Source organism: Metopolophium dirhodum, chromosome 6 (assembly GCF_019925205.1).
Source record: "Metopolophium dirhodum isolate CAU chromosome 6, ASM1992520v1, whole genome shotgun sequence".
Classification (NCBI taxonomy): Eukaryota; Metazoa; Arthropoda; class Insecta; order Hemiptera; family Aphididae; genus Metopolophium; species Metopolophium dirhodum.
This window is the reverse complement of record NC_083565.1, coordinates 19,764,090-19,908,268: the sequence shown is the minus strand read 5'-3', so window position 1 is coordinate 19,908,268 and position 144,179 is coordinate 19,764,090. Positions and strand designations below refer to the sequence as shown.

At 29.4% G+C, this 144,179-nt stretch overlaps 6 protein-coding genes across 7 annotated transcripts in view; 3 read left to right on the top strand and 3 right to left on the bottom strand.

Annotated features, from left to right (window-relative positions):
• Window positions 1–2,409: 2,409 nt before the first annotated feature.
• On the bottom strand, window positions 2,410–7,413 carry LOC132947534 (beta-galactosidase-like). Its single transcript, XM_061017841.1, has 7 exons — window positions 7,366–7,413; window positions 4,287–4,476; window positions 3,789–4,126; window positions 3,448–3,723; window positions 3,253–3,390; window positions 2,742–2,957; window positions 2,410–2,659 (listed from the first exon to the last, which is right to left on the bottom strand). Exons 1-7 carry the CDS (start codon window positions 7,411–7,413, stop codon window positions 2,456–2,458), a joined length of 1,410 nt encoding a protein of 469 aa, XP_060873824.1. The 3' UTR covers window positions 2,410–2,455.
• A 6,718-nt stretch (window positions 7,414–14,131) lies between these two features.
• Window positions 14,132–14,611, top strand: LOC132946937 (trimethylguanosine synthase-like; the record flags this gene model as incomplete). The annotated part of the gene is made up of 2 exons (XM_061017059.1): window positions 14,132–14,425; window positions 14,504–14,611. Coding segments are annotated over exons 1-2 (360 nt in total), but the record flags the coding sequence as incomplete, so codon positions are not given.
• A 9,410-nt stretch (window positions 14,612–24,021) lies between these two features.
• Window positions 24,022–24,522, top strand: LOC132946349 (trimethylguanosine synthase-like). Its single transcript, XM_061016319.1, has 2 exons — window positions 24,022–24,312; window positions 24,391–24,522. Exons 1-2 carry the CDS (start codon window positions 24,061–24,063, stop codon window positions 24,520–24,522), a joined length of 384 nt encoding a protein of 127 aa, XP_060872302.1. The 5' UTR covers window positions 24,022–24,060.
• A 2,170-nt stretch (window positions 24,523–26,692) lies between these two features.
• LOC132947236 (trafficking protein particle complex subunit 11) lies at window positions 26,693–34,792 on the bottom strand. Its single transcript, XM_061017477.1, has 21 exons — window positions 33,843–34,792; window positions 33,544–33,707; window positions 33,145–33,324; window positions 32,909–33,082; window positions 32,612–32,842; window positions 32,404–32,545; window positions 31,942–32,115; window positions 31,779–31,857; window positions 31,662–31,716; window positions 31,392–31,590; window positions 31,125–31,321; window positions 30,866–31,046; window positions 29,788–29,900; window positions 29,216–29,448; window positions 29,004–29,146; window positions 28,174–28,398; window positions 27,963–28,114; window positions 27,762–27,843; window positions 27,544–27,687; window positions 27,300–27,479; window positions 26,693–27,193 (listed from the first exon to the last, which is right to left on the bottom strand). The coding sequence occupies exons 1-21, from the start codon at window positions 34,050–34,052 to the stop codon at window positions 27,161–27,163; spliced, it is 3,291 nt and encodes a 1,096-aa protein (XP_060873460.1). The 5' UTR covers window positions 34,053–34,792; the 3' UTR covers window positions 26,693–27,160.
• A 6,402-nt stretch (window positions 34,793–41,194) lies between these two features.
• LOC132946887 (pyrokinin-1 receptor-like) lies at window positions 41,195–117,680 on the bottom strand. Of its 2 annotated transcripts, none has more exons than XM_061016996.1 (7): window positions 117,538–117,680; window positions 84,731–85,010; window positions 75,513–75,854; window positions 72,235–72,451; window positions 67,720–68,023; window positions 59,860–60,095; window positions 41,195–43,065 (listed from the first exon to the last, which is right to left on the bottom strand). In XM_061016996.1, exons 3-7 carry the CDS (start codon window positions 75,833–75,835, stop codon window positions 42,439–42,441), a joined length of 1,707 nt encoding a protein of 568 aa, XP_060872979.1. In that variant the 5' UTR covers window positions 75,836–75,854; window positions 84,731–85,010; window positions 117,538–117,680; the 3' UTR covers window positions 41,195–42,438. The 2 variants fall into 2 exon arrangements, with proteins under 2 accessions (XP_060872979.1, XP_060872980.1); XM_061016997.1 differs by having other exon boundaries at window positions 42,620–43,088.
• Window positions 117,681–142,237: 24,557 nt separating this feature from the next.
• LOC132946605 (neutral ceramidase) overlaps window positions 142,238–144,179 on the top strand; it is a 16,225-nt gene continuing 14,283 nt past the window's right edge. The window contains exon 1 of the mRNA XM_061016653.1: window positions 142,238–142,464. Within this exon, the coding sequence (XP_060872636.1) occupies window positions 142,461–142,464 (4 nt within the window). The 5' untranslated portion in view covers window positions 142,238–142,460. The remainder of the gene's footprint in view (window positions 142,465–144,179) is intronic.

Here is a 144,179-nt window from a genome sequence, read left to right as displayed (position 1 = left end):
ATTTTTCGAAAAAATTATTTGTGTATGGTTATATTATATTATAATGAAATTAATAATTATAGTAAAATATATAATTGCAAGATATTTAATACCTATATCTATAGCCATCTATAGGTTATAAACTACACTAAAAAAGCTGTAAGTATGCTAATAAAATATATGGGGTGTATAATGCATTTATGTATATAAAAATATAAAATATAAAGATTAATAATATTATATTGTTTTAAATATATCACGCAAACCTAAAGTGATACCCGGCGTATAGTATAACATGCAAAAAGTTGCGTATTAAACTTAACTAACCTATAACGAAGACGGTCTCGCGTATTTTATACATTGCGCTTTTGGGATTAAACTTATAAATGCTTCTACGTAACCCAGTTAACAGATTGTCCGTGGAAATAAATATTTAATTTAAGCCTAAAAAGTAAATGTAAAATAGTAATAATATGAAAACAAACTTACGCGTAAGCATCTACTCTTCCGGTGAAACCTGGCTAGAGTGCCGCCGTCACCGAAGAAACTATCTTTATCCATCTTCATCTCGCTCTGAACTGAAACTTGAAAGTATCAAAATATTTTATGAAAATAACCTGAATACCTGATCATAACGAAATGTGTGAGTTTGTGTTAGAACTTACATTATAATGTATACGGCTCATAACTGTCGGTCTATATCGATGGCTTATTACTTATTTGTTCACTGAAATTATTAAAATTGTTTATCGTCGCCGACGAATGTCGACAATTGACGATTGCCATAGATATTATAAAATATATTATTTACTATGATAAATCCATAGAACTTTATATTATACTATACTTTATCTATACAGTCTATTGATAAATATTAAATCGAATGTACTTTTACAGAAAGTACTTTGTGATCAGCAATGTACCTATTCTGGTTATCTATTTCAGTTATAGTTTGCATGCCAAATGACTACCGGGATTTAAATAAAAAAATGTGATTTATAGGTAATCTATTGGCTATTGATCTATTATAAAATAGAAATTTAACCTATACCAATAATATCACGTTTTAACAAAATCAATTTTAGTTTTTGGTGTAACTTTAAGTCAAATGATCGTAGATAGCTAAGGTACATGCAATTTCCCCTGATTGTTTATAATAGCATTTTCTATACACCACCAAAATATTTTGACTTGTTTTGGCTGTTTGCGGGCATTTTCAGTTTCAATTTTTTTTAGTTTTATTTTCTATAAATGTCAATAAAGTTTTAGTAGTGGGGTCAAAAAACATGAACATTTAATAAAAGGCTCCTGATATATTGTTACAATAACAGGTGAAATTTTTTAAAATAAATAGGCACAATTTATGAACTTTAAAATTGAAAAATGATATTTCAACTTTTGTAGCTAAGGTTTGAAATTTGAAAACAAAGTTCCACGTAAATAGATTATTCTGTAACCAAAAAATCTAAAAAATTTTTTTAGAAAAAACACAGTTTTTCTTATACCTAGTTATTTTATATTTTTATAATCAAATTGGACGAAATCAGATATTTAAACAAAGAAGAACGATTGTAGTTCGTGCTATACCTATTTTAAAAATATTATTCGTGGGTAATTGAAACGACTAAAATATATTATTATATACAAATATGACAATAAACAAATAATAATAATTCAACTTAACCGTATCTATTCATACGTTGCAGATCACAAAGATTTCTGTAAAAGAACACACAATTTATCAATTGACCATATAGGTACTGAGTATTATATAAGTTTAATGGATTTATCATAATATACCTAATATATTTTGTATCATCTATGATAATCGCCAATAATTATCGACATTAGTCGGAAACGATTAACAATTCTTTGATAATTTCGGTGAACAAAAAAAATAAAATGAGCCAACAATAGACGGACAGTTTGTTAAGCAGTAGGAATATATAATATTAAAATATAAGTTTATACCACGAACTCGCACATTTGAGTGCGTTCAGGTTATTTTCATAAAATAGATACTTTCAAATTTCAGTTCAGAGTACTTTTTAAACTTGAATTATATATTTATTGCCACGGACAATCTTTTTACTGGATGACGTATCGTCATCTGGTATGTGGTGATGGAATCACTAGAAAAAATTATGTAAATAAAAATTTAAAAAACAACAAAATACCTAGGTACTCAATTTGAAGCTTCTAACGCAAAGACCATACTGTGGCATCCACTCACTTCCGTCGCAAGATACCTAGATTGCATTGCTATACACAATATATGAATTATGTAGGTATCCTAGCTGGGCCCTATCTAGTTGATGTTATGAACTGTGAATTATTGCTTGTCAATGAATGGTTTTATAGAATGACACACAGAGTTTAAAATCACGATAATTATTATATGATAAAAATAAAATAAATCAAACATTTAATAATTTTAATATATTTTTCTTAATCAATTATATAACATACATTTTATCTATGTCATTATAGGACCATCAAGAACAGGTTTATCCACAAATTTCACGGACAAATCTTGAGATGTACCTTCAAGTTCTAATATCACTAGTGTATTGGCATAAGGTGATGGTTTTAAAAAAGGAGCTGGCACATAAAGTGTAACTTGAGGTCCACCAAGTGGCCAATACCGACCAAGGTTTACATTGTTTAAAAACACTACACCCTGTAAATATCGAATATTATTTTTTAAATTGTAAATATGTGGATAAAAGTCGACTTAACAGTATTAACTTGTAACAACACACCTTTGTCCAGCCTGAAGTGTCCAAATAAGTGTCTAAACATTTTGTATAGTTAACTGTTAATGTAAACTGTGTTTTATAAAATGCTGGTAATTTAACACTGTTGACGTTTTCAACTGATTTGATTGAAGAAATCCATGATGTACCATTCAAAGGATATGCAGTCATTTTCCAAGGGCTTAATATTTTATTTCCGAGAATCACTTGATCAAAAATTCCCTAGAAAATATAATTAGTATTATTTTACATACAATATTTTAATTCAGTAATTATACTCAGTTGGTAGTTAAAATAAATATAATACAATCTAATTAAGTGATTGTAAATATTACCACTTTTGTTTCTAAAAAGGTAATGTAACCACTCGCCAGTCTGTACACAATTTATCAAATATTAACTTCTATGGTAACTGGTAAGCATTATATTATACTATAATACTATAGTATACTATTATAAATTATACTATTTCAGTCTCAGACCATGAATAAAATAATTTATTGTCAGCTATTATTACCTTCCTATCTTCAATTAAGTCTCCAAAATTCATCCTTCCCTGATTCTCAATTAAAATGCTTAGGTTTTGAACAGTACGGTTAATGTTTAAGCTTATTGTAGTATTAGCTTTCAACCGATTCATAGTACCCACTTGTACCTAAAAAAAAATTTGAACACTCATGTTTCTAAAACTATAACTGCAATGTAACTCTACTTGATCCAGGTAAATGATTGCTCGATCTCTAACCGTGTTCACAGTTAGGTTTACTGGATTTTCAACATTTTTTTGATCATATGTTAATGTTGTTTCATACATTACAAAACCAGTGTTAATATCTAAGTCCTCAAACGGTAAAGGAACATCACTGATCACTGGTTTAATACGTTGAGCAACCTTTTCAAATATGCTAACCAAAGGTCTTAAATAGAATTTTCCATAGGCACCTTTGGGTGCGGGATTTGGTGATATCTCGTTTATCACAGCATATTTCTTAAAAATAATTAATTAATAAACTGTATATGTATATTGGATAGTTAACTGTTATTAAAACTCACGGCTTCTTCAAGTGTCTGTTTAATTTTGAAATACTTTTCTGTAGGGTCTACAGCTTCATCCAATGGAGCATTATAATCGTATGAGGTCAACTGTGGTAAGTATCCAATACTTTCTTTGGTGTCATTTGTATTCGCTCCCGATGTGAATCCGAAATTTGTACCGAAAATTTTAAACGAAGCATTAATTGCCAACATTACTTTCATTTGTTTTACAACATCGATGGGGTTGACTATAGATACTGATTCTTGCCAATGAGTTAACCAACCGGGATAGAACTCTGAGTTCACTAGTGGACCTCCTTTTTGAACCTTTCTCATGAAGTCAAAACATTGAGAAGCTAAAACAAACATATAAAAATATACTATAATTCAAATCTGCAATAAATTTAATATTTATTAATTCAATTTTATAAATTGGCACGACTTTCAGTGTTTTGATGATATTTTTAAATTTTTTCACACACCAAATAATCTACTTTGACTTTTTGTAATACTAACCGTTTGATGAAATTCCAAAATCTACAGTTGCGTATACTTCTGGAATAACGCCACAGTCAAAGTATGACTGACCACATCCATCAATTGTAAAAAGCGCAGCCTTATTTTCTATATAAATCCTAAATAAATCACGTATCCATAATTTATACCCAGAATCGAAGGCATAAAAACTTCCATACTCATTTTCTACCTAATGAAATTTATATATATTTTTTTCATCTTTGATTGACAATAGAAACTTAAAGATATCTACCAGGCAATCAGAAAAAAATTCCCAAAATATTAAAAAAATAATTTCTGAAAAAATTTCTAACGCTGTATAAGAACAAATAAATGTGGAATTGTGAAAATACAAAAACAAAAATGATTATATATACTTACTCGTTATGAGTTATTACTTGTTAAATTCCTGTTCGGTTTTTAATGTAGTATTAAAATATAATTTTGATCTGCAACATCATATTATGATTCAAGTTATTAACTTTGCTTATTAAAACTGCTTAGTACTGCTTACTTTCAACTTTTATCACTATTTTGTCACTAAGTCAATAACGTTCCAAAAAGTGCAAAAACTAGGATTTACCACATTGTGACTAAAGTGATGAGTACTGACTGTTTTAAAACACTAATACCTTAAATATATCTTTAACATTAATTTAAATATCACAGTTGGATTAATTTAATTATACCTTAACGGAACCAGTACCGGTTTTTCAAATTTTCCTCAATTCTATAAAATTTGAAAATTATTACGAAGTTCAAACTAAAATGTCCCGAAACTTAAACAGAAAAAACTATTCAAAATATTTAGTTCATTAAAGAATGATTATTCATGGGGCACCAAATTATCAATTTTCAAGTCAATACAAAATATTCAACTAAAGTTACAGTACTAAAAATGTTTAAAAAATTCGGCTAGAGTTAAAATTATAAAAAAAAATTGAAGGAAGGTGTTGGCGCCCGCCGGCAAATGCATTTTAGAATACAAAAAAAAATTTATATAAATTATATTGTTGGATTACACATTACAAACATCAAACTAAAATCTCCAAAATCTTAAACAGAAAAAACTATTCAAAATATTTAGTTCATTAAAGAATTATTCAAAGGGTACCAGATTGTTAATGTTTAAAAAATTTGGCTAGAGTTAAAATCATAAAAAAAAAATTGAAGGGAGGTGTTGGCGCCCGCAGGCAAATTGATTTTAGAAAACAAAAATAAAAGTTTGGAAAAAATTTAACAGTAGAAACACACATTACGAAGTTCAAACTAAAATGCCCCGAAACTTAAACAGAAAAAACTATTCAAAATATTTAGTTCATTAAAGAATGATTATTCATGGGGCACCAAATTATCAATTTTCAAGTCAATACAAATTATTCAACTAGAGTTACAGTACTAAAAAAAAAAATTGAAGAGAGGTGTTGGCGCTGTAGTAAACCCAAAAGCCATTATACTATTTTAAATAAAATAAGTAAAATAATAAATTATACATAGTATAATTTATGAGTAGAAACGTAGGTATTAATATAATCCTAAATAACATAATCCTAAAGGGCTAAGTAGATTGCGCACATCTGTTGGTCACTATGTAGCGTACTGTAAAAGAGGGCCTAACAATTGGGAATTATTTGATGACACTATCAAAAAGTCAAAAGCAGTCAATCAAAATACAGTTGTATTGTGTGAGCTTCTGATTTATACAGTATAATAAAATAAATTATCAAAGCATTTGTATACCATAAAATGTACAAATAAAACATTTTGATTAACTGAATTCAAATTGTATAGGTACTACATTAAAATAACTTGACAATAAATTGTTATCTATTTAAAAAAATTCCAACCTCCAAGTGTAACCAATTTTAAAAAATAAAATTTAATAAGATTGTTTACGAAATTTCTATTAAACGTTTGAAAAACTCTGTGTAAAGTTCTAATAAATACTTAAATATAATACTGCAGAAGTGTAATGAGTGGGGAATAAAATACTTCATACCTGTACTTATACAATAGGTGCCTATACCAATGGAGGTAGGAGGTATTTTATGATTCAACCAGCTTCAGCTGCCTGAGAAGAGGCCGAAAACTTATTAAATTGGGATAATAAAGCAAAATTATATGTTGATTTTGATTCAACGTGGATGCGTCTGAGTAAAACTAAAGTTAAATTAATTAAAATATCAAATGGGGAACTTTATTTCAAAATTTTCTTAACCAGAAATTACGTTTCGAAAACCTTTAATTTAAAAATATAAACTTGGTGCAACTCGAATTTAACTTTGTACACAGTTTTGTATTATTACCAAAATTAAAATCTTAGATTTAAAAAGAAAAATTTTTACGAATTCTCAACTCAAAATAATTTGCTAACTTTCGTGATTTTTGAACTTTAAATGCTTATAAAAAAAACGCGCGAAATAGTCGAACGTGGTTTGTTCGCGAACCAGACACGTGCGAATTTCCGGGTATATCGTGCAAATTCGTGCTAATCACGTGCTACATTTTGGTATATCGAGTTTGTTATTATTTTTAATTTTTCACGTTGGGTGGTGCTGGTGAGACGTCTCTCCAGCACCGCACATCATTTTTTGTCATAGAGTTGTATACTTTGTCATGCAAATTTTGGCGATAGTCATGCAAATTCATGCTAATTACATGCTAATTTCCTGTAAAAAAAAATTGTAAAATTTTTGAATAGGTGGTGCTGGAGAGACGTTCGTCTTAAAAATTCTGGGGGGCTACAGCACACCTAACAAAACTATTAATTTAAAATAACCTATAAACGCCTTATATCTAAATAAATAAGGAATATTTTTTGGAGGGGTCTGAATCGTAGTTGGGGGGGTGGGGGCTATAGCCCCCCTCTCCCCTCCCCTGTAGTTTTGCCTCTATACATGGGCCCTATATATTTGGTCGCACACCCACCAATATGTACCAAGTTGCGGCACTGGTGATGTTATAGTCACATCGCCGCCATGGGGAGGTCCAGAATACAACAAACTGGATGTTATCGGGCCGTTAGCTTTGTGCATGGATAAGATTCTGGAAGTGGGGAAAACGATTGCCCCAAAAATACTGTTACACCTTCCCAAAAACCTTGATAAAAATGAGGTTTGTATATCATTTTGCTTAAATATAATTATATTATTGTTTATGTGGAACTATAATTTATATTTGAAATGTCTATAGTGTTGGAAAATGTGCAACGGAGTTGGGGCCAGCCTTAGAAAAATTGAAATAGTTTTTATAGACCTCAACTCAACGTTGCTGTATGTCCGGTCCAATAATGTAAGTTATAAGTCATTGTGTATACAATAAAAGCATAGTAAAAAAAAATTAATGGACTATATTATTAATATAGTACCTACTTGATGAATTTAATATACCTAACCGTATATACATATACACAACAATATTATAATAATGTATTATTTATGTTTGAATTCATTAGAACAATTCCGTACCAGACGTCGCTCCCAAACCGATCGACATCCACTTGTATAACTGTAAGTTGAAAACGTCTATATTTAAAAACTGTTATAATATAATATTTATCTTATAAATTAATTTTCTTTATAGCATTCCGCAAGAATGAGCGGTATTGTTTAAAAACGTACCAGAGTTATCTTGTGGATGTTGATACGTTGGTGAGCAGCCGTCGTGCATCGGTCTGATGTACATACGGAAAAATTATTATTGGACCAGCCGTAATATTACGTTGAGAAGCTATCTGTCTATCAACGCATTTTCAGATTTGTAGGCCAATTCCGTTGTCATTTTCTAATCATTCTTTATTTATATTAAGGTTGAGGTGTAACCGAATTTTAGGGGCTATTGTAATTCCCACTTCCTGGAACTTTATCATACATACAGCTGACAGCCCGATGACCTACATTTTTGTGTATTTTGGTCCACCCCATGATGGCGAAGTAACGAACACGTCACCGTTTATCTGATTTACCAATTTGAAAGAGTCTTCAACAATTTCGTCGGATAGGTACGCCATAAATCGTGGCATTTTGCTTAGCCATAACTATCTTTTCGGCGTCAATATCTACAAAAATTACATCCCAATTGTTAGGTAACTAATAATATAATTACTTAATATTTATTATAATATAATATAATTACGATTAAGTAGAAATAATATTTTCAAATAATATTACAGTCGGCAGTCGAACAGTCAGCTGTAAGAAGTTTCCGCTGGGCCACAAAACGGGTCGACGCGCGCCGGTCGCTGAACATGGTCCACCCGACGCCGGTCGCAAGTCCTCAAGTCCCACCCACCATCATCGTATTGATGAATCATCTATCATCTTTCATCTACCATCTATCATATATCATCTATCATCTACCATCTATCATCTATCATTGCAATATTATAATTATTCACCTAAATGCATGTAATCCAACATTTACAATTAATACATTGTTTATACCTTGATAATATTACCTACTATTAAAATTTATAATTAATTGTTACCCATCTACAAAGTCAACACTGTATTAATAAAAGTATTTGTTGTTAAAATAAAATCGAGTTCTACATTATTTGTACTTAATAATTATTTGGGTATAAAGGTACTTCAATAAAATAAAATGAAATACATAATATTTCATTGTTAGGTCACAGACCTTTTTTACTGTTATAGACCAGCCCATAATCCTATAAGTACATTGATTGTTGACAGTGGTGCTGCGCTTTTAGTATAAATATTATATATTATGAATATATTATAATATATATTTATATTTTACTCTATCAGAGTAACTCGGTAGGTAACCGAAATTCGTCAAATTTATCTTGACACGGTGTATAGGGTATTAGTAAAAGTGCTATGATTATATAGTCATATATACATAAACATTTAATTGCGAGCTTAATTTTTCTAGACCTATAAGCCACGAAATCTTCAATGATTTTTTCATAATTTAAATGTTTGCGGTCTCTCCTTATAAAGCCAAACCAGAAAGACGCTCTTGCTGCGTGCTACTTCTCAAATAAGTTTCTATGAGTTCTAACTTTTAGCATCTGCGTTCTGCGCTAGCTGAAGTTATTTTGGAATAGCTAACATTATTCTAAGAGCCACGGCTGAGTTTGGAAAAGCTCCATTGCTTTTTTTTTTAATAGCAGTTACCGATTTATCGAATAATTTTTTGCTATAGCAATGCATAAAATATCACCTAAAAGAAAAATCGATGATTATTTAGCGAGGAAAAAGCTTGTAAATTATAATTTATAAATAAAGTGATACATTATTCATTATTTATTGCTATGTACCTAATACCTATATATATTTATTATAACAGGTACCTAATAACAATTTATATTATATTATAATATAAAATATCCTCACTGACAAACCGTCTCCGCTCAGAATCGCTTTTCGTATATACAATGATTATTATATCATTGAATTCAAATTTAACACCATCCATTGCAGTGACTCACTTGTAACTTACTGTACAGCAGAGCGACATCCACTTACCCACTTTTTTTAATATTGATTATAACAACAGTGTAAACTGTTTGTACATCTTAAAATAGTATTTAATGCATAAGAAGAAAATTAAATGTGTACAATTATTGTTTATATTATTGTTAATATCAAATAAACCAAAATATATAATATTTAATGAGAATGATGATCCATTTCATTTTTTTTTTTTATAAAGGGAGAATATGTTCTTATCAATAGGTATACCTGAAAGACTTGTCGACTTTTTATCGTCCTGAAACAAAATCTTGGATGAAGGCGCTTCAAGGACTAGCTATACTAATCCAATGTTTCAGTGGCGAAGTCTCCCCATTCTTTCTATCGGTTAAGGCCATTTGGATCGATCCAAGCCCGGATTAAAGAAATTGAGCTCTGGAACACCATACTCACTTGGTGGGTCTCCTTTTCAATTTTAACTTCTAAAACATTCACTAAATTTGTAATGTATTTTTATGGAGAAATTTACATTGAAGTTTTTACACTAAGTTAAATTACTTTTTTTTAAAAGTTAACTTTCAACTTAATGAGTTAACGAAAAAAATTGCGAGTAACTTTTGACTTAACTTAACTTAATTATATTAAAATAACTTAAACTAACGAGTTAAAAAAAATTGTTAACTTGCCCAGCCTTGATAATACGGCGTATTTTGCTAATGCGTGCAGCGTGACTACTACAAAAGTACAATTATAATTAGTCTATAAACTCGAGCCACAGCATTTGTGAAATCTGTGATTACTGATCAGTGTCTAATAATTTTTCTTTCACTACCCTACACTGTTGATTATTTAGTATTTATTATATGTGTTTTATATTATTTTAATTATGACCAGCAAAAAAAAGTTAGATGGATATCAAACTCGTAAACAAACCTTGTCAAAAGACAAAAAAACAACTCAGGACCGTTCTTACAATGTCCGGTAAAGTGTCGGTTAACGGTAACCGACTGATAACAGATTTTATAAGCGGCAGAATTCGGTCGGTTAAGTGTCGGTTAACTTTAACTGCACATTGTAAGAACGGCCCTGAATGTTATTAAAAAACGCAGAAGAATTCAAGACATTTTTCAAAAAATATAATATTAGTTTGCATAGTTTACCTTTATAGTTATATTAAATTTATTTTATTTTGTTAATTTGAATAAATAATAATATATCAATATGATCCACGAATTAAGTACCTAAATATGTAACAAAATAAAAAAAAAATGTATTTGATGAATTAAAAACAGGGCTCAAGTGTATTAGAGTGTGCTAGTAGGAATATATTATGTACATGGTGTCTTCTTTCCATAACCGCATTAGCGTCGGATACGTTTGTTAATCTTTTTCTCAAGCCACATCCGTTTCTTTCTCTGCCGCCGACTTTCGACCAGGTCCGTCATTACATATCCCGTCAGGGTTGATGAAGTGGTTGGTTTCGTTGTTGGTCCGCTGTCGTCCGTCTCATATATTTCTCCTTCTTCAGAACTGATTGCTACGAATGTCCGACATCCACATCCAGTCCAAGAGTGAAACAATGGAACAGGTTTTCAACGACCTCTGAAACAATCCACCAAAACCTTTGGCTGGAAGCTGCTATTTGAAGAGATTACGGGTGCATGAAAGATATGTCTTTACGTCGAACTTGGCCCTGGTCGATACTGAGTCCTCAGCCAAAGTGACAGTGATTGAGTATAGATCAATGCCGAATCTAAAGTTTCAGCAGGTCAGCAACGATGTTCGAAGACTGGATTCTTCAGAACACGGAGAATCCAAAAGTTTGACGGACGGCAGGCAAAGTCCATCCACGCCGAATATCCCTGTGTGTCAACATTTGGATGATGGCGAGACACTTGCAGAGATCGGCTGCAGCCGATCAACGCCAAATGTAGAGTGTATGCAGGTCACCAGTGATAATACGAAACATCATGATTCCGAGATTTCGCTAGAGGGCATGCCGTGTGAATCCACGCCGAATATCCCCGTGCGTTCAAATCCAGATGGCGATGCTCCAGAGTTGTCCCAGAGTCCACATGGTTCGCCGGAGGGCAGCAGGTCATGCACTGTATCAATACACTGAAACATACACTTGCCTAAATCAGCATGACGTGGTTTTAAGTGCGAGCTGTTATTAATTATTATTCTTCTACTGTCTAACTAAAATAAGACGTGGCTTATTATAATATATGAGTACACATTTCCAAAGATTTATCTGCTTGAATTAACGACAGCAATAATATTATATTATATTCAACCCCACAGCTTTTAAAATATCTAAAACCACTTTTACTATTCCATCGTTATCTGAATTTATTTCATTGAAGCATTCAATCTTCAAATCTTGTATGTATACCTAATAACAAATCTTAGATTATGGTATGCTAAAGAAATTCTTTATCTTTTATTTCAAAACAGGTACCTATCCAAATATTATTCAACTCTGCAAAAGAGCATTGTCACAACAATTTATTATGAGAATAATAATATGGTATGATAATATAGTCATAGTTGTTTGGTATATTATATAGTTTTTAATTATATTTAATAATAATAAGACAGTTGTTTCTGATTTTTTTTTGATAATAAATATTGAAACGGGACAAATTAATCACGTGGGTGCCAAAATTGTAAATACGGTCCTGGACCTGCACAGTGACAAAATAATATAGGGTATAGGTTTCATAAAATGTACTCGCGTATTTTTCGTCGTAAGATCATAGTAAATTTGTTGGCCAATATAAAATAATGCTTTTTTACTCGTAAAAAATTCCCATGCTGCATATAAACAGTCACGTTTGTTACCAATGGTGTGTGCGGCCAAAATTTTTCCTATAAAAGGCGTAAACACACGATAAAATATGACATTTATTTCTTAGACGCCAAGCCGCTTATATATCTCATATCATAACGCCGAGCTTGCTCTTTGAAAACCCCCATCGCGCTTTCTCTCTCTTGTGCAAAAGTATTCTGTTTTTTTTTTTTGTTGTAATTTGTTGTAATTTTTTGTGTTAATTTAAGATAAATTAGATTTGTTTTTTTTTATTTAGTTCATATTACTTAGATTTTTTCTGTTTTTTCTTGTTTGTTTATTTTCCTTAAGTCTTTAATAGTCATGACGTATAGACTAGAAAACTTTAAGGTACGGTACATGCGGGTACAGACTATGTTGGCCGCGTGGTACATCGAAGAAAACGTAAGTATAATTTGATATTATATAGAAAAGCGCTGCTGCAAGCCTCCCGTGCGTGTGTCACGAATTAACTATGAATAATTATTGACTTTAATGTTTTTTTTATTGCAGGACGACAATCTCACAGCAGGTGTTCTAAGAGTGGCGTCAATGCTGGTCGTTACCGTGGTTGGCACTTTGTCTATGAGTATCTTGGCGTTGCTGCTCTGCCTGTTGTACGCAGGACTCGCGATGACTGCGTTCATCGCCAACATCGTTAGGAGTCCTGCAGTGCAACGGGCATGGAGAAGACGTGTGCCAGGGGCCGCCGTTTTGGCAGACGGGGAAATAGCGTCGCGTTGCGTGTCCATCGCAATGGATAGCGCGAGACTGGCGACTGCGTCGCTAGCCTTTGTCATTTGGCTCATCGCTGACTCTATCGGCACCGTTATGTTTGTGGCAGTGGAGTTGATCGGACCCTCCAGCCGACCCGAAGAGCAGACGCCGCTTAAGTCTGCCGCTGGAGGTCCGATCTTTATAGACGCCACGGTTGCGGACGTCACTCTGATACCGGGCAGTTCCGTCTCCACAGAAAACGGTCCTCACGTTGGCACCGTGAAAAAGGCGTCAGCAGCGCGGGTCGATACGTGCATTTACTTATAGGTATAATCAGAAATTAAATAATGTATTTTTATATTGCACACAGACCAATTACTTATAAATATTGGAAGAAAAGACATGCTTTGTTTTCTAAGTTCGACCAAGGCATTCTGTTGGACGAGGGTATGTAAAAAAAAACCTTTATATATTATATACGTATCATACCATGTTAAAAATAAAAATGATATATATTATAATCGTATGTTTGGTTTTATAGAGAGCTTTTACTCGGTCTGACCCGAGTCACTGAGCTTGTATATGGCGTGAAAGTGACTGTGGACCCGTTTTGCGGCGCCGGCGGAAACATAATTCAGCTGGCCCGACTGTTCGACAAAGGTACTGTAATATTTTTTGCATTAAAAATAAATGAAACCGTTTTCGTGGAAATAAAATGTGAACATATTATTTCTACTTAATTGGTAATTACCGAAATGTAATAATTGTCTTTAATGTACCTACTTATATATTATAATAATATATTAAGCTAGTAGGTACCTATTATCTGCGGATTCTAATAATTGTAATATTTTCTGTTTGTAATAGTCATTGCAGTAGATATTGACGCCGACAAAATAGTAATGGCCAAGGAAAATGCCGCTATTTATGGCGTACTGGATAAGATCGAATTCGTTGTCGGAGACTTCTTCAAATTGGCTAATCAGATAAAGGGTGATGTTATAGTCACATCGCCGCCATGGGGAGGTCCAGAATACAACAAACTGGATGTTATCGGGCCGTTAGCTTTGTGCATGGATAAGATTCTGGAAGTGGGGAAAACGATTGCCCCAAAAATACTGTTACACCTTCCCAAAAACCTTGATAAAAATGAGGTTTGTATATCATTTTGCTTAAATATAATTATATTTTTATTTATGTGGAACTTCAATTTATATTTTAAATGTCTATAGTGTTGGAAAATGTGCAACGGAGTTGGGGCCAGCCTTCGAAAAATTGAAAATGTTTTTATAGACAGATACCTCAACTCAACGTTGCTGTATGTCCGGTCCAATAATGTAAGTTATAACTTATAAGTCATTGTGTATACAATAAAAGCATAGTAAAAAAATAATTAATGGACTATATTATTAATATAGTACCTACTTAATGAATTTAATATACCTAACCGTAAATACATATACATAACAATATTATAATAATGTATTATTTATGTTTGAATTCATTAGAACAATTCCGTACCAGACGTCGCTCCCAAACCGATCGACATCCACTTGTATAACTGTAAGTTGAAAACGTCTATATTTAAAAATGTTATAGTATAATATTTATCTAATAAATTAATTTTCTTTATAGCATTCCGCAAGAATGAGCGGTATTGTTTAAAAACATACCAGTGTTATCTTGTGGATGTTGATACGTTGCTGAGCAGCCGTCGTGCATCGGTCTGATGTACATACGGAAAAATTATTATGGGACCAGCCATAATAATACGTTGAGAAGCTATCTGTCTATCAACGCATTTTCAGATTTGCAGGCCAATTCCGTTGTCATTTTCTAATCATTCTTTATTTTTTATTAAGGTTTAGGTGTAACAGAATTTTAGGGGCTATTGTAATTCCCACTTCCTGGAACTTTATCATACATACAACTGACAGCCCGATGACCTACATTTTTGTGTATTTTGGTCCACCCCATGATGGCATAGTAACGAACACGTTTTGATCCCAATTGTTAGGTAGCTAATAATATAAATACTTAATATTTGTTATAATATAATATAATTACGATTAAGTAAAAATAATATTTTCAAATAATATTACAGTCGGCAGTCGAACAGTCAGCTGTAAGAAGTTTCCGCTGGGCCACAAAACGGGTCGACGCGCGCCGGTCGCTGAACATGGTCCACCCGACGCCGGTCGCAAGTCCTCAAGTCCCACCCACCATCATCGTATTGATGAATCATCTATCATCTATCATCTACCATCTATCATATATCATCTATCATCTACCATCTATCATCTATCATTGCAATATTATAATTATTCACCTAAATGCATGTAATCCAACATTTACAATTAATACATTGTTTATACGTTGATAATATTACCTACTTAATAAAATTTATAATTAATTGTTACCCATCTACAAAGTCAACACTGTATTAATAAAAGTTTTTGTTGTTAAAATGAAATCGTGTTCTACATTATTTGTACTTAATAATTATTTGGGTATAAAGGTACTTCAATAAAATAAAATGAAATACTGAATATTTCATTGTTAGGTCACAGACCTTTTTTACTGTTATAGACCAGCCCATAATCCTATAAGTACATTGATTGTTGACAGTGGTGCTGCGCTTTTAGTATAAATATTATATATTTTGAATATATTATAATATATATTTATATTTTACTCTATCAGAGTAACTTGGTAGGTAACCGAAATTCGTCACATTTATCTTAACACGGTGTAGATGGTATTAGTAAAAGTGCTATGATTATATAGTCATATTATATACATAAACATTTAATTGCGAGCTTAATTTTTCTAGACCTATAAGCCGCGAAATCTTCATTTTTTCATAATTTAAAAGTTTGCGGTCTCTCCTTATAAAGCCAAACCAGAAAGACGCTCTTGGTACGTGATACTTCTCAAATAAGTTTCTATGAGTTCTAACTTTTAGCATCTGCGCTCTGCGCTAGCTGAAGTTATTTTAGAATAGCTAACATTATTCTAAGAGCCACGGCTGAGTTTGGAAAAGCTCTATTGCTTTTTTTTTAATAGCAGTTACCGATTTATCGAATAAGTTTTGGCCAAATCAAAAGTTCATTTTTTGTAAGTTGTATGCGTTTTATCTATATTGCGTGTGCGTCGCTGAGAGAAAACACTAATTGCGTCGTCTTATAGTTGGTCTTTCGAGAATTTCTAGCTATAAGTATTTATTAAGGGGACTCAGATTTGTCCATTACTTTTTTCATTATAGCACTGCATAAAATATCTAACAGTCAGCTGTAAGAAGTTTTCGCTGCGCCACAAAACGGGTCGACGCCGGTCGCTGAACACGGTCCACCCGACGCCGGTCGCAAGTCCTCAAGTAGTCAAGTCCACCCATCATCATCGTATTGATGAATCATCTATCATTGCAATATTATAATTACTCACCTAAATGCATGTAATCCTAAATGTACAATTAATACATTGTTTATACCTTGATAATATTACCTACTTAATTTACAATTTATTGTTACCCATCTAACACTGTATTAATAAAAGTATTTGTTCTTAAAATTAAATCGAGTTCTACATTATTTGTACTTAATAATTATTCGGGTACAAAGGAAACATATTTTAATCATACAAAATTAGATGAACCGAAAGTCAAAAATAACAAGTCAATACGTCGTGTTAAAAATAGTTTTTAATTAATAGGTAAATTAATAGGTAGGTACTTAGTCACAGACCTTTTTTACTGTTATAGACCAGCCCGTCCTTTGCCAAATAAGTACATTAATTGCTGATATATTGGTGCCGCACTTTTAGTATAAATATTATATATTATAATATAGTAGCTGATCCCGTGCACTTCGTTGCCTGTTTAATGTATCAACTCAATATGACTCAAACTTTGTTCAATTCGTTATTTAATATTCGGTGTATGGTGTCTGTAGTCTGTTATTATCGTTTATGAAGTTAACCCCACCGACTCGTCTGATTGACTCAAAACCAGTGTTAATATTTTGCAAATTAATTGCAAATAATTGCAATTTGGATTTAGATAAAATTTACATTGTTTTAACTTAATTTAATGTAATTAAAACGATAATTTAATGTAGTTAAATTAAAGAAATTATTCAATAAAAGTACGAAAATTATTTACTTCATATTATGCACGTATACAATCAGTTTATTAATTGAATTTGCTTCTAAGTTTATGTATAACATAATTGAAACAGATAATTGTTCTCTGCTGTATAACGGAACTCAATGTATCATTAAATTGTCCGTTATATAGGCAAGTGTTTAGAGTCCGTTTATAGTGTTTTAGAATTTAGAGTAATACGATTACATAATACCTACATTGCAATGAAAATGTATTAAACTGTATTATAAAAATATTTAATTTAACCTAACCGATAAGGCTGCAAGCAGTATAATAAGCGTTAAACTATTATAATTTATTACAAGGCGCCCATACGGCTATATAATATACGTACGTTGTAAACGCCGGTACCGATCCTACAAATTGTGCGGTTGTCGGCAACGACTTGCGTTAAGTGTTGAAGGCTAGAGCGGGTTACTCAATTTGTACCATATAGTCAAAAGTTTAGGGTCGGAAAGACGTATATTTGCAATAAATAAATAATTCAATTAACGGGCGCCCAATGTAGTAATATCAACTTAACACTAAATACCACGGCTGGTGAACAATAATTATAATATATATACAGCCCACTGACACGTGGGACCAAAACAAATGATAGACCTGACTATGACTATACGGCGGCTACGTGGCTCGGCGACTGCGGCGATCCGTGGTGCCGACCAATATCGGTCCCTCGCCGGACAAATCTTCGGCTCGTCGATCGACGATGATGGCCCGCGGTTCCACGCGAGTACCGCGAAATTAGTACAATATTCACGTACTTTTCCGTGGCGAACACTCGCGATCACGCGGAGGGTAACAAAACACGCGCACGGCGTAAATAGACGCGAGTGGAAGGCTCGACGTCGGACGTCAATCACGACGGACCCGACGGACAAACAGGCGTGGGCACACGCGAATTTTTATTTTACTCGATGTAAATAGAATACGTATTGTGACAACGATAATAACGCGAAAACGTACTTCAGTAATAGGTATCGATCGTGGCCGCTGATCACAGCTCGGGCCCACTTGCAACTCGCGTTCACACGGGAACGATAGCACGGACGTTGCGCTACGTTCAGCCGTTGGAAAAATACAAACGCCGCAAAGTTCGCGACGGCCGATGGCCAGCTCGCCGGCCGTTGACGGTGGCGCGGTAACTTCGGAGGGGGAACGCGTCGCGCGGAGCTTCGACATCTCGCGCGACTTGGAGCGTCCATGATTTTGGCGGCGACCCCGTTCCGCGTTCGAACATATGTAATAAATCTTAATATCTAATATCTATATCAGGAATTATAATAATACCTGCCGGCACATTAACACAAAACACCTTATTGGCTGCAACTCTATCCTAAGCTGACCAGATTTTAATTTATTTGAAAAAACCTAATAAGTATATCACTGTAGATACGAATCCAGATCGGTTATACAATAACGAAAGTTCACCACATTATATTGTTCATTTAACAATAATAATTACATATAACTGTTGTAGTGAATGAAAACAGTAGTAAACAATGATTAGGTGTAATTACAGGGATTTTATTTATTATTAATTATTTCGTGCCATAAATTGTACGCAAATCATGTAAAGTTTTCAATATTATTCGATAAAATTATCTGTTTATTAATTGAGTACATTATAACTACCGAATATACCTATATATAATTTTAAATCTATATAAGTCTCATCTTATTTTAACAATCAACAAGAACTAAAATAAATTAACTGCCAACTTTAACTATTTAGTATATCAAAAAGTTAACATAGTATATTTACCTATTTATATAGTATAATTATTTAATAAATAATAATATATATGAAGTAAAAGTTTGATCTATTTTTTACAATTTTACCTAGATATTTCTACCACAGGGCTGAGGTGTATAATAATAGATATATACAGCCGTGATTCCTACCAACAACTTTAATATTATTATATATTTAACAAGGATGTATTGTGATTATATTATATATAAACAAATACATTTATTTAAATAATGAATATTTGATATTTCTAGTATATTTGACATTAGTTATTTGTACAACTTATGTACGTAAAAACTAAAAGGCTAATATTTTTTTAGGTAATTTATTTTAGTTTTAATTAATGCAATTTATAATAATTATGTGCACAAAATGTATTGATATTTTATATTTCTTCTGTGTTTTATTTAAATGGTTTAATGAATTAATTATCTATAAATTAGTAATTGACAATAAAGACAACCTGCAAATAAATAAGATAAATAATATAAATCATATTGTCACAAAGTATCAGCCATGCAGATTGCAGATGGTCAATAAGCAGAGAGTAAGTATATATATTGTGAATTATCGTAATTTGATATTTTATAATGGCAATTTAACTATACATACTGTGCGAGGCGCACCATCGGATGGCTTGCGAATCCAAATATTAGGTATTATAATAATCACGAATTCGGAATTTCTGTTGGATATCGATTAAACAATTTGCTCTGCACCACGCGTTGTAGTTTCATCCGGATCAAAGTTCCAAAAATGTCACAACCAGAATCTGCTTAGATATTTTTATTACAATTAATATTGTACGGATAATACATCAATAGGTACATAATATGTGTTTGGCAAACGCCGTAAGCCTCTGGTCCAGGATGACACTCTGCAACTGTTTACTCGCACCGATAACATGACCTCCCACCCGCAGTCGAAAAGCGGTGCATTATGCCCGCCTTCTGAAATAAATTAATACCTAAGTAGACCGCTACCAAATAGTTGGCGGAGTGTTGGTAACATCCGCGGTGCCGGTGATGAGGATACGCGAATAACTGTGGACCTTTATAGCTGTCAGCTGCATGTGGGTGTAAATCTAACGACGAATTATTGTCGAATTCGGTGGGTGTCCGAGCGTGAAGGGCATTGTCACAGCAGCTACACGTCATCTCTAGTCATCTCCAAAGTTCAGTACGTGCCACGTATATGCGCAGAGTATGTAATTCATCATAATATCTCCTGTAAATGCAAACACAAAAAGGTGTTTGGTAAACAATTATATTATTTACAGTCGCTATTGCGATAAGGGTAAACGACACGCGAAGACGAACCGGTATATTTCATTCTAATATTTCAAATTCAACGCACCTCTTAAGGGTGTAATTTGCTTCTCCACGAGTCTCTGTAGTATCACGTGAATAGTGCAACAAGCTACATTGATAAGGATTTATTCTGTATTTTTAAAATACGATCGAAAAATAATTCACAAAAATTCGAATATGTCCCCAAGTGGCTGTATGTAGTACTTGGGAGTTCCGAGTCAATTTTTACAGGGAGATGGATGAGGTATAGAAATTCATTTTTAACGACAAAAACATAGAACAGCCACGGCGACCGACGCATTGTCGACGGGCAGGGGTGAGAATACTCAAGCGAAGGTTGGCAAACGGTGTAATGCCAGAATACTCCAACTATTGCTCCATGGAATGCGACGCAAAAGCCGATCGATACAATGTCGGAATTCTCCAATTATAACTATTGTACCATTGACCGGCTTATAACCGTTCGCTCGAGTTCGTGTGGGATGTCTCAAAACCTGTGTCGCGTAAGTCTGCCCGGGTGGGTCTTACTACGGCACAGATGAGTGAGTGACAGCCTATAGCCGTCGATCGCAATGTCATTTATACGCGAGTATTAGAACATTAACGTCCGGTCTGTGCTTAACTATTACGTGAGTCTGACCAGGTGGTTCTCACAATAAGTTGATAAGCACGACCAACGCAAAAGTGCAACAGGCTACATTGATAAGGATTTATTCTGTATTTTTAAAATACGATCGAAAAATAATTCGCGAAAATTCGAATACGATTTGTTTGTTATTTTCCAAACATGGAAACATAGTAACGCGTTTTCATTTCCAAAGATTTATCTGTTTGATTTAACGACGACAATAATATTATATTATTTACAACCCCACAGTTTTTAAAATATTTAAAACCACTTTTACTATCCCATCGTTATCTGAATTTCATTGAAGCATTCAATAAATCTTGTATGTATACCTAATAACAAATGTTAGATTATGGTATGCTATAGAAATTCTTTATCTTTTATTTCAAAACAGGTACCTATCCAAATATTATTCAACTCTGCAAAAGAGCATTGTCACAACAATTTATTATGAGAATAATAATATGGTATGATAATATAGTCATAGTTGTTTGGTATATTATATAGTTTTTAATTATATTTAGTAATAATAAGACAGTTGTTTCTGATTTTTTTTGGATAATAAATATTGAAACGGGGCAAATTAATCACGTGGGTGCCAAAATTGTAAATACGGTCCTGGACCTGCACAGTGACAAAATAATATAGGGTATAGGTTTCATATAATGTACTCGCGTATTTTTCGTCGTAAGATTATAGTAAATTTGTTGGCCAATATAAAATAATGCTTTTTTTCTCGTAAAAAATTCCCATGCTGAATATAAACAGTCACGTTTGTTACCAATGGTGTGTGCGGCCAAAATTTTTCCTATAAAAGGCGTAAACACACGATAAAATATGACATTTATTTCTTAGACGCCAAGCCGCTTATATATCTCATATCATAACGCCGAGCTTGCTCTTTGAAAACCCCCATCGCGCTTTCTCTCTCTTGTGCAAAAGTATTCTGTTTTTTTTTTTGTTGTAATTTCTTGTAATTTTTTGTGTTAATTTAAGATAAATTAGATTTGTTTTTTTTTATTTAGTTCATATTACTTAGTTTTTTTCTGTTTTTTCTTGTTTGTTTATTTTCCTTAAGTCTTTAATAGTCATGACTAAAGACCGGATTTATATGTTTTTACATATCGTTACTGAGTCTATGCAGTCTTATGAGAGTAAAAAATGTAGATGATTTGTTCAATTCTGAATGCATAGAAAAAAGTTTTTTTTTGCATATTTGAGAATATTTTATGGGTTAGAGAATATTTAACTCATTTAGCATATTTTGGAATATTTCGTAAATTGTGAGAAAAAATTTGTATTTATTTTTAATTTTAATATTACGGTACCCAGAAAAAATTTTTTTGAACATTTACAATTTTTTATTTTATCATTTCCAACTCTTACTAAAGTGCAATAATATTCCATTAGAATACGAAACTTTAAATACCTAATAATTAACTTACTATTAATATAAAATTGAAAAAAAAATTTTTTAATGCATATTAAAGTAAATATAATGATGTTTATTGATTATTTTTGCATATTTTTGCTTTTTTTTTTGTATATTTTGCATATTTTAGCATATTTTTTAAATTTTTAAGAGAATATAATGAGAATATTTTAAGGTTTTTTCGAGAATATTAGCATCATATTTAAGGTATTTTAAGAGAATATAAATCCGGTCTTTAGTCATGACGTATAGACTAGAAAACTTTAAGGTACGGTACATGCGGGTACAGACTATGTTAGCCGCGTGGTACATCGAAGAAAACGTAAGTATAATTTGATATAATATAGAAAAACGCTGCTGTAAGCCTTCTTTGCGTGTGTCACGAATTAACTATGAATAATTATTGACTTTAATGTTTATTTTATTGCAGGACGACAATCTCACAGCAGGTGTTCTAAGAGTGGCGTCAATGCTGGTCGTTACCGTGGTTGGCACTTTGTCTATGAGTATCTTGGCGTTGCTGCTCTGCCTGTTGTACGCAGGACTCGCGATGACTGCGTTCATCGCCAACATCGTTAGGAGTCCTGCAGTGCAACGGGCATGGAGAAGACGTGTGCCAGGGGCCGCCGTTTTGGCAGACGGGGAAATAGCGTCGCGTTGCGTGTCCATCGCAATGGATAGCGCGAGACTGGCGACTGCGTCGCTAGCCTTTGTCATTTGGCTCATCGCTGACTCTATCGGCACCGTTATGTTTGTGGCAGTGGAGTTGATCGGACCCTCCAGCCGACCCAAAGAGCAGACGCCGCTTAAGTCTGCCGCTGGAGGTCCGATCGTCATAGACACCACGGTTGCGGACATCGCTCTGATACAGGACAGTTCCGTCTCCACAGAAAACGATACTCACGTTGGCACGGCGTCAGCAGCGCGGGTCGATACCACGTACGTGCATTTACTTATAGGTATAATCAGAAATTGAATAATGTATTTTTATATTGCCCACAGACCAATAACTTATAAATATTGGAAGAAGAGACATGCGTTGTTTTCTAAGTTCGACCAAGGCATTTTGTTGGACGAGGGTATGTAAAAAAAACCTTTATGTATTATATACGTATCATACCATGTTAAAAATAAAAATGATATATATTATAATCGTATGTTTGGTTTTATAGAGAGCTTTAACTCGGTAAAAGTGTGGTCGGGTGAAAGTGGCTGTGGACCCGTTTTGCGGCGCCGGCGGAAACGTAATTCAGCTTGCCCGACTGTTCGACAAAGGTACTGTAATATTTTTTGCATTAAAAATAAATGAAACCGTTTTCGTGGAAATAAAATGTGAACATATTATTTCTACTTAATTGGTAATTACTGAAATGTAATAATTGTCTTTAATGTACCTACTTATATATTATAATAATAAGGATATATAATCTGCGGATTCTAATAATTGTAATATTTTCCGTTTGTAATAGTCATTGCAGTAGATATTGACGCCGACAAAATAGTAATGGCCAAGGAAAATGCCGCTATTTATGGCGTACTGGATAAGATCGAATTCGTTGTCGGAGACTTCTTCAAATTGGCTAATCAGATAAAGGGTGATGTTATAGTCACATCGCCACCATGGGGAGGTCCAGAATACAACAAACTGGATGTTATCGGGCTGTTAGCTTTGTGCATGGATAAGATTCTGGAAGTGGGGAAAACGATTACCCCAAAAATACTGTTACACCTTCCCAAAAACCTTGATAAAAATGAGGTTTGTACATCATTTAGCTTAAATATAATTATATTATTATTTATGTGGAACTTCAATTTATATTTTAAATGTCTATAGTGTTGGAAAATGTGCAACGGAGTTGGGGCCAGTCTTAGAAAAATTGAAAATGTTTTTATAGACAGATACCTCAATTCAACGTTGCTGTATGTCCGGTCCAATAATGTAAGTTATAAGTCATTGTGTATTTAATACAATAAAAGCATAGTAAAAAAATAATTAATAGACTATAATATTAATATAGTACCTACTTAATGAATTTAATATACCTAACTGTAAATACATATACATAACAATATTATAATAATATTATTTATGTTTGAAGTCATTAGAACAATTCCGTACCAGACGTCACTCCCAAACCGGTCGACATCCACTTGTATAACTGTAAGTTGAAAACGTCTATATTTAAAAACTGTTATAGTATAATATTTATCTAATAAATTAATTTTCTTTATAGCATTCCGCAAGAATGAGCGGTATTGTTTAAAAACGTACCAGAGTTATCTTGTGGATGTTGATACGTTGCTGAGCAGCCGTCGTGCATCGGTTTGATGTACATACGGAAAAATTATTATTGGACCAGCCATAATATTACGTTGAGAAGCTACATGTCTATCAACGCATTTTCAGATTTGCAGGTCAATTCCGTTGTCATTTTCTAATCATTCTTTATTTTTATTAAGGTTTAGGTGTAACCGAATTTTAGGGGCTATTGTAATTCCCACTTCCTGGAACTTTATCATACATACAGCTGACAGCCCGATGACCTACATTTTTGTGTATTTCGGTCCACCCCATGATGGCAAAGTAACGAACACGTCACCGTTTATCTGATTTACCAGTTTGAAAGAGTCTCCAACAATTTCGTCGGATAGGTACGCCATAAATCGTGGCATTTTGCTTAGCCATAACGCCCATAACTATCTTTTCTGCGTCAATATCTACAAAAATTACATCCCAATTGTTAGGTAACTTAATATTTATTATAATATAATATAATTAAGATTAAGTAGAAATAATATTTTCAAATAATATTACAGTCGGCAGTCGAACAGTCAGCTGTAAGAAGTTTCCGCTGGGCCACAAAACGGGTCGACGCGCGCCGGTCGCTGAACATGGTCCACCCGACGCCGGTCGCAAGTCCTCAAGTCCCACCCACCATCATCGTATTGATGAATCATCTATCATCTACCATCTATCATTTATCATCTATCATCTATCATCTATCATCTACCATCTATCATTGCAATATTATAATTATTCACCTAAATGCATGTAATCCAACATTTACAATTAATACATTGTTTATACGTTGATAATATTACCTAGGTACTTAATAAAATTTATAGTTAATTGTTATTATATGTATTATATTATTTATTATAAAATTTTATATTCGACTCACGATGACGTTGCCTGTGGTTTGTCAAGTGCTGACTCTCTGACACGACTCGCATTGTAATGGTTACGACGAATGTGACAGCCTGCATGTTCATAACTAAAACCACTTTTAATAATTGAATCGATTAATTCGAATATGAACATTTTTCAATTCCCCCTCACATAATAGTAAGCCCAATTCACTTTAACACCAAACAATAATCCCAGTAAACAATACAAACATGTACCACATAAGACATTGATATTTGTTGTCAAATAAAAGTGATTTACGCGATCATTTTTGGTTCAAAAAATGTATTCCAATCCGATAATAAATTATTAGTAGGTAAAACAGAATTAACGATTGATTCCAATTTTTCAATGTTCCTACATTTTACCAACTATATAGGTACTGTGATTTGTGTTAAAAAAACGAACAAACATTTTGAATTGCAATTGAAGGAATTATTTATTTTGTGTAGGATAAAAAAAATCATGGTTTATCAAGTGGGGCTCCTGTCCATAAATTATCTTATCTCACCAGAAATTAAGTATGCGCCGTCACTACATCTGGGTCTTAAGTACTTCGATTATCTGTTATTGATCGACAATTTTATTTGTAATTTACAAATAATTCTGTTACATGAGACTAATACAATTACTAAAATAATAATTGTTATTACAAAATTATATTTAAGTGAAGCTAATAAGAACAATTCATATCTGTTACCTAGTTAATTTGTATCTACTTAATACCTACATTTTAAATTTGTAAAATCTACATACCACTCTATTTTAAAATAAATTGCATATTTGAAAGTAGCCAAAACCTGGATCAGATTCTACCAACCAGATATAACATTTGTTTGTTAACCATACCTATAGTTAAATAATAAATATCTACTTTGCATTGGTTATTCAAACAATGTACATTTGTTTACAATTTTTTTAGGTTTTGCGTACTTATGTATAATTTATATTATATTTTATATATTGTCTTCATTATCATTTTTATTATGTGTAATAGAATAGCTCAAAAAGGTATACAATCGTATTTTTACAGTAAACAGAATATATTATAAAGATATTGACAGGTTTTCCTTTACCATAATGATTTATTTAATAAATATAGACTAGAATATAATAGAATACAATAAAGTTATATATTTTTTGGTATTCAATATTAGTTTCCTAATACAATTTTTAAAAATGTTTACATCATTTTAGTTATTACATTATAAACAATCATCATGACTTAAAATAAATAAATAAATACATATTGAAAAGTGCTATAACTTACAAGTAGGTAACACATTTTAATTAATAACACAATACTAACATAAACATTAAAAAATAAATAAATATACAATTGAATGTTTGTATGGATAATAAAATTGGCTATCAACCAAAATTAACTATAAAAGTATCTTTTATTTTATCTCAAAACTTAATTTGTATGGTGTATTGGTAAGTGTTTGGGCTGAAAATTATAAATCCAAATGATTAACATTTAATAAAGAAAAGTATAACAAATTATTTGTATTGAATGATTTATTAAAATTTTAAAAAGTAATAATATTACTTACCATAATATAAATTTGTGTTTGTAAAGATCTAACTAGTACATCATTTAAAATGTGTTTGAAATCATTAGGTTCAGAAGTGCAGCCAATATGCATTTTTGGTAATGTTGACACTCCCACAACAAGAGGATAGAGATTATAGTGCAACTTGTAAGTACTTTCAGGCAAAACTGTGACGTTCAACTAAAATTATATACAATTATGTATGATAATGACATTATGTTTTATTTTTTTTTTATACACATACGTCTTTGTGCCCAGCCATCATAAATGCTTCGTTGGCTTCCATCGATACATCTAGCGTGAGTAGAGATTCAGAGTTATTATGTAGAAAGTATACAACGCTCATTGGCGTATGTAACCATCCATGAGCTGGCAATTTCATGTCCACCTAAAACAAATTTAATCCATCAATATTTCCTTTTAGAATCAAAATAATATAATATATAATAAGTATTAACTGACCAGAAATGTTGATTTTTCAACAATAATTTTAGGTAACTCTAAACTTGAATACCCATTCTTACATTCACTTTCCACATCAGTTCTGAAACATAAAAATGAATTAAATTAGTATTCATATTACATAACTTGTAAGTTGTAAGTTGTAAAAGGTTACAAATGAGTTGCTTTTCAAATTTTTAATTATTTAATATTTATGATTACCTTTTCCAATTTATAGTGAAACAACCTAAAATATTTTCACTTAACTCCGAGGGTGTTACACATATTACTTCTGAAGCACATTCATCAGATTCTAAAGGTACTCCATTTAGCACTGATTGGTAACCACCAGCCGAAATAGTAACATGTTTAGCCTGAAATATCAAATCAAAATGTTCTAAATTGTATTTAAATTTTCTTCGACAACATTTACCAATTGAAAAGATGTATTCTCTATAAGTATTGGCCATGGGGAAAGACACTTTATGTTTGGAACCACTATTAATGGTTCACCTACGTACACCTTGGATACAGGTTCAAATCTGGAAGACATGAAAGAAACTGATATGTCAAATACAATGCTCACGTCTATAACAATTTCAACATCTTTTACGCAAGCAATCTTAGTTCTGTTATTATCTTCTATCGAATAGCTTATCTGAAATGAAAATCACCATAACATAATAAATATTAGCAAAACAATGTTGTTGAATTTATTGCTAATAGTTGGTATATTGAATAACAGTGAGTTCAATTAATATTGTATGAGTTATGATGTTAAGTACATGTAATTTTAAATTTATTCAGCAATTAATTTCATAAAACAATATCATAGCGGGTGTAGTGTTCTCTTAAAAAAATTATAATACTTTATCATATTGATTAAAAACGATACAGTAAAATACAAAAATAAAACTTGTTAGAAGGCTAGAAAAATAAAACTCAAAAATACCAAAATTACTCTTATTCTATTTTATTATACATATTGAACCTAACATAATCTTTTAATTATTTACTGTTGGTATTTTACATAAACTGAAAGTATTCATAAATAAAATTGAGTAATAAATACATGTACTATACCTATATATACACAATATTGCATATTTATAAAAATTTACTAATTTTCTAATAACTCAAACTTTTTTCATATTTCTTCAATTTTAAAATTTTTATAATTAATTTTTGTAATTTTTATCATATAGATTTGCTTTGAAAATGGTCTTTTATACAATAACAAAATAAAAAAAAATGTATACTGACCATAAGCTGAAATGTACGAGTGTCCAAACTTGAAAACCGAACGTAGAAAGATTGAGTTTTCTGGTCTCCAACAACCATGCTGTCTAATTTAAAATCTACTGGCAATGATAATACATTTTTATCTGGATCTTCACATACTTCAACTGTAAATTGTTGATAAATGATTATGTGTGAAAATAAAAATTATTCCATTTTTATTATTGTATACTTACTTGAGTGTTCAACCTTTTCATTATTATTGCGATTGAGTGACAAATTTAAACACACATCACTAACAGGTCGATCTTCTAAATTTGTCAAACACACTGAAACTTTATACCATTCCAACAACAGTGCCGGATTTTTGTGTTTAATTTCCATGCCAAGTCTTGAACTTCTTGGTTTTAGAGTTGTTGATGTAATCTGTTTCATTCGTTCAAATTCATCATCAGATGTCTTAGACAGACTTTAACCAAGACGAAAAAGGTTAAAATATTTCAAATGAATAGTAGTAACTAATATATTAACTTATTAATAACTGATAATAATTAATTATTATTACTTATTAGTGATGTTACAAAGTATAAGTTTACACTCTGAGCATGATTCAGCATGAAAAACAAACTGAATATTGCAAAATATTTAAACAGAATCAAATGCTCAATAGTTTGGCTGAAAAATCTAAATTTATTTGAATGTTAGGGAGAATATAACATTATTCATCCATCATGTTAACTTTATAATTATATTAAAACCACAGTTTGTAACATCACTAATACTATTATTATTAATAATAATATAATACCTGAAGTTATTAATTTCTCTTTCAAAACTTTTAGTTTTCTTTATCGAACTATAGAATTTCAAAACTATTGGAAAATCAGGTTCATTTCCCAATTGTAGTTTAATAGAATTAACCTACAAACAAACAAAAAGAAGGGTTTATTATTTCCGGTAACATTTATATTTAGTAACAGTTTATATTTAAATGGCTTAATATGTATAATTCAATTATTATATTCATAGTCTTATATAGACATTTTTCTTATGTGGTAATAGAATCAACTTCCTTAATAATTAATGTGTTCAAATAGTATATTGTGTTGCAGGAGTGGGAAGTGAGATATTTCAGTTGTGGGCAGCATTTTGTATAAGGCTGAAATTGCTGATCAGTACTTTCAAGTTTAAACTCTTTGATAACTAGTTGAAATCAAACATATTGGCCGTCTTCCAGGGGCGTAGCGTACATTTAAGCTCTGATCACATTTAAAAAAAGAAAGTTTTTTTGAATAAAATCTAGTCAAATATGTAATAATTAATTTAATAAAAGTTATTAGTTATTTTTAAGACGCCTAACATATTTTATGGTTTCTTACATGGTAGAGCATATAGCCCACATCGTTAATGTCAACAATAATCATCAGCGATTTATTTTCGTAATACTTTATTTAATGGACTCTTCAGGTAATAACAATTGTAATTTAATTTTTGAAAAATTATTATTACAACTGTCTGGATCAAATAGCAATAATAGCATGATGATGTAATTGACTATTTATCTTGAAAAACAAGAAAAATCAATTTGTTGTTTAGGTAGATAAAATGTTTTTATTAATTATGTGTTTTTATAAAAAATAAAATTGTAAAATTCATAACTAATTTAACTTGTGTGTATTGATTTGGCGTTGTTGGACAGTAAGAGGGGGGGGGAAGTAAGTATGTAGTACTGTGTACCACTATTTACACTCACTCTCAACACATGCCACGCCACTAGAGTCCTCGCCCAAAAAATAAAAATAAAACTAATTTTAATATTGTGTTTTTTGCTTGAGTCACAAAATACACAACATTATTTTCTACTATTAGTGAATAATGATACTTACAGTGATTTCTTTTCCAACGTCATTTGGCGAGGGAACAAATTTGCAACTATAAGTATGAGTTTTTGATTCTCCATAAATAAGTTTACTGCTATCTGTGCAGACCTCAACATCATATGTATTGTCAATGCAGGTAACACAAGCTATAAGTTTTGAAAATTGCACTAGTATAGGAAACTTAGCCCTGAAACAGTTTAAAATATATTTAAATTAGTCTTACAGATTCAAAACTATTTTTATAAAGTACTTACTATATACTTACTTTATAAAGATATCAATTTCAATGCCATCACAAGAAACATCTTTCAAAATAACTTTGGTATCGATCGTAGAATTTGTAACTGACATATCAATTTCTAACACAGATCTTGATCGCAAAGAGTCACATTTTTTCCACTCTTCCATCGATACATTTTTTTCATATTCATTAAGTGTTTTTTCGGGTTCTGGAATTTGTCTCTAAAAATGATAACATTTAAATTACTATTTTAAGTTTATAAAATTATTTATATTGTAATATTATATTCACTTGTATGATTGAACCAATATTATTTAGAGCTTTTTGAAGATCAATATTTTTGTAATATTTCAGGGCTTCTAGATTTAATTCTACATAATTCTGAACACTTGCTGTTAAATATGCACATTTTAGACATTTGTTTACTAGTTCATGAGCAATTGCTTCCCAGCCTTCGTCCCGGTAATCCCATAACATGTGACTCCATAAACTGATTTCATATTTGTATGAAACTGCAATTAGTTTATTCAGCTAAAAGATTGGATTGATTAGAGTACTTACGTAAGAGCTTTGCTATAATCCTTTGCATTGTAATATTCATCAGCCATTTGTACAGCTTAAATCAAACGGAAGCAAAAAATTAAAAATTAAAAAAAAATTAACATCAAATAAAAATACCTAATAAATTTCTCATCCTAGGACATTTGTAGTGTTTGAACTGTTTCATTGCGTTTCCTAAAAAGCTGATGATTGCTTTCTAAAAAGAAAAAAAAATGTATAGTTCCAAATAATATGTTGAAGATAAATGGTAATTTGTTATTTAGCTAATTTAACTACATACTGAATGATCAACTTTGGTGTTTTCATAAAATTTTAAAGCTTGGATACCATCTGCCTCAATAGTGTTAAAATCTAAGTTATTGAGGGTTTTAATCGATCGCCATGGCCTTTGACCATAAAATTCTATATTATTCCATTCTTTTAATGGATCACTGGATGGATAAACATTTGCATCCTAGATAACATAGTAACCATTTTGTTTAAAACTAAGTATTGGGTATGAAATGTTTCTTTTGAAATAAATAATATATTATTCAAATTAAACTTTTAATAGCACATCAGACATATTATAAAAACTAAGTCTATATTAAATATTTTAATAGTGATCATGAATTATTATTATTAATTAATGATTAAAAACAATACTGTTGATAAATTTTACATATCTATGAAAAAGTGATATTTGATTCAATTATGAAATGAATATAGGTACATAATACACTTTAGTCGTTAGTCGTAATACCTGACAAATATCATAGGCACTAGTTTTTCTCTTTTTTGCATAGTCTGCAGCTTCTTTAAAGAAAAATCCTGGATTTAATGCCTGAGTAGCTGTGGAATTTTCAGTTGTTGTTTCATCAAATAATGATGCAAACATTGAAAATCTATAAATTAAAAAAAAAAAAAATGATTTACCAAATCGTGCCTGAATAGTATGTGTGAAAACTCACTGTTTTGACAACCAAGAATAGTGTTCAAACATCAATTCTGGAGGTCCAATCATCGATTTAAATACATTTACATGAGAATTAAACTGAGTCAATGCATCTCGAGCCCTCTTCATTGCAAACAACAGTCTGCTTATTTTGTATACAATGTACGCGGCAACAACTTTTACTTCATAGATGTTCGTGTCAAAAGTGCGTATTTCTAATAAAGACATATAACACTGATGATAGTGCCTAAATGCGAACATTTGACATAACAAATTAAAATGTTAGAAATTCAAAGTATAATAGTACACTCACTTATGAGCATTATGATGGTCTTGTCTAAGCTCATTATAAAATCCAATTTTGAATGAATACCGAACAATTAAATATTGGTGACTGGTTTTGCTTAAATTTTCTAGTTTTGACTTCACAGCTCTGATCTGTTGTTGGTAATAATTCTGTGCCAGATCGTAGAATGCATTTTCCAGCCTATGTTTTTAAAAATTAATAAATAATAATATATTTACACAAGAATATTAAAGCTATGTTACCTTATAGCATAGCCATGGATATTGTCTACTACTGGAAGTATAAATAAAGCTTTTGGATTCAAAGTACAAGCGTCACACAGTGATGCAGCTCTCTCAGTAGTAATATTATCATCGACTGCTGGCATTAATTTTTGTATTAAAACTACAACAATTCTTGATTTCCTTCCTTCTAGAGACAACCTATGAATTTTATGTAAATATATTACATACACAACAAGGATAATAGGTATAAAACAGCTTCTTAAAATAATTGACAATTTAAGTTCCTATCTGTTAAATTACTTTCTTTTAGTTGATAAGTTGTTAATTGTAATATGAAAAACATCACCACGAGTTGACCGAAAATCATGTTTTCGATTACAAAACTAAAAATCTAATAATAAAATATTAGACAATAACCTAATTGATTGAACTCTGGATGAACATTCGCTAATTTTTTCATTCCACGATTCATCGTCCCAATCACAGTCGTAAAAAATTACAACAACAGCAGGATCGTAACGAATATGTTTTTCGAGCCAATTCCTTTTTAGTATACCTTTTGGGATATACGGCATTACGCGCTAAAAAAAAAAAAAACACAAATGATGTGGTACTTAAGTAGGAGAGAAGCTGATGTAAAGTAAAACGGGTGGTCAGGTTAGTTTGATTTGGACAGGGCAGAGCGGTGACTTACTAATTAATATTATATTGTGTACCTTTTCGGTCAAAGTGGGAAACTTGTACTCGGACGTGAGGTGAAAAAAATTCAAAACGGCTCGACTGTCACGGCCAACGGGGCTGTGGAAAGCATCCCAAATGGTCTTGTGGATGGCGTTATTGACCGTATCCAGGCCGGCGATGGCGATCAGCGGACTGGGCGAACAGCACAGTTCGGCTGGGAAGTCGAACTCTCTGTAATCGACCATGTTGCGACAATCGTTCAAAACTTGCGATGGAATAATAAAAAACCGTCCGAGAGATTGAAATTAAAACCGTTTGAAATTAGAGATCACGAACAATTTGCTAGGTAGCTACAAATTACAATATTACAATAATAAAATTAAAAGTAGTATCACACTTTCACAGTATCACAGCTCGTGGTTGTCGTCAACGGAATATAAATGATAGGCCTTATCAGTTACCACAAATATTTACGATTTACTTGGTTTATTTCATATGCTTGTCTTCTTGTTGTTATTAGTTCATATTCCAGTCAAAAGGACTCCGAAAAAGGCGTTGCCTTGGCGCCATGCAAAAAATTCTAAAGTTTTGAAACTTGGTGAAAAGTTTGGTAAACGGTCACTTTGTACGGTCCATTGTTTAAAATGGGTAAAACTTTAGATTGGAGAACGCGGGTCGCGGACACTTTGTACTATTATGTACATAAAGTATATATTTAATATAAACAAGTCTGAAGTCATGACCAGACCATGTTATTAAGTTTAATGATGGTAAATCTATATGTATATTATATCCTATTATAATTGTTCTGTAATTATTAGGGCTGTGAATTTGTAGGAAAGTGCAGCATCATTTTTTTTTTGGTGATTGTGAAACGTAGTTTTGTAATTTACATAATTTGAATTATGTAACTACAAATTCATTTATGAAACTTTTATTTAGCATTTTTTGACGTTTTTTTAGTTCACTTTCGGTATTTTTAACCAAATTCCGTCAATTGAACATGTTTGAAAAACATTTTTTTGTTTATTTTTGTCCAATGCAATAGTAAAGACTAAAAATGAATAAGGTACCCATAATTAAATATATTTAAGTTGTTTTATTACTTTAACAAAATAAATACATAAAAAAAAAATTTAAAAATTTAAAAAATGTTTCAAGTGAATAGCATTATACAAAATTCAAGTTCAATCAATATTTTTATAAACACATTTTTATGCATGTAAAATGTAATGTACTAATGTATAATATCCTATAATATCAATATAAAATATATAAAAATTAAATGACAAACCATTTTAAGTTAATTTTATACTATAATTTTTGGCATTTTGAATTGCATTTTGTACATTTGAAGTGCGTATTTTATTGCATTCTTTTTGACATTTTTAATGCATTTTTTAAGGTTTTTAGTGCATTAAATTCACAGCCCTGGTGATTATAAATACCAAATAGGAGGGAATCATGGGATATTACCTATCGATAATTATTTTTATTTGTCAATTTGACATATTTATAATGTACATATTTTTAATTTACTTTTTAACATAACTTTTGATATACTTACCTATACTAATATAATACAGTTATAATTTATAATCATATTTGATTATTTTGATAATTTCAAGATTTTTAGGTCATCAATAGTTCCTAAATTAATTTATAAATATATATTATAGCACCAAGCTAGTAATAATTCGCTGTAATTTAGCCTGTTAATTAAAAAACTTTGATTATTTTGACTATAATTGTTAATAGGTATACTATATTTTAAAACATTTTTAATTGACTTTTTATTTAGTTTAAAATTCTAAAATTTTAATAATTGACATAACAGTATTACACTATTATATATTATATACTTACTACTTAGGTATATAACTTATATAACTTATATTTACAATATATGCTTTATATGTATATATAATAGTACAAAGTGTCCGCGTTCACAATTAAAATTTATTCCAGACATAGTAAACATATAAAATCTTATTTACAAGGAAATGGTGAGCTAGTATTGAACTATAATTATTTGTCTTTAATCTCAAGTTATTGTCTGTGTAACGAATCAATTATAATTTAATATAACTTTCGTACTATAATTTCTTCAATTACAATAAATCCTATGAATTTGAACAAGGGACGTGCGGGCTGCTATTACGCTGCAAGTCCATCGAATAAGCTGTACTTTTCAATGCCAAATATAATGTTAATGACACCTGAAACGAAAATTCAAGCGCCGTCCACCACGATCGTGACAGTCCCAACTAAGTCGAAAACCCTGACCGAACTCAATGTAGCGGTGCTGGTCACTTGTGTGGATCTGCAGGATATGGATGCTGCAATAACGGACCCGGTGGTAACCACGAACACGGTCAAACGTGGGAGCCAATCTTTTATCAAGTCTTCAATAATTACATTGAACGACGTGGATTTGGTCGAGGCCAAGAGTCGTGCGAGCTATTATGCTGCAAGTCGACTTACTAAAGTCTACTTTTCCATGCCAAATATTATGTTGATGACACCCGAAACAACAATCCAAGTGACGTCTGCCAAGATTCGTCCCAATGGAGTTGAAAACCCTGACCGAACTCAATGTAGCGATGCCGGTCACTTGTGTGAAATGCAGGATACAGATGCTGCAATAACAGACCCGGCGGTGGTAACCATGAACACGGTCAAACCTATAAGAGCCGATCATTTTGGAAACGTACTAAAAAATTCTTCTTGCGATTATTGTGCTGCACGTAGTTCCGAGAAATTGCTGTTGTGCCATTGTAGATGCTGCTTATAGTTAATAGACCGTATAGGTACAATTTACAACAATAATTTTTTTAATTATCTCGATTTTTGTCGAATATGTATACATTTTTGAAATAATTGTACAACATTCCGAAGTAAAATGAAATGTTCAAATAATAATTTGTACACATTATTAAATTATTTATGTTATAGGTAAATTATTAAAGAATATTAGGATATTAGAATATTAGGTATATTTAATTAAAGACCGGATTTATATGTTTTTACATATCGTTACTGGGTCCATGCAGTCTTATGAGAGTAAAAAATGTGGATGATTTGTTCAGTTCTGAATGCGTAGAAAAAAGTTTTTTTGCATATTTGAGAATATTTTATGGGTTGGAGAATATTTAACCCATTTAGCATATTTTGGAACATATCGTAAATTGTGAGAAAAAATTTGTATTTATTTTTAATTTTAATATTACGGTACCCAGAAAAATTTTTTTTGAACATTTACAATTTTTTTTTTATGATTTCCAACTCTTACTAAAGTGCAATAATATTCCATTAGAATACGCAACTTTTAATACCTAATTAATACCTCAATATTAAAATAATTTTTAAATGCATATTAAAGCAAATAATGATGTTTATTGATTATTTTAGCATAATTTTTAAATTTTTAAGAGAATATTATGAGAATATTTGAAGGTTTTTTAGAGAATATTAGCATCATATTTTAGGTATTTTAACAAAATATATATCCGGTCTTTAATTATTATGTATAAGTTACACTTTTGATAAATATTCCTGTATATGTAAAAATATTTGAAATAACTATATAAATTACCACGATTTATTTTCAATAAAAAAAAGGTGGATAAGTGGATGTCGCTCTGCTGTACAGTAGGTTACAAGTGGGTCACCGTAATGGATGGTGTTAAATTTGAATTCAATGATATAATATCATTGTATAAGAAAAACGATTCTGAGCGAAAACGGTCAGTCAGCCTATGATTTTACCAAGTATATTTGATGATATTATTGTGAATAAAGTAATTTATATTTAACCTATTTACGTGGACCCTTGTATTAAATTTTCAATCCTTAGCCATAAAAGTTAAACATTTTATACATTTTTAACTACAAAATAATTAATAAATTATAAATTTGATAAATGTTGTCAAAGTTTGAACTTTAATTGCTTATAAAAAAAAATTGTGCCTATGTATTTTTAATATTTTTCAACTGCTATTAGAACGATATATCAAGAGCCTTATATTAAATTTTCACGCTTTTTTACCCTACAAAAAAATTTTTATTGATATTTATAGAAAAAAAAATTTAAAAAATTGAAAACTGACAATGTCCGTAAACAGCTCAAAAAGAGTCAAATTATTTTCAACATTTTATGGTGTATAGAAAATGCTAATATAAACATTCAGTGAAATTTTCAAGTATCTACAGTCATTTGTTTTTTAATTACAATAAAATAAGAAAATTGTTACATGAGAAATCGAGTAAATATAAAATGTTGTAAAAATATAAATTTCAGACGCTCATAAAAATTTAATTTAAGTTTCTTCTAGACATTTTTTTTTTGATAAAGGTAGACAAATTTATGAGTAATCTTATATTACATTTTCAAATCTTAGATTTAAAAAGAAAAATTTTTATGAATTCTCAAATCAAAATAATTTGCTATTTTTCGTGATTTTTCCGTATTTTGTCAAAATTTGAACTTTAAATGCTTATAAATAAAAACTGTGACTAAGGATTTTTAATTTTTTTCATCTGCCTTTGAAACAATAACCTAGGAGCCTTCTATTAAATTTTCAAGCTTTTTCACTCAACAGATAAAATTTTATTGATATTTATAGAAAAATAAACTAAAAAAAATTGAAAACTGACAATGGCCGTAAACAGCTCAAAAAGAGTCAAAATATTTTGTAAATTTTATGGTGTATAGAAAATGCTAATATAAACATTCAGTCAAAATTTCATGTCCCTACGGTCATTTGTTTTAGAGTTACACCAAAAACCAAAATCGATTTTCTCGAAAACAGATTTTGCGTAAAAATTCCCGTTTTTCCTTAATTTTTCTTTTGTTTTTCACGTCGCTTGTGAAAACTACTGGGAACTTTTACTTTTGACCCCCCAAAGTACCAACTAGATTCACTTTCCTATCAGAAAAGTTACTATTGAAGAAAATCTAAGCACTTTTACTGTCCTAAAAGGTGATGACAGACACAAAAATAAAAAAAAAACACACATCATACATATTATGTATATTTTATATAATATGTTCGTTTATATATTTATATAATTATTTTAAATACTTTTACATACAAGAATAAGTATCGAAATTCAAAAGTGTACAGACACTGTACATAATATAGTATGTACCAGGTACTAATGTACTATGTAACAGGTACGTTAACATATACATCGTTTAAATATAAATAATGATAGGTAGATGTGTATGATTCAAATTATTAATTTAACATATTTTTACCTTATTTTGACATTTTGTACAATATTATCATTTATCATACAATTATATATTGACAAAGCTTAATAAAATGATCAAATTGTTGTTGTAGATTGGATGATTGTAAGTTGTAACTTTATATAAAAAGTAAATTAAATAGGTACCTACCTACTGTAAATTGTATTAATTTAGAAAAAATATATATTTTCGTTGAATAATTCAACTGGTTTCTATACAGATAGGCGGGGTGGCCCCTGAAGCCACCCTTGCCTCAAGTTTGGATAAACTTCTTCTCTTCAATTTCTATAATAAGTGTTCATACTATAATATGAGTATATCACACACAATACCTAAGCTATATTATTGGAAACACGGAACTGAGTTTCAGTGTTTCACTAAAATTCAAATTTGTAATTAGTGTGTAAAGTGTTGCGTAACTAGCGTACAAAATTTCCATTTTTCTTTAAATTTTTTTTGTTATTTCACCGTTTTTCAATTAATTTTTATAATACTCTTAGTTAATTATTTTTCAGTTAGAAATTCGTAAAAGTTTTGCTTTTCATAGGTAACATTTAAATAGAAGATTCCCCACTAATTATGTCCACCTTTAACAAAAAAATAAGTTTAGCGGAAGGTTACATTAATTTTTTATGTGGGTTTGAATTCAACATTTTTACGATATTTGATATTTAGCTGTAATAATTAATGAATTCCTATTAATCGATTTTTGATAATAATTATTGTTATAATTCAAATAATATTTGCCGTTACACTTGAAATTTGCAACAAATATTTATATTATCACTTTTTATAAATTTTTCTTTTCATAGCTATCATAGAAATGTTAATAGCGATTTCCCACAAGTTTTTTTACATTTAATAAAAAAAGTGTAACGCTATTTAAAGCCATGGTGGGGTTTTAAAAAATTCAGTATTTAAAAAAAAAACTCCTTAAAATCAACTAAATATTCTAGACATTGTAGAACTGCCCAATACCAACACTAAATTTTTCACTTTTCTTTTTATTAGAGCCAATAAAATGTAGTCATGATATGAATAATAATATAGTTAATCTATCTACAATAGTAAAACGATTATCTTATACAGATTACAGTTATACCTACACGTTACCGTACAACCTCAGACTATATGAAAATATATATTTTCATATAGTCTGTGGTACAAACGTAACACATGATGTCATATATTTTATACCACGTCCCGCGTGCCAATGACAAATATTGGTTATGTTAAATTTTCAGAGTATCGTATTTTTCTATAATCGTTTATAGGTGCGTCTAAAACACTAAAACGGGTGGTAATCAATACCTAGTACGGTATATGATTGTATACCAAAACACCGTATGTCATAATATATAATAGGAATCCGTTTCTTATATCCTATCAGATTACTAACAGGCACGGTTAGCTGGATAACCGCTCTAATAGACAATGACCCGCGATGCGTATAATGCGTGTTGTTAAACTTTTACAGACTTTCATTTTTAAATTTACGATTCTATAGGTACGTATCAGTGGCATGCTCAAGATTTTTTGAAATTGGTAGGGGATAAGAATATTGTCGACTATTCTCTCACTTTTCAGACCACGTCAAATGCTAAATATACTTTCATTAATTTATCATATTATATTTTATAAGATAAAAGTAAGACGAAGGAGTGGATATGACATCCCATGTTGAGCGTGTATGAAGAGAAAGACGACCGATACGGGTGTGAAACTGTGACGTCCTCTTGATGATTTATTTTAGTAAATTTCGACCGTATTTTTTTTTTCATCCTAAGTATTGGACGGTGGTAGTGTGGTACTTAATACAATAATACGTTGAATCCACGTTTTTTGTGTACCTATACTTAAATCAGACAAGAAATGATCGACGTTGTTCTGATTTTTAACAGTCGGTATTTTCTTTAAAATGTTCTGCATATAATATGACACACACTACACGACATGGCAGATGGTAACGTAGCTGTCTACCCGGCTTTACATTATATGTAGTAGATATAATCAATGTATTGTATGAAAATACTTGAAAATAAAAAAAAACAATTTTCCTTATAATATTATTTCATTGTATATAATAATAATAAATTAATTTGACGACGCTACAACACTTCAATGACATAAAAGTTGTATGGTAATAATTTATTATATTTGTATAATCACAATAATGGGTAAAACAATAACAGATATTGGGAAAAAAACCTTACCAGAATACCAAATACAGGCACACACTCGGATAGGTATTAAAGTCATGACAAAATAGATAGGTACCATCACAGTTTTTTGATACGTACCTCCGCTCTTTACTTTACCTATATCGTAGTTATCCACTTCTTATTGGCTGTCGCCTGTCAATCAAATACATACATGTGGAAAGTACAATAAAAATCAACCAATCAGAAGTGGAGAACTACGACATTGACCGGTGGTGAAGGAGATATGCATACTCATAAGCGCAAATTGACTAAATTTTTTGGGGGGACTCAAGCCCCCTCCCCATAGGCCATATTGCTTAGTACAACAGAATATAAAAATTAGTACTAATTACTAGATTTTGAACTGGGGGGACTTGACCGCCTATTTGCGCCAATGTGCATACTGGTAAAAATGTATTATAACTGCAGTTATAAGGTTGATACCTGCTTTATCTATTTTGTCTTGGGTATAGGTACTATATTTGTCAACGCCACTTACTACACACACACACACACACACACACACACACATGAAACGCAACTTATGATTAAATAGTTTACATTATCGGCTTACATAATATTTGGCTTGGGAGCGAACCCAAAAGCGCAACTAGGATCAAATTTTTTGGGGGATCTGTAGACACGTAGCCCTCATATTTTGGTTTGGTATATTTGCAAATGGCTTATAATAAATACAAATGTACATCAATATTTATTCAATATGATTCACCAAGCACATGCACAACCCTAGTTATACGTTTAATAATGTGCTTATTAAAATATTTAAATTCTGAATGTTGGAATTTTTGAATATATAGGTACTTAGAGTTTACAAATTATTTTGGTTTATAAGCACAAAATCAGCTTAATAGGTAATTTACAGTAAAAAGTTTGTTTCTCATATTTTGAAAAAAAATGAAGCTGGTATAATATTGACACACGAGTACACGACACTGATTACATAGTACAACAAATCTAACCATTAGCTAAATTTGAGAAACAGTCTTGCAGCGTACTCACGGTTCTCAGCCAATTGTATGACTCATCGGAGAGAACATTTTTCGCGACTTTCTATCCGTTATACCTATCACATTTGGGGAGGGGGCCAACTTATGCCCCCCAACACCATGCCCTCACCTAGTTGCACCTATGAGCGAACGAACCCTACATCGCCCCTCAATAATACTCGCCGGCGACGCTGTTTTGGCCGCCGGCGATCGCCACCGACGCGTCTGCCGCGTAACCGACGAGCTCGTCGCGCAGGTCGTCGCTGTCCACGTCCTTGAGGCTGCTGTTGCTGATAACAGTCCAGTTGCTGAGCGCTATCGCCGGCGGCACTTTCACCAGACGCTGTCCCCGGGCGCCGGCCCCACCGAGCGACGCGGACGTAGTAGAGGTTTCATCGTCGTCGTCACCGCCGCCGCCGCCATTACCTCCGCTGACACTTCCGGCGCTGTAGCAGCTGCTGCCGTTGTGTCGTTTGGCATTTCCGCCCTCCGCCGAGCCCGTCAGCGCTCGCCGCCAGCAGTCGGCGAGTCCGGCGCCGGGGACGTGATGACTACCGCCATTGTAAACGACTTCGTCGCCGTCTCCGTCGTCGTCGTCGGCGGGTAGCTCGACGGACGATGTCGTCCGCCCGGACACGCGCCTATACTTTGGTCGGCGGTCGTCGGTCGCCGGTTCGGACGAGTCGCTGCGCAGCCTCCTCCGCGCCCACCGTGACGGACGCCGTTGACCGCTTCCGGGCCATCCGTCATCACTACTGCAGCCGCTGTCGCCGCCACAACACCGTAACACCGTTTCCTGTCGGTACACAACAAAAAACACTGTTTCTCTGTTAACATCGCAAGTACAATTGAACGGAACCGATTGATATAACAACTCTGCGCATACGCGCGTACGCATATAAACGATACAACATAATTTAGTGCTGCGTGAGATGCTGCACTCGAAAGGACCCGTGCTCGAATTGTGGTGAAGGGGTGTGCAGGGGGACGGAGCTCCTCTACTACTTAAATTTTTTTTTCTGCGCACCACCCCAACTTTTTTTTTTACTTGGACGGCGGACGTTATCAATTATAATGCCCGAAATAATTGTTATTAAAATGTGGATTTAAATAATTTTTGTCAATATTATAATATTATACCTATAGTCATCGGATTGAGCTCCTCTACTTAGTTTTTCCCAATTCGAGCACTTGAGAAGACGTTACCCGAGTTGCACGAGTGTAGTCTCCGTCTTACAAACGCATAATACATGGGTGTCCTAAACTATCAAATAATACGAGTTCAGCTGTACCGATATTGTGTTGTTAATCATTGGTTTTTTTTAATATTTTAATTTTTAACCGAGATATAATATGAGTGCTTTTATTTTGTGAAATTTCTACATAATATACTCATACCTATATTGTTTAAAAACTAAAATATCGAAAAAAATCCGACGCTCGAGCGCAGATAATGTTATTAGTTTATTACTTGTTACGTTTAAACTCTATAAATTATTGATAATATTATAGGTCAAGTCACACTAGTGTATTTTAAGCAAATTTGATAAATATTTTGCGTTAGTAACACGGACACAACGCGTGTATGGGTAGCGTCTTCGGGACGCGAAAAATATAATATGATGCGTTTATAAATACATACTTTGGTCGCCCTACCTTTTGGTTGATATTATATCTATATTCTATATATATCTACGTAATGTATAGAGGGTAACCTGGGGAGGGAAACATATTTACCCACGGATTTGTTTGATTAAGCTCTTACAAGTTGAATATACCTATTTTAATTGTGCCATGCTACCGTACATCATATAATCTATAATATCTATACTAATATTATAAAGAGGAAAGATTTGATTGTTTGAATTGAAAAGGCTCCGAAACTACTGGACAGATTTAAAAATTTTTTTTACCATTAGAAGCTGACATTATCATTGATGAATATAGGCTAATTTAAAAAGGGAATTGATCACCCAGAGGAGGTGCTCAAACTGGAATTTTGAGATTTACGATAGAAATTTGTGTTTAAAAATAGTTGCCATGGGTTTTAAAGCTATTATAATAATAAATAATAATCGGCGTGTGTATAAACAATACATTACATTACTGTTTAGTTTTTTTAAAAAGGGTGTATTTTACCACAGAAACGGCTGAACAAGTGGCCCAAAACCCACGTAAAACTACTTTGCTGGCTTTCTTTGAGCTAAGTAAAGAAGATGAATTCGCAAAGACACTTCTATACTACGAAGTCCCGCAATACTACACATGGGCCAATAATAAATTCTCAAGAAGGAAGCGTGGTGAGGACGTTCTTGGCCATCCAGGCACAAAAAAGATGCCGCTTTAGGTAGAGTCTACGGTGTACATCCATCTCAGTCAGAGTGTTTTTATCTTAGGATGTTGCTACATCACGTACGCGGTCCAACCTCATCCGAGTACTTAAAAACCGTTAACGGAGTTATCAAAGAGACCTATCAAGCAGCTTGCCATGCCAGAGGTTTGTTAGAAATCGATGACCATTGGGAAAATACTTTGAGAGAAGCATCGCTTTCGCAATGTCCAATTAAAATGAGAGAGCTGTTTGTTGTCATACTTTTATTTTGTCAGCCATCGGAACCATTAAAATTATGGGACAATTTCAAAGACGATCTTTGTGAAGATATCAGACACAGAATCAGACAACAAAATCAAGACTTGGCCTTACCATATAGTGAGGACATTTATAACGAAGGTTTGATACAAATCGAAAATAAACTATTGCAATTAAATGATAAAAGCCTAAGTCATTTTGGATTACCTTCCTCAGTTCGTACATAAAACAATGCAACATATACAATGGCAAATCACTATAATACAAATGATTTGACCTCTGTTGTCAATGAAAACCTGACAAAATTAGTCCCAGATCAAAAACATGCTTTTGAGACTATAGTTGATAGCGTGAATAATAACAAAGGAAAAATTTTCTTTTTGGATGCCCCAGGTGGCACTGGAAAGACGTTCCTTGCAAATTTGATAATTGCGAAGATAAGACAATCAGGGAAGATAGCAATAGCAGTTGTTTCGTCAGGAATTACTGCAACCCTCCTAAATGATGGAAAACTGCTCATTCTACTTTTAAACTTCCGTTATCTGTAAATCTTGAGCAACAATCTACATGTTCTATCCACAAAAATGGACCTCTTGGTAAATTACTACAAGACGCCTCATTGATTATGTGGGATGAATGCACCATGAGCCATAGAGCACATATAGAGGCCGTGGACAGAACCTTAAAAGATCTTAGAAACTCCTCTGCTCTCATGGGCGGGATTACTTTTGTATTTGCTGGAGATTTCCGACAGACACTTCCCGTCATTAACAGAAGTACGCGAGCAGATATCATCAAGGCATGCTTGAAATCGTCCCCTTTATGGACTTCGATTGAAAATTTAAAATTACTAACAAATATGAGAGCACATCTTCATGGAATCACAGATAGTGATTTTCCACAACAATTTCTAAAAATTGGGGAAGGTATTTTTCCCACTCCAAATTTAAGAGAAAATTGTGACATCCTTCTGGATGAGTCACTAGGCCAGATAGTCCATAATTTAGATAATTTAATAGATGCAGTTTACCCTGACATGAAGAATTTGCACGAAAAGGACTATCATTGGTTGTGTTCGAGGGCAATAGTGTCACCTAGGAATGATACTGTCAACGAAATAAACAATATGATTTTACAAAAAGTTTCTAGTAGAATAAAAATCTACAGATCGATCGACACCGTCACGAACATTATCGACGCAGTGCATTATCCACAGGAATTTTTAAATTCACTGAATCCTTCTGGACTGCCACCACACGAATTGACGTTAAAAATCAGAATTCCAATCATGCTTTTGAGAAATTTAAGCCCTCCGAGTATGTGTAATGGAACAAGACTGCTTACTAAGGAATTAAAGGACAATTTAATTGTAGCGACCATTATTACCGGCCCGGCAGCTGGTCAGCTAGCTCATATTCCGAGGATACCGATGATCCCAACTGATCTGCCAATCCCGTTTAAACGGGTTCAATTTCCGGTGAAAATATCTTTCGCGTTGACTATTAACAAGTCAAAAGGTCAAACCTTCGAATTAGTAGGGATCGACCTACGAAAGGAATGTTTTACTCATGGCCAACTGTATGTGGGCCTATCACGAGTTGGATCTGCTGATAATCAATTTATTTTGCTGCCACAAAATAAAACAACATCAAATATCGTTTACAGAGAAGCTCTAACCCAATAAATTTAATTGATATATGATTGAATATAATTTTATTTTATTTTATTTTCAATATATGATTAATAAAAATTTTTCTATAATATAATTTATTTTCATTCGATACATGTTATTATGTTTTACAACAATAATAAAAATGTAAATTGTATTTGACTTGCAATTCTTTTCACATATATATATATATATGTCTATGGCATTAAAAGTTACGTTTTACGACAAATGTATTATTTAATGTATCATCTCACAATGTTCTGTTATGTTACATGTTACATCCAAAAAGATTTAAACAATCACAAATTTTTAAGGGCAACGAAGTGCACGGGATCATAAATATAAAAGAATGTTTGTCTATCTGTCTATGTGTTTATCTTTTATGCATTTCTAATCAGCTGGACTGATGTTGATGAAATTTGGTACAGAGATAGATTAGACCTCTGAGCAGAAGATAGGTTAGTTTAAAAAGGGAGAGGACCAACCCCGGGAGGTGCTCAAACAGGGATTTTGAGATTTCCGATGAAAATTTTTGTTTATAAATGGTTGCCATGGTTGCTGTTATATAATAAAATAAAACATATTTATTTATATAGAGTTGGCATTTTTAATGGGTAACGAAGTGCACGGGATCAACTAGCTTATAATAATAATAATATATCGTGTGTAAAAAGAAATCAGTTAGAATAACCACTCAGCGATTAAAAACATTAAAAAAAACCTATCAATAGTCCCACAGTTTATTTAAAATATTTTTTTTTATCTGTGCGATTATATATTGATTTTATAACTTTGAAACCAATTTTAATTTATTTGATGACTGCAGTTTGTTAATTTTAAGTGCAATTCCCATAATATGTGTTGATATCGACAATAATTAGAGAGGATCATGGACATATTTAGCTCATCTATAAGTAAAAACCGCCAGTTTAGAAGTTATTAGTCAGTTTTAGTTCTTCCATTGGTCATTTTTCTATTATTTTATTCATTTTACAATTAATAAAGGAGTAATATTGAGTTGTGTGGATTTTAAAAATCATTACATTTAAGGTAATTGCTTGGTCGACGTTGTATTATTTTAGTCGAAGGTACAACATGATAAAATTATAGTCTTTTGGAGTTTACACTGTTATAGGTAGCAAAGATTGATGGATTTAAACAAGAATATATTATAATATATATTTATATATTATGCTAAGCGGCGGGTAAAGCTGCTGTGGTCCGGAAATGTCCTCGCACAGGAGAGAAAAGAATAACGTTGATTATCTGTATAATATATTTATGTAAATTTAATACGATCATCAGTTGACCGACATCTCTTATGTACAATAAACCTCGTCGTCAATCGTATAAACACACAGTTACATGTATATTTATTTTGTAAGAACACGACAGTATAATAGTTTAGTGTCCCCAACCAAAAATTCTATCGAGTAAAAACTGCTGTAAAATGTCAATGCACAGAGTCAGTATTACTACAGTGTTTCGCCACAAACGTAATAATATTAAATTAAATGTTCAAACTATTAGCAGTAGTTGAAACACAGAATAGATTAAATTTAAATTTAATCTATTCTGTAGTTGTCCCACAGTTGATAATACCTAGGTATGTGTGCGCCTATATTATATCACTCGTTCTACATTATTCTTTAAAAATGAATTCTAAAAATAATTAAATTTTTTCATGCCAAACGTTAAAACAATCGAAATATTAATGCACCTTTATAGGGTATCTAGCGTGTTTTCCTTTGAGTTCAAACCTCCTCAATCAAATCAAAATCGTTCCTTAACGTACTTATTCAATATTTAAATTTACAAACCAACTGTTTTTTTTTCTAGGTTGGTACCTGTTTTGCCAAAGTTTAGATAATAATTTCTATCCTCCTACTTCAATAATAACTGACAAATGTGTCTAGCCAATTAAAATTATCATCCAAAATTCTGTTCGAAAATCAATTACTAGAAGCTTCTCAAATGATTTCGATATAGATTATATTTTTGATATTAGTTGCACTGATACTGTTTCACCTAAAAAACATAAAAGATTTAATTTGTCTGCTAAATTAACAATTACGGAGCAAGGTTTTCAAAAACTTACGAAAATGTTAAAACCAATCACGTTAAATAAAATTATAGCTAAAAACAATTTAAATTCCGATACCAATTTTATGTAAGTACAAGCGTACAAGTGTACAACCAAACATCTGACACCACCTTTAAATTAAATTATACTATTTCCGACCAAACTTATTCACAAGCTACCCATAAACACCAAACACTCTACCAATACAATTAATAATATATAGGTAGGTACAAATGTAAGACACTATTATGGCCATAAGGTTGATAACAACCAACTTAATCTCACTTCCGAGTTTTGACAACTTATACTGTCATTAATAAAATTATTAATTATTATACCTATTCGAAATCAATTTTAATAAAAATAAAAAAAATATTTGATAAAAATCTAACAAAACAACATGTAGACATGTACAGTACATGTAAGTACTGTTTATGTTAAAAGTAACTCTTTCATTCAGTTGTTACTACCTAGCTAGAATAAGTTACGTATAATAGGTATAGGGACACGTTTATTAATCATATTTTGGAATTTTAATGTTACATTATTGTAGAACGGCGATCGGTATCTCGGTAGTTTGACAGACGAATTAGAACAAGTATAATATAATTGTAGAATGTAGGTATATATTTTTTATTTCGTAAATCATTAAAATATATTATTAAAAACGTTATTATTCAGGTCTTAATGATTATGACAATCATAATAAAAAGCAATGGTATGTTCAATCATTGTAAATTTTCAATAACACAGAAATAAGAGTTACATTTTATATATAACTTTACAAATATATAGGTCCTACAACTGTTGAATAATAATATTATAACGATCAACAGTATACTTATACCACAGTACCCATATACAGGGAAAAATAATAATTAAATTGCGTTTTTCATTAATTTATTATACCTTCATAAAACCATAATTTGAGTGTATTTAGCATTAGCATAACCTGCAGGGGCGGGGGTGGTAGTTAAAAGAGTTGCGGCCCTCCCCGAAATTTCACGGAAATTTAAAAACGCTTTCAGTGTGTTGTGAACGTATTATGTAAAACGTATAACAATGTACTATAATTGTAATTTGTATGAAGGTTGATTCAAAAGTTTAAAATGTTACATAAACATTAAACATCACTCGGTACCTAACTATATGCCAAACTTATGATCCGAGTTAAACCTGCTCTATTCAACAAATTATCAGTAAAGTTATCCCACAGCAAAACCCTGGCTTCGCCTGTGTTATAGATATACTTGTAATATATAAATGTATATTTTTCACATATTAAGCGCATGCCGGTATATATAGGCTGTAATAATATTTATGTAAAATATATATTTACTAGTCACTACGAGTTAAAAAATATACACGCACTAGATAATTCATTGTTTGTTTTTTTTTTTTTGAGAAAACGTGGTATCAACTCTTAATGGGCAATACAAATAAAATGTCAGTTTATTTAAAATTAATTTACAAAAAAAACTAGTGAAAACGTTATACCTATTATAGGTAGGTACAACTCAAATCATTAATTTAAATTTGATTTGTCTTCAACGGTGTCTATACATTTTTATAAATATAAAGTATTCATTAAACAAAAAGTATTGTGCCGTGTGCTATATAAACAATTCACAATTATACTTTATTATTAAACAAAAATATGCGTTCTGTTGAGTTTGTCAGACACTGTTTGAAAGTATAAAGACGAAAACAGCATTAAGTCATAAAGTTTTGAATGTTTTATGCGTTTATAATATATTTTGATTATTTATTAGGTGCATTCACACTGGATTCGATTTTGTTAATGGCTATTAAATGGGGAGGTCACATAGGTGCATAGTAAGTTTCTATTGCTCGTTGTCATTGAGTAGGTAATGGATATGAATTAAGTTTGAATTCTATATTTAAATAATAAATCATTGCGTACAAAAAACGATTTAAACATACAACACGGTTTTATTAATATAATTTTTTGACATCGAAACGTCAACAACACACACACACACACACACACAATAAATAATAATAATAATAAGAAAACACTTGGTCGTAAAACCGAAAAACCAATACATTTATCGCTCCGCTCAGAATTTAAAGTATAAGTATAAACGTAAGTTCGTATTGCATGATTGCAAGTGTTGCAGTGTACAATAATTTATTGCGTATACGTGATAAGTTAGTATCAAACAGAAGAAGACGGCGCGTGTTTAGTATTAGAGTACCTACCTATCTACTGTTTTCAGAATATCTTCTTCATATTTGTACACGCAGCGTACTTCACTGCTGTTTATAGTATATATAGCATATTACCATCACTGCTATAGAATATCATAAAACCTGCAATTGCAATATATATAGCCGTCTCGTCGCGTGTAGAAACTTATAAACCACACTAACGTAACCTAAGTAGGTATAAATTTGATTAATTGTTTGTTTATATTAATATCAAGTACACCTGCAGTATAATATATACTAAATAATAGTTAGTTCCCCGGAGACGGGTCTTAAGGTCCCTGGATTTTAAGGTGTTATATCAATTTGTTTATGCTTCAAAATAAATGTATTGTGTTGTGTTGGAAAACATTGCTCGTCAGAAATGATTAATAATTTGAAGGTAAACCGTTGTATGTATAATTGTTAGGTACTGTGCACAAACCATTTGGTTCACTCGAGCAATCACAAGAAGATATATTATATAATAGGTAGACTTGTCATTTTAAGACTTATTTCATAAACGTTTAAAATAATATTTATAATGCTATTGATTTGATTCTAAAGTAGGTAAAACATTTGAAAAAAAAAATTTATAAAAATGTACTTATTTACGCAATTCTTAGTTAAAAATCTATTTATAACCACGACGTTCACGGCGTTGGCTGTAGTATAAAATATAAATTGTGAAACATAACGTGGGTGTTTCTCATATTAATAATATGTTTAATGATTTACGATTAAAACAAACACGGACCAATAGGTAATCTATAACTATATTACTGCCTTGTAATGAGCATGTTGAGCGTATATGTATATTATTATAATATTACAGTAATATTATTAATTTATTATTATAGTGATGTGTTATACGTCATAGGTACTGAAGGATAATTTATTCATTATGTTATTGTAGCAATTAAAATAGTTTAGCAATTATAATATTTTGATCTTAACGTGGCAATTTAAATTATACGACTAATGATGAAAATGATCCTTACAGTATAAAGAACATTGCAATAACACTTATAACAAAAATGTTAAAAGTTGAGTTTTTTAGTATTATCTCTTTAAAAACGTAAGTATATTATAATTTAGAAATATAGTATTTTAAACTCCGGCGAGAGATTTTATTGCTTAAGTTATGGTAAACAGCTGTTACATTTGAAATATTTTAAAGTTTACATTTCGTTTCAAAATCAAGTTAATTTTTTTCATAATTTCTTATTACATTAGGTTGGTAAAAAAAATATATAAAATTATAATTTTTAATTTTGTTTGTATTATTATTCGTATAATATTATAGCATAAAAATATTTACCAATAAACATTATTCATGTATTACTTTTACTGTTTTCACCACGTAACTATTTTTCTGTGGTTAAATATGAGTAGGTTAGTGCAATTTAACCTAAGCAATTTAAAGAATACTATATTATTTAACATGAGTTACAGTTATTTTAAATATATACAGTATTCACGGTCAGGTTGCCGACGAGACATTTAACTTTATTGGTCGTCTCAATTTTCCAGATTTATTTATTCAGTTATAGCCAGCGTTACACAAATTTTATGACTTAAGCCAAAAAACATGGTTATGCATGTAAAGTATATGAAAAAAGAAATATAAATATTAGTCGGATCCTTGAAAATTACATGTTTAAAGTTTTTTTTTTGTGCAACTGCAGACAATAGAATTGAGAGTGAGGAATTTAAGAATCTAACTATATAAATATTATATATTTTTTTATTTTCTCCATAATATTTTTCTGTAGGTTCTTTTAAACTTGAGCTTCAATTGTTGAGTAGGATTTTTATATTTTAATGGTGATTTTACGCGGACGACGAAAAGGAACAAAGCGGGCACGTGGACGATGTAATGATGTATAGTTAATAATAAAAGTTATCAAATAGACGATATTAATGTTATCACAAATAGGTACCTACTACCTACATATTTTGTGAGTAGGACTTACTCGTAGTATTACGAAATACGTACTACAGTCGGCGCCTAATGTCCCTGGGATAGGACTACGACCGGATGATAAACATGTAGAAAACCAATTTAACATAGGCACTAAACGCAATTTCGTACATTTTATATTTTTGTAACTTATTACTTATTATAGTTACTTTAAAATGTATATTCTTATTAAAATATATATATTTTGGATGTATCCGCAATGCAACGTATAATATACATATTCGCAGTTCCTAAACAGCGCAGTTGTTACAATAAATGATTGTGCATTATATGTTCTTATAAAATAAAAATTATAAAAACGTTTAATGGATTAAAAAACACTGTTTTTTTCACTCCATTAATGATTATAGAGTGATTATTTAAACTTGAATCCGTAAATATTTCACGCTAAAAATTTAAATTTAAATTTAATTAATTTGTATCAATTCTTTATTAATTAGCTGAAACCTAATATTTAAAATAAGTATCGATATCAATGAACATATTTTGTCTCTATAATATGTTGGTTAATAGTAGCATAGGCTTTCTATTTAAAATCGTAACCTATACGGTCGTATAAGTAGGTACTTATCAATTGATTATTGCATATGGATAATATGGAATAAGATGAAAACATTTTAACTGCCTATTCAAGGTTTTAAATTCTGTATTGAGAATTCATGAATTCTCGCATTAAAATATTACGAGTTATCGATTAATTCAAATTAAAACAACAACACTGTACTCACCATTTGTTTTTAAAATTGATTCCCTATTCAGGATTTGTTTTTATTACCAAAAAAGTTTATATATTTAATCGTTCCAAAGTGAAAATACATTATTAGATTATACTATAGCTGTTTAAGTAAAATTTACATTAACCAATTATTCATCATTATTTGCGTTTTCTAATGATAAAAAGTTAAAATATATCCATGTATGATAAATAACTGGACGAAGCGATTCTGAATGGAGTTATGAGTTACTTATAACTAGTAAGTTATAACTAGGGTTCGGATTTAAAGGCAATATAATCAATAAAAAAAGCATTTAAAATGTAAAAAAAGGCAAATAAAGGCATTTAATTTATATAAAAAGGCAATTCATAAATATACTACAAAATAAAAAAAGTGAACATTTTTTAAACACTTTCAATTGCACACATTTTGAGAAAAATACAAATTAAAAATTAAAACTGCATGCAAAATAAACTAGTTGGTATTAAAAAAAAAATTGACTACCATGTACTTTGATAGGCTGTCTTCAGTAAATACCAAATACTCGATAAGACGATATCGATAAATATTGAGAATAATAAAACCCATTTGTAGTGATATACGCAAGCTGTGTATAAAATTATAAATCAACTGAAAAATTAAACACAAAATAGGCATTTATAAGTACAAAAGGTAAAAAAAAGGCAAAAAGGCATTTATAAGTAAAAAGGCAAAAAAAGGCAAAAAAAAAAAGGTTCCATCGTCTAATAAATTAAATGAAACACATTTTTGTATAAAAATTATTTTTCTATTATGATTAATAAAAGAAAGGCATTTGCCTTCAAATCCGAACCCTAGTTATAACTTATAAATGCTTAAAATGTTAGACCTTTAAAAAAAAGTTGTTGACAAAGTTTAAAATAATTAGTGTACAATTGTATTATAATTTTAAAGTGTAACTGTGTAAGAAATAATAAACTATACATTTAATAAAAGAAAAACCGGAAGAAACATAAGAATAATAATCATAGCTTTTTTTTTTTAATACGTACAAAATATACTACTTTAATATTTTTTTTTAGATTCTGAGCGAAGCGATGAATGTATTGATTTTACAATGATGTGTGGTCTTTTTTTAAAAGTGCTTGGATTTTCTTCAACAGTAACTTTTCTGATAGGAAAGTGAATCTAGTTGGTACTTTGGGGAGTCAAAAGTAAAAATTTCCCAGTAGTCAAAAGCGACGTGAAAAACAAAAGAAAAATTAAGGAAAAACGGGAATTTTTACGCAAAATCTGTTTTCGAGAAAATCGATTTTGGTTTTTGGTGTAACTCTAAAACAAATGACCGTAGGGACATGAAATTTTGACTGAATGTTTATATTAGCATTTTCTATACACCATAAAATTTTTAAAATATTTTGACTCTTTTTGAGCTGTTTACGGACATTGTCAGTTTTAAATTTTTTTAGTTTTTTTTTCTATAAATATCAATGAAATTTTATTTGTTGGGTAAAAAAGCATGAAAATTTAATATAAGGCTCCTGATATATCGTTTTAATAGCAGTTGAAAAATATTAAAAATATTTAGGCACAATTTTTTTTATAAGCATTTAAAGTTCAAATTTTGACAACATTTATCAAATTTATAATTTATTAATTATTTTGTAGTTAAAAATGTATAAAATGTTTAACTTTTATGGCTAAGGATTGAAAATTTAAAACAAGGCTCCACGTAAATAGGTTATATATAAATTACTTTATTCACAATAATATCATCAAATATACTTGGTAAAATCATAGGCTGACTGACCGTTTTCGCTCAGAATCGTTTTTCTTATACAATGATATTATATCATTGAATTCAAATTTAACACCATCCATTACAGTGACCCACTTGTAACCTACTGTACATCAGAGCGACATCCACTTATCCACCTTTTTTATAAATGTTTTCACGTTCAAAGACTCATTGTTTAATGTTATAACGATTGAATTCTAAACATATTATAATATAGGTACATTATAATAGTATGTTATAAACTTATAAATCATAATATTTAAAAAAAAAAACTATGTAAGAATTCATAATTTGGTTCACAAATATCTCTCTAAGATAAAATACATGTTAAATTGTATACTATACATATCTCAATGGCAAAAATTATTTGAATTTACCCCCCCCCCCCCCACAACAGAGTTCGAACCTTTGAATTATCGTTGGGGGCTCCCTTCTCTCACGTCACCACGTCCTACAATTTTGTGCACCGTACCTAATATATTTGTTTATTGTGTAAAAACCGATCGTAAACTGTTTTAATTTATTTTAGTAAAAGAAGGTACATGTTTGATGTTAAAAGTAAAAACGAATATCTAAACATCAAATACCTACATTCTACGCTCGATAGAATCTGAAACAAAATAGCGTTATTTATTAATATATTCATTAAATATTCCGTATGCTTATAGTATACTATAAGAATAATTAATCATGGTACCATAATATATTGGTATAAAGTTTAAACCTTTAATTGATTCTGATTTATTGGTTTTAGATTTTTTATCTTATATAAACAAATGCAGATGACATAGTTAATGGTTTTATATTAGGTGGTATTTAGAGAGAGAAAATGCGTTCGACTGGTATCCGTTCTATTGGTTATAAACTTATAACTTATTGAATGTACCTACAGTCTACACGTTTGAAATCGTACAAAACACAAGACAACAAATAACAATGGTTCGAAAACAATGTAATAAATAGGAGTTTTCATCTGTTTAATACGGGACTAGTTAAAAATTACGACCCGTGAAAGATAGGTATATATAATAGCGGTATTGTCTTGAGATACATTACTCAGATGATTTAAACAAAAAAAAAACATTAACAGAGTCCCAAATTTGTCAATGGTTTTTTTTTAGATGATTGCATTTTTGGGATCAATTATTGCGTGTTTCCTGAATATTATAATGCGGAATATAAAACAATAATCAATCAATCGAAATTTAAATAGTTAAATATGATGATTGTGTTTTATAAGCTCGCAAAATACTGAATTGTAAAATATTATTTAATAATGTCAAAATACTAAATTTCCACTCCTATTGTATGCTGTGCCGTAGAAAGGTAGTTAACTATACCTAATAAAGAGTATATAAATGGCAGTAGAATAGCACATTGGTATTATTTTTTCCCCAGGTTTTGAATTGTGGGTAGGGAGTGAAGTAGGATGCCCATTGCTGCAGCCTCTCTTCACATTGACACTTAATTATCTTAAATATCCAGACAACATACTAATATACTACATACATATTAGGTACACATAATTTACGTAATATAATGGAGCATAACGTGTATACTAAGGCCACTGAGATGGGTTATCTGCATTGTGCTTTACGTCTAAAAACTAATTAAACATACATTCATTTTATTTTTTTTTACGAATTTTATTTATTTTTGTTATAATGTAATTTTCTTCATAAGTTATTAAAATATTGTAAATATTAGCAATGCGTTTATATTACCTATACAATATATACTACTGATATTAGGTGTATTGATATTATTATTTTAGTCAGTGGAACTAATAATTAATTGTTTAATTAATCATTATAGTATAGCAACTATAGTGAATTACTAGTTTATTAGGTAATAATGGCAGATAATACATAGTTGTATTTATGTATTTATGTTTAATAATAACCTCATTATTCTATTATGTTTCCTACTAAAGTAATTATTTATGCGTAATATAATATATATATATAACTTATTCTTCCACCTCTGATATCAGAATCAATTGCCTTCCAGAAACTTTTGCATTCCTAAACTACTATCAACTAAATAAAGTTCTAAACACTAATGGGAAGCTCCTTGATCTTGTATTCTGCAATAATGAGATGGCTTCAGTGGAAACTGTTTTAGACACTCTTGTTCCATGCGACCCTTATCACCCTGCCCTGTGTATTAATATTTCGGCTGAGCCACCTGTACCCATACCTATAAATTCTCACAATTTTTTTAATTTTCATCAAGCATCATATCCTGATATAAACAAATTTTTACTATATTTCAATTGGTATGACACGTTTTTGTCTCTCGATGTAAATTCTGCCACAAACGCTTTTTATGATGCACTTCAATCCTGTATACTACAATTTGTGCCTAAAGTCTCTTTTACTCCCTCAAAATTTTCTGCCTGGTTCACTAAAGACCTGAAAGCGCTGGCATTTGATAAAAAACCTGCGCATGCTAAATACAAATCAACATGCAACCAGAGCGATTATATATCTTTCTCTTATATTCATACTCGCTTCAAGTCTGAATCTAAGAAATGCTATAAAGCACACCTTTTTCGTACCGAATCAGCTCTTAAACATAATCCTCGTTCCTTCTGGGACTTTGTTAGGAAGAGCAAATCACAAAATGGTATACCAAATTTAGTCCACTTAAATGGCTCCTCTTGCACCGGCCCCGAAAAGATTTCCAATCTTTTTGCTTCACACTTCAATTCTGTTTACACATCCAATACTAGTAATACATTTGATATGCCATTTCTCCAACATGATTTACCAAGCAACTTCAGCATTAACATCGTAGATATTGAAGCAGGTCTGGATAAGCTAAAGAACTTAAAATCAGTTGGTCCTGACGGGCTTTCTGGCATTTACTTGTACAATATTCAAAATTCCATTAGATTTCCTCTACTGCTACTTTTCCGACGCTCACTTGATGAAGGAGTTTACCCTTCTATATGGAAAATGAGTTGTATTTCTCCAATACATAAATCAGGTGACAAATCCGACGTTAAGAACTATAGACCAATCTCTATATTATCACATTTAGCTAAGCTGTTCGACTCACTTGTCCACTGACTCACTTGAGTATTCAACCATCTGTGAACTCTGTACTGATTGATGAACAACATGGCTTCAGACCCGGCCGCTCCACAATAACGAACTCTATGATCTTTAACAAGTATATCTTTGAGGCCTTTGAAAAAAACCTCCAGGTAGATACAATATATACGGACTTGTCAAAGGCCTTTGACCGTGTAGACCACTCAGCACTTGTCCAAGTTCTTTACAAGACAGTCTCTGGCGATCCTCTCTTGTCTTGGTTCAGGTCTTACTTATCCGACAGATTACAATGGATTAAGACCAATGGGTATAAATCATCGGTTTCTTTCATACCGTCCGGTGTTCCACAAGGTGGCCACTTATCACCACTACTATTTGCCCTATTCTTAAATGGCCTAAAACAAATCATACCAAACTGCAAATTCCTTGTTTTTGCAGACGACCTCAAGCTGTTCCTGAAAATTAGATCTATAGATGATTGTCACTTACTTCAATCTAATTTAGACAATGTGGCTTCCTACTTATGTTCACTAGAACTTAGTCTTAATGTGAAGAAGTGTCTAACTATGTCGTTCACTAGAAGTCGATCTGTTATCCCCTTCCAGTACAAGATTTATGATTCTTCCCTTGTATCAGTCATGAGCGTGAAAGACCTAGGTATACTTTACAACCCTACTCTGGATTTTCACTCACACATCGAATCTTCGTGTTGTAGGGCACTAAAAGTGCTAGGATTTGTGAAGCGAGTAGCTTCCGAATTCAAGCTAGAATCATCGATAAAGTGCTCTATTGTTCCTTAGTTAGATCTATTGTAGAATATGGCTCCGTGGTATGGGACCCACATACAACCTCCAACTAGCTCCCTCCAACTATAGCGTGTGCAAAGACGCTTCTTATCATTCGCTGCCTATGTACTTAAGATAGATCATGTCCCTCATGACTACTTCCCGGTGCTCACTGAACTACATCTAACTTAACTGGCTGATAGAAGAGCAACTGCTAATCTATCATTTTTACGAAAGCTCTTGGACGGATCAATAGACGCCCCCACTCTTCTCTCCAGTATAAATTTTAAAGTACCACAGCGTTCCCTCCGTTCTTATACAACCTTCTCCATCCCAAATTGTTCTACAAACTACGGCCGTAATAATCCTATCTATCGTATGATGCGCATAGCAAATGAACAACCATCATTCCCTACCTAAACTAATCTTATTGTTATAATTGTTATTTACTGTTCTATTGAAATGTAATTATTAATATTTAAATATTTAAATGTAATTCTATACTTAGTCTACACTTGTAATGTAATTGGGCTCTGCCCGTAATGTTTGAAAATAAAATAAATAAATAAATATATAGGTATATAGGTATATCTACTTTATATAGGTATAGCCAATATTATACTCTTATTATAGCGTCAGTCTATAATTATATCATAATATACGTGGATCCCACGCCGAGGACCAGTGTTCAGGTAACATTGATAACTATACCTACATACCTTGAAAGCTCCACGGAACTTCAGTGACATAATATGGTACAGTATTGGATTGATGGTGGTGGACACATAGTAGAGCACGCCGGAGATGTACGTGGAAATGCCGTACAGCTGATGGAGAAACGGTATGTCCTCCGCGTCCAAGTTACCTGACGATGCATGACTGGACCCGAATATGGCAATAAGCCTTTGCGCGTGGAACGGGGCCCAGCAAATGAAAAACGCCACCACGACGGCCACTGAAAATTATCAAACGATTAATAATATTGTTCTCGTTTGATTTATATTTTAAACTGTATTTTTTCTCATAGCATATTATGTTGCGACAGAAGCACATATTATATAGGTTTTAGCATATTATACAACAGAGGTGCATATTATATTATATTGCATACGATTTTGCGATTTTCGAAAGAAAATATCGAATAACAGTTAGAAAGACCTTTTTAGACTTGGAATATGATTATAGAAATGTCTAACCATCATGATAAAGTGGAAAAATTGCTTGAATAAATTTGTACTTGACTATTTGCATTATAATATTATATGCACTCACCGGTTACTACAACATATAAATATATAACATTTCACAGATATATTATGTGTACTAGGTATAAAATTAATATAAACATATTTGTATAGACCTATTATAAACCTCACCGTTCCACGCAAACTTTACTTTCCTTTCTTCGTATAGTTTTTTATTGTATTTTAATTTCAATATAATTTGTTGTTGTAACTAATATAATTTTCAAACTATTTTAAACAAATAGTAGGTATGCATGAGAAATGGGAATATTTTAAGAAATCAGAAAAAACTATTTTTGTTGTGGTATATTTTTTCCATCTTACGGGACGAGGATTTCTAGATGTGTCTAATTATTTACGTGATGTATATAGGGTTGGAAATTTACTCATGAAATATTCTTCACACATAATGTTGCTATGATGGTATTGGCAATATATTTATTTATAAGTTCGTAATAATAAAAGTTTTTTTTTATTTCGTATACCACTGAAATTAAACAAGATAAAATTAAAAAGTACCTATAGACGCCACCAAAAAGTTTTTAAACTATCTATACTAAGATAATACTGCAATATTTAGAATTTTAACTGAAATTTGTACAACTTGTTCAACGCCCCAATAATGTGTAATAATAACATTATGCTAACGAAAAATAAATAAAATATAAATCATATAAATCCGATTTTTATTATTATCATATATAGGTTTATTATAAGTATAAATCGTTTTAATATATACTGTAAGTTAGTTAAATTAATAATAATTATTTAACAATCATATATATTATTATAATACTAATCATAAACATCGATTGCAGGGTATAATAATATATTTTATTATAATATTTTTAATATACTTACAGCTGGTACAACATAAAATAGTTGCAATGATAATTTGATTTTAATATGAAATTAAAAAAAAAAACAATGTCTAAAATAATAAATCTAAAATGAAATGAGAGTAAATATAATAATTAGAATAAATAAAAAGAATCAAACAAATAAATTATTTTTGTATCACGTGAACTTGATCCTATAATCCTATCAGTTTATGCAAGTCCTTGCTGCGAGCCTGCGTTTTCAGAAAATCTAGATATCACTAAAAACTACGAAAAAAGTATTATTTTTACGCGTGTGCTTACACACGATTTTTTTTTTATAGTAGTACCTATATAGAGTGTGATTCGTAATAATATATATAATTTTTTAAAATAAGAAGGATTGTAATCTTAAACTACTTTAACGATTTGACTGGTAATAGTTGTAGAAAATGAACGAGTTGTTAATTCTGTAATAAAATGAATAATATAATCAAGTGCAATAGACAACAATTGATTCAACGTATTACAAAAAATCCATTGTTACAAAGTATGAAATTGTAACCAAAGTTAGATAAACACATACCTACTAAATTGTTATCTATTTTTTTTTTAAATCCAAGTGATCTCAGTATGGAAATACTTGGTTTACTAAATAAATAGAAAAGTATTCAACTACCTATATTCGATATTATGAATATCATGATATACTCTATTTGAATTCCCTACTTAAATAAATATACTCAAAAGTAATTTTAAAAAAAAATCAGTAATTACAATGAATACTCGAAGTGTTTAAATACTAGTACTCAACAATCTTACAACACTAAATGTACCTACATAGTACGTTCCTACCTACTCAATATTAAAAAAGTAAATCTATAAATTAATTAAAAATAAGATCGTTCAACGTTTTATTAGTCTTAATAAAATTACATTAACTCCTTTCTTAACACCAAAAGCACTTTATTTTGACAATATTCGTTGTTTTATAGTAACAATTAGTTTCAAAATTGACCCGTAAGATTATGTACTTTGTGCACCACATAAAATGTCAACACATAAAATATACATTTTACGTAGAAATGTTTTTTTTTATTATAACTATTTAGTATTAATATAATTAAATTTCCACCCCCATTGATATCGAAGATTATGAAATGTCAAACTAATTAAATACAATATTATTAACGTATTTTAATAATCTCATGAATATTATCATTTGAAGGGTAGGTACAGGGTAAAAACTGCAGTAATAGGTAGGTAGTTCATTTCTGTAAATTTTTCAGGAAAGCAAAAACAAAGTTTATAGAGTTCTACGCTTTTAACCATATAATTTTTAAACAGGGGGACGGAGTGTCCGAGCGGACTAAGGCGTCGGTTCAAAACCTCGGCTGCAGGTGGCATTTTTCTTCGGGCAAGTCACGGTGTCCGGAGAGAAGTGCCGCCATCCCCCACCCGGGTATGGCAGATACCTACGGTTGCTCACAAAAAAATCTGCCAAACTAACCACGTGTTTAAACCTACAGTATTCTCCCCCACAGGCCACAATTAAAAACCACCCAATGGCCTAAGTTGCCGCGGGTTAATTAATAAGAAAAAAATTTTAAATAAAATGATTATTCTGAGTTGGACATTAACGGATTAACCTGTTTTACCTACAACCGCATGAAGTAAAATTTCACCACTATACATAACTTTTTCCTTCAATAAAAGCGGACTGAAAGGTTTTTTCACTGAATTGATTTCAACACTGAATATTACTCTTAAAGTGCTATCAAATGAAATCATAAAATCAAAATCAATACGAAAGGACTATACTACCGTTTTCCCCCTAAACCCTAGTTCATTTAATAATAATAACAATAATAATAATATAACAATAATTTAAATTGTTAGATAAAAATCACAGTAGTTGATGGTTTGAAGTTTACACTCTAATTTGTTCATTAATTGTAATGCGTTTATCTACTTTTATTTTAAATTAAATAAGCTTATTGTGTTTTATTAATAATAATTGTTGAAATATTCGAATACCTAATCAAAATCCAATAAACTCTTCAAATATCTGTTGGATATTTTTTAATAATTTATTGACCATACACTAAAAGTGACACATTTTAAACATATTATTTGTGTTATTTGCGTACTAATTAATCACCTCCTGATTAATAAACAAAAAAAAAAATTGTTTAAAATATAATAATTATATTCTTATAATACTATGGTATAGTATGAATAATATTAAATAAATCTAATTTAAACCTATAGGTAGTTGTTGTGAATGAAATATAATATAATAGCCCATAGAAAATAATTATAATTCCTGAATTTTATTTAAGTATCTTAACTAATCTAACATAGGTAGGTCATAAAATACCTAAAATAATGCTTATAAACAATGTGTTAGTTTTTTTAATTGAAACACGCTTTTATATAATATTGTGATAGTATTTAAATAATTGTCAATTTAGAATTCTATACCTAAAGAACGATGTAGAGAAAATATCTTCTCTACATCGTGACCTAAAGGTCAATGTAGTTAAATTTGTACACATTTAGAGTGAATATCTATTTCGATTTTAATATTGTAAAAAAGAAATATATTTTTACTTAGCATGCATTAATTTTAAATTCGTAAATTTTATTATAATTATATTGGATATTTTTCAGGTTTAGCATGTTTTTTTATGTTAATGCGTGGGTATAAAATATGTAGTGAATGTAGTATAGCACCTAACATATATTTTATAAGGCTTTATTCATTTTCTGTCTATTTTTGTTTATTGAAAAATATTTTATACAGTTTGAAGTATTTTAGTATATTGTTTATAGGTACTACATTTTTATAAATAAATAAAAATAAAACTTTTATTATTTTTTTTTATAGTGGTTTTGTATGGGTTGTTTCAAATGTTTTTCAATTACATATACCTATTATTAGAATTCAGAATACTTTTCTATAAATGTTGATGAATAAATATCAAATATTGAATAAATAGTTTTAATATGACTGTAATGGGTATACTTCAAAAAATTTGTTTTATACATTTTGTATTTTGATTTTTCTAAAAATTCATTATTATAATCCATACATTGATATCACAGTAAATATGTTTTAGAAATACCATTACATTACTCGTCAAATATATTAGTATCCAATAACTAGGCCAAAACTGAGTTACCTACTGTAAAAATGCAATTAATTTATTTTATTGTTTGTAAATTTATAACATATGTGTTAATATGAAAAACACGTGTAAGTTAACAAATAATACATTTATACGACTAGGAGCAAATAAATCGTCTTAGTAGTTGAAAACTGTTAATAAAGTCCAAAATATAGGGGCCATTAGAAGTCCTGTTAAAATAACTCTAAAATATAACTCTATAAGATTTATCGTAATTATTTATCTTAACAATAAAAGAAACCCAATAAAGATGAAACTGTTTTTATACCGTAGCATAGATCGATATAAAATGGTTAATGAAAATAATAAAAAGATGGCCATACCGAAATAGCTTGACAGAATATCGCGTATATATTATGTTGGCGTATTAAGGTATCGTCTAAAATTTTAAAATTATGTTAGATTAATATATATTGTTATTGCCTATCTATAGGTAAGGAAGTATTTCTACTGCAAACAAATTTCGTTCCGATATAAAATATTAAACAATTAGTAATCCTGTTGAATCCTTTCTATGGGAATCGTTTTTGAAATTCTTTGTCACATTAAGTTTTGGTCAGTAGTTCTTAGCCAGCAAGTTTTAGTAGTCTAAAAATAATTAGGTATGCTTGAAAAAAGAAAACTAGGTTAAGCTCTATTATATAAGAGACAGAAGTGGACAAAGGGAGTTTTTCAGCATAAATAATATATTATTATATTTTAATTGTGAGTGCGTTTATAAGTATAATATATATAACATACATATTATGTAAAGTGTTTTTGTGTTTTTCCGCTCTTAGCGGTTAGGTTGTCATCCAGTATGTACGGTTTGTAAATATTGTAGAAATAAGATAATAGATAAGAAAATAATATAATCAAATAAAAGTGTGAAAATTAAATAAAATAAATAACAGTATTGAGTATTAACATAAGACGACAATAAATGTTTATGCGTGGGAAGTAATTGGTGTATACGACAATTGTTTTAAAATCAATTATTATTATTTATTACTATTTGTTTTTTAACACCCAAGCGGGCAAATTCACATATTATATTAAAAACGCGAATAAACAAAACATGTGTAGATAACATAATTTACAATGCAATAAATTATACTGCAAAACAATGGTAAATTAACTAAACAACAAATACATTTTATCAACATACCAGCTTCAAAACTAGGTTAGAATTTAAAACTCATGTAGAATTATAACTACCTATAGCTATCAATGGCATATTGTGGCCATATTATAGGATTATACTACCTGAAATATTCCAGTAATGTTTTTATTTTACTATTAAGTTGAAAATATTTATTAATCAACTATTCTACAACAGGTCAGAGATGTGCAAAAAAATGTTAACCTTGTAATAATGTTTAATGTTATATTACAGTATTAATATATGTATATGATGATATTCGTAACTACTCCCTAATTACATTATCGCTTTCAGACATACATATATGTATATTATAGTAAACTAGTTGACATGGCAATGCGTTGCTATTGCTAGGTTTTTTTGATTATGCGAGCCAGTGCCGTAGCCAGAAAAACTTTTTTTGGGAGGGGGCACTTAATTTTTTCTCTAGCCTTTGAAATGCTAGAATATCTAATAATGACCCCTTTGTTCATAAAGTGTATCTCCTCTTTTTATGACTTTATATTTATGTTAACATCTATGGTACCGACATTTAATATAACAATGTATTAATATTATTGTAAACTATAGGTTAATGTATTCATAAAGCATATTAGTATATTATCATTATATCAAAAATCAAAATGTGTTGTAAACAATATATTCCATTTTTGTTCGAATATTATAAAAATTTACTAACAAAAATTCAAGACTATATTAGGGCTTTTGAAAGCTGGTCGTTTTTTGTGCATTTAGACCAATAAGCTGGCAAAAATATACTTCCAGAAGTCCAATTTTAATTTCAAAAAAATATAAGAATTTCTCAGCTTTTTTTCTGTGTTTTGTAGGGAGCAAATTTCTTTTTTTTGTAATATTAAAATAAAAGTGAATTTTGAAAAAAAAAATAAAATAATTTGGTACTATACGTCTATACTAATTAAACAAATCTAATTAAATTACAAATCAAAAATCCATTTCCTCCATAACCTAGAAAAGAGATTGAGGAATTCAAATATGTTTTCAAAATTAAGATAGGGCTTTTGGTACTGCGTGAATTTTTCTTCCACTTTTTGGGAGTTTCGTGGCACACGGGAGTTGAACATTTTTTTATCATCACAAAATTTAGTGACATGACTGCGCGTATGTACGTAACTGAGATCCAAGAATCTTAGCCGTCGTTTATCTTTAAGTATACATAAAGCGTTCGGGAACTCACACACACTAATGATCAGTCACACAGCACTAACGATGGATGTACAATATTTCCTGAATTCAACTTCTTTAAAATGGTTCGCTTTCGACAGCCTCAACTTTTAATTTTTATCAAACATATGATATAATATAAAACAAGCCAAAAATTTCGGGGGTTGGGTACGTTTTCCTAGTGCCCTGGCTACAGCACTGATGCGAGCAGTATATTTGCAGGTATAGGCATCTATACCTGTGGTAGATCGCAGACCCCACGTGGTGCTTACGTAAGTGAACAATTTAACTTTAAAGTATCAAAGTGATACAATCAATTAATACACAATCCTAACCTAACCTAACTGTACAAAAATCCGATTAATATAAAAAAAAAAAACAAACATTCGTATGTATAGATAAAGAATAAAAATTAAAAATTAAAAAAAGAAAAAACAATGCAATTAATAATCATAATAATTATTATTATTATTATAATTATTATTATTATTAAAACCAAAAGCATCAATTTATAAACAAAAATGTCCTGAAAAAACAATGTAAAAATAATGCTAAAAATTTGTTTTCCGAAACCGTGGTTCGAATTCGAGACTTGTTTAAATCCCTCGTTTGAAAACCTCCCCGGGCTAGACCCCTTATTTACCTTTTTCGCGGTAAAATTGTAGCCTATCTTCTTCCCCGTGGTCTAATCTATCTCTGTACCAAATTTCATCGCAATATTGATGAACGGTTTAGGAATGCATAACGGAATAAGGTGCAAACATTTTTTTGTCTTTTTTATATATTATATAGATATAATCCTTAGATCATTGCGCGTTGCAATCTAGATAATATTATAATCTAAAAGTATTTTATATAGAGACAAATGACAACACAACAAAAAGACAAATACAGGTAGCTCATACTTGTATAGTTATATCTAATAAATGTATTATAAGTGTATAACATAAAATAAATTTGTAGTAGGTACTAAAGGTATAATATGTATCGGTATATTACTTACCGAGCATTTTGAGGACTTTCGGCGACGAGTTGGCCCTGTACTCGGGCGACGACATTTTTTTCTCGCCGTGGGTCGATCGTACCGTGATGGTGCGTTTCAACTTGTCGGAGCGCCGGAGTCGGAGCCCGATGAGTGCGTAAAGTACAGTGATCACTGTCATTGGCAGCAAGAAAAACAGCAGCGTGGACAGCGTGAACGACACGGTTGACAGTTCGATGTCCGTGTCCATCAGAGGTATGCTCCGGATATTGCACTGCCTCAGTTCCGACGAACCGTTCCACGACGTGACGGTGAATTGCAACGCCTGAGGATTTGACGTTTCGACGGATTTTAGTAGGAATGAACGGACTATTGTTATTTTTTCCCGTCCCACATTTTTGAATTTAGCCTCACTCGAGTTAAAAAATAAACAAATTAAACTGAGGTTTTTGGTATTTTTAAGTCGATTATAGCTAATAATTGAGTATCAGTAGAACACGGCCATTATATAGAATGTGGATTACATCATACATATTTTCAAGCAATTAACAGTATGTTAATGAATAAGAAACTTTAATTTTTATTTGTAAGTCTCTGCAGACAGGTATCGAACTGTCGAAACATGGTAAGTCGACAACTTAATTAATCTTGACTAAAAAAAAAAAGTGAATCAATACAATAATAATCTTTAAATCAATATCAGGTGAATGCTTCTTATAAAGTCATTTATTTTACATAAATGAATGCAGATGATACGATTGTATTTGTATTATTGTATTTTCAGCATTCATATTGACAAAAGTGTACTAAAACCGGAAATGTCAGTTGCAAAAAATATTTTTAAAAATAAGTTTCGATAGAAAATCGTAAAGATTATACCGCAATAAGAGTAATGAGTATTGCAATGGAACATATTTTAAAACATGTAGGTAATCAAAAAATCTGTGTTTTTTAATTCGAATAAAATGTTGAACGCAAAAAGGTGTTATTATGTTATAATATAGTATATGGAATTAAATTAAATTGGTACATAAAATGGTGTTTTTCTGAATTAAAATTTCTGAAATGAATACGTTAAATTATGTCATAAAAAGCTCCACATAGTTTCTTATTACATTTTCTTAAATCAGTATAGATATTTAATGATAGCAGTTGAAATGTTTATTGTTTGCAAAAATAAAAATAAATAAATGGGTTTAAGTTTTATTTTGAATTTTGATGTATAATTAATATATATGATTTATACATTTTTTAAGTTAAGACCTATAGACTATATTATTGATTATAAATACTAGTAATTATAACCAATGGTCATATCAATACCACCAATAAAATAATATTTCGTTGAGATCTTACAAAGTTTAATGTAGTGTTCATGGTTAATCGTTTAGTTTAAAATGGACGTAACAAAACCTAGTGAATTAAAACTGTAACTATTTCTATATAGTTCCATATTCCATGTGTTTAACAAATATAATATTAGTTTACTTGAATCAATTGCTTAAATGTAAAAATATGTTGTTATTTTAAGAAAAAAATATTTCTGAGTTTACTAAAAATTGGAATAAATTAAAATAAAATAAATTATTGGAACTGTGAAATAAATGAGGCTGTTGAAAGTTGGTCATTTTTTTTGTGTATTTAGAACAATGAGTAGAAAAAAAATGAACTTCCAATTTTAATTTTTTTTGCTTTTTCTTTGTGCTTTGTAGGAAATTAATTTATTTTAACATAAAGTAAAAGGAATTTCGAAATAAAAAAAGAAAATTAATTTGGTACTATTATACTTATTAAAAAATACAACAAATCAAAAATCCATTTCCTACGTAACATGGAAAAGAGGATAAGTAATTTAAATATGTTTTCACATATATTAAAATCAGGCTTTTGGTACTCGATGAACTTTTCTTCTGCTTATTGAGGCTTTCATATTGAAACTTTTTTGATTGCAAAATATAGTGACTTGTGACTGCGGTACGAACGGATTTCCAAGAATATTGGTCGTAGTTTATCTTTAATTACTTAAAGCGTTCGAGGAACTTACGCACACTAATCATCAGTCACTATAGTCATTACACACACAGTCACACATCATTCATGGTGTATATATAATATTGCCTAAATCCGACTCCTAAAAAATGGTTAGCTTTCAACAGCCTCAATTTAAGACTTAAGTAAGGATACTTAGAAATGTACTGATAATTAAAAGTGAACACAATGATAACAAAATTTGATTATAATACATTGCCTCTACATAAAGTGTTCAAAATATTGTCGTGTACAGCGACTGTAGCTTGAATTAATATGTTTTGTGTAAATGTAAAATGTTAGTCACTAGTCATAAATGACAATTGACAAACAAATACATAAGAATGTGGGAAGTGGGTTTGATTAATTTTTTTGAATCGTTCTAAAATAAATGTTTTTGACAGTTAAACATATTTTTTGGTAGGTGAAGTTATTTGTTTAAAACAACAAAATGACGTATCTTAAAAGTACCAACCAATATTTTTCCATTCTGGATCAAGAAAAATTGTGTACTTTCGTAATTAAAATATTGGATAAGTTTGTGTGAACTGTGAAGTATATAAAATATATAATTTAATTTTAAAAGTCTTTACGAGTATATTAATACAAATTAGTGGAAAAAATAGGTATGTAGGTACTCAAAATATACAACATATAATAATATTTTAGACTTTGTTTTTGAGCACAATGTTGCAATTTTTTATATAGTGAGAAAGATTTTCATTTTACGATGTATTATTTTTTACAACACAAACATGTTATATTAAATAAAATAAAATCTTACAAATTTACGAACGAAACACCCGTACAATTATAAAATGATATATAGTGCCCGTTAAATCAGCTCGCAGATTTAATCGTAATGTTATATATTAGACAAATGATAGAACTATCAACCTACATAATTGACCCATCTGTTGTGTTTTTATGTGGAAGAAACTTGCAGAATAAACGGATAAACAACGCGCTGTGCGTTGAAATGATCCACCTATTAGATACCGACGACAATTAATTATAAACCCAAAGGGATTTTCCTCAAACTTTGTAGGCTTATAATAATAAGGGCATACAACGATTATCTGGGAAAATTAGAGATCAAATACAACAACAATAGTGAATGTTGTAATAATGTTTAAATACTAAAGACGATACTGTCAACCTTAGCCAGAGAAGGGTATATTACAAAAATAACAAAGAGGGGTGATGAAATATGACTAAAAAAGTTAGTCCACTAAAGTGATCTACTAAAAAATAAATAAATATGTATTTCGACCAGATAAATTTGAGTTAATATTTTATAAATTCCACAAGCATTGCAGTTCATTCTTTCGCACAACCATAGCTGCAGTATTTCGGTTGATTCTTAACCGCGATCAGACGAAGGCTTCGAAAATTACCCGCACATATCGTCTTTACATACGTGACTGTGCCACGTATCCTAATTGGAATTGAGCATTGAGCATCGCCAATAATCTTTTTCTAAATTAATTCCTTGTGACTGACGAATGCTAACAGCATAATATAATATGGAAGCATTAAAGAAAATTGTTTTCTAGTACAAGAAATTCCGTTTTTTTTTTAATGATGATTTTAACTGTGCAATAATTAATATTATATAACATGTATAGATTTTGGATATAATACTTTCGGGGAAAGACACTATAGTACGTAGTTCATTTTCAAACTGTAGATGTAATTTTTGTAATTTATTCAAGATTATTGTCATTGATTGTATATTCGTATATATTGATTATTTTCTTGTACATTTCTATATATTATAGGTGGCTCTCCCCCCTATTTTATTTATAAATATTACCTAAATAAATGATTTACAACTTGTGGGTTTTTAATATTTGTGGACGATATGAAAATATTTATGCCAATCCATTCTACAAACGATATAAATTCCCTGCAACATGATTGAATTAAATTGATCATTTTCTGTATGGTGATTTAAATATGTTTTTGTTTAATTTAACCGGTCTAATGTGTAATATAAGTCATAAGTGGTAGGTATATCTTTCAACTCTGTTAATCAAGGTCATGATCTATATGTATCATCCTGTCAGCCGATTTATCCTTTCATTCTAAAAATAATTAGGTACTTTACAAATAGTCCGGTGTGTTGCCTACCAATATTGTGTAATCAAATTCATATAGTTTAAATTTTTTTCGATTTCTGTTCTAAGCTAAAAATTTGTATTTATAATTTAAATATTTAATGTATAATTTGCATTCGATATATGTGTTCAGTTAGTCTCTTTAAATGTTAATTTAACTAACATGAAATAATTTTGTTTTTCACTTACGGTACTCTTGCCCTTTGGGGTGTTATACATTTATTTATTTACTAAATAAACATCTATTATTATTATTATTATTATTATTGTTATTATTATTTTCATTATTATAATACTGACGTCTATCGTGCTCCCGCGTTCTTATCAATCGGTGTAAAATGTTATATTATGATATCATAATAGGTATTAAGTCTCAGCTGGGACTCACCTGGGGTATAGCAAACAACACAGCGACCAGCCATATGATGATGATAAGTTTTACTGCTCTTGAAAGTTTTGACATGCTCTGCGCCATGAATGGGTGGCAAATAGCCACGTACCGCTCCGCCGTGAACGCGGTTATGGTAAGTACGGTTGCATTGGCAGACATTTCGGAAAACAGACCTCGGAGCTGACAAAATATTTCGCCGAATACATATGGATATCTGCAAATAATTATCAACGCGTTTATTGTTTACGAGTTATTGCAGATTAACCGCCTAGGCTGACACTTGAATATTATATTATTGATTCGTGTTTATATTTCGAGCAGAATATTTTGTTTCGGTTCTCCACCTGTCGCTGGCTAAATATTTTTTCAAAAAAGTTTATCGTCGTCAGATGAAGTGCGTTTATTGTTTGAATGTAGAAATTGATAACCATGTAAAATATACCACAGATATATCGACAGTTTAAAGTTTAAACTGTCAAACTGCAAACCACCAGTTATAGCGTATTATGGCAAAATATACTGAACTGTATCAATTTATAATAGTTTAACGATTACTGCACATGATTGCCATACACAATAAGACAGTGTACTATAAATTATAATTCTTCAGTCCTCGATTATATACGGCCAAGGGCAACAAGAAATTATCGAGGGGAGCGCAATCAATTTTTATTTTGTAACAATCGTAATTTTTCCCTCCCAAAAAAATATAATTTCAAGCAAACAAGTTAAAAAGAAAATCTCATTCTGAACAAAAATCTCGAATTGAACCCCCCGAGAGAAACGAGTAAATGTTATAATTGAATAATGGAAAAAGTGAAGGGAGAACTGCACCTATTTGCCCACCTCCCTGTGAAATAAATTATTGTCTTTAGTGATGGCATGGAACATAATATTATTACAATTATAAATACAATAAATTAGATTTATATGATATAATATATTTAATTTAGGTATCACGCATTAATCAATACTATAAGACTGAGATTTCATGGTCCCTGTTGTAACTGTATCTTCCTAGTATTTTAGTGTTTCAATATGTAATCCATCCCAAACGTTTCATCTTAAATACAATTACGTCAATAAGAAATATGATAATATTATTGGAGGTAAAGTTTGAAATTGAGCCACTAGATGTGTCACATATAAAGCCTAATACGCAGTTAATTGGTTTTTCGACGAGTCGAATGAAAATATTATATTTTACTGCACCACTAACCATTATTTATATATATATATATACACAGCCGTCTTCGTGGCAGGACTTGAAAACGTTTTCAAAACCGATTTCAGAAACCGGTATAAATCGTTTTAAAACCGAAACCGAAAAAAATGGATAGATACCGGTATTAAAGTCAAAACCAAAACCGGAAAAAATTGGATACTGGTATTATAGTTTAAAACCGAAACCGAAAAAAATTAGATACCGGTATTAAATTCAAAACCAAAATCTGAAAAATTGGAAATCGTTATTTTTTTCTTTTAATTTACGTGTTTTTAAATACGTAAATTCTATTAATACGCATAATTAATACTCATAATAAAATTGAGATCATGATTAAAATGTCGATAACCATTTCATTATTCGCAAAAGAACATTGGAAACCGGTACACAAAACCGAAACCGAAACCGAAACCGAAATTTCTTAATACCGGTATTGTTAAGTTGAAACCGAAATCGTAAAATTTCAAAACCAGTATACAAAATCGAAACAGAAATTTCCTAATACCGGTATTGAAAAATTGAAACCGAAACCGAAATTATTTCAATCGGTTTCAAGCCCTGCTTCGTGGTAACATACTAACATGCGTACAGTGTGTTATCAATGAGGTAAAATAATATGTGTGATAATATGTATAATATATTATATACCTATAACTGTATAGGTATATTATTATGTCAGTATACGTATAGCAGACGTAATGTTGCATTCATATAAATTTTGTAAACATACATCTCTTTGATAACGCATTTCAATACGGCATTACAAAGTTTATAATACAAAGACGGCTCTGCGTAGTTAATATATTATACATCTGTGGTATATGGCATACACGAATCGCTTTATCGTTCACGTTCGAAGAATCATGACACACGTAATAACTGATAATTTCCATCCGAGTGACTGCTGATTTGTAATAACGTAACGTTTTATCCAAAGTCTAGTCGCTCATAGAATTCGAGATAAATATCAACAACACGGCAACACGGATTATGTAATATTATAATGTAGTGTATAAATGAAGGGGGGGGGGGGTAGGTAGTTTTTAACAGGTTTCCGTCAGAAACGTGACACAACAATTAACTGTATTAAATGTATTATACACTTTACAGGATCCTCGTGGGTGCTAAAATTACACTTATATAATGTCCCGAGTGCGTCCCGAGAAAAAAGATCATTTTTAGATTTATTGAAAATTTTTTAAACTAAAAACATAACGTGTTGTTACTGTACGTTTTGTTTATTATGGCATTGCTTCGCACATCAGCTCACTCACTACTCACAATCATTATTGACCGTGAATGAGATCCAGTCATGCTCTGTAGTATTATCAAAGTTGAAATAAAAAGCTTTATCCCCACCATTCCCCAGTCCTCACCATACGACCGTTGTTGTAAATACCATTATTATATTCTGTGTAAATACTATGAATATAATATCGTTTGTTTCAAACGAATCGTTTGTGCTATAATATTATAATAGTCAATCGTCGGACCTGTCTCTTAAAATATTTGATTGCGGACCGTGGACGCACTTCGGCTATGCAAAAGTATTAATTAAAAACGGACCTCGCTCTGAACATCTCCGCCCTCGTCCATACCCACCCACCCACACCTTACATATTGTAAATAATATGTATACATATATACTCCGCCACCGCCTTTGTGCCAAAACCTGCAGGATCAGATGTTATTTAATACCGTCGCCTGTTTAAGACTCAATAGCTATAGCTGGTACCCATAATACCGATCTATAAAGTTTGACCACGTTATAGGCTAGAAACCGGCAGGATAAATGGTTGAAAATAATTTTCACGTCAACACGGTTGATCACAATTCTACCAGAATATTTGTAATTGGGTGGTGGCATGAGAAAAAAAACGTAAGTACTTTATAAATTCTCGTTTATATAATAATATAAGGTTTTACCAAACGTGAAAACCTAATAACTTCATTAAACTTATATTAGATTTACCTATTTTATCCCTAACGCAATATAGATATGTTTATTTATTTTTAAACTTTGTGCTCGACGTTATCATCAGTCACTCACCTGGACCAAATGGACCACATTTCCTGCGGTAACCCAGACACCAGTAGTATGAGATCGGACACGGCCAAACTGAACAAATAGTAATTGGTGGCCGTGTGCATGTATTTGTGTTTGGCTATCACCATGCAGGTGATCGAGTTGCCTATGACGCCCGTCACGAATATCACAGAGTACATGATGGTCATGGGCACGACTATGTACAGAGGATCCCGTTTGGGCATTATGAAGTCATTGTCCCACGCATTTTCCGCAGTCAAGTTCAGCTGACCACTCTTGCTTCCGCCGCCGCCGCCGTCGTCATACAGGTTGTTCTGCAGTGACATGGCCGTTGTGCGTTATATGCTGAAAAAAATAAATAAAACGGACCACCGACGTCAGTATTATTTAAAGCACATCATCATTTATCGAGTGGTAAGAGAGACATTTTTCTCACCATGGTATTATGCATAAAATATTATATAGGTACACTTTTGGCCATTTTTTTACTGCGCGTGGCCTTTTGTTGTAGTCGTTTACGGTTATATGATATAATGTATTTTGTACTTTTCAAAAAACATTGATTTTAATGAAATAGGTGTTTGTAGTATCAATATGATATTAATAGTAAATAAAATATTAAATGTGTATGATTTTTTATGCCGCTTTTTTGTCAAACAAATGCAATTTTAACATTGAAAGTAGATTTTTAATTTATCAATTTTGAAAGTTGTCAATTTAACACGCATGATTTATTTGTTTACCAGCGAGTCAGTTTACCTTTCATCCGATAATCAATGCGTTTATAAGTATTTAAAATTACAATCTAAACTTCACGTATTATCCACTGAAGCTGTCTGCAACCAATCACAAAACCAGTGACCTGTTCTGGGCGTAAAACACGTTTAGGTTTTCTTGTACGTACCTACTCAAAATAAAACTAGCTCAAAGACAATTTGTAAAATCTGCAAAACTGTTATGATTAAATTTTAATATGTTTCTAGTGAAAAACTAACATGTAAAATATTAAAATACACTAGTACCTTATACGTGATATGAAACTGTTGAAACTTAGTCTTAACACAAAGCAAAACATAGATTATATTATTATAATGTTTACTTTTAAAGAGACTGTTGAAAAATGGTGACGAAACTTAAGAAGTTACGACTAATAAATATTAACTACTACACGCTATTAAGTATTCAATGGGCATGCGTTATATTTTTTAGGGGTGGTTATGAAATATTGCAACTCATCAAAATTAAGAAGAATAAATTGTTCAACATTACTCGATTTTTAATTTTTAATAGATATAATAATAATTCAAATGTACACAGTAGGTACCTATATAAGCTAAGCTGTAGGTATTACAAAGAAGTATACCTACTGCTTCATTAGTCGTAACGGTTAGGTATTATATCGAAAAATATGTTGTGAATGTTAAATATATATCCTTACGGTTATATATTATATAATATATAAGTGTATTATATAATCAATGGTTATACCTAGTACTTTTATATCCATTTATCCATAATCCATTGTCACTTAAAATAGTCATTTGATGTACATTTTTATAATCAAATTTTGATCTACCTATACAAAGAGGTTGGGTTAAACGAACGGCTGTAAAAAAATAAATGGATAATAGCTGATAAAAAAATATTAAAATGAAAATGATTTTCAATAATATGTGACATCATTAAACAGTCATTTAGTATTAGTCGCATTATAAAAATCCTTGTGAATATTAATTTTATTTTGTGATTATTTAATATTTTACTGAATTTTACTACCTAACGAAAATATTTGATAATCTTTTAAATACATTTACATCATGATCTCTATTTAAAGGCATTGACTCGATAACTTATATTTATGGACACTTATATAAAATTGTCACTTGGTCAATGATAATTGACTATTATTGTTCATTGAGAAACCCTAAAAATAAAAAAAAACAACAATATACCGAAAAAACAATTATATTTAATGAATATACTGAAAGGGTTTTTTTGTTTTAGATGACGTCATATTAACTATACCGAGGATTAATAAAAAATGTGAAAATTGTATAGAGTTGTAATTTTTTTTAAAAATGTTAATTATTCTGACAAAATTGTAATACTTATTCCGTTTAACGAGTAACACAGAGAATTAATTATCCAGCGCATATTTTTTTTTTTACTCCCTCAATGCATATAAATGCTCATGTTTTTGCGTAAACACAAATACAATATATTAATTGTTAAAATTTTCATAAATACAATTAATAATTTAAACAATTTTTAATAGTCACATGAACGATGGAGAGATAGGAAGGTAAATCTTTTTTCATTTTTCTATGATCAAAACAAACAAACGATGAACGACTATAAATAAAAAAATATACTTTAATGAAAAATATATCATTTTGGTTTTAATATAAAAAATGTGAGCATATGTCACTCTGCATTCCATATAAAAGATTTTGATTTTTTGTTCGCTTAAATATTATTATTACCACTATTACATAAGGCACATTCCTTCTGAATTAGATTTTTGTGAGTAGCACTTAACTGAGTCTTTCAAAACTTAAGGAAAATCGGAGAAGTCGCTCTGCTGCATAGTAGGTGTCGAGTGTACCTCGTCATTCAGTAGGTCACTCCAATGTGTTAAATTCAATGATAAATCATTATTAATACGATGAAAAACAAATCTGAGCGGAGACTGTGTGTCAACTTATATTACAAAGTATACTTTTTAATATTATTACCAATTAATTATTATAATAGTAGTTACCTAGGTAGGTATATACCGTACATATAACCTATATATTTATATCATATATTATTATTATGTTGTAAGCATGCCTTGAGGTATCCAGATTCTAGAAACAACTTATATCGTCTTCAATAAATAATAATAATGTAGGATGTAATAAGTGCAATTTATAAAAAAGGTGGATAAGTGGATGTCGCTCTGCTGTACAGTAGGTTACAAGTGGGTCACTGTAATGGATGGTGTTAAATTTGAATTCAACGATATAATATCATTGTATAAGAAAAACGATTCTGAGCGAAAACGGTCAGTCAGCCTATGATATTACCAAGTATATTTGATGATATTATTGTGAATAAAGTCATTTATATATTATAACCTATTTACGTGGAGCCTTGTTTTAAATTTTCAAAATCCTTAGCCATAAAAGTTAAACATTTTATACATTTTTAACTACAAAATAATTAATAAATTATAAATTTGATAAATGTTGTCAAAATTTGAACTTTAAATGCTTATAAAAAAAATTGTGCCTATATATTTTTAATATTTTTCAACTGCTATTAGAACGATATATCAGGAGCCTTATATTAAATTTTCACGCTTTTTTACCCAACAAATAAAATTTTATTGATATTTATAGAAATAAAAAATTAAAATAATTTAAAAATGACAATGTCCGTAAACAGTTCAAAAAGAGTCAAATTATTTTCAAAATTTTATGGTGTATAGGAAAAGTTAATATAAACATTCAGTGAAATTTTCAAGTATCTACAGTCATTCGTTTTTTAATTACAATACAATGAGAAAATTGTTACATGAGAAATCGAGTGAATATCAAATGTTGTAAAAATATAAATTTCAGACGCTCATAAAAATTTAATTTAAGTTTCTTGTAGAGATTTTTTTTTTTTGATAACGGTAGACAAACTTATGAGTAATCTTATATTACATTTTCAAATCTTAGATTTAAAAAGAAAAATTTTTATGAATTCTCAACTCAAAATAATTTGCTAATTTTCGTGATTTTTCCGTATTTTGTCAAAATTTGAACTTTTAATGCTTATAAATAAAAACTGTGACTAAGGATTTTTAATTTTTTTCATCTGCCTTTGAAACAATAACCTAGGAGCCTTCTATTAAATTTTCAAGCTTTTTTACTCAACAGATAAAATTTTATTGATATTTATAGAAAAAAAAACTAAAAAAATTTAAAACTGACAATGTCCGTAAACAGCTCAAAAAGAGTCAAAATATTTTCAAAATTTTATGGTGTATAGAAAATGCTAATATAAACATTCAGTTAAAATTTCATGTCCCGGTCATTACGGTAAATTACGGTCATTTGTTTTAGAGTTACACCAAAAACCAAAATCGATTTTCTCGAAAACAGATTTTGCGTAAAAATTCCCGTTTTTCCTTAATTTTTCTTTTGTTTTTCACGTCGCTTTTGAAAACTACTGGGAAATTTTTACTTTTGACCCCCCAAAGTACCAACTAGATTCACTTTCCTATCAGAAAAGTTACTATTGAAGAAAATCCAAGCACTTTTACTGTCCTAAAAGGTGATGACAGACACAAAAATAAAAAAAAATTAAAAAAAAAACACACATCATTGTAAAATCAATACATTCATCGCTTCGCTCAGAATCTAAAATAAAATTAGCAGAGATAAATATTTAACCTTTAAGATCACTGAAAGTGGCAAGTTATTTTGGAGTAAGCAACGTAAAAATGAGAATAAAATACATTTAATCAATGAAAATAATTACAAAAAAAATAAAAATCTAGTCATAAGTATTGTATAATATTGCATACCACGAATATCAGAACTGATTGAAAACCTATCCGTCCATTATTTATGTGGAACAATCATTGCCATTTTAAGGAAATTACAATATAATATAAATTGTTGAAGAAATTAATCGAAAATGAACATATTGAACATAATTAATTATTATAACTAAACACCTGCAAGGAAATTAGTAGATATTTACATTTGAAATTGAGATAACTTTTATAAATTCACAAGAGTTTAATTTAATTTAGTATAATATTATAACTTTAACACAGTAGCTTAGTGGAATAATTTAAATTGTATGTTTTTTTTAAATAATAAAACCGTGCTGGTTTGCATAAAAAATTGATTAATCGTAATGTTTATTTAAATAATTTTATTAAACCATGTTTAAGCACACATTCATTATATGTTTAGTGATTGTTTATGTGACTCGGTATAACAATACTTATTTATTCCTATACTTTATAGTAATAATAATTATATTTCGATTTAGTGGATGTTTGGAGGTTTATAGATAAATAGGTTTATAGATTAATTTATCAAAAATTAAAAATTAATGTGAATATTATTATTATATATATTTTTTAAGAATGTGTTTGATAGTTTTTGATTTACCTATAATAATGTCGGGTATAAAATGTTTATAAGTTAGTAAAATAATACCTACCTACCTAGAATTATTATTATTTTTTTTTACTGACTTAATATACTTACAACTTTACACTACAGATATATCATTTTACTACTTACAGCAGCTTATGTTATTTTCATTTACAATTATACATTTATTTCATTTCCTTTTTGTCTGCTGCAGCGTAGTTAAATGTTGTCCCTATTTTATCCATTGAACTCTGAAATAGATTTCCCCATTCCTACACTTACGATATCTGTCATATCAAATATCCTCGCATCAGCCGACATTTACAAAAATCGTAATTTGTTTAGTCTGTTGGCTGGCCATTTGCTATTAATTTTTAACAGTGTAAACAATTTATATAACATACAATATTTTATAACCAACTTTGATAAAATGTCTATCGCATATTATTAATAAATATATATACATTGTTCTGAAGTACTATTCGGTTTTCCTATTCATAACCTTTTTTTCCTAATTAATATTTTGAAATTTAGTTTTAAAAAATACTTATCATATTATTATATAGTATAACAGAACTTTTTTTAACACAGCTATTTTCATTCATACTATTTTTTTAACTACTCTAAACAAAAATACAAAAGCTAAAATTGTTGCGTTTTTGTTTCTTATAAATCTGAAATGACTACAGTCAATCATAATAGCTAGTGTATGTGTAATATTATTGTAGCAAAAGTGGAATTATTAATTTTTATTAAGAAGTATTAAAATAGCAAATAGTAAGTGTTGATGTTTAGACAGAGCCACAGAGGACGGGTAAAAAAGTATAAGTATATTTTGTATTTATAGGTGGGCGTACTAGATGACAAACTCGATAGACAGACATCCTGTACCTATATCTTATAATCTTTAACGTGGCAGTTAAATTTGTACCATATATTTTAAGTGGAGCAACTTATATTAATTTATTTAGTAACTTAGACTACTCTATAGACTATAGCTATATTATATCGTTGAGTTGTTATTATAATTATTATTTGTAGATGTCGTACATACTACATACTACTACGTTACTTAAAATTATTTTAAAACTAAGTGTAGGTTTTTAAGTTTAATACTTATTAAAATTTAACATAAAACTTATTGCATATCATTTAATGATCGTTTTATTTATTATATTTTATCTTTACGGCTATATATAACATACATTTTGTGTTAATTGTTATTAAATACATTTTAATGAGCATAAAATATGTCACTTGGGGCGTTTCATGAGTATTTAGTATCAAGTATCAACTATCAATAATGATAAAAACGTGGATGCTTGTCATTCAAGAAATGGTATAAATAAAATTGTAGGTATTATATTTTAATGTATGTATTCGGCATACACGTATATTTAGTGCACGTTATGGCATTATATTTGGCTCAAACTTAACTATATGGTTAACTTTATGGGAGAAGTTTAACTTGAATATCTGTTTATTTATTTTCCCACGATCCTGACATTTGTATACAATAAGTACAAAGTTCGTAAAAATAAATAGTCATGCATGAAGATGAAGTCATACATATTTTGCAAGCATTAATAAAAAGTTTAAAAGTACCTAAAGCGGAAAAATGTCAATACTATATGGTAAAAGGTCTCTCTTTTAGATTCTTTGACGTATGACACAAACTGTGTACTAGCTAAGCAATGTGCTATAAACCAATAAACATATAGCCTATATGGCTATGTCTATTATCTATATTCTGGTTCCATTTAAAAAACAGCACACTTTTGATTTCGACCTATAAAATGCCAATGGACAAAGACCGCACACTATCGGTCATTTTATAACCAAACTTATAGTGGATTAAAACTGCACACTATTTTTATTGATAAATAACGGATAAGATAATAAGATACTGTATATAATAATCATGCTATGCTAATACGTTTTAAGTCTTTAGTCGTCACTAGTTGGTGACGCGTAACGGAACTGCAAAGGAAGCGAAGTTTCGGAAGTCCTTTGAAACTTATTTCTGATAGAAGCGATGTGGCATCAACGGAGCCAATAATCAACTTATTAAACAATTATAAGTTTGCGGACACTCTTCTGTCAGGTTAAATTATTTTATTTTATTAATATAATATTATACTTTACATTTTATATAAATTATGCATATCATACAAATTTGAAATAAGTAATAGTCAACACAAAATATGAAAAAAAAAATGAATATTATTAAGCTTACATGTTATACATTATATTCGACCGATTTCAATAAATTATCAAAGTTAAAAAAAAAACTGATAGATACAAAAAATGAGTTGAACCGCATAGGTAAACCAAGAAATCTTTTATCAGAATTTCTTCAGTCATGTCGTCGAACAGTGTGAACAGTGGTATGTACTGAAAAAGTAGCAGCTGAAGACTGAAACAACACTGACTCTGTCTATTATACAGTTCATGTAAATTTGTAATATACGGCTACGATGGTAGTCGGTTTGCAATTTCATATACAAACTACAAGGCAACTCGGGACGCCCGAGTCATGCAATTTCCATATACGTATTCTACCTTTATGTTTAGGTTTAATTAAAAAGAACGGTTGGAATTTCACATTAAATGTTTTCCTCAAGAAACTACGGTTCCATATAACGAAAAATTCCCAATTGTTGAATGATAGTCGCAGCACTATCAACCAACCTGCAGGGAAAGGTGTGTGAACAATAAAATGTCGATAACAATATTCATCGCATTCAAACTATTGTTATATAGTATGCTATAGTGTATGGGTACTTCAAATAAAGTTTTTTTTATTGTACATCGGGGCCCAGGGGTAATCCGTATTATTGAAGCCGTGCGATGATTACTGACACTATTTACATTTGCAAAGAATCCGCCCAATATACACTAACCTATATACTTATATATATACCTAATATGTATATGGATATTTGTATATTATTTAATCAAGAATATGGCCCCAGTTCTATAAAAACCATCTTAATATTTTAAGTTCATCGAACTAAAATAGTGCTTTACTACTACACAAATTTACTGTAAATAATCAATAATGTTTTAAAACCACACGCCATGTATGCAGGGATAATTTATCTTTACATTCAATGATCTGATTAAAAAAATTTAAACGTCTTTAAACGGTCTTACTGAAGTAAATTATATATTATTAATGTCGATTTGATTGGTATTTATAGCGGTATCATATTTCTCGTTCTTGTAATTTTTCCTTTCTGACATAGACACCTGGCTGGTACAGATTTACATTAGAATATCGTTTACGATGATTCACAAATAAAACCAACCAATATTCTTAGTAAAATAATATAATTTTTGAAATATGCGTAATATACGTACAGTATATTATATATTATACCTACTGTTTATATAAAAACACCGACCTTGATTATGATTTATGTTTAATTGGTTTCAATTTGTTGTAAGCTTGTATATTATCATATAGGTAAAGGTTTATAAAATATGAGTCGTCTATAGGTTGAATATTTTAATTACCTACTCACTTGATTTCATATTGCAGAAATGTATTTATTACTATATTTACTAAAAAGATTTGTTTGATTATTTGAATATTATTTATAAAACATACCTACCACACGTATTCACATATATTGTTCTGAAATCATATTCAGATGTTAATAACAGCGTTATATCAATACGATAACATTACTCGTAAGTGTTCACCTTAAAATGACAGTTAAATGTTTTAACATTTAGAAAATAAATTAAGTGATTTAAAAATTGTACATTCGTTTTATACGCATTTCTGAAAAAAATCTACTAACAGACAATGAAAATGAAATAATCCAGTAGTTACCACAAAATTTCTATCTTTTAGTATAATATTATATGTTACATAATATAATATAAGCTAATGACATTTTACTTGTTTGTAATTGTAAAGATAAATTAAACTTAAAATTGCTTTTATTTTCGAAGGAAATTAAAACCGAAAAATTTTAAAAATTTTTGTTGCTTATTGAGAAAGAAACAATAATTTATGGGATGATTTTTTTATAAAAAAATATAGTAAATTAATCAATTATTTTAACTTACCTTTTATAATATGTACGTTTGATTGATTGATTAGTTCATGGTGGGTTTTTCTAACCAAATTTTTCTTAACTATTTTACATAGTTTATGGTAAGTGTTCAGAAACTAAGATCACTTATCTACTTAATTAAAATTCTTAAATGTTAACTAAAATAGTTATAATGATTTTCGTTCGTCTCGTTAGTTATCATTCTTGTTGTAATATTCAATAATATAAACTATGTATGACGACTTTTCTTCTTCTATTTCCGTGTTTAAAACCGATCGAAGTTGATACAGTTCCTGAAAATAAATTAATGCAGTTACAGTTAATTCTTTATTTTAATCTGGTTTTTAAATTAAATATTTACACAATTAACAATGGCTTAAAATTAGGTATTTCAGTTTATAGGTAATAGAATTGTGTTCAATAAAAACCACGAATAACATTCCTTCATTTTTTTGTTATTTATAGTAAGAATAGGATTTGATTGACCCAGAGGTTAGGGTGTCGTTTTGTTGAAATTCAAACTGTAATGCTTATAAAAAAAATTGTGCCTATGAATTTTTAATATTTTTTAACTGCTATTATAACAATATACCAGGGACCTTGCATTCAATTTTCACTAATTTTACCCAACAAATAAAATTTTATTGATATTTATAGAAAAAAAAACTAAAAAAATTAAAAACTGACAATGTCCGTAAACAGCTCAAAAACTGTCAAAATATTTTCAAAATTTTATTGTGTATAGAAAATGAAAATATAAACATTCAGTAAAATGTTCATGTATCTACAGTCATTCGTTTTTTAATTACAATAAAATAAGAAAATCGTTACATGAGAAATCGAGTGATTATCAAATGTTGTAAAAATATGAATTTCAAACGCTCATAAAAATTTAATTTGATTTGCTTGTAGAAATTTTAGATTCTGAGTGAAACGATGAATGTATTGATTTTACAATGATGTGTGTTTTTTTTTTTATTTTTTTTTTTATTTTTTTTTTTTTGTGTCTGTGTACACGATAAGTAGTCGAAATAATGCTTCGATTTTCGACTTCAGTATCTTGTTCGATGGGAAAGTGAATATCGTTGGTGCATTGGGGAGGTCAAAATTTTAATTTCCCAGTAGTTTTCAAAAGCGATGTGAAAAACAAAAGAAAAATTAAGGAAAAACGGGAATTTTTACGCAAAATCGATTTTGGTTATTGGTGTAACTCTAAAACAAATGACCGTAGATGCATGAAATTTTCACTGGTTGTTTATATTTGCATTTTCTATACACAATACAATTTTGAAAATAATTTGACTTTTTTTGAACTGTTTACGGACATTGTCAGTTTTCAGTTTTTTTAAATTTTTTTTCTATAAATATCAATAAATTTTTATTTGTTGGGTAAAAAAGCGTTAAAATTTGATATAAGGCTCCTGATATATCGTTCTAATAGAAGTTGAAAAATATTAAAAATACATAGGCACAATTTTTTTTTATAAGCATTTAAAGTTCAAATTTTGACAACATTTATCAAATTTATAATTTATTAATTATTTTGTGGTTAAAAATGTATAAAATGTTTAACTTTTATGGCTAAAGATTGAAAATTTAAAACAAGGTTCCGAGTAAATAGGTTATATATAAATTACTTTATTCACAATAATATCATCAAATATACTTGGTAAAATCATAGGCTGACTGACCGTTTTCGCTCAGAATCGTTTTTCTTATACAATGATATTATATCATTGAATTCAAATTTAACACCATCCATTACAGTGACCCACTTGTAACCTACTGTACAGCAGAGCGACATCCACTTATCCACCTTTTTTTTTTTGGAAAACTTATGAGGAATCTTGTATTAAATTTTCAAATCTTAGATTTAAAAAGAAAAATTTTTATGAATTTCTAACTCAAAATAATATGCAAATTTTCGTCATATTTATACGTAATTTGTCAATATTTAAACTTAAAATGCTTATAAAAAAAAATTGTGACTGGATTTTTAATTTTTTTTATCTACCTTGGAAAAAATATACTAGGAGCCTTCAATTACATTTTCAAGCTTTTTCGACAGACAAATAAAATTTTATTGATATTTGTAGAAAAAAAAAAACTAAAAAAAATGGAAACTGCAGTTTGAAAATGTCCGTAAACAGCTCAAAATAAGTCAAAATATTTGGAAAATGTTATGGTGTATAGAATATGCTAATATAAACATTCAGTCAAAATGGCATGTACCTATGGTCATTTGTTTAAGAATTGCACCAAAAACCAAAATCGGTTTTTTCAAAAACAGATTTTGCGTAAAAAATCCTGTTTTTCCTTAATTTTTTTTTGTTTTTCACCGTGTTTCAAAAACTACTGAGAAATTTAACTTTTGACCCCCTCAAAGTACTAACTAGATTTACTTTCCTATCAGAAAAGATACTGTTGAAGAAAATCTAACCATTTTTACTGTTCTAAAAGGTGATGACAGACACAAAAATAAAAAAAAAAAAACACATATCATAAAATTGTAAAATCAATACATTCATCGCTCCGCTCAGAATCTATAATCTATTAATCAACTTTTTCGACCAACTACTGCGAGCAGTTTAGCATATTATTGTCATCTAAGTGACAAGCTTACCGGTTGGCTCAAACTAGGACACCCCTGCGATGTTTTTACATCTTACGTGATAATAATAATAACAATAATGACAAAATATATACCTATAGGTACATAATATGTCTATATTGTCTGATAACACAATTGTATCTAACTATTGTTATAATTATTGTACGAAATTTTTTAAAAATTGTATCTTAATGACATTAAGTTTAGATTACGGAAAAAATGTATATTCATAGGAAAATAATAATAATGAAATATTAGTTATTACTATATAGACATAATTATTATATTTCAATCAAAGTTTAATATAATTAAATACATTAAAAACTCTCTATTTGTGAGTTTCCATGTTAAGATTCTATAATACAGAAAGTGTCATCAATGGGTGGCTCCTTTCATCATATTATTTTTCCTGTCATATTACCCTTAGCATAGATTCTTATTGTATTAATGACAGATTGTATATTACTTGTAAAAATAAAAAAAAAAAAAAAGATTCTATAATATTATTATTACTTTAATTTATAGTCACATTTTATCAAATAAAATGACCTGTTTTTTTTAACAACATTCTAAGAATGAAATTGAAAGTTAATTTAATTCGCGAATAGAATAATTTATCCATTATTACTGTCGCAACATTTTTTTTTCTATTATTATCATAACTTGTATTAATTATTACCTAATATAATACGTTATTATGCGTGTGTCTTGAAAAACAAATTTAAAGCAATTTTCAATGTCCACTAGTTATACTGTGCATTCAAATTAAAAAAGGTGGATAAGTGGATGTCGCTCTGCTGTACAGTAGGTTACACGTGGGTCACTGTAATGGATGGTGTTAAATTTGAATTCAATGATATAATATCATTGTATAAGAAAAACGATTCTGAGCGAAAACGGTCAGTCAGCCTATATGATTTTACCAAGTATATTTGATGATATTATTGTGAATAAAAAAATTTATATATAACCTATTAACGTGGAGCCTTGTTTTAAATTTTCAATCCTTAGCCATAAAAGTTAAACATTTTATAAATTTTTAACCACAAAATAATTAATAAATTATAAATTTGATAAATGTTGTCAAAATTTGAACTTTAAATGCTTATAAAAAAAAATTGTGCTTATGTATTTTTAATATTTTTCAACTGCTATTAAAACGATATATCAGGAGTCTAATATTAAATTTTCACGCTTTTTTACCCAACAAATAAAAATTTATTGATATTTATAGAAAAAAAAAACTAAAAAAATTGAAAAATGACAATGTCCGTAAACAGCTCAAAAAGAGTCAAAATATTTTCAACATTTTATGGTGTATAGAAAATGCTAATATAAACATTCAGTGAAATTTTAAAGTATCTACAGTCATTCGTTTTTTAATTAAAATAAAATAAGAAAATTGTTACATGAGAAATCGAGTAAATATCAAATGTTGTAAAAATATAAATTTCAGACGCTCATAAAAATTTAATTTAAGTTTCTTCTAGACATTTTTTTTTTGATAAAGGTAGACAAACTTATGAGTAATCTTATATTACATTTTCAAATCTTAGATTTAAAAAGAAAAATTTTTATGAATTCTCAACTCAAAATAATTTGCTATTTTTCGTGATTTTTCCGTATTTTGTCAAAATTTGAACTTTAAATGCTTATAATTAAAAACTGTGACTAAGGATTTTTAATTTTTTTCATCTGCCTTTGAAACAATAACCTGGGAGCCTTCTATTAAATTTTCAAGCTTTTTTACTCAACAGATAAAATTTTATTGATATTTATAGAAAAAAAAACTAAAAAAATTGAAAACTAACAATGGCCGTAAACAGCTCAAAAAGAGTCAAAATATTTTGTAAATTTTATGGTGTATAGAAAATGCTAATATAAACATTCAGTCAAAATTTCATGTCCCTACGATCATTTGTTTTAGAGTTCCACCAAAAACCAAAATCGATTTTCTCGAAAACAGATTTTGCGTAAAAATTCCCGTTTTTCCTTAATTTTTCTTTTGTTTTTCACGTCGCTTGTGAAAACTACTGGGAAATTTTTACTTTTGACCCCCCAAAGTACCAACTAGATTCACTTTCCTATCAGAAAAGTTACTATTGAAGAAAATCCAAGCACTTTTACTGTCCTAAAAGGTGATGACAGACACAAAAATAAAAAAAAAAATAAAAAAAAAAACACACATCATTGTAGAATCAATACATTCATTGCTTCGCTCAGAATCTAAAATGTATTATTCATTATTATTATTTATTTTAAATTATAGGAATTACAATCATTTAAACAGGTACTACTTCTAAGAGTACATTATTATTACTACCATACTTACTACATCATAGTAGGTAGTAGGTATGCTGTATGCATTTTATTTTTGTTTTTGTAGTTTAAATACCGTAAATATATTTATATAAGATCCCAAGACAGTTCATTTGAGTTTGGTTATTTTAATTTAATTTGTAATATCTTGGTAATAATATAAAAAGGTTGAAATATTAATAGTTTCACGTAATTTTGTTATTGCAAGTTCACTAAATGGTATTTCCCAGTGACAGAATATACCCACAGATACCAATAAACCACAATATATAAAGTTCTACTACCTACTTATAAGTTATATGAATTCATTAGGTACATTAACATATAACCGCATTATGCATATACATGTTTTATATTAATATACATAATATAACGCATTAACTTAACTTACATCGTGTTCTTGATCTATGTTCTTGATATTTGTTATAAATATTTGATAATTAGTTATAGTTAATAAATAACCATGAATATACTTAAATGTCAAAAACTAATATTTTCTAGAATGAACAAATATGTATTGAGGTAGATATAATTTATTTAAATTATAAGCAGTCTAAATATTTTTTTATCGATGAAAATATGTATCATAAATGGTTTTATAGCTTACTTTTCTATTTTGGGAAGAGTTAAATGTTTTTAAAACAAAGAAATGTAACTATGTAAGTTCCCCTGAACAATTTCTAAGAGAATTCTATGTTAATGAAAGTTTTATGGTAATATAATAACAAATATACCATTGTAGTATTGTACTTTTGTACAGCAGTTATCATCAACCAAATTTGCTTATTGTTCCTATGAACAAATTGTAAGTATCTTGTATGAATGAAAAACATACAAATTGGGATATTATGAGTATTTGTTGGATTTTCGGGTAGCAAATAATAACTAATACAGTTAGGACGAGTCTACCAACTTTAAAAGTGTATTATTATACATTTTAATCAATCTATGAAATGTATAAAAAAAAATTTAACGATTAAAGATGTTAAACATTTATTAAATAATATTAATAAATAATGAATATATTATCTCATCAAGCATTAAAATGTCAATATTCAGTATATTCTTAATAGGTATACCCAAAGGCCAAAGCTACAATAATTAAACTATAAAGAACATCAGAGTAGACTGTGGTTATTATTTTAATGTAAACTATTCATGTAGCTCATACTTTATAGTGCTAATATCCCTGTAAATTAATATTAATATACGATTTCCAGGATATAAATGTAACGCACGATTAATCATGTGTTCCACTATTAGGTATATTCCCACAATATTCTTCGATACGTTTAGGTGCAAAAATGAAAAAAAAATAATAAATTACATCTTTTATGTAGCAATATTAGATCAGATTTACAATTGATATAAAATAAGGTCACATTAAAATATTAAACTTACAGAGCACTCCCTGGGGTTAAACACTAGACAAAATGATCACAGATATCACAAACGGAAAAAAAAACCCATCATTACGGATTACTAAATATAATATCCAATATGGCAATATCTATACAAATAATGTCTACTTGAGTGATTTTAACATAGATACATTTTCACAGATGTTGTCGGAATTTTTGCACCCCAGTGGTATTTTATTCGCCCTCTCCTCCGTACTTATAAATGTAAATTAATGACAGTAAAATTAATTTATACATACTACCTATCTAATGATACATAAGTAAAATAAAACCTTACAACGAAAATATATACACATTTAAGGAACATAACACAGCACTCCGTCATGGACGCAAGTGCTTTTTTGTTCGTCGTCACGTGATTATTAATGAGTTAAATAAAAATAGTTGTCCAACAAGATTGTAATTTTGTTGCAAAAAATATAAACGCAAATAGGTACACCGATAAAATATATACAAATACAAAAAGTGTCAGCCAGGAAGATCCCCTCCAGAAATCCCCTATAATTTACGTTTCTGGTCACCGAGTGGTGAGTATAAAATAAATAATGCAAGGTATATACGGGTTTGTTTTTTTTTGACCGTTTAACACATTGTTATGCTAAAACTATGCATTTATTCTGCAAGATCTGATTTTTAGAATTTTTAATCAGACTTTCAAGTTTATAAAGAACGTTTAAAATAAAAATATAATATTTAAAATACGCGGCATTTATAACGAGTTGCCGATCACGTGATTATTTCATCAAGGTTTTATTTGGATTCGACAAACCTTTATAATACGCACTAAATGTCTACATTACACGTCAAACTACAATACATTTAAATTGTAAATCACGATTATAGTTTATAGGTATAATAGCAGAGAAATAATATTAAATATGTATATATTTATTGTTTGTGAATAATATACAGCATATATAGGTACCTACGTCACTGATGTGCGTCTATTACCGCCATGACGAGTCGTCCTCGGAAAACGTGCGGTGACGCAGGTCGGAAGTGATGAGGATCGCGAAAATTCGTACGGAACTCTACAGGTTCGTTTTGTTGATATTTTTTTACACGACTCACAATGTAGTACAACTTTTTTTTATTTCGCACTCACAAACGACGGTGACGCAAAAATGCCTTTGTTAGAGTTAACGAGGAGAAAAACGGTCGGCGGGTTCCGTCGTTTTCCTCTATAATACTTGCGGCCAACGGAAAATAATGTAACGTGGACCGCGTGGATGGTGACCGTGGTATAAATTCGGCGACCGCGGTCCACATCGTAAATTATTGTACCCTATGGTATAATATTACAATGTTAAGGCGGGTTCACAACTACACTGCCCGTGTCGTGTTGTGTCGTGTATTTATGCAATCATCGAGGACGTTCCTAATCAGGACATTACCAACTAGGTTATCATAAATTCTAATATGGTACCACGGTACCATATGGTTATAACATTTTCACGCGGGTTTTTTTTATCTTTGTTTATTTAAATTGAATATATTCAACTTCACGATATCGTGTTGGTCGACACGATCATATTTTTACAATCACATTTTGGTAAGCCAATCAGAAAAAAGTATTTTACACGACACGGGCAGTTGTGAACCCGCCTTTACTCACAAGTGGGTAACCGCTTTCATTTTCTCATAGTCAGTTAGTATTGTGTCGGTATTTAGCTTAGATTATATTATACTATGGATGTAGCCACTGCGTATTATTTTGTTGCCGACATTAGCGACGAGTCTCCGAATTAGGTGATCAATGTGCAGCGAACTCGCTGTATGCAGCCCCTCGCATAATTATCCACAGGTTACTATAACAGAATCATTCTATATCTTACAGTTCGTAGTTAATACTTATATTATTCTAGTAATTATTATTATATTATAATGGTATACATTATTATTATTATTATTATTATTATAGTAGGTATTATACTATTTTTTCAGTATAATATATTCAAGATATAATATGATAATTTGATAATAAATAATAATTATCTTTGGAAAAATATGCGAAGAGTTGCGTCGCGTAATCGCATATCGAACACCTAATTCGGTGACTCGTCGCTGATACCAGCAACATCTTATTGTATTGATTTAATATACTGTGGCTCCATCCATATTCCATTGTATAATATGATCTAAGATCTAACTATCTAAGGTATTAAGTCAGTCAAATTGTATTCTGATTGGATATTCCTTTTTTTAGGCTAACTTGGCTAACCAAGTTGCAACCGAGTATACCAAGAATTTACTACAGCTCAACTTTTAAACCAATGCGGTTACACATTAGTACATTACACGACGTAGCTGTAAATCTGTTCAGCTTCAGTCAGTCGAAGGTCCATTTCTGCTTGTCCTTCGTTTAGGTTAGGATTCTCGGTAATCAAACTTCTTTTGCGCATCGCCCGCGAGTGCAGACCTATCACTATAGAACAGCCGAGACAGGTGTTTCTGATTCGTCGCCAGTGATATGGAAAGTGAGTTGTGGCTTACGGTGGATTTTTGTAGTACGAACAGTATTTTTCGAGTTTTGGCGATGCATTTTTTAGCAAATCGTTTACTAGTTTGAGTGAACAAACTAATATCTAGTTACCTAAACTGGTAACCAGATTGTTCAAAACTGCATCGCCAAGAAGAGGCGTTTATCTGTGTTGGGGGGAAATATGAACACGGAATTGCCGGAAGTAACAAATAAAAAATGTATTAATTTGTGTACAAATGTTTTTATCGAAATACTAAAAATATTAAATATTAATATTTATTATACCACATATGTGACGTAGGTACTCATGGCCTGACATAACACAGTAAAAGTTATACTTAGAATATATTGTCAGCTAGTTACGGATAGTAGGTGTCCTTTTGTACCGAAAAGATTGCCGTGAAATATTAAAAACCATTAATATAATAAAAATATTTACTTAGTAATATAGGCAGACCGTTTTCGCTCATAATCATTTTTGAGATGCAATGATTTATCGTTGAATTACAATTGTACATATACATTACAGTTAGGTACTATTATACCTAATGACGAAGTGCACTTAGACGCCTACAACTGTACAGCATAGTGGTTACTTAATTTTCCCTCTTTTGTATTTCGTTATTAGTCATTTTTCGATAGAGAAACATCAAGTATTTGAAAACTTTCATCCCCGTAGAAAGATGGATTATCGAAAACAAAACCAGCTATAATTAAAAGCTGCAATTTATCTAATTATTATGTATATATAGTAAATACTGCATATTTAGGTTAGGATAAATTAATACAAGTATAATATGATGTGGCAAGGGCGGGAAGTGAGCAATTTCAGTCGTGGGTAAAATATCCCGCACGATCCACACACATACTATAATAATTTCTCAGGCCTCTACCCACCTACCTATATTATAAATTATATTAACTTTTCTTGGAGTTCTCGCCTTCCCCGTGTTTATACTCAACAAACTGTTTCATACCAGCTATAGTATTGGATAATATGATATTATAGACAAAACGTATCGACATGTTCGTGCATATTGATTATTTTGATTTGTACAGTAACTATTGTCCGGAAAAAGCAAAATGAATGCTTTTATTTTCAGTTGGTTGAAACAAAGGTTATTTTCCAACGCTCCAACTGGCTTCGGAAATTAAACTTCCAGTGCAGACGTGACAAAAAAATATTCTTACTTTAACTGAATTTTCAATCACCTAATATAAGACTGTCATCTTACCAATGAACAGCGTTTAATTTAAATTTAAATTTATAAATATTTTATTACAATATATTATACATTTATAACCAATGGTATCTGTAACCAATTTTAACCAAAAAAATGTATACTTATTATAATAATACAATTAAGTAACCAATGGCAATTGCTTAAATAAACAAAAATAAAATATCCAATTTGCGTGAACCAAAATAAAATTCATGTTTGAGCTACCCTTGAGTTACATACCTAGAAAAAATACGCTATAAAGTACCTATAACCACACTCAAAGATACACAAGGAATCTATTGGTATAACTTTTACCTCAATCGGTCAAGTCGTTCAAAAGGTACACTATTAATAACGGAATACACTCAAAATTAAATACCTATATAAATAAATATATCAAAAATGATTCTAATATTTCAAAAGTATCAATAAATATAAAAACAATTGTAAAAATTCAATCTTATATTTATATAATATGCCACCTATATATAATTGGACTATGAAGATGAACAATTCTACATCACATAAAAATTCCAATGTTATGAAAATAAACGATCTAAGTCATGTTTTTGCATTTTTAGGTGTGATAAAAAATCACTTTGACGATAACGATACATATAAAATAATAAAGTAAATTTCAAAGTATGTTTTCAGTATGAGACTGGATAAGTTATTAGGTACCATTTGTATGGTTATTTTTAAACCGGTTCAATGACCTTGGCACACAAAATACATCAATATGACTATTAACAGTTTTATTCAGTGAATTAACGAGTTTTGATCATAAGCCAATAATTTAATACCGATCCATCTGTTGGTATCAACTTTTTTTCTCTTTTTACTACCCAATATTCACAAAATAAATATCGTCCTTTGAGGTCAAAACTAGAAAAAATAAATCGCAAATATTCGCACCTTGAAAAACATGTTGTAATCTACTTTGGTCAATGATTGGTCGAGCTTTCATCGCTAACATAATTTTACACTATTTAAAAATTTAAAACCTCGATACTTTATACTCGTAATTAATTTATTAAGCCAAAGGACAAATAAAATATTGGGTATTTATTGATAAATCATAAATCTTTTTTGAACCTTCAGGTATATTTTTAAATTTTACAAACAATCCAACAACTAAAATATGATGTCAAAATAAATCCAAGACAGTGATCGTTACTAAAAATCTCAAACTTAATTAAAACATCGAACGTTTGTACAAAATATTTTTACTTGTCGTCAAGTTGCTATAAGTTGTTATACAATGTATTGAAAGCCATTTTTAAAAATAAAGAAGTATCAATATTTGTTAACTCATCATTAAACTCGAGATAGATAATATTTTAAGCTTTATTTCTTGCAAATTCATTGATGTTCAATGTTTTTTTTACTCGGAATATATAGTCATATTTGCGCCTACTATAGTATACTTAAAAATCATTAAAATGGTCTTTGGTTATTATTATTTATTACCAGTAAACATTCTAGCTTCCCTCCGAGTGAATTCTAATGTTCGATTGTAAATCAGCGCAATCTGATAAAATAATTTTGATTCGATTTTAATTATAATTTATAACGAAAAACGAAACAGATTATCCTTTTTATATCATACGTATGTATAGATTACTTTTATACATATAGGTGTAAAAATAAATTGTATTATATTAGATTATACGATTAAAAATTAGATGTCAAAAGGAGGTGGATGAGCCATGAATAAATATATATATATTTTTGTAAACATTAATCTAACCAAAATGTCAATTTATGAATAGGTAATAAAAATTTACTCCCCTCATTGCAGTGATAAGATTTCTATATAATTCATTAGTTAAAAGTTTAATAATTAATAATTAATAAAGAGATTTCCAAAACGTAAAATGTAGATACCTCCTAAAATATAGTTATGGAATCATCAAAAGGTATTAATGTTAAGAGTTACACGGTACTCTGCATATTACTTTTTAATACGTCGCGCCAGTATTCATAATTCTCAAATGCAGATTTTGTCATCTAAGCGTATAATTAATTTAGAATTTTAGATAGTTCACCTACCTGGTAAGTCTACAATATTTATTTAGGTACTTCTCATCAAATTGGAAAATAAACTGACATTAATTATAAACAGCAGATAAATGCTTTTATTGTGTCCCTGATTCACACATACATACATATATATATATATATAAATTATACACACGTTATTAGAACAAAATTATTTAATATATCTTATAGAAATATAGAACTTATTTCCTGAGAGTGACAATACATGAGCCACGAACGTCTCTTGAGTGTTGGTACCTACTATTTTTTGGGTCAATAAATCATAAATTGATGTTTGCTGCACAAATATAAATTTTTCTAGTAACTAAAACTGGTCGTATGTCTTAGTATGATATTATGTTGAAACCATTTTTGCTGGAAACATCGCGTATAATGTTATACAATCATTTTCATTATAATATGAAGTCTTAAGTATCATAAATTCATATATTATTATCGTTTTAACTGTATAAGTAAATAACGACATACCTTAGATGGCTTAGAACGGTGTGAATTGGATCGTGGTAAATATCTTAACATCAGACTAAATATTTAAAAAATGTCATTGTACATAATGATGAAGTCACAGTTTTTATTTATAAGCATTTAAAGTTCAAATTTTGACAAAACACGGAAAAATCACGAAAATTAGCAAATTATTTTGAGTTGAGAATTCATAAAAAATTTTCTTTTTAAATCTAAGATTTGAAAATGTAATATAAGATTACTCATAAGTTTGTCTACCTTTATCAAAAAAAAAATGTCTACAAGAAACTTAAATTAAATTTTTATGAGTGTCTGAAATTTATATTTTTACAACATTTGATATTCACTTGATTTTTCATGTAACAATTTTCTTATTTTATTGTAATTAAAAAACGAATGACTGTAGATACTTGAAAATTTCACTGAATGTTTGTATTAACATTTTCTATACAACATAAAATGTTGAAATTATTTTGACTTATTTTGAGCTGTTTACGGACATTGTCAGTTCTCAATTTTCTTAGTTTTTTTTTCTATAAATATCAATAAAATTGTATTTGCTGGGTAAAAAAGCGTGAAAAATTAATATAAGGCTCCTGATATATCATTCTAATAGCAGTTGAAAAATATTAAAAATACATGGGCACAATTTTTTTTTATAAGCATTTAAAGTTCAAATTTTGACAACATTTATCAAATTTATAATTTATTAATTATTTTGTAGTTAAAATGTTTAACTTTTATGGCTAAGGATTGAAAATTTAAAACGAGGCTCCACGTAAATAGGTTATATATAAATTACTTTATTCACAATAATATCATCAAAATATATACTTGGTAATATCATAGACTGACTGACCGTTTTCGCTCAGAATCGTTTTTCTTATACAATGATATTATATCATTGAATTCAAATTTAACACCATCCATTACAGTGACATCCACTTATCCACTTATCCACCTTTTAATTTTTTTCATCTGCCTTTGAAACAATAACCGAGGAGTCTTCTTTTAAATTTTCAAGCTTTTTTACACAACAGATAAAATTTTATTGATATTTAAAAAAAAAAAACTAAAAAAAATGGAAATTGACAATGTCCGTAAACAGCTCAAAATAAGTAAAAATATTTGGAAAATGTTATGGTGTATAGAAAATGCTTATATAAACATTCAGTCAATATTTCATGTACTTACGGTCATTTGTTTTAGAGTTACACCAAAAACCAAAATCGATTTTCTCAAAATAGATTTTGCGTAAAAATTCCCGTTTTTCCTTAATTTTTCTTTTGTTTTTCATGTCGCTTTTGAAAACTACTGAGAAATTTTTACTTTTGACCCCCCAAAGTACCAACTAGATTCACTTTTCTCTCAGAAAAGTTACTGTTGAAGAAAATCCAAGCACTTTTACGGTCCTAAAAGGTGATGACAGACACAAAAATGTAAAAAAAAAAATTTTAAAAAAAACACATCATTGTAAAATTAATACATTCATTGCTTCGCACAGAATTTAAAAATGAAAACACACACCATTGTAAAATCATATTCATCGCTCCACTCAGAATCTGCAATATTAAAAAGTAAAAATTTCAAATGTCTACAAAATGAAAATCTCTAAAATAACTAAACTATTTTTAAAATTTTATCATGATTAGAAAATGATAATATGTATATGAACTGAATGTCTGAATGATAAATCATTTTACCCATACGAATAACCAATTTTGAGTGAAGAAGACAGATGGATCTTTCTATGGCTTTCTATTTCTAAAGATAATTTAACTAACTTTTGCCAATAAAAACGAATATTTCAGGTTAAAAATCTATTAACAAACAGGCACTTCAATGTCTTAACTGTCAAAACTATTACAACATAGGAACATACTGCAGCGGCCACAACAAATTCCTCCGCAGCGGGAGCCTCCGTCGAAAATCACCGACCCTGTAGGTACCCACTAAATGTGCATCTTGCAATGGTAACCACTCCACCAACTACCGTGGATGTTAAATTGTTAAAAAACTTATAGCAACTCGGAAAACAACTAACTACTACGCCTTGCGAAAACGAAAACTTAAACAAAATTAAAGAAAATTAAAATCGTAATACCAATGCGCTGTGTCAAACTCGCCCAATACCTCATACTCAAATAATATACCTAGATAATACCCAAACTTATTCTCAGCGTACAAAATTAAATAAAACCCAGACTCACGCAAATAAAAATGAATAGGAATAACAATCAAAACGTAAACCTATTATCCAAAATGACCTCCTTCATAATTTAAAACCCTTATAAACCCACTCTTCTTTCTTTTAATCACTGTCACCAACAACATTTTTTTACTAAAAAATATCAACTATTATACTAAACGAAACTCTTACAAAATAGTCACAAATCAAATAAACAATTAAATCAAGTTATATAACGTACAATAATATTTCTATATCGTTTGATCAAAATTTTTTTTAAAATAGATTAATAAGTTTTTTTGTGAATATAACTTTTTTTTATTTTAATATGAAATATACAATGTGTACTCTGGGGGCACAATAAGAATATGGGCTAAAATTACGTGAACATGAAAGAGATTGTTGAAAGAAGCCACCCAGTAGTGACACTTCCTATTGACTTGACTAACTACTTTTTTAACCGTTCATTTTTTTTCTTTAATTATTATTAGTTGTTTAGGGGATCTCTGTACCATTTTCTTTTTAGTCGTCGATGAGGATTCTCAGGAATTTCGTTTGATGCTAATTCACGGATTAAAGGATTTGTGTGGGTTATGAGACGATCATGAAAACGCTTATAGAAGTATTTTGCTTCTTCTTGGACGGTTTTTTGACGGACATCGGTGTGGAGGGTGTGATTTGATATGTACGGGGGAGAGTTAGTAATTTTTCTTAATGTAATATTTTGAAACGTTTGGATTTTTTTAAGATTTGAGATTTTGGCATTGCCTCAACCTAACCCAACCGTGGGTCCATTAGGTTTGAGTAGGGATTTGTACATTAGTAATTTAGTGTTTAAGTTTGTGTGTTTATTATTAATGAGGAGTGTTTTAAGCATGCGTGACCGGGAATTCAGCTGTAGCCGTTTAGTTTTAATATGGTGTGCCCAAGTTAGACGGCGATCGAGTTAGTCCGAGATATTTGACCGTAGGGGTTGAGGGAATTTGGATATCATAGAGAGTTACAGCCAGACATTGGGCTTGTTTGAGGGTGAAAGTTATATGAATTGATTTGGTTTGGTTGACTTTAACCGCCAATGAATATAACTTAGTATAAAACTTTATATTTAATATTTTACTTAATTCGAACTATATATCTCCCGAGGCCCCAACACGAGCATGTTGTTACCTACTACTATTATATACATACTATAATTTGTAAATAATAAATTGTTTTTGCTAAATAAAATAATATCATATTATAAGTACATTATATAAACACATCTACAAACGGATCACCCTATTAATGAATAAAATCAAAAAAAATTAAAAATTAAAACAAAACGCATATATCTATAAATAGAGGAACTGTTGGTGAACGGTTTCCCCACTTATGCCCATAAAGCCTTTTTTTTTTTTTTTTTTTTTTTTTTTTTTTTTTATTGGGTAACCCGCGGCAACATAGGCCATTGGGTGTGGGGAGGGCACTGTAGGTTTTATATTGGGTAGGTTTGGTAGGTTTTATATTGGGTAGGTTGGTACACGTGTGTGTTGTGTTTGGCAGAATTTCTAATGGGGCACCCGTAGGTTTCTGCCGTGCCCCGGGGTGGGGGGATGGCGGCACTTGTTCTCCGGACACCGTGACTTGCACGGAGAAAAATGCCGCCCAGTGGTCGAGTATCGAACTCGGACCGGCTGTGCCGAATCCGTCGCGTTAGACCACTCGGCCACCTCGTCCCCCCATAAAGCCTTTTGTATTATTATATTGTATAACATATAGATTTATTATGCTGTTATGTATTGATTGTAAACAAGGTTCGATCGAATAAAATCATTAAAAACAAAAAATTGTTCTTATTTATAAAAGCCCAGTGGGCATAAATGTATTCAGTTTTTGCACGAAATAATATTGAAATATTATAATGTAGGTAATAGGTAATAGGTATACCTAATATAAATAACTTTTCCTTATTATTGTTGTCTGTCTCGGAACACTGTTTGGCTATAATATTTTTTCAAACTACAAGTCTGGCATGGTTTAAAGCAGACCCCACTGAAACCTATCAAATTTAAAATAAATATATACAATGTACACGAATGCATAAACTTAGAATAATAACACAAACGTATACTTTTAACTTTTAAGTTTTGAGAGATTTATATAAAAAAATTAACATTAAACACGAAACAACGGTTTATAAGTACATCAAAAATATTGTCTAAGCACAGAATAAAATTCCTAGTATTATCATAGTATAACTTTTTGTTTTATGGTCATGGAATTAAAATTTCATAAACCAGTGAAAATGAAAATAAATAAAAAATAGTATTTCGATGAATAATACATTTTAAGTTAAAAACAATCTCGAATTGCGTTGAAAATTCCTTGTATAACTTGTTTTAATAAAACGGCATAACAGCAGCTGACAAGGAAACCTTTAATACGTCACGTTATTGAGCTTGCTTAAAAGAGAAGAATATTATTTATAAAAAAGCTCTTTCGATCGACAATATATTTTTATCTTTTATAAAATAACATACAATTTTAAGTATTCATCTATATATGATAAAGTTTTAAATTCAAAGCGCCGAAGTTCAATCGTTTTCCAGTCAAACGTCGAACCATTATAACATTATTAATCATTTCTTCTCAACGCTATGATAAAGAAATTCCAGTAACATATTAAATTGGTTATATATTATATATAAAACTCAAAAAGAAAGAGTTGAACATTTTTTTTTTTGTAAAATACGTTTTACGAAAATATCTCTTTCGTGACTGAAAAACTTTTGAATAAAACTTTAGAAGCGAAATTAAATTTTAAATTATATTTAAACTCTACTTACCTATGATTATTTTTTTCTAACTCAACCTAACCTCCTAACTACCTTTGAAATACTTTTTGATAATTATAGTAACATCACAATCAATATTATTGTGAAAATGTATTATTTAAAATAATAATTACATACTAATTGTTCACTATAATATAATTATGATGCATAATTGTATCTGGTAATTGTAATATAAATACAACTTATCCACACTAACGATCTCTTATAAAGTATAATATAACCATTCAAATATTTTATTAAATTTCATTTCACATGACGTGCATTTAAAATAATTACATTTAATCACATTTTTAAAATCATTTGTTTACAGTTAGAGTTTGGAGTTATAGTTAAAGTCGATATAGGTAAGTAGGTATACGGTGGAAAATGTCTTTGATTAAAGAGTAGTTCACGATAAATCGAAATTGTTTAGGAGGTATAGAGGTACCTATTTACTTATTCATAATTTTATTGTTAGCGTTCATTCAATAACAATGATACATTAGCATAATATACAATTTAACTCTAAAGTCCTGCAATGAAGAGCTGTTGTTTTCATGACCAAGGTTATTCGTGTACTTACGTGAATCATATTATACTGTCAACTGTCAAGGTTGGGGATTTCCTCTTGTAGTAACCGACAACCGTCCCCCGAAAGCGTGACTATACGCGCGATAACGATTTACGACCAGGAAAATGAGTTTTACGATTTTTATTTTGTATACGTACTTTAAAGCTAAGAAGTAATTTGACAAAATATTCAAACATTTGTATCTATAACGAGAAATATATGTCGATTCAATAATAATGAAAGAAAAAATTTGAGCGCATATAATGCATATAAAGAATATACACGTTTCGCTCCGACTGATTTTTACTTTGTAAAATTCTTGTATCGATGAACACATAATTTATAATTTTTCAGCATAGCTGAACTATATTTTTAGAAGATGTATGGTGGGTAAAAAGTAAGTTGTAACTTATTATAAGCTCCCCACATAATATACTGTTAACAAGTACACTATGTGAAGTATTTTTTATTTTTCCATATGGGCTCATACAATTCAAATATGGGACTGTGCCAAACCAACTCAAATCCATATCGTAATAATAACCTTCCAGTCCATCACTTTCCGTCTTGTCAGCTATGCACCTTGGTAGTTATCCAAATCCACTAGCCACAACAGTTCAAAACTCAAAACAGCAATACCACCTCGCCCAACATTAAAGTCCAATATTTATATTTTATAGGATTGGTATATATTTTTCTTATCCAATGTAGACCTTTGGATCTGCAGTATCCATCGAGTGTGTGATTTTACAAAATGGGTTTACGTTATAATATGTATAAGTTTTATACATTACGCACATATAAACACAATATGAACTCGCTAGCACAAACAACACAGACAATAATTTATTGATTGATGGTACAATTATAGTTTGATAACCTGTTATTACCTTAATCCGTTCAAACCGAAGGAAAAATAGCTATCGTTATCTACTGTATAGGTCGTTTTATGATCGATGACAATATTGAACGACACGAAAAAAGTGAAAAATATTTCGAAAAATGTCTTTTATCTGTAGTTTTTTAACCTAATACTTTATACCTACCTAATACCTATATTAAAAACCTATAACTGCATTGCAAAATAAATATTTACTTAGTTTACATAATATTTGGTGTTAAGAATTTAAAAATATACCTATTCACTTTTGATCTAAATTCCAGTTAGTCCAATATTATAGGTACCTATTAATTATTTTGTATTGAATAGTATATTATAATATAACATATTGTGCTGTATATCATCAGAAAAATGTGTGCTAAAGTGGTAACTAAAGTTCATATTTTTATTTTTTTTTAATTAATATTATTGGGGACTTATTGTGTAATAAGATTAAACAAGATTTTTTGTTTCCATTTAAAAATAAGGGTTTTTTGTATAAAGTAATCCACAAAATCAAACAAGAACAATTTTAGTAAATCGTATAATTAAAATTTATATCATCTAAGAAGTAATAACATTAGTTAAAGCGAAAGTGGTCTTGAATTCTTGATGTAAGTAGGTAGTTGTTGTGACAACGGGAAAAATAAATAACGCTATAGATATGTTGTACCTAATACATATTTTATAATATGTAATATATTATTATTGGTTTTTTTTTTTATAAAGAAAACTTGATTAAAAACAATGCTGTGGAAACTTTAAAAAAAAATATTGCAATTTAGATTGGTTACAAAAAGTTAAATAAAAAACGTACCTACACGAAACATGATTTTACATACCTATACCTACATTTGTATTGGTAGTATTAATTATTAATTGTAATCCACCATAATTATCTTACTGCCATACGGTACTACATTTTTTTTTTTGTTTTTATTACCATTGATTTATTTTCTCAACAGTAAATTTGTACAGAAATTGAACAGTTGTATTGCTGGGAAAGAGCAAGTGCAGTGGTTTTCTTTTGCCTACTGCTTTAGGGAGTAGTCGGTACAAAGTTTTAACCGACGACGGAGCTTGCTGCTTGACAACACTGCCACCGCATAATCACCCTCGGCCATACTGTTCCCGCATAAGAATACAACCACAAAACAATTTTGTGACATTTTTGAAGAGCAAAGTTTTGTACAAAAGAACATTTCCCTACTTAGAATGTGTTGCGGGTTTATTGTACCTACGGGTACTATAATGCAGTTATTATGCACATGATAATGAACAAATATTTTTATTTTTGTGGGACTGGGGTGGGACTATGTGGGCTATCTAAAAATTATCCTAGTCCCTCAATATTTGTTTGGAAATTTATTAAAACATGTACATGAATATCACAATATGTTATTGCTTTCAAATGCAATATAATAATATAAACCTACATATTAAGTACTTATTACTCTCAAACCAAGATCATAAAATACCTGTATAGGCTGTATACTCCATATAACTTGGGATTATTGTACAACCGTACCCTGCGGTAATAATTTCATTTTTTTGTGTTGAAACTTTGGGTGGCGAGAGTTTGGGTAAACGCTGACCCGAAATTCATCACGTTCCAGTAAATTGATAAATTCCTCACAAATAAATAAAATGTTTAAAAAAAAACCTTAGAAGAATGTTTAGTATGTCCGATACGCCGCATATTATTATATAATATACACGTACGGTCGAGTCTCGATAACTCGAATCTCAAGGGGAATAAAAATGAATTCGATTTATTTTATTTTTCGAATCGTATACCTCAAACACGACTTACAAACACTTCAAGGGGCGAGTTCGAGTTTTCGAGGTTTTCGAGTTATCAATATTCAAGACTCGAATGTATCATATCATTACATGAACCCGTTCAGATATGACTAAAACAATAATACTATTATATCCCACAGATTAGAGCACATAATGTTCAATTCTAAACATAGGTATTGGCAAAGAAGACAACGGCTCTATTACTTTAATATTGTTTTATTCAATGAAATAGGTAAGTACTAGATATTGACTATAGCTGTTTGACTTCATGGCCCACAGAGCCGGTTTATCGCACGATGCCTTGTGATTTATTTTATAGGCACATCATCATCGTCTGATCGGCATCATGTGAAAGTTTCGCGATCCGAAGGTATAGGTACGTAGGTTAACGTTATAGTAACATAATAACAATAATAATATGTAGAATTAAATGCCTGTTATTTGTTTTAAAATAAGGTAATATTGTATTATGTTGAAAATAATGTTTAATTCTTAAAAATTGTCGTCTTAAGCTGGCAAGTTTGACATAATAATAATAATAATAATATGCATAACTGCATAAGATAATTGGCCGTCGTGTGTGTGGTGACCCTCAGACCGTATCTGTTTGGTGACTATCAGTCGGTATAATTACTGTAGAAGGGCTGTTTTGAATCATCAAATTACCAGCTATGTGTGAAAAAATAATAATGTATTTCTACCGAAATTGTTTTTACAGTTTTTCCACACTAGAATATAAATAATAAACACGAGGTGGGTAATTTACGACATAAAATAATTGACACAATGAACTCGATTTGACGGTCGTGACGTCACACACGCACAGCGGTTTTTCGATCCGACAAATATTCAACCATTTTTAATGAACCGACATTATTACGCTAGAACCAATATTACCAAATCTAATTTCTATATAGATTGTGCTTTTTTTCTATGTCGCTCAGCATAATAGATGAGCTTATAGTATAATATATAGGTATACCTATAGTATATCTACTTGCAACATGTTTTGGCGATCTTGTATATAAATTCGGGTATTTTGTGAAAACAACAATAAAGTTAAAACACTTTTTATGTATTTTATTTTATCGCTATCTCGTGCCCACGTGGATTCGGTACGAGGGGGCAATAAAAAAATAATAACGAATTGTCAAACAAGGATATTAGACACTGGTTGTGCACCTTAATACATAATATTACACATTATATGCGAATGATAATAATTCAGAGTGATGAACGACGTGGAAACATAACATTATCCCAACTGATATTCTCGGGACAACTCTTACACGCGGTTGTTACATTTAGTACCTAGGTAGGTAACGTGCAAGCTGCTAACAAACCGTACAGAGTTTGAATCTAAGTTATAGTGGTTACATGTGGTTGCTATACTGTGGTTGTTATTTTAAATTTAATTCATAATTTCATCGTATTATTATGAATAATTCATTGTTTCGGTGAATAAGAAACCTATAAAAAAACCGTCGTTTTCTCGAGGAACGGAGATTTTTTTTTTGTTTTGTTTTGTTTCGGAAAACCTTATTATACGTACAAAATTATTACACAAATGTACTAAACTAATTTAGTTTCTACATGTGTACATCACAGCTGAACGTATATCACAATATATATATTATTATTTTATGTTTTCGTTTCATTTATTCCAAGTTTGTTCGCACGTTTGGGCATCTTTTTTACAGTAAGTATACACAGCTGTAAATAATAAACTTTTCCATTCATTATTATGCTACGATTTGTTTTCATATACAGTGTTCATACTGTTTAATTACATGCCAAAATGGAGCACAACGATTAAGTATGTTAGTTCGTCCACACATTACCAGTTTGAACTTTTAGTATTCCACGTACGAGTATTTTTTTTTTTATAAAAAAGATTAAGCAATCCGATGAAAAAAAAAACATTTTAAATTATATTTCTTTTTTTTTAATATGTAAATTACATTTTTTAGTTATTTAAGTGATTTCAAAGAAGATTTTTTTTTTACAGACTATTTATTTCAATAACCGTCTAAAAATTATGTTAGATCTAGACGACCGTGAGTTGTTGTCGCAAACCTCGAAATCACTGTACAAGATTTAAAAATTGGCATCATTACTATTGAAGTCTTAATATCGTTGCACATATATCGTGGACGCGCTGCAGTGGTGAGTAAATACTCGCGATGAAAAGTAATTATTTACAGGTAGTTGGTAAAAAAAAAAAAAATCGTAATTTATTATTAAAAGATAATCAAAAGTCGGAAGATTTATGATCTTCATATATTTTTTTAACTTTAATATGTACCTATACCAATATATATTTTATCACGAGTGTGTATAAAACTATAGAGCTGTAAAAAAATGTGTCCTCTCACCACCTCATCGAGTGGTTTAATCGACGATAAAAGTTTAATTGACTGGTTAAATATATTATAATAACAATAAAACCTTGAATGGTATAACAGTATTATAATTTATAATTTTGTTATTTATTATAGTATTATAAAAGATAGTGTGGTCACTTGGTTCGTCCGTCATCTATAGGTACATAGGTAGGTACTTAATAATGTTACGCCAAAAATAAATTGCTAAAAATATTTGATGAACGTAATCCACAAGGCGAACACATAAATTATAACGTTACGATTAATAGACGGAACAAGTCGTAACTAATATTAATTTTTTCGTGCAAAATAATTAATTATAATATAATCATTTTTATATGATAACAGCCTACAGCGGTGTGAAATTAGTGACACGCACAAACATATGTACTAACTAGATTTATTATGACTTATATTCATTGCATAATATAATACACCTATATATTTGTATTACGTTGACTTATTAACATAATTTTATTACGTCTATATTTTAATTACATTTAAAACGAAGAAAAATGAATACCTACCTCAAGTGTGAAGTGATTGTAATATTTTAAACCAAATATCAAAATGTCTTAATTATTTTAGAATTTACTGCATAACTTATATTGATGATATTATGGATTAGTCAAAATATTTTGGCAGCTATTATTTCTAATAAAATAATAAATTATTTATTATACTTGTAATATAAAACACATATTAAGTTAAACACATTTTCAATGCACAGACTTTTAAATACTTTATTTTAGCATTTAAATAGGTACCTAAACGCACTGATCAAAATTGTATATTTTAACTATTTCTAGTGGATATTGCTATAGTGTGCAATGGCTAAAATTATATTTATTTAGTAAATATGTTGTGGAATTACAATAAAATTAATGTTTTCATATCATTCATTTTTCATAACATTTTGCCAAAATATTTGCCAATGGCAACAAAATACGCCAAATGTTATCGCATACGTTAAGCGAGTAAATAGAAAAAATAGTTACCTAAGCAAACATATAGCATTTAAGCTGCTATATTATGCTATGGGTGTATCTAAACGATTTTAAAACTCGGGAAATAAGTTTGATCACTAAAAATTATTTATTTCAATATGTGCAAATAATTGCAAACGTGAAAATGTATTAATACAATTATGTAACATGCTGTTATTTGATTCATACGGAACGTATATTTTGGTTCACAATAATTATGTCATCAAATTTATTACCCATTATGTATTTTTTTTTCAGGAGTGTTCGGAAAGTTTCATATTATTATATCTTAAAGTTGTATATAATACGGTCTAGTTAACTCCAAAAAGATAATATTTTGATTTTCCCAGTATAGTTATATATTCAGTCAAAAAATATATAAATCACTGACAACCGTTGAAAATATGCTGAAGAAAATATAATTATTTTAATGCAAAATTTAGAATTATTTTGTTTGTAATACATTGATTAATAAATATTTAAAGTATTGGTTTTAATATTATACTTTCAAATTGAATATCGATTATACAACGCATTCACGCAATCACGCCAATATATTCTGCACATGAGTGAATAAAAAAATATCTATATAATAACCTACAAAATATTTGAATTTCATAAATTTTTATAATTTTTTTTTTATATATTATATAACGTCCAAATACAATATTTGATTTTATAGAAATTAATAGTTCATTGGTAATTTAAAATTCGGTGAAATTACTAAATTTACATCAGAAATATTTAAGTCAACCAATTATAGTATGTTTAAACAAGATGCAATTAGGAATTTAAAGCTATATCTTTTTTTTTAATAAATAAGCTATAAAAGTAGAAAACTAACTCGATGTTGATAACCAAAAAAATATAAGATTTAAGTTATAATGTTATTCAAATAAGCTCATATAGAGAAAAAAAATATTTTATAACAATGGGTACATATTATGTACCTGTCAACTAGGTAAAAAAAAATTTTTATGAGAAATGTCAAAAAAATGTTATCAAAATAAAATAACATGATAATACCAACTTATAAAAACAAGTGACCACCTAATAATTTTAGTAGGTACAATAGGTACATACTATAGGTTTTTCGATGAGTACAAAATGTGTAGTGAATTGTTCTATATACAATTTCATTTGATCGGATGTGATGGAAATTGACGATTTATACAATAACTTTTGTGCACAATAAATGCCTACTCTAAATGCACATAGGTACATTTAAAAAGTTATCATGATAAAAATATTAACGAATATAACAATTTTCATAAATGTTGTTTCGTATAATCACTTCTATAATTATAATAAAAAAAAACTTCTAAGAACTAAAATAATTTTCGAGAAAAACAATGCTTCTCTTTAAAAATGAAGTCTCAATCTGTATCTACGTCTTAGATAACACAGATATTATATTTAATTGGCAACGGTTTTTCGGTGATTGAATGATTGTAAATCTGAATTTTGGTATATTATATAAAAAGGTTATAACAGTCAGTCAACAGATATTATGAAACCAACATGATACACAGACGGTAAACATCAATAGCATAATACTATTTCTACGTATAAAAATGTAAATATTATGGTTAAAGATTTTGAATACCTATGTGTATGGGACGTAAACATAAACATAATACCCGGTAAAAATTAAAACTATTATAATTAGGGCTATGATTTGATGCACTAAAAGTCTTAAAATGCACTATTAATTCCAAGAAAATGCATCAAGTTTTATTGAAAGTAATAATTATGATTCTAATTATTTCAACAAATTAGTTAACAAATATTAATAAGACGAAAATGAAAATAGTACTTCATAAAAGGTGTGTAAAAAGTTTTGATTGGAAGACATTATTAGAAATATCAAACAAATTAATAAAAGAAGACAATGACTTAAAAAAATCAAAAATTCAAGAAAATTGGGTGGTTGGCCCTATTGGGTGGTTCTGAATACAATAACACATTAGTATATTATTTATTAATAGTTAGGTTAGTAGTGTAAACAATATATACAATCAGTGCAGTGTTAATATAAGAATATTCATGGATGCTTATTTTAAATAGCCACACTTTAGTACATTTCTACCCATAAATGTACTTCATAGGCTCTTTACTGATATCATACCATTTAATTTAATTTGACTTCCTCTCATTTTAAAAATGAAATTAGGGGAACTTGTCGCTTTGATGTATAGTTGATACATAGCGAAGGCACATTGTCAGTGAGGTAGGTTGAACAGTAATTATCATTATATAATATTACAATCGGTTTTTAACTTCTGATACAATACCGACGAACTGTAGACCTGGATATGTTATATAAATAATTTAAATTTAAATTTATTTTTATTTATTATTTAAATGATAAAACTAATTAAATGTATACAAATATGTTGAAAATGTAACGTTGAATAGAAAATAATAATATACACGATGGCGAAAAGTTTCAATTCCCAACAAAAAATATTTTTTTTTAATTAGAAAAAAATAACAATTGTTGTTATTTTTCGTTTGAAATTGTTTGAATTATTGTGCATTTGTATTTTTGATATTTTTAGATTTCTATAAGAATATCTTACGATGAACCTTGTATTACATTTTATATCCTTTGGTAGTAGAATTGAAAATGTTATACATTGTACTGAAAAATAATTAGCATATTTTCGTGAATTGTATGCATATTTTATAACATTTCAACTTTTAAACATTTCACAATTTAACAAAAACGATTCGTACGTATTTTAATATTTTTAAATAGTGCGTTATAAAAAAAACTCTACACTTATTTACTTTTAAATTCCCAATTTACCAACTAATTCCGATTTTCTACCAGGAACTACTATCAAAGTTAATGATAGAAGCAATTTATTTACTCCGGAAGGTGATGACTGATACAAACAAAAAAACCATATACTTCATTATAAAATGTATTGACATTTGTCGGAGCGTTCAGAATCTAAAAAAGCTGTGATGTAAAGTTGTAAAATATTAAAAGAAATCTTTGGCGTCATATTTAAATTGTCCGTTTTTCTGTCAGTCGAGCACTACCTACACTCACGAGGTGGGTCCATTTTCATGTAAAACTTCCTCTAAAATAAAGAAATATACTTTCCATTTATTTCCATACATCTTTTTTGTACAAAAATCGTGTCAATTTCCTCGAAATATTAAAATAATTTTATATTAAATCATATAACAATAATACATTCTTTTATAAACATTATTTCTGATTTAATTTTTATATATTTATAGACTATTGTTATAACTATAGCTGGCATTGACAGCCTTAACTGTATTTAGTATTATACTAACAGTCGATTATGTCGTATCATTGATTGAGAACAATATTATTACTTATTATGATTTTCTACATTTCTACGGGCGTACGTTTTTAAGTTTTTTATCTACTTAACTATATAAAAATTATTAAACGACCATAACATTTCTGAATATCAATTTTAAAAATAGTTTTAAAAAGCCAATGAATAGTTGTTTAAAACAAATCCAGTGTCCATTGGGTCCGGACCCCCCTCCCCACAATTGGTATTTAAACCATGTTAAATTTTATATTTTTACATGATGAAAAAAATTAAAATAATTTTTTGTATCATAATACTATTGTACTTGTATGCGTGGTTGCCAGTTACTACTGTAATTAATATTATATAAATGTCCGAGAAACTAAAATAACCATTTTTTAATCGGAAAATAGGAAAATTTACTGAAAAAAAATGGTTTTTAGGATAACAAATTTTATATAATATTTATCCACAAGTATTGATATAGTATTGAGAAAATTATATGGATCCCGCATGAATATTTTTTTTATTATGTTATTGCTATGCGCTATGTAAAATACAACGTAAATACTATAGGTTTATGCGATATTATTACCACCACTATGGAAATAATATTATCAATATCATCACAATACAATTTCCAATGCCGAAAATGTATATTTATTATGACGCATATATTTCAATAATTAATATGGCTTGAAACAATAATTAGTTCGTTGAAAAGCCATGAAAATATTTAAAAATAAACAATTAATCGATCTATACTCTTAAGATAATAATTATTCAGTATTATTACTAAACCTGAGTGAATAAGTTATACAAAAAGTAATTACGCTTTATATCAAACTTTCACTTTCCTCCAAACTTTGTCGCCCATAGGATAGTGACATAGTGTTGTATTATTATTATAAATTTTAATATAAAAAATATGAAATCAAGAAAAATTGTAAACTTGCTCTGCTGTATAGTATAATTGGAGTTATTTTTTAAAATATCTAAGATCGTAAATTAGTACAGAAAATAATAGAAAGATAGATTAATTTTAACTATGGTCAGGTAATACAGGTTATAAACTTATTAGGTGGAAATCTCAAGTTTAAAAATAGATGTATCTTGTAGATAACTGCTTTGGTTTGTAATTATTTCGTAATTTTTTTATTGTTTTTTCATGTTGATTTTCGTCTTTAGCTGGAAATTTTACTTTTGACCCCCAAAACAACAAAATAGATCCAATTTGCTACCAGAAGTCCAGAAACTGCTAATTTTGAAGATTTTATTAGAAAATTATTTTTTTGCTGTACAAAAGTCTAAAAAACACAAATACCACACATTTACATCATTGTAAAACTAATGTAGCTCAGAATATAAAATATGAATTTTCAGAAATTAAAAATAGTACCTAATTTTATTTTATGAGGACTACCATGTTAACATGGGTAAAATTATTTTAAAAATCACAATTTTTAACGGTATATAATTAATAACGAACATGTTTTAGTAGATTTAAAAAATGTACACGATACTCGAATTTTTGACGTAAAGGTACGTTTAATTATTTAATTTCATGCCTCTATAGATACTGAAGTGTATAATATTTCCTATTTTGTGCCGATTAATTAAAATTTATTTAAATTAACACGAGGCTATAATATTATAGCAAAATGATAAATTCTAGATATTTGTAGTTAGTGCCATAAGCACTCTATTAAATTAATATTTAAAATGGATTTTATTATTGTGAAGTGTTTTTTTTTATTTTAAGTGAATTAAAATGTATACAATACTTAATATTTATCGTATTATTGAAAATTGATGTTCAATCATTCGGGAAAAACTTTAATTCATTCTCAAAACGAATTTAATCATTTAAAACAATATATACATATTTTACATTAAAGGTAGTAAATAAATGAGAACTTTAAAAATGATGAAAATATGAACAGTGTGCTTTGTAGTTTAATCAAAAAATAAAACAGATAAGAAAGTTTCAAAAAAATATATTTTGCAGATTTCATAGCAGACACCTGATAAAGAATTAAATTCAACAAATATTTGACGATTTGTAAATAATTTAAAACAAATATTATGGTTGGTTTTTGGTGTAGCTCTAAAACAAATGACCGTAGGTACATGAAATGTTGACTGAATGTTTATATAAGCATTTTCTATACACCATAACATTTTCCAAATATTTTGACTTATTTTGAGCTGTTCACAGACATTTTCAGTTTCCATTTTTTTTAGTTTTTTTTTTCTACAAATATCAATAAAATGTTATGTGTTGGGTAAAAAAGCTTGCAAATTTAATACAAGGCTCTTACTATACATTTTCTATACACGATAAAATTTTGAAAATAATTTGACTCCTATTGAGCTGTTTACGGACATGCCAGTTCTCAATTTTCTTAGTTTTTTTTTCTATAAATATCAATAAAATTGTATTTGTTGGGTAGAAAAGCGTAAAAATTGTATGCAAGGCTCCTGATATATTGTTACAATAGCAGTTGGAAAATATTGAAAATACATATTATGCACAAATTTTTTTTATAATCATTTAAAGTTCAAATTTTGACAAAATTTATCAAATTTAAAATGTAATAATTATTTTGTAGTTAAAAATTTATAAAATGTTCAACTTTTGTGGCTAAGGATTGAAAATTTAAAACGATGTTCCACGTAAATAAGTAAATATATAAATTACTTTATTCACAATAATCATCAAATATACTTAGTAATATCATAGGCTGACTGACCGTTTTCGCTCAGAATCGTTTTACTTATACAATGATATTATATCATTGAATTCAAATTTAACATCATCCATTACAGTGACTCATTTGTACTACTGTATAGCAGAGCGATATCCACTTACCCACCTTTTTCTAACTGCTTTTGCAAAGACAAAAATTTGTTTGGTTTAAATCGGAACTTTTAGTTGTACCACAACAATCAAAATATCTTTTTGATGTAAATAATAAATCAATATAATAATTCATATTGCAGAGTTCTCAAACTTCTATTTGCGATTAAATAATATTATGATGGATATTACGTACTTTCAATTCAGTACTAAACTGCCCTCTCAAAGACATTCGCGGCAAAATCCCAATTTATTTTAATTGTTTCCCAGTAGGTAATAGTAGTATAATAAATTGTATACTTATACTACCTAGTATAAGCACAGTATATTCTGTGGTATAAGTGTGCGCACGGGGTAGTCATGATAAGTACTTGACTACTCTGCGAACTCCCTTCCTCTCAATATTCAAAATTATCATGATAATAGAGATGAAGTTACCCTATTCAAATTAGTTTTTACAACTTTTTTTTTTATTACTATTAATAAAATACACAATCTGTACACAATAAGGCACAATAAGAGTATGGGCTATGATAAATAAAATATGAATAACGTGAGGAGGGAGGCCCATCAGTGTGGATACCCTCTAACTTGGGGTGAAAGGATGTCATGGAGTGGACGAAATGGGAAGTGAAATTTTGTTAATTAGGGAAGTAACAGTTTTTACAACTTAGGCATGAATATCAATATAATATTATATACATGTATGTGTGTGTATTAACGTGTGTTGACAGAAATGTCATGCTTATGCTAACTAGTACTAATATCATATTATTAATAACTAATAATAAATTGATTTAAACTTTCAAGCATTTTTAATTAAATTTATTAGATTAAACATTGTAACTAAATTAATGTACCTACATGTATTAATACATAATATGCGTATATCCGTATATGTACACTCTGACACTATAGTGTATATATAATAAATATATATATAACATATTTTATAGTGTTATTGCACAGTGATCACCGAATGAAGGTATATTTTATGTATGAATGAAAGTTTTCGGTTGACCGTTAACGTAAGCATACACTTTACACTTATACTCAATTTTGCAGGAGAATAACTGAACTTAAGTTACAAATTACTGTAACGACATTTATAAGTAATGTATACGTAATTTAAGTTACATATATTGTGTAGATACCTATAGTAAAGTTACTAAATTACTCATTGCTATATTATTTTTATTTTAAGAATAAATTCATAATTTACCTAGGTATATAAATATATCATAGAAGTATGATTAACTAACAGTATTTTTTTTTGTAATAGATATTATACAAACAATTATATTTTTTATAAGTAATAATTTGGACAATACGTTGTTATTTAAACTAAATTTAAAAAAACAAAAACTAAAATGTGTTATACAATTATTGTTTTTAAATTGTCATTACTCGTCACTATTAGTTATAACGTACTGACAACATAGTAAGACTATTAAGTTTCAGTAAGGTTTTTTTAAAGTTGAAAGGCAATTCGTTGGTAATGTAAATGAAATACCAAAAAAAAGTAACTTCCCCAACACTGCTTATATCCTTTGCCAGTGGGATGACCAGGATTTTTCAAGGGGTAGGGGGTGGGTAAAAATGTTTTTAATTACTGTTTTTCTGTACCTTACTTGAGTAGGTATGTTCATATATTGTATTGCTTAACAAACACAATTATTTACAGTTATTTAATGTATAAGATATCATTAAGTTTTGATACTACGGCATTAGCCAAGGGGGGGGGGAGCCATTGGATTGGGTCCCCCCGTACGACTAAAACGTATATACCTAAACTGTATTGATAATATTCTAACGTTAAAATAATACTAATTATGTAACATTATCTACCTTGGTATACAGTGTTCGGATTAGATAAGTATTTTTTTATCTAGATAAAGATAAATATAATGCAATTTCTAATCTATCTAGATAGATAATATAAAAGAATAACTTAACTCATATTTATCTAGATAAAAAAAGATACAATTTTTTTTTTAATGGGTTTTAAATTTAGGTATATTTTAGTTGGGCACTAGGAACATAATAATAATAATAAAATAAATAAAAATAATTATATTATTTATAAACCATAAACTTGGTTTTAGAATCTGTATAATTATTTAAAATGCGTTTGTACAATTTCGCGATTTTTATCAATACAAAATGTAACTAGATTAATTTATTCAGATTAGTAAAAAAATGATCTAAGATCAACGTTTAGATACCTTGTAACTAGTTATCTAGTTATCTAGATAAGATAAAATATGAACAAATAGTTATCTAGATAATTATCCGAACGCTGCCTAGGTACCTACTAATGTTAAAAAAAAAAAAAAATACCTACTAATAACATTGTAATAGCCGACAATCGCAGACTAGGTATAATAGTATAATACGACCGTGTACGATAATGCCTAATAATATGGCGTATAAATAATTGGAGGTACTCACGGCTAAAGTGCACTCGTTGGGGCAGAGCGACGACGAGGAGGGAACACGTCGGAAACAAGACTTACGACTGCCGAACGACGGTCCGTACGAGTCTCGCGTGCGAATCATACTGTACACGAAAGACACGAGAGGCGCTCAAGCTCAACCGCAGCGGCCGGTGACCATAGTAGCCGCGGCCGACGCCGAAGACCACGTGCGCGAATCGGACGGGTAGGAGGAGGAGACGCAATTATTATCGTAGTTATTGTCTCGTCGTTATTAAGTATATTATTATTATTATTATTATTATTACTGTTGTTATATAATAACCGTCGTCGGTGCTGCTGTTGTCGCCGAGTGTGTGCAGTTCAATAATAATATCTGTTTTGGATTTCGGATCGACCTTGACCGGTGGACCGCGCTGCAGACAAGGTTAGGGGAAGCGTATACGATTGCGGTGAAAAACGATCATGTTTTTTTTTTTTTTATAGTAATACTTAGTATTATCATTATTATCATCATCATAATCGTCCGATATAATAATTGTCTCGCGCACCGCGAGAGTCGTGCGGAAAAATCGGACAACTCGTACGGATTTAATTATTTCTCATCGAGACTGAGGCAAAAAATATTTTGATTTATTATCGAAGTATGTACCTACTTACGCATACCAAGTATACCTCTACTATATAATATGTAAATTTTTTTTTACTATAAATATATAGTAATACTACAATTATATATATTATATTATATACAATTTATATTTAGTATCAGTAATTATTTATAAATATATAAATATTAAAAACTTTTCGAAATAAAGTCAGATCATGTAGGTACATATGTATTACATGACATAGTAATTTATAAAAATATATAAGAACACGCATTAATCAAAATTAAAAGATTAAAAACTGCATGTTTTATAATAGGTACAACTAGTTTTACAATAATACATGAATAATTAAATACATTTTATGTTAATTATTTCTCCGATTCACTCCAACTTAAATGTACCTTATTGTAATGTTCGGTGATTAATAAAAAAAAAACCAGTTTAAAAATGAAATGATGTGCACACGACGTATATTTTATTAGATTTCATAAGTATTTCAACGTGAGATCACAATATTAGGGACCTATTATGATATTTTATAGAGTTCTTCGGTAACGCGTTGTGAGCTTCCACCGATTTATAAATAAATTTGATGTCTGTGTAAAATATTATAATAGGTATGTATAGACACTATTGGAACTCTATAAATAGTCTATACTCTCCGCAGAAATTAAAAAAAAAAAAATGTCACCGAAAAACCAATTGAGATATTCTCCACGAAGATTATCTTCATAAGTTAGATGATAACATATAAGTGCGAATAATTACCGAAGACCCACATGCCATACATCGTGAACAGCAATTAAATCGACGGTTTTCCATGCCATTGTTAGCGCGTAAGACATTTTCCTCTATGGCTGTATTATCTATGTTTCCTCAATTAGAATCGAAGGGAATTGTACCAGCGCATTCAGTATTCAACGTGATAACCTAGTCCGGATCTCGTTTGTTCCTTCTCTTAATTATTTTCGTCTCCTTTATATTGATTATATTTGTAGTAAAGAGTTAACGTACGTGTTCTGGATTTTATTAGACGAAACTCGACAAACTTCGATTCGCCTGGGATTGCCTTCTTGTGCTCTATATTGGCATATTGCCTACAGTTATCGGTTCGTTCGGTTCTTGATTGTGGCGCTGTTGTTTGCCAATATAGACACATACGGTGGATCAGTCGGGTCCAAAATCATTTTATGAGTTAAGCTGGTCACTGCAGACTATATAAAAATGCAGACCATGACTATAGGACAGTTAATCAGATTCGTAAACTTGATTCTTTAGACGATGGCAGTTAGACATTTGGAAATAAGTTCATCGAGGATTCATCGAAATTATTGAAGTCGATGCTCCGAGAATAGTTGAACGACTAAATTGGTATCCGAGTGCTTTCGGGTACCAATACGTACCCTTCTACGACTGCTCCACTATCAATAATGATAAATATATAACTAGAATATTATAATAAAAAATATATACAATAGTAAATAATAATAATCAATACTTCCGTTGTACCTATACACAAAGTCAAGTATTCTAATGTTTTTTTGTATTATTTATTGCTATGAATTACTTATACTGTTATACATATGTATGAAATATTTTTTTCTTTAAATTTGAGTGTGCGTATACCGTATATTATGCTATATGCATACAATATTTATTACCTACATGTTATTATTATACTTTATATTTTGCTTGTACCTACTATTGAAAAAACCCAAATGGCGTTAACTTTATTAAATAAATAAAAAAAAAAATTACGATTTTATAGTTATACTTGTTTGATTTTGTCTAAAGGAAAGTTTCGTTAAACGCATATATATATATATATATATATAGTTATACACTTATACGTACTACGTAGTTTGACTTCTTATGATGAATACAGAATAGAAAAGTATAGACAATACTTTAAGACACCCAAACACGTATATAATAATATAGTGTTGAAAATATGCTTGCAATACATTATTATTAAAAACAGCACAATATTTCCAGAGATCTGTTTGTAGCAAACAATCATTTCAATGACTGTGTATATTATATTGTTAATAGTGTGTATTAATAAATAATATGATATTGACAAGATAAACTCTAGTGTCAAACGAACCTCTCTCAATAATTAGTATTAAACATAATATAGTACGTATTATTAATTATAATCTCATGCAGAGTGTACTCGTACCCATTCAAAGTTAACACAATATCATCTGGATTTATAGTTACCAACATACCGATTTTTAATTAAAATTAGCTTTACATTGGTTATTATTGCTACCTATGCCATAATATAGTATTATATTATAGTGTAATAAAAATTAATTTTACCCAACGAGCTTGTATGGAATATCTACATATGTATTTGATTTTGTTTATTTTTGCAAGTTTACATTTACCGATATTATATTTTAATATAAATATAATATTAGCGACTTACATATTACTCATTACAGCAATAGGTAGTACTTTTGATGTTCAGCAACTTGAATAACGAATGTGGATCGGAAACAAATATTAATTATGTATTTGAATATTGAATATAAGCACTAAAATATATTATAATATAAAAATCATATTTTTAAAATTAAAATTTCAAGTACTAACTCGATATATATTCAAATATATGGAAAAATTAATAAGCCTATTTTTTATAATTAGTGCGTCACTGCTTATTGGATTGTAATCAATTTACAATATTATATTATATTATATTAAATTAAAATTTGTATATCGTTATTACTTATTACAAAGAATAATTAATTGTTAATATTAATATGTGTAGCTTGCTTAGCTACCTAAAAAATATAATGAACACGAATAATATGATTATTAAATATTATATGTATATATTACAAATACATTTATTTCTGTGGTTAAACTACTTGTGAAATTCAATAGGCTCTATAGTGTTATAATATATAGTATCCAATTGAAGGTGCGTGGATACTAATAGTTTTTGATACAAAAAGTCTAATAATAAAAATAAAAAGTTGAAGCTAATATTATTTAATATTTAATTATTATTTCACGGTGGGTGTATTAAAAATGTTAATTATAGGCTTATAGGCTATAGCCTATAAAAGTGGTCTCAAACGTGTAGCCCGTCGAACCCTTTAGATGTGGCCCACCAGAAATATTGATTATTTTTTCAAACATTTTGATGATAAAAAGTAAATAATTATTTAACATAAAATCAGTAGGTATGTACACCTTTATAATACCTAGTATTAATTAATACAGTTATAATAATTATAACCAATATAAGAAATAAATGTTGTCTTTATTTTGTTTATTTTGGATTTAGTATTAAGATGAGCAAAAAAAAGGTGTTTTTCCACGAAGCTTTGGCGTATAATTAATATATGGCCTGTTTTTAATTTGAGTTCGAGAGCACAGATAGATAAAAGATTTCATACTATGTCAATTACCTAATGGAAACTGAATTAGCTAAAAAAATTCCTTACACCAAATACCCACTAAATAGATGCAATTATTAATTAAAAGTTTTAATCTCACTCCCGGTCTCATCATCCACGCTTGCGATCACATCATATTATGCATACATTACAAACTCAAATGACAATAAAGCTCCCAACTCTAATCTCAAACTATTACTATCCACATTTCTTTAGGATCTCACTTCCATAATTAACCCCCTCGTCGTTTCTCTTCTCACTGCCACTTTGCAAAAACAACTCAGTCCATGGATAATGGATATAGTGTTCCATTCTTTCATAGTATGAAATTGCCCTAGTAATAAATTATTCAAATATACTTTCATTATGTCAATAACCTTTCAATCACTAATTTTGTATCAAAAATTGTATTAAAATTATTTTTATCCTCGCAAATTGTATAACCTTAATTAATACTCTCATTATGTACCTAATATTGTTATCAAAGTTTTAAATTAATCGATATATCAGCTAGAGTCATCAATGTGTGATTTCTGTCCTCATGTTTTTCGTCTTATTGTTATTCTTGCTTTTATCATATACGCTTATTGTACAACCTTGTATAATGTATATAGATTGTGTATAAATTAAATGAAAAAAAAAGTTTTAGTCTCTACAACATCAACCCTAATAAATAAGTAGGTAAGTAAAAATATTGAGCTGAGAATTTTTTTTTTAATACTGTTATTACTTATAACATTTAGTTCAGTATATACCTACTAAAAAAAAAACGGTTATTACTATCTACTATTATAATAATATCGAAATTATTGTTTCATAATATAACTTTTCTAAACACGGAATTAATGCTGCGTATAGTAATATTGTGTTATACAGGACACAAACAATAATTGTTACCCGTATACAACTTAATGCTAAAAATTTAAACTAGACTTATGTCTAAACTTTAAATGCAATTATATTGCAATTGATTAACCACGATCACTCGTTACATAGACCGAGTCACAATTACAATATAACTAAACAATGCCAATTATTCCTCTAAACTATAGTGTAGACAATTATTTTCAATTAAACATTACGTATAGGTATATTGATTTTTTGAGTTCCCATACAACAAACGTTATTTACGTATTTCTAGCAAGGTCAACTTGTTGATGGTGTAGATGAGAAACGTTGCGAACAAAAACAGCAGGTGGTCGTCCATCCGCTAGGTAAATCAACATTTAAGAGAGGTTTCGGTCCATACGAGCTACTGTACACGTTTTCCACGTCCTTAACTAGAACTTAAGTCATTATACGACATTGCGCTGACAATAATTTAAATAATTTGATATTAACTAAATAAGTGACAACCAAGTTAATTTATTCTTCATGTATATTTTCATGTAAAAAATACTAGAGTACATATGAAAATCAGGTTACTCGGATTAAAACATTAATTATGAATTATGACAAAACTATTTTGTAGAGTTATTATGTTTAACCTGCAGACGTCGTTCACTACATTTATAAGTTAAAAGCTAAAATAATATATTTGTCAATGTGATCAAATTATTTATAATTGTTTCTGAAATTACTCCTTAGTGCACATTATAAGTACCCATAAGTACCTTTAAATAGTTAATTATGTTCCCGTTTTAGACACTTAAACGTTTAAAAGCTTAGTACGATGTAGGTCTCTGCGTTTGTCACATTAGATTTTTAATCATTAATTAATAATTTTTTATTTTTTCGATATAAGTTTTTTCATATAAATTATTTGTCTCTAAATGATTCCAGGAAGAGTGAAATTTTCATTCAGCAGTAATCTTAGTTCAATAACATTTTAAGATTATTTTCTATCAAGCCATAGTTTTAAACACAGTGTTTTAAAAGCACTATATCAAAATAGAAGTTGCTTGTTTCTATATTCGATCAATTAACACCTTTGAATCATAAAAAAAACATTTGTTAGAGACATCATTTACCATAACAGTATAAGTACCCAACATTTATTGTTTCATCATTTATCTAGACGTGAACCTCCGTCAACTTCTATTGACTGCAATAAAATACAATCATCATAGTGTTTTAAAATATAAAAATAGTGAGCCAAGAGCCTTAATGGAACACGTGTCATTAATAATGTATCATCCTTTCTTGCTCGATTCTGCAAGATGTTGAAATTGACGATACAGCACTCTCCAGTGTACAATATCTGTGTTTGTTCTATTATACACCCACCGAATATAATTTCCATTATACCCGCCTACTGCCCAAGCTATAAATCTTAAATAGGTAATATTATAACGATTTGAATAACTAATGCACACATTATAATAAGTGTTACCTATATTGAATAATTATGTCTTTATTTCATGCGAATTTGTAATAAAATAATATCATTATACATTTATATCTATATATTAACTAAGACTTTAATACTATAATAAATTAATAAATATTAACTAAAAAAAATGTGTATAAATTACCATTATTTGAATAAAATATTATGGAATATAGACAATATTATTGTATTTAATAGCGATAGCCTCAAAAAATGTTGAAAAAATGACTTAAAAACCACAAAATGCACTAAAAATTTCAAAAAATGCTCTAAAAATGCAAAATAAAAGTTACATTTTTTAATTCTTTTACGTATGAAATTAACTTTTTGCTTGGAAACCAATGTTTTCGTACATTCAGAAAAAAAATGCAATTTGCATTCAAATCCGTTCCCTAGTGATAGGTAATATGAATAAGTAATAACGATATAATTAATAACCCTTCCTAACAAAATAATTCCTATATATATATATATATATAAATACCTATTAGTTTACAAAATATGTTTATAAAATAAAATATATATAATATATATGCTACACAAACAATGTCGTTGCAGTATTTACTCAAGTTTAACTTTAACAGAACAAAGAATTTGGCGACGTATTTTCGAGTAAAGTCCAAAAGTTTAAACTATTTTCAGGGAATGTTTGAATTTGGATGATTTATTATTTTCATCTGTTTAGGGTAAATAAATAATAAAATAATTACCAAATTCTTGAATTATATTAAATTAATGGTCAGATATTTTTATGCGTACCAACAATTAAATTTAAAATATTGTTTTAATTTAAACGAATAAGTATAGTGAACGAATAACGCATTCTTTAATTCTAACAATACTTTTAGGTTTCCTTACGTAATTTTTAATTCAAAGAAAAATATTTCTCACTTCATCGTTCAACTGAATAATAAAACTAACTTATATAATTCATTTAAAATGTTAAATTTACATTACTAAAACACATGGCATTATTATTTATGATATATAATATATTATATTATTTATAAAAACCATATTGAACCATATAAAAATTAAAAAACAATTGATACCTTTACTGAGCCAAAAACAAAAAAAATTTTCAAACATGCCCTTGATAACCAAGTACCAACAACTACGGAAATGAAGTCACGAGAAGTGAACGAACACACAGAATCACAATAAATTATAATATGTAAAATTATTTACGTTATTTACGTAGGTACTTACAGAAAAAAAATCATTTTACAATATATAAAACTTCAAATAGGCAAGGCTGGGCAAGTTAATGATTTTTTTTAACTCAGTTAAATTAAGTTAATATGCACCAATAACAAAAAATTAAAAGTTAAAAGTTAATTTAACTAAAGGTTAACTCAGTTAAGTTAAAAGTTAATACGCATTTTTTGTTAACTTTTTATTAAGTTAAAAAAAAATTAATTTGCTTATACAACGCTAACCTACTTAATTTTTTTCCAACCCAAAACTAAATTATAGGATATAGTGTTAATACTTCATACAGATTTCCATATAAATAAGATTCGAATGATATAAATTTTTAACTTTAAACAATTTACAATACATATTTTTTGACATGAAAACGAAATAGATTGAAATAGTGAAATCTTATAAAATTAAAAACAAAATAAATTAACTTAACTTACTTCTTAAAATGAAAAAATAACTCGTTAATTTCACGTTAATTAAGAAAGAAATTTAATAAGTTAACAGTTAAGTTAATGAAAAGCCAAAAGTAACTAGTTAAGTTAAAAAGTTAAAATTAAATTAACTTTTTAACTTAACTTTAACTTTTTAACTCGTTAATGCCCAGCCTTGCAAATAGGTACATTTAATTATTTTTCGTTATCTGTATAATATTATATCTATAAGGTTGATATAATGTTATGTACAATGTGAGTACATATTCCGTAAAATGGGGTGAAGTGCCACTGGAAGGTGAATTGCAACAAGTATTCAGTAATTTGTTTGTCATTGTCGACGAATATTCAATTTTAGTGTTATCATTTTGAAACAATTAGATTAAATACTTAGTGATAACTAATAAATGTTATCTCTTAAGAAAAAAAATCATCATGATAGGATTATTTCTTCCTCCACAGAAAAATACTAAAACTTAAGAGAAAAACGTACTTATTTGGGGTGAATTGCAACAACACGTACATCTTAGGTATCTGTTGCAATTCACCTAATGGTCGGGGTGAATTGCAACAAGGCCATTAAAAAAATATGATAAAAAAAGATTCCAAGTTATAATTACGTAATTATTCTTTATTCTTTGTAATTATATTTAAACAATGTAACAACAATTCTAAAAAAGTATTTTTCTTCATGGTAGTATAAATACCTGATTTTTAAATGAAGTTCAAAGTCGGGTAAAACTCTAAAGTTGTTAAAATTCACCCCATGTTACGGTACTACACCCCATTGTACTAACAAAGATAAAACAATTAAAATAATATCAAATTATGATGTTAGTATTAAGTATGTAATTAGCAGCTTAAAAAGTAATGAAGTGGTAGTGGTGTTATTAAACACTTGAGTCATGAGGACGTCCTTATCTTATATGTCGTTGAAGTTCTTATGTTGACACGATTGTGCATTAATCCTGTTGCTTCAAGTATAGATTTGAAGAAACTTTTAGTCAAATTTTTAATGTAAACTTTGAGTTTTTGAATTTTGTATTTATGTATGTTTACGTTTCGTGCAAACCATAAGGCGTTTGTGATTATTCTCAAGGTATTATTTTGAAATATTTTCAATTCTTGTATGTGAGTACAACATTACAGTACTTACACATTTAGGTACCCCATATAAAAGGCATGCATAATATGTAAAAGTGCAGTGGATGCAGTACTATATCTTAAAACTAATAAGTAGAGAACATTTTTTCAGGATTGCGGACTTTTTGATTGTATAATAGCCAATAAGGTATCATCAATATGGGTCGACGAACTTGTTAAAGTTAGATGATAATTTTTAACTAAGTTAATGTACTGTCTAACGTTACACCAATAAGATACTTAACGATCGGCTTCCAAGATATACAGGTATATTGCTGAAATTAATAGCGATGGTGGAGTACCTACGGTTATGGCGTACACTGAATAACATACTTTTTGACGAACTAATAATATGTAAATGATTTTGTTAATTTAATGCCATTATTATTTATTGCATCTTTGTTGCGATACTTGGTGTAGAGTAGCAGCTAAAACAGCTAAATTAGTTCATGGGGTCAGTGGTTGGTAGACATAAAATCATCGCACGCTAGTCGATATTTTTCATGTACAAGGAAAATCTATGAACCATAAAATCTATGTTTTCGTTAATAAGTAACCATAACACCGGAAACCTTACGAAAATTTGGTCAGAAACATTTTAACGCGTGTCCAGCCCTAAGTCGAATTTATGTTAAAAAAATTGTTCGTATTATAGGTATAATATTAGGTATAATATGATGAATCATAGATATGTGTTTGGGTAAAGTGCAGTGGAAAATTATATAGTTGCATGCTATGCATTTTGTTAGGAATTTTATTTATATTTTTTTTTGTTTCTATTGTTAGTTTGTGTTTTTATTGCAACAAACAAAACGTTAGGTACCTACACGAAAATCAGCCTCACAAAAATCGGTTATTAGAAAAAAAAGTTGTACTCAGCCCAAATACATATTATCTAAGTTAAACATATAATTAATTAATTATAATTAATTTTATAATTAAGTAATTTTAAAAAATACGATTTTATAATAGGTACCTATTTAGGTAGTGTCATTAATTAATTAGAAAGGAAATTACCATTATTATTATTGATATAGTATAGGTAGGCACCTAATATTCTGGTATTACGATTTGTATTATTCTGTGACTCGATTTATACTTTTATAGGCTTAGCCACTTAGAATCTTAAAGTTTGTTTGTTTGTTAAGTTAAACAATATATAACTAGTAATATTACAATTGTATCACCTTTTTGACTTAATCCTAATTGAATATTATACACTTTTTGTGTGTTATTCATTACACTTTGATATTATCTTCAAGGCCGCAGTTGGCACAAATTTTCGGGAGGGGTTTAAAACTAAATTATATATTTTCATAATATAAAAACCAACTAAAAAATAAATGAATATATTATAATAATAATAATCTAAATAAGTTTTTTTATGGGTTGCCTACATATGTGTGATAAAATGTGTATTTTAAATTAAATATTTTTATAGTATTAAGTCTAGTAGCTTTTTTTTTTGCGAAACAATCGATCTGGAATGATTTAAATTTGTCTATGTACACTACTACACTCAAAAGAGCTAGACGTGCAAAGGCCCTGTCACAGTGTCCAACACGCATCCGATCCGTCAAGGCATCCGTGTACTAGGAAATACGAACTTATTGTTTTTCAATGCATATTTTATACACATACTCTTCCGATCTGAATCCGGTCTGAGCTTTCCGAGTTCACTCCGATGTACTTGGTCTGACGAGTTTTGTTGTTAGTTTTATTTAATCTTTTCAAGGCAGAAGATATACTTACTTTCTGGCGATGATATCGTAACTGGTAATATAGCTCATGGTTTCAAAAGAAAATATATACGAAAAAAATTAATAATTTAAATGTAATCTCGTATTAAAATAATTGAATAATGTATAATATTATGCTTTACAGCCGAATTCGGGTAAAAACGGCAATGCGGGTATAGACAATATACTGTTCAATAAGTTATCGTCATCCGTCGACAAACCGTTCGTTACTTATATAGTTATATATTATATATATAGGCATAGCATATGCCAACAACATTTGTATTCACACTACTATACATTCATATATAATATATTATGTGTATGAGATATAAGACGAACAAACATAATATAGGTACAGTTATCATATTATTACCTACGGACATAATATGGTAAATTATAATAATTAATTTAGTTTCATAAATTAAATGAATCAACTAAAAAAAATTTCGAGGGGATTTGAATGCAAAATATTAATGCCTGCTGATAATAATCAATATGACATAAACTATACATAAATATTTTTATATTATTCCAAGAAAGGTTTTTTTATTTATTAAGAAGGTGCATAAAAAATAATAAAAAACAATTTGAGGTGAAATTGGCAATTGGCATCATTAATATTACCATACGGTACGCAGCCTTATTTGTTTTATACACAATCAGCCTAAAGTTAAACAAATCTGGTTCAAAGTGAACTGGAATTTAATTTTGCGGCTCCTTGTATTTAGATACGTATAAAGTATTTATATGACGTTTTCTAAATTTAAGTGCTTATTAAAAAATTGTTATTAGCTTATATTTTTGAAATGTGTTAAAATTTAAAATAATAACAAATATACTAGTAACCTTGTACTAATTATTGTTCGAGTCAATATAATATATAATATATGTTTGTGTGTATTATGTACCTAAATATAATACAATTTATATGCATAGTACTATAAATATCAAGAGATATAATACGTTTTATATAAATCTATATTATAAATTTTCCAGAACATAAGTATATATCATAAATTGTATTACGTAGCGTGCATTTTTAATATTATGTAAATGTTGAACTTAAGACTTTCATTTCAAGCTAATGCTTACAAGAGATGTACAACCATGTATTTTATACATTTTTAAATGTTTGTATGTATTTATAATTCTTCGTGTTTAGATGATTACATAATATAAACAATATAATTATTATTATTAATATTATTATACCAAAGTTAAAACTTTAAACATACCAAGTTAAATACTTGCAACTGAAAACCTTAAAAAAGTGAATTATATCAACATAAATAATATGTTTTTGGGCTGGATACACGTGTTTTTGTTTCTGGTCGATTTTTCGTAATGTTTTCGTTGTCATTTTTACTTAGGTATTAACAAAAACATATTATTTATGATTCATAGATTTTCCTTGTAGAGGAAAAATACCGACCAGCGTGTTATGGTTTTTGTTATATGACGGTCGCATATTGTCACATAATACCTATTATGTGGATTTAAATTACATTTACTTTCAAAAAAAATGAATACTTATCAAACTAATTGCTGCTTTAAAGAATGACACTATATACAATTTTTTACCATATGTTTAAATATCGATTTCCGTTAAGAAATAAAACCAACACCCTTCGCCTGGAAGTTTGCTTTAAAAGTAAATTATTGTTTAAACTATATTTGTTTGAAATCTAAAATCTAGACTACAGAGTGCTTAATTTATAAGGCAAATTATATACCTATTCATGTACCTAAATTGCCTAGCTAAAACGCCGTTCGATGTTATTTCGATAATATTTTAACTAAGTTATTTTGACATGTTTCTCAATTAATTATCAAATAATAATAATTGTAAATTGTGTACAATACTTAAATATAGTTTTACTCAAAAATTCACTTAACAAATATATTTTATTATTATTTGTATAGATTGCAGATTAAAATTCATTCTGATATTATATACGGAATATTAGTTTGTATTGTATAAATTATGAGCTAATATAATATAAGTTAATAAATATTTTGCAGCATCAAAAAACTTATGATTTTAAGCTAAATCTACGAAAAAGCAATATTGGATAAGACATATAGGTACTTAGAAATCAACTTGATATAGAAATACGAAAAAAAGGAATTGGAAAATCATAAAGCTTAAATTAAGATCTCAGAGATAAAACGGTAAAAGATTTTACATATTTATATAAAACAGTATCCTTCGCATTAAAAAAAGATCAAAAATTGCAAGAAGTAACACGGATATTGAAAACTAAACATTTTACATCACCGTTTTGATCCCTGCACGGACAGGTCCACTTATTCCAATAAAATATTCACGGTTTTGCTAGAGTGTGCCCTTGTGTTAACCTTTATCGATAAACCAATAAACATTTTTATTTATCAACTTTTAATAAAACACATCGATTTTTATTTCTTATGTACAACAAAAAAAAAATGCTTCCTTTTATTTTATTTATAACCAGACAAAAAGAATAAATTTCAAAAGAAAATTAATTAATTTTCAGCATTAAAAACAAAAGTGAATAGCCACTGTTGAAGTTTAAAAATGCTTTATATTAAGAAAATAATAAATGTAATTTTTATTGTTTCCAGTATTGCGAACTATATTTAAACATAGAGATATAAGAAATCTGATAATAATAAAGACGTAACTTAATACAATTGGAAAAGCTATGAATTAAAAATGAAAAGTCGAATTTAAAATTAAATTTAAAACTGGAGAGTACTTAGTAATAATTAATAACTAATAAATAATAAGTAATAATTATTAGCAATTATACGAAACAATGTAATCTTTTAATTATTCTAAAACATTTTCCAATGTTATGTTTTTCATTATTAAAGAAGAACAATCCTCTCATGACAAAACTTTGTGTTCTCTTCATCAAAAACTATTATAAACTCTATATTAATTTTGTTGAAAGCAAATCTTTTAACTTGTATTTGCTTACAGCTTTTTTTTTAGACGGCATTACATTGACATAAGACATTATTACATTTTCCAAAACAGCAGCATAATCAGTTACGTCAGATCTGATCCCGGAAACTACGACCCAATTCCTAAAAAAAACTCATTAGAAAAGTATTTTTACAAATGGCAAAACAACATACTGTCAAGACCCTAACACAAAACTTTAGAAAATCATATGGCCTCTTATATATTCCTATATGCATCATAACATGTGGTTAGTACGGTTATGTGATTATCACAAATGATAACCATAAAACGGTTTTAAAAAAGAACCTGTATCCACGACAATTGATTAAATATACATAGTATATATTTTAACCAATGCTACGACCTAAAATGTACCTAAAGTGTATGGAGTATAAATCACGATCTATATACATATAAGTTAATAGAGGTATACCTCTTTTTTTTTAAATATCTAACAAACAAACTGTGCTTTTATTAATATTATAATTCTAGAAAAATGGTAATACAAATATAAAAGGTACATCGAAAATGGTGCTATTAAAATACATTTTCAAATTTCAATATAAAATGAATTTCATCTGAAGTTTTGTATAATAATTAAAAAGTTATCGTTTAAATATCTCTGAAACTAAATAATGAAAATGAATTGGTTCTGAATGTATCTACCAATAGATATATATATAATATATATATATTATAATATTTATCAATCCTCCCTCATAATCTGTTTCTGATATTTTTATCATAATATCATGGTTCATAATCAATTAATAAAATTGATTTCATTACAATAATAAATGGTCATTCATTACTCATTGAGTTGTAAATATACAGATTGAAAGTTTTCTCAACAAAAAAGTAAACGTATATAATACAATTAAATAAAAGATAATATTATTTATAACATATAATATTATTAATTATTATCTGTAACAAACTATAGTATTAGGTCTCAACAAAATCTGTTTGGCAATATATATCTATTAGAATACTATTATAGTTTATATTATAACGTTGATGGATAGGTAATAATTCAGAATTATAACTATTATTACCTATTATAATAGTCGCCTGCTACAAATAATATATGAAATATTTACAAATCAAAATTTCAAATAGATATACCTAATATATTTGTGTGTGTCTTATTTACATTGTTTAAATATGTCCACCAATTTATTGTATTAGGTAATAATATATTGGTATTAAATATTTTTTTAAACTTTTAAATCAAAACAATTATGGTTTAATAAAATAGTTCTAAACACTATCGTTTAACATTAAACAAAAACTATGAATTTTAATTGGCGGGTCATTAATCGAGAATTCCCCTGCAGTATGCAGGGTCAGTATAATTTGCCAAACGTTGATATCAGTTTGAAATGTAATCGCTCACGAGGCTGAATATTCACGAAACTTCATTTACCATAGTTAATTAGTCCTATTTATAAACTGGGTTTTGTTTAAGTGGGATCAATTGTACATAAACTTACCATTAAATTTAATATTCTGTTTACTGATAAAAATTTTTAATATTGTATAGACTATGTAAAAAAGTTTTATACGAATTGATAATTTATTTTGGTATAATCGTATGGCTTGCGAAATATGAATTTATAAATATTTAAAAGTTAATAGTAATGTTAGCAATGGTTTGACAAAAGAATCTAAAATTGCAAATATACAAACCGAATCAAATGTATAATACCTAAGCGGGTAGTCTAGTTTGGAAACTTACCAACAAATTTAATTTCGTAGATAGGGACTGAATTCGATGAAAAATTATAAATACAAATCGAATGTAACTATGGTTAGGGTGCAAGTCTTATAATATGTTCGCAACATTTTTATTTATTGAAATTTCGAATCGAAATCGTGACAAAATTGGTTATTTAATCGTAAAATAACGGTTTTAGTTGTACGGTTGTATTTCAAAAAATATTATTAGTAGGGAATTGAGACTTTTCATATTTACCATGTTATATACATTATGGCATTTTAAACATATTATTTAAATTATAAGCTATATATTTTATACCACGAACCTATTTACACCGCTCTACGATACCTTCGATATTGACTTGTAAGTACCATAACAGCAAGTTGATATATTATGTCATGTAATAATTGACACGGTCCGTATTAGTAGCAAGTACAAGTACTATAATATAAATTGCTCCCCGCAGAGGAATTCATTCGGTCAGCTAAAAGGTAAGAGTTTATCGCGCTGACACATTCCTAGGATTATTTGCTTATATTATTTAGTACCTATTGAGATATTTAACTAGGAGTGTGTTTTTCGGTTACCTAGGATTCCCAAGTTAGGATTACGTAATAAGTATTAGTCATTAGGTATAGTTCTGGTACGTAGTGAAAATCCACGCGATCGAAAATAACCGTGATACGGCGGCAATGGGAAGCAGTTACATACATAACCATTAACCATAGATAATAAAGAAATGGATAGACTGCACGACTATGCTTAACTCAAGTGAGGTCGTGTTCATGGAAGGGCTTGAAAGGAGAGAAAAACTGAGGAAAATTATCTCTTGTTCGTTATACTTATAGTTAGAGAGCATAGATAATATTATGATAGTGGCCAAGTGTGAAGTAGGTAGATACTAGATAGCAGCCATGTTTCGTTCAAAAAATTCCAGCGTTTTTTTTAAATCTAAAAAGCATAAAATACGAAATAATGGTAATAAACTAGTAAATTTATAAAATATAAAAGAAATATGCTTACTGCACAGTGCACACCAACAACTAAAATTATAAATTATTGTATAATATGATTTGCCATATGGGTATATACTAACTAGGTAGGTATATCTACATAACCGTAGTCTGTAATACAAAATATGAAGACGGGTAATATTATATAATTATGCAACAAAACAATGTAAATAATAAGTAATAATAGATTAGTTAATTATTGTAATAGTTGCATATTATTAAAATTAAATTGTCGTGTAAAAACCAATAGCAATTGACAATATTAATGTATTCAACATTGGTAAAATATAAACAAATTCGGACTGAAAATGGCACCCATTATCAATGGTGATAGCCAGCCAGCCAATAGAAAACGTTCACAGAGTTGGCCGCTCTCTTATATATAAAGGCTCTCTGCCTATAGTTATACTGATTGCCGAGTATAATATTATATTATTACATTGATAATAAAAATCTCTTCACTTTTTCATCAGTCTTGGAACATCGATAAGACTCTGATACGGCCTATCCATTACTTTATTATCTATGTAAGTACCTACCATAACTTACTGCCACCCCAGACTTTACTGCCGATAACAGCGCCGCGCGTAGGCCGTGACTTTGAAACCAGTCATCGATTCCGTGACCCAGTTTCGCTATAATTGGAACACATCGACGACGCCGCCATCAGCTGACCATTGTTTACGTCGGCGTAAATCTTTTGCGTAATAACATAGTCGTTCAGTACTCGCGTATTCTCTTTATTTCTCTCGTGTTATCGCTCCAAGCCACTTTTTATCCGTACATCAGCCGCGAGCTTACTCGCCGCTTAACAGTGTAACGACCACATTTTGTCGTATGACTGTTCAAGTTAGTATTACACTATGGTCGGTATTACGCGACGACTGTTGACGGCGGCTGCAGAAGACGTACGTTGCGAGTGTGCGGTATGGAAAATCAGCACATCCGCATCGAAGCCGGATTTGATGATATTAGGCGGGAGGAATATTTACGAGAGACCTGTCTAAACCCCGCTGCGGTACGTTCACTGGAATGACAGACGGCGTGGGTGAGCTAACCCACAATCCGCCGATTTCGGAAAAAAAGAAAGAAAAGACCGGACGGATATCTTTCGTCGGACCGCCGGACCGATGGCACATCGTCCGACGTTGAACCGATCGACCGAGCGGCACCATTGTATTATTCGGTTGTAATATAATAGGTTAGTTACATACGTTAAGTGTTTGTGTCGTGCTTTTCATCACCTCACCCCAAACCTATACACTACGACCGGACCACGATCAACCAGCATTCAAACATCGCGTCCTCGTCATAATTATAAAATAAAAACCATACAATATTTTCAATTTGTTTTTGACGAAAATTAGTTCAGTTTACCTTATTATTTACAGAAAAATAAATTACCAATATAGCAATATGTACAATAAAATCTCCTTAGAAATATAGACGAACAGACTGTCTCCGCTCGCAATCGTTTTTCACATTAAAAGTAGATAGGTACAATGATAAACATTGAATTCATATTTAACACATCCATTACAGTGACTTATTTATAACGTCTAAACACCTATTTTACGGCTCCGTTTTTTGTTTAAGTTTTTATTTGTTGAAAATTGTAGAGCTTGGAAATCATATAATAATGATTGTTTTTATCGTAAATGTCACCCTAATTAAATCAGAAAATCTGAATTATTATTACTATTTAGTATCTATCTAGAAAAATTAAATTAATAAAATAATAAATTAAGTACCATTCTATTAATAAGTATTTTAATTTATACATACTAATATTTTATGTAACACGTGTCTCGTAATGTTATAATATTTCCACTTACTTTTGAAAACTGAAAATGATCATAATGATTTACGAATGACGACTGACGATGCTCATAAATACTAGAGAATTGAACAATTCTAGTGTTTTGTCCTGTTGTATATCCTGTTAGGAAATTTGACCTTGTGGTCTATAAATGACAGATTTTCTTGGAATATGCTTTTGTCAACAATTTAATAAATCGAACAATATTATAACGTGATCTCTATCATGTTTGGATCAGAAGGTATTATTATTATACAACTTTCACTTAATTTATGGAATATCACTATTTTAATTAGAAACTTCCTAAATTATTCCAAAAAAGTATTATTTCCATGCGCGGGAAAAGATACAATCTGTAAATATTTACGGCGAGGATTTGTTATTACTGATGACATATTATATTTAATTTACAGGGAAAAAATTCACTTGAGAAGATACCTCCACTCGAAAAAACCATCATACAAAATCAATAACGGGTAATTTTATTTTCAGAAACGCGAGGTACGGATATTGAGAATATTTGATCAAAACACGTCTTATATATTAATTAGTTTTCTAGTCCTTGTCGTAAAAAATCCCTAAAACTAATTATAAATACGAATCCGAGCTAAAACCTTACACCGTATTTTTACATCTCTAACGAATCAATATGCACCTCCACAACGTCCTCCATATTCCTATAAAGTGAACAAAGTAATCCGATATAAAAAATTTCCATAACTAGGTACAATAAAGAAATTATTTTTTTATTATCCATGCACAACACCATTGAATAGCCATTCAAATCCTCTCGTCAGTAATATTTTCACTCAAACTCATCCACAAAGCCCCCGTTCGTTTTCCTGACAAGATCACGGTGCAGGGATTTTCTTCGACGTCGATGTTACCGTTTAACATTTCCTAATTTGTATATCGAAAAAATTCAATGTCTGTAGGAATGTCACTACTAGGTTTATTTTCCTCGAGTTGTTTTCAATATATATATTGTAATATGCGATACGTCTCGATAAAACCAATATTAATTATTTCAAAATGTTTTTATTGTTTTCTAATAAAAAGAATAATAGTTCTTAATTCGAGTCGTAAGTATAAGTCTAACATAATTTCTAATTAAAATTCATGGGGTAGGCGGTAGATATAAAATATGTTGAACAAAATCAATACGAAAAGACATTAGAAATAATTAAATTTTACTTGTAGGTATTTTGGTCCGATGAAACCACTTTACAATTATTAATTTAAAATAGTCACTGAAAACAAAACATACACAATTTAACGTTTGCAATAATTATTACCGATTACCGTAGTTTGTAAAGTGTCGTTGTTTACAAAACTCTGCTCATATAAGTTATAAGTTATAACCCTGTGGCATATATATCCGTCATCCATCTCAATCAGTCTTATAATGTGAAAGTACACGGATAATAACATACTAAAATGCAAGTATTATTTATTAAACTATATTTGTGCAAGTTTCATTATTGTTTTTCATCCAATATTAAATGCTGATACAGTTTGTATTATTATGCGTATTGACGTGTTAATGTGTTATAGACTATATTATTATTACGATACTTTTCAATCTGAATAATGTGCTTTAAATGAAACGTAAAGTGACTTTACTGTTAAGACTGTTAACTCTCCACAAAAAATAAACAAACTGGAAAAAGTGCAATAAACTTGTGAAAAGTAAATACGCAGTTAGGTTATGAAAAACGTAATTACTTCAGAACGTTATTTACATTATAGGAGTGTCAATAGATCATTGACATTTGAACTGCTGCAGAGCTAGTTTATAATATAATATAATCGAACAATTCGTATTAGTTTTCGTCATTTCCAGTTTAGATGTTCATTACTTATTACACAACCTATATATTATTTTTATACGACTAGGTTACCGGAGCTATTTTTAAATAATTATTGTACGACTTCAGTAATTATTGTTTTCAAATATTGATTATTTATTAGTAAAATTATTATATTTTAAATACAAGCCACAGTCTCTGACAAAAATTATGATTTTCACTAAGAACACGTTTAATTTTAAATCATGTTAACTTCACTCAAATTACTAAAATCAAAATACCTTTAGTAATAATATGGTGCCGTGTTAATATGGGTGACTAAAATAATTTGCTTTTTACACAAATCATTCACGCGTGTATTTTTCGATAAGACAATAATAATGATACTTATTGCTTATATTATTTTGTTCATTATTGGTACAACTTTAGGTAGTACTTACGCACGACAACTGTCTGACACCTGCACGGGGTTTCTGGAAGAACAATAATATATGTATATACACCGACAACAACATATTATCATACCATATAATAATATAATACCCAGTGTGAGTGCGTATGACGCCGACACGACAATGTGCCTATATATTATGTTAAATTGTAAACTGTACATTTTACGCGTTTCAAAATATGGTTATATACATTTTGAAATTAAATAATACGCGATATTGATGAGTATATTATGTATCGTGTTGTGTACTATGTACGATTATGTACCCATAGATATTCAGTGTGTATGTGTGTGTGTGTGCGTGTTTATATACAATTATTGTATGCCTACCCGGTCCGAGCCCTGAGGTGACCGACTTTGATATAATTTCTAGAACGGTTTTACGACACGTACCTCAATGATTTTTCTGAGTTCGGAAGCCTTACCAATGAAGATTGAATATCAGAATATTATTGTCTTGAACGAGCGACGGCTATCCTACGGTCTACGTGTCGCTTCAGCAACACGTCAACACCGATGACATTTGGTAGGTAAGTAAGTGATTGGATGTCGAACGATTAATATAATAATTATTTACTGTACTCGTAGTGTAACATAATATTTGAACAAAATCGTCGCACTATATATTCATTAATAATTGTATAATAAATATCTATTAATCACCCAACATATTATATCATTATATTACAGCATGAATAAAAAAAAACAAAAAACAGTCGAAATCAAAAATACCAATAAATAACACAAAAGGTCAAAAGTATTTTTTAAATTATAATAAATAATGAGATTAGTAAAAAAAAAAACCAAAAAAAACCCGTCTAATTAACGTTATACGCGAATATGATTTAATATGTCACAAACATTTTGATTGTAAGTAATATTATGACGATGATGTATTGATGTACTTATTATTAATGGTACCGATTATACCAGTTATCCAGTATCTGACGTACCATAAATAATTTCAAGATATTTTCAAGTTAAAATTATCAACAGTACACACAGTGTCCTTTCAAAGATTATCCAATTAATTATTTTTCTTAATTCTAAGTGTATCTATTATACCTAAGTTATATTGTATATTACGTAATAATACTTAAATATAAAAAAAAAATAGATTTATATATTGTGAACATTTGAGTGACGGTAAAGTATAAGTTTATAACAGTTATTTTAATCGAATTGTATAATATGGTACCCTCGTCGTTTCTTGTTTTAAAACAAGACACTTATTACTATTATATTTGAAAACAAACAAACGACATTATGAGAAAAATAGAGTTCTACCAGAACCTGTAAATCTATTTTTAATATTAATCTTTCATGATATGAACACCTATTTAAAAAAATAAAATACTACATTATAATTTAATTTAGCTAAAAGGTTGAAAATATTGTGTACAACAGTATAAAATATCTAGATATGGTGGATAAGTTAATATTATGAAATCTTTGTCCAAGCTCTTCGTGACATTAATTGAGTTACTATACTAATCAAGCACTATCAATAAACAAACAAATTAACTGATATTTGTTACCATAAACGGCATAAATTATTTCTCATTTGAATTACTAAATTTAATGGACCGTCGAATAAGATAATTTTATTATCTTTCTAGAGCGTTCAAATTCAATGTTATTAAAGATCGGTACAGATTAGGTTCGTAAATTGTTTTGTCATAATAACACTATTATTACACAATATAATATTATTATATATTGCACGTCTTGGGTTACACACAAATTTTTGATAATAATACGTAGGTAGATACATATTACTAATTATTACTAATAATTAGTTTGATCATATTCGATTAAAATAGATATTTATATTTAACTATCAATTATAAAATGTATAAAAAGGAATATATTGCACATTTGCACATATTATACCCATTACCCAACGAAGATAAGCAGAACAATTTTATATATTACAAAAGTGCACGTATGCAATTCATATAAAAAAAAAATAGTTAACCTATGATTTTCAACGTCATTATTGATAGTAAAATAGACAATATTGAATACTGTAATATTATGCACAGCAAGATATATCAAAAGAATTGATTTGTTTTGGTTAATTGTAACCACATATATTATAATATATATGATAATATGCACTTACAACGTGTATTAGTTCTAATGTTGTGTACATGCCTAGGTAAAAAAAAAATAATGTCTAGACAAATGAAAATATTAACTGAAGAAAAAATAAGATAATATTATAATGTTTTAAATAATAATTATTTTATGGGAAAAAAAAATTACGCGCTTTGGCAACAATATTTATAATATTATATAGAACGAATAATTTACTATAAGACGGTATTAAGTATTATAGATACATATGTAAATATTAATTACTTTATACGATTTATACAACCAGGATCGATAACGATATCCGATTGTCGGAGCGCTTACAAAAAGTTAAGCAATTTGCGTCTTACTCGCATACGATAAATCGTAGAAATAATATTTTGGACTATTTATGTAGATTCCGATGCATTACATATGCATATTGAAAATAAAAAATGAATGTGGGGATTTTGTGGTTTCTTGTCAGGCCGAATTTATGTGGAGAAGTCGTTCTGACAACCGAAACTATCATCGGGGGCTATTTTTCTCAAGACTACAATTTTTTTATAATTTTTATTGTTTCTGTATTTTATTAATTTTAACAAGAAATGTGTTATATTGTCTAAATTAAGCCATAAACGTCTAAATTTAACTGGATTATCACCACCGTCTAAAACAATGTTAAAACTATTTTACATAATATATACACACAATTTTCTACTACTAATATACTTAAAAGTGTATCAAAAAATTACGATTTGGAAATGGGAATCAATATGGTAACAGTTATGTATGTACTCACTGCTCATATTTACGTAATTTATCATTACTATTGGTTTTCGTTTTTATTTATTACTATAGTACAATACAGTACGATAGTGCGATAAAATATATTAGGGAAAATATAACTGGCTTCAAATATATACAATTACCTAAATTATATTATTATAAACGATGGCAACATAATAACCATCATGTCGCGGTGTTTTTCATATATTATACATTGTTCAATCACAATATAATGATATTAATTAATACGATTAACGGTCGACGGCTTCTAACATGTTGGATAAAATCGCCAAGAATATATACATAATAATATAAAACATAAGTCTTATTCAAAAGAAATCTTATTAAATTCTTAAAAATATTTGTGGTTGCCGTGCTGGTACTTGAGAGGTCATGGATGGCCATCACCAATAGATAGGCTCAATCGACTCGATCGTAGTCACATATTTTACCTACCGATCGCGGAATTATTATGTACTGAACGAAAAAATTGAGTTATTCATTTACCGTGTACAATATTGGATGGACTTGAGACATTTATGTGTTATGCGTATAGTATAGGCGAATTAAAACAATTTAAGCTGTGTTTATACAACGTGAAATTACGAGTTAAAATCCTGACCCGTCGATACGCGTTTTTTGGGGATAACGGAAACACTATAGATCCGTACAAATTGTGGACATATTATAGTCGTATGCAGTTGTATAGACAACAATATACAATAATGGTTATAAAATCGTGAACCATAATATAGTCTATAAATAGTATAAAATATTATTATAGTTTAGAAATATGTATTGAAAAAAAAAAAATGACGAGGTCAGATCGACGTTTTCGATAGAATACGGTCGACTCTGAAGTAAAATCTGTCCCCAAATAATAATATATTATAATCTCCCCAATAACATTACGTGTGATTTATTTACAAGCACGATTGAGCTGCATTTCGATCGCTATATATACTATCACAGTGTTTATAATATAATATGATATAAGTACTACAATATGATACTAATACGGTATACAACTATACGAACAGTATAATGTAATATCAAAGGACCAAAACACGATGCCATCGTGTCATCGCGATATGGGCGCAAACCGTTTAATTCATATGATTTGTGTGCGTGTGTTCGGTTATAATGTTTGTAAGTGGGGTGTCGACCTCGCAGACTCGACTACCGATCGATCATCGGATCACCGGCCCGACGGTACCGTGGTAGATCAAAACCAGCTGTCGACGTTATAACACGTTACTGCTGCCGTGTGCTTAAAATACGATATTATTATTATTATTCTGATAACGGAAAAAAATATTTAAAAAAAAAAAAAAATACCTAGTAAAACTTAATTATAAAATAAAATAAACAAAATATTATATTGAAATCATGAACGTACTTTTTAACTGACAGTGTGCGGAAAATAATTATTGGAGACATGGGTAAGTCGATTATTCAGCAATTTCTCTTTCCTTTTTTATCATTATAATAGTATTAGTTATACCTACCTACTTTTACAGTGTATAAGCTACAATATAGTAGCACACGGTCCTACTTACATTTCTGTGTTATAGTTATTTAGTTAATTTCTCTCGAACAATCGACTTTTGGTCGTCGCATTCTCGCGATTCTCGCGACGTCCATAGCTGTTATAATTGATATATTATTATAACACGAATTCCTCCATATCATAAATATTATAATGGCGGTTACGTGCCCGTGGCCTAACAAAAAAATGTTCATCGTAGGTATTTAGGTCGGGTGTCTTATATCATAAAATATGCAGTCGGCTAATTAAATCTACCAATATTGCTTAGGCTTAATAAATACGATGTTTAAACAGTATAATATTGTGGATAGATTACGCGTCCGGAGTGCTTAAAAATTAAAACTTGACGTTTTGACTGAGTTATATTGTGGTTAATTTTTTTTTTAAGCTATTTAAGACTTTGTAAGTATACCTGCAGGTGACCCATTTGTCATGCTGCTGAACACTCGCGGTCTGTATGAGTTGTTCGGAATTTGTTGCTTGATAAATGGGTGGTAACCACAGCTGGTATACAATTATTATACCTATAACTATATAAGAACTTTGTAAGTTAGGTTTAATTTTGACTCAATATTAATTATAATAATATTACGAGTTTATATTTTAATGGGAATTAAACGCGTAAGTAGCAGGTAGGTCAAACTTTTTCAAACTGTTAACAATTACAATCCGGAAAACACCGAATACGATTTTCTTCGTTTTCATCCACATACAATGTATAATGTACACGTTTTCAAACCTTATTAAATTTATAAGATTCTTATAAAATAACCGTTTACAATATAGCAATAGATCTACTCGCAAGCTTCTTAAGAAACATAAACAAACGGTAGACATAATACCTTCTTATTTTTCTTGTTAAACAGCATTTGTTATATTCGCGTTTTTAATATTGTTATTTTGTCTTCCGAGAAAAAAATAAATTAAAACAATCTCATCTCCACCGGTAAAAAAGCGTAAAACCGACAAACGACCTTCGTTTTGAAGATTACACGAAGACCGTTTTTGTATCCACGTACCCACCTATTGTCCTATTTCAAATTAAAAAAAAAAGATACCTTTACGGTTTAACTTTATCTTTACCTTTATTACAGGTATTGTATGTTTATATATATATTTATATTTATTGTATAATAATGTGTAATGTATGTGTGTCGGAATGTTACGTACAAAACTACATTTAGCCGACGATTCCTACGAAGAGAACATATTATTTTCTTACATTATACAACCGGTTTTGTGAAGAGGTTAAGGCTGTAAATTGCGATACTATGATAAAAGTGTGTGAAAAGTAGATAAATATTCGATATGGACAGTGATACACGAAATTACGCAATAAATTAATCTCTACGAACAAAGGTGCAAAAATTAACAAGCAATTACGACAAGACAATAATCGTATTATTATTGTAACCAAAAAATCGATCGACATAATATTATTTCAGAAGACTTTATTATGAAATCGTCTTCTACCGAGTTCATCGTTCAAAACAGTCATGTTCGTAAACACACTTAAATTAAATATTAAATATTATAACCATGAATACGTGTGTTTAATTTCATAGGTGCATACATAATATTATTTAATACGTACGTAGGTACGTGGAA

Coding starts and splice junctions, on each gene's coding strand:
- LOC132946887 (XM_061016996.1), bottom strand. CDS start 75,835: ATGTCACTGCAGAACAACCTGTATGACGACGGCGGCGGCGGCGGAAGC. Junction 68,024..72,234: donor TGTTGTTTGCTATACCCCAG/GTGAGTCCCAGC, acceptor TCAAATCCTCAG/GCGTTGCAATTCACCGTCAC. Junction 60,096..67,719: donor GAAAGTCCTCAAAATGCTCG/GTAAGTAATATA, acceptor GATAATTTTCAG/TGGCCGTCGTGGTGGCGTTT.
- LOC132947534 (XM_061017841.1), bottom strand. CDS start 7,413: ATGATATACAAACCTCATTTTTATCAAGGTTTTTGGGAAGGTGTAACA. Junction 4,477..7,365: donor GTTTTTGGGAAGGTGTAACA/GTATTTTTGGGG, acceptor AAATTTCATTAG/GTAGAAAATGAGTATGGAAG. Junction 3,724..3,788: donor AACAGACACTTGAAGAAGCC/GTGAGTTTTAAT, acceptor ATTATTTTTAAG/AAATATGCTGTGATAAACGA.
- LOC132947236 (XM_061017477.1), bottom strand. CDS start 34,052: ATGGTCGATTACAGAGAGTTCGACTTCCCAGCCGAACTGTGCTGTTCG. Junction 28,399..29,003: donor CTCGTACATTTCAGCTTATG/GTCAGTATACAT, acceptor TTTTCATTTCAG/ATAAGCTATTCGATAGAAGA. Junction 27,688..27,761: donor TTGAAAAATCAACATTTCTG/GTCAGTTAATAC, acceptor AATTTGTTTTAG/GTGGACATGAAATTGCCAGC.
- LOC132946349 (XM_061016319.1), top strand. CDS start 24,061: ATGGCCAAGGAAAATGCCGCTATTTATGGCGTACTGGATAAGATCGAA. Junction 24,313..24,390: donor AAAACCTTGATAAAAATGAG/GTTTGTACATCA, acceptor AAATGTCTATAG/TGTTGGAAAATGTGCAACGG.